This window comes from Anolis carolinensis, chromosome 3, assembly GCF_035594765.1.
Source record: "Anolis carolinensis isolate JA03-04 chromosome 3, rAnoCar3.1.pri, whole genome shotgun sequence".
In the NCBI taxonomy this organism is placed as follows: Eukaryota; Metazoa; Chordata; class Lepidosauria; order Squamata; family Dactyloidae; genus Anolis; species Anolis carolinensis.
The window spans coordinates 119,536,930-119,681,108 of NC_085843.1; the positions used below are offsets into that span (position 1 = coordinate 119,536,930).

At 39.6% G+C, this 144,179-nt stretch overlaps 1 protein-coding gene and 1 long non-coding RNA gene across 2 annotated transcripts; one reads left to right on the top strand and one right to left on the bottom strand.

Moving 5' to 3' along the window:
- Window positions 1–22,960: 22,960 nt before the first annotated feature.
- Window positions 22,961–91,267, top strand: tubgcp3 (tubulin gamma complex component 3). Its single transcript, XM_003218745.4, has 22 exons — window positions 22,961–23,428; window positions 37,146–37,253; window positions 41,279–41,346; window positions 43,207–43,284; window positions 44,556–44,773; window positions 51,693–51,865; window positions 56,012–56,130; window positions 57,739–57,864; window positions 65,092–65,160; window positions 66,157–66,289; window positions 68,396–68,562; window positions 70,967–71,077; window positions 71,693–71,801; window positions 72,344–72,533; window positions 74,659–74,794; window positions 76,105–76,173; window positions 81,234–81,369; window positions 85,466–85,554; window positions 85,689–85,820; window positions 86,092–86,232; window positions 88,332–88,448; window positions 90,226–91,267. Exons 1-22 carry the CDS (start codon window positions 23,353–23,355, stop codon window positions 90,382–90,384), a joined length of 2,724 nt encoding a protein of 907 aa, XP_003218793.1. The 5' UTR covers window positions 22,961–23,352; the 3' UTR covers window positions 90,385–91,267.
- Window positions 90,222–100,046, bottom strand: LOC134297562 (uncharacterized). The gene is made up of 2 exons (XR_010004354.1): window positions 95,583–100,046; window positions 90,222–93,740 (listed from the first exon to the last, which is right to left on the bottom strand). It is a non-coding gene; the product is annotated as an uncharacterized LOC134297562 (long non-coding RNA).
- Window positions 100,047–144,179: the final 44,133 nt, after the last annotated feature.

Here is a 144,179-nt window from a genome sequence, read left to right on the forward strand (position 1 = left end):
TTTTGTGTTTCCCACCCTGATACTGACACTTTGTATAAAAAGCATTAACCCCATACTTCTTAAAATGTCGACAGTAAGCTCCTTCCCAGCTTCTCAAGGGCCCCATTCCAGTTTTTGTGAACGTCTTTTTGCGACAAAAGTAGAACTATCAAACAAACTATAAGGGGCAAATCCCCCTCCCACCAAACCTCCATGTTTCAGGAATTTGAGAACTTACCCAGGCTTCAGTTTCCATGGAAGAAGGTTTCAGGTATCTCTATGACATTAGGTTTGTTTACACATATGAAGCAAACAGGTGGGGTTCAGATATTCAAACTCCAACAGTTTTCTGTTGCCCCTCAGATTTCTGATAGATAACCATAGTGCAAACATGGGTGAGTTTTGCCATTCTTGCTTTGGATTTCAAATTCCAAAAGACCCATATCATAGTAAGTGATTATGGGCATTATAATCCAAAATATCTGGAAGGCCAAAGGTTATCTATCCCTGCCACAGTGCTGTAAAATGTCATTCAGTAAATGAAGCTGGATTCCTTCTATCATTTTTAGAAAATATTCTAGAAAAGACTGCTGTCACTTTCTTTCTTTGTTCTCCCACCTCCCCAATCCGACCTTTGTATTCAACTGGAACATCAACAGCTCTAGAAGTAGCTAAGCCAAATTTGACCTATTAAAGAAGTTTCGTATTCCCAGGGGTTGAGGATTCTCAAAGGACTGCGGCTGTATCTACACTGTAGAATCAATGCTGTCTGACTTCCACTGCAATTGCTCAATGCTGTAGAATTGGGGGAGTTGTAGTTTTACAAAGTCCTTGTCAGTGTTTATTTGTTCAGTCACTTCTGACCCTTCATGATCCCATGGACCAGCCTATGCCACAGATTCTTGTTGGCTGTTGTCACCTCCAGCTCCTTCAAGGTCAATCCAGTCACTTCAAGAATAACATTCATCCATCTTGCTCTTGGTCAGCCCCTCTTCCCCTTTCCTTTAATTTTCCCCAGCATCATTATCTTCTCCAAGCTTTCCTGTCTCCTCATTATGTGGCCAAAGTACTTCACCCTTGCCTTTAATATCCTTCCCTCCAGTGAGCAGTCGAGCATTATTTCCTGGAGTATGGACTGGTTGGATCTTCTTGTGGTCCAAGGCACTCTCAGAATATTCCTTATGGTCCAGCTCTCGCATCCATAGGTTACTATAAGGAATACCACTGCTTTAACTATGCAGACCTTTGTTGCCAGTGTGATGTCTCTATTCTTCACTATTTATCAAGATTGGTCATTGCTCTCCTCCCAAGAACGAAATGTCTTCGGATTTCCTGGCTGCGGTCTGCGTCTGCAGTAATTTTCTCACCTAGAAAGATTGGCGCCCAAAAATAAATGCAAAGTCTGTCGCTGTCTCCATGTTTTCTCCCTCTATTTGCCAGTTATCCATCAGTCTGGTTGCCATAATCTTGTTTTTTTATGTTTAACTGCAACCCAGCTTTTGCACTTTCTTCTTTCACCTTGGTTATAAGGATCCTCAGCTTCTCCTTGCTTTCATCTATCAAAGTGGTATCATCTGCATATCTAAGGTTGTTAATGTTTCTTCTGCCAATTGTAACTCCAGCCTCGGATTCATCAAGCCCAGCACGTTGCATGATGTATTCTGCATACAAGTTGATTACAGTACTATACTAGCATGTGTCTGCTTTTTCTCTGTCAAAGGAGATTCTATGCATATTTATTCCAAAACACACCATTCTGAATTATATGAGCCTAACTGCAGGTTAAATCAGTATTGGATCACAACTTTTATTAGATACATTGTTATCCCATCTTTATTTTCTTTTGAAGTAACCTTGTGAGAAATCATGAGTTTTCCAATGCTGCCTATGAACTTTACACCTGAGTAAAGATGATAATTTGAGTCTCTCAAGGCTAAGTTTCTCATCCTGCATCATATTCTTCCTCATTGGCTTATTTTGCAATGATGTTTATATCTAGTAAATGAACTGATTCAATGAAGGAAACTATGCCCTGAGTTTGCAGAGCCTGGGTTGGGTTGTGCATAATTGGCACCCTTGGAAATTTCTCATTCACAGGATCATAATAAGTTGATGGCTAATAACAACAAATAATTATAATATTAATGTCAGGCTCCTATCCCTCCTTAGATTTTTGCTGATAATAATATCATAATATCAAAATTAATAATATAATAATATAAAAATAAGTACAGGGCTTTTGCACCACTAATGGCAGGGCAGACAATATCAACACATGTTATGATACATGCAATGAAGTCTTTAAGGGCACATGTCTCCTGCCCTCTTTTCCAGTTCAGCATCCTATTTTCAAAAAGAAAAGTGCAAGTTAACCACAAATAGATGACTTCCATGCTATTTGGGATGGACACCATGGACCAACTTAACATTTTGGACTCAGCTCCCATAATTCTGAATGGGCAGCTGTCTGGGGGAATCTAGGACCTGCAGTTGAGAACATGAAGCATGTTCTTCAGATTCAGAGGCCAAGGTCATTCTGAAACTATAGCAGAAGAAGCTGTTATCCATAGAAACCAGTACATTTGCCCCACATTTCCTAGAAGCTGCAATACAGTGTTTATCTCTTAACACAAAATAACCCCTTTCTTCCTTGTTAGAGCTTAAACACTTACTGTACAAGTAGAATTACCATACATTAGCTAAATCTTAGGGGGTATACAGGGACATTCAGATTAAACATAATGCTATTAACAATAACAAGACCATAGTAGCTGGTGTAGTTGTAAAAATCTTGATAGCGCAATGTTCAGTATCAGTTTTATTTGCAAAGTTTGGAAGAAAACAAAATCAAGTTACATAACCATATGCATTAGCAAACTATGACAAACATTTAATTCATGAAAGTAAAATAAAAGTTGACTTGAAAGAAGTAATACTAGCTAATAGAGATTTTTATGCTGGAAGTTTCCACCTTGTAAAGCATAGAAAGCTTCTCTTAACAAAAATGAATATATTTAGGCAATGGTAGGATGACACTCTGGGACCCAGAGCATCATTCTAGCAGTGTCTAATTATGGACGAACCAGCATGTCTTTATGTCAGTTCTTCAGAAAACAAACGTTCCAAGGGTTCCCCAAATAATTTTGAACTTGCATGTTTTGAAAAGTGGACATATGACAAATTGTCTATCAAGCATCTCAAATGATTTTTACTGCCTCTTCTAATTTTCCTCCTCACTTCTTTCCTTCCTAGTGAAAGCTGTCACCCACATGCTACAGCTTGTAAACTCATCATTATAATAGTGATAGCACAAATCTGTAAAGCGGCTTCTTGCAGCCTTGACAGATACAAAATGACAGGCATTGTTGTCTTTTAAAAAGAGCTTCCATCACAGAAACAGCCATGTTTGTCATCTGTCATCTCCTGAAAAAAAAAATCTCACAGAAGAGATTGTTCCTTTGCAGCAAGGTGTGATGGTCAGGGATAGTAAAAGGAATTGCAGACATGCTGCACAATTGTTTTAAAAATCATGCAATATAAAACATTTTTCACTGATGCCAGATATTCCTTGGAGGAAAAAACCCAGTGCATCTCAGTTACTTTTAATATAAAACATATATGCATGAGCTCCAACTAGTTTATAACCATGTGTACACCATAATGATATTCCAAAGAGAAGCCAGGGATATATCGGTCTGAGGCTTGGAATGAAGCTCCTTTGTCAAGGGATTTGAGAATGATCTATTGTTCAGAGAGAGCGCTAACACGAGAGAGAGCACTAGCGAGGGACAACAGGGCTTTAGGGCTTCAAGGGAGCAGTCTCCATAACTCGTGCCACTGTGCCTCATGTTCTTGTCCGCTTTGGGAGATTGCTGTCTGCTTTGCTCATGTCTGCTTTGAGAAACTTTGTTTTTTGTTTTTTTATTCCTGGTATGTTTGGCTTCATGAAGAGAGAGAGGGAGAGGGTGTAAGAGGAGGGAGGCTGGAATGAGTACAGTATGAAGAAAATGATGCTTTTGCCTCTTCACATTATACTTTGTAGTTCGTTGCCACAACTTTGTGCTTCCACCCTTTTAAAATTGAGGTTTTTTTATTGTTCCAGATGAATGTGCATTTATACATTATTTGTTATATATAAAGTACATTTTCTTATTTAAAAGCACATAACAAAAATGGGGGGGGGGTTCGGGGAGTCTGGAATGGAGTAATAGCATTTCAATGCATTTACAGGGGAAAATTCACTTAGAGATAAGAGCAATTTGAGTTAAGAGCTCGGTCACAGGATGAATTAATTCAAGATTGCTGAAACGGACCGGTTTTGCTATTGCAGAATTTGTATGGATGAATAAAATATATAAATTCATAATTTGATTTAGACGTTTGTACTAATTTTGTCTTTTAGAAGGGGGTCGATTTTTCAGCAACATAATGACCCATAAGTTTTAATTTCATATAGAGATTTTTAAAAGTTGCTTTTGATTTACTTCTTTTATGTTATGATGTTACATGTGTTTTTTGTATTTTCAGATTCAAATAAAATAAAATGTATTTCAATGCATTTTTTTTAAAAAAAATCAGAAATTGCATGTTTATTCTCCTGCAATACAAATGCCAAGACTTAAGATTTCTTGTGTTAAGATGCCTACTAGACAACACTGTTTACCACCCTGGTGACTAAAATAATGAACTCTAATGACCTTAGGACAAATACAATATTACAAGCATAAAGCAAAGAATTTTCAATCCCCCTAAAGATGCAGGGGCAGGAGAATCAGGCCTACCATATAGTCAATCTACTGCCCATCTGTTTATGTATTAGTCTCTTTACCTATCTATCACATTTCTTCAAAGCACTTATTGCCTCACAACTCAGGGAAGACGATATCAACGTTGGATTTTCTTTTTTGTTGTTATGAGTTTATCACAACCAATGTTTGGCTAAGAGCAATGGTGACACATACCAAGGTTTAGTTGAATTTTGGTTTTGTATTCGAAAATAGAAAACTCTGATTTGAACTAAACTTCTGTGTGATAATGTATTTGTTGGGTGCATCTACACTGTAGAAATAATGCATTTTGACATCACTTTCACCACCATGGCTTAATGCTATGAAATGTTGAGAGTTGTAGTTTAGTACTCCTGGGCAAAGAAAATTAAAACCACATTTCCCATGGTTCCATAACATTGAGATTTGTCAGTTAAAGTAGTGTCAAAGTACACTAATTCTACAGCATGGATATATCCTGGGCTAACTGGTATGGAATTATGGGAGCTGTAGTTTTATAAGGTCTTTAGTCTTCTCTGTCAAATAGTGCTGGTGCCTCACCAAACTGCAAATCCCATGATTCAATAGCATCGAGCCATAGCAGTTAAATAAGTGTCAAACTGCATCCATTCTACAATGTAGATGCACCCTTCGTTTTATAAGAATATGTGTTTACTCAAATCAATACAATGGTTGATTATGTACCTTGGACACCAACCAGCAGCAATGTTAAATTATAGCTGTTTGAATGCTGACAAACTTGATATTTAGTTCTTTTATTGATTCTTGTTCTTGCCATCTCTTACTTTCTTTAAGTAGGAAATAGCTATATAAGGAGTTATGCACATCAACTGTTTTGCTCATTGTGTATATATTAGGCAATCTATCAAAGAGAATATGATACATCATGTTTACTTTCCCCCCCTGATATTAATTCCCCCATTTGTGCAGTTGTTTTGAGATCTTAATTCTGTTTACTAATATAATATTCATTGAGTTTTTTTTAAAATGACCTCCTCCTCAGAGACAACCCCTACATGTTCCTCATCCAGAACAGTTTGCTCCACCCTGTCCAAGAGAATCTCATGCTTCCTAATATGCTGAAGTGGAGTATATCTATGGGCTTCAAATTGCTGGACTTTCTCTTCCAACAAGGCTGCCAATTTGCACTTGATTTAGGTGTAGCTACCTACCTACATACTCTGGCAAGACCACAAACATACCACAGCTATTTAAGGTGACTGTAGTTGCTTCCTCACTATCTATTTTCATTAGTCTTACACAGGCACCAAAACAGAACTCTGTGTGTCCTCATAAAAAATCTCCCTATAATCTCCCCATCCCCACTATCGCCAAAAAGCACTCCTGTTCACCTCCCTTTTAACCAACACTTAATGAAATAGGCATACTTACTAGAAAACACACACACATATCTGAAACTTTGCACAGAGGTTTTTATTCACTCAAATTCATAAAATGACACATGATATTTTTGACCTGATACTGACAGTCTCCTCTGATTCACTATTTCACAGAGTTAAAAGATCAATGGAAACAATCCTATATAAAATATCAGATTTTTGGTGGAATCTTAATAAGCATTGTTTTAATACTTGACCATTTTCATGGAGAGACAGAAACAAAGCCTTCTAGTAAATGTAAGCCTACCTTCCTTTGGGTAGTTGTTAGGCCAAGATAATTTAGCATTAGACTTAAAATGGAACCGGGGGGAGGGGGGATCGTGAAATATTCAGATTTATTATATGCAGAAGGAGCTTACTTACTTACTTACTTACTTAGGTGATCCCTCGTAGGCCGAGGATTATGGTCCTCCGTTTCTGGTGTCTTGGGGGTGTGTCCGTAGGTGGCTGAAGAAACCTATTCTTGATCTGCATGTTCTCCCGCAGTGAGGACATCAGTTTCCAGGTGGAAGGCGGTCCCAGTGAGGATTGGCTTGACGCAACTTCCTCTTGGCACGTTTCTCCCTTAAGCCCTCTATTCGTGCCTCTTCTAACTCCACAGCAGTGCTGGTCACAGCTGACCTCCAATTAGAGTGCTCAAGGGCCAGGGCTTCCCAGTTCTCAGTGTCTATGCCACAGTTTTTAAGGTTGGCTTTAAGCCCATCTTTAAATCTCTTTTCCTGCCGACCAACATTTTGTTTTCCATTCTTCAGTTGGGAGTAGAGTAACTGCTTTGGGAGATGGTGATTGGGCATTCGGACAACATAGCCAGTCCAGCGGAGTTGATGGCGTAGGAGCATCGCTTCAATGCTGGTGGTCTTTGCTTCTTCCAGCATGCTGGCATTTGTCCACCTGTATTCCCAAGAGATTTGCTGGATTTTCCTGAGGCAGCGCTCATGGAAACGCTCCAGGAGTTGAGTGTGATGTCTGTAGACTGTCCACGTTTCGCAGGCATAGAGCAGAGTTGGGAGGACAATGGCTTTATAAACGAGCACCTTGGTATCTCTACAGATGTCCCGATCACCAAATACTCTCTGCTTCATACGGAAAAATGCTGCACTCGCAGAGCTCAAGCGGTGTTGTATTTCAGTGTCAATGTTGACTTTTGTGGAGAGGTGGCTGCCAAGGTAGCAGAAATGGTCAACATTTTCTAATGTTACACCATTAAGCTGTATTCCTGGCATTGCAGAGGGATTAGCTGGTGCCTGTTGGAAGAGCACTTTGGTTTTCTCGATGTTGAATGAGAGGCCGAGCTTCTCGTATGCTTCTGCAAAGGTGTTTAGAGTGGCTTGTAAGTCTTCTTCTGAATGCGCACAGACTATGTTGTCATCGGCATATTGGAGTTCTATAATAGATGTTGTGGTGACCTTGGTTTTGGCTCTCAGTCTGCTGAGGTTAAATAGCTTGCCATAAGTCTGATAGACTATGTCCACTCCGGTGGAAGCTTCAACAAGGTGAAGTATAGCGATGAAGATGGAAAATAAGGTAGAGGAAATGACACATCCCAGCCTTAACACCTGATTCCACCTTAAATAGGCCACTTTGGGAGCCATTGCTGTCCAAGACTGTTGCCATTATGTCTTCATGGAGGAGCTGCAGGATGTTCACAAATTTGTCAGGGCACCCGAGTTTTTGGAGGATGGTCCAGAGAGCGCTGCAATTCACTGTGTGTCGAATGCCTTTGCAAGATCAATGAATGCTATGTACAGAGGTTGATTTTGTTCCCTGCATTTTTCTTGGAGCTGTCATGCAGTGAAAATCATGTCCACTGTTCCTCTGGTGGGACGGAAGCCATTCTGGGATTCTGGGAAGGTGTCTTCTGAGACAGGGAGAAGGCAGTTCGTAAGGATTCTTGAGAGAATTTTCCCAGTGGAGGTTAGAAGGGATCTACCACAATAGTTTCTGCAGTCTGTTCTATCCCCTTTCTTGAAAAGGGTGATGATAGTAGCATCCTTGAAGTCTGCTGGGATTTTCTCGGTCACCCACACTTTTTCAATGAGCTGGTGGAGTTGTTGTATCAGCTCAGGTCCACCCTCTTTGAAAATTTCAGCAGGGATCTAGTAGAAGGAGCTACTTGGAGCTAAATCATCTTATTGTATTGCCCTATTATTGTTGTGTAATGTATCAGTACATTGCATAATGCAATATAAGGGTGCTGCATAGTAAATCAAGTCAAAAATGAAGTATGAATAGAATGATCAATCCTATTCTCTTTCATGCATCCCAGGCTCCATCTACAATGCAGTTTTATTATGCAGTTTAACTGTATTCAACTGCATTTTATGGCAGTGTATAGTTAGTTATATAATGCAGTTAAATTGCATTATATGGCAGTGTAGATGGGACCCCAGGCTACAATCAACAGGACAATTAAATCTTAGTTAATTCAGACTAGTTAAGTTTTAACTAACATTGGCCATTACTTGCAGTGGTTGGCATAGAGTTCATTGCCATTGCCAACAGAGCACCTTTCCCATGTGGGAAGACTGGGGAAATAGTGCTATAGTACAGTTCAGCAGCTCAATATCTCACGTAGAGCAAAGGGAGCTGGGGAAAAATACATGGTTTTTAGAGCACTTATACTTTCATAATATGTGATCTTTTCCCACTTCTTTTGTCTGGGGATTCCCCAGTTTTTAGAGTATAGTCTAGTATTGTTTATGTGTTTCAAGTCCCAAGGCAAAGTATCTGTCAGAATCCTAGGCAGGGAAGTGTTAGCAATGTGCTCAAGTTCCTGGCAGTTTCCCTGTAGGGTTCGTTCTCTCTCTCTCTCTCTCTCTCTCTCTCTCTCTCTCTCTCGCTCTCTCTCTGTCTCTGTCTCTGTCTCTGTCTCTCTCTGTGTGTGAGAGTGTGTGTAAAAAGTGTGAGAGAATGAGCCAGCAGGAGGAGGGAAATCTACAGGGCCATTAGGATTATTCGTTTTAGCATGTAGTTGGATACAAAACATCTAGCCAGAGGGAAGTGTGCAGTTGGAAACTTAACAGATGTGCTGTTGGAAATGAAAAAAATGACTCATGGAAAACTTTGGGAGGAAGAAAATCAGACTGTGTCTTCCCAATGAATCTGGCTGAGCAATAATATCTTGAGGGGAGGCATGTCTTTCTGTCCCACCACCTTCACATGTATCTATTGTGGGCATGCAGGAGAGGATTTGCTCAGACCTGGAACCCCTGTCTAGGGAGTTTAGGTTGGCTCCCTTTTCTGGCTTTTCTGTGGCAGGTGATGAAATTTCTATTCCAGCAAGCTCTGGGAATAAATTGTTAGCAAGAGAAAGCATTTTTATGGTACCGTATTTCTTGAAATCTTTGTTTTACAGTAGCATTTCAAATGATTTTAATTCTGTTGTTCAATACTGGTTTAACCCCAATTTCTGTATGTTTTAAGTATATGGTAATGTTTGTTAATTTTGTATCTTGTAACTTACCATGACTTTTGGTCTGGGGGAAAGACAGGGAGTAAATATAACTTACTTACTTACTTACTTACTTACTTACTTACTTACTTACTTAGGTGATCCCTCGTAGGCCGAGGACGATGGTCTTCCAGTCGTGGGGTCCTGGGGGTGTGTCCGTAGATAGCTGAAGAGACCTAGTCTTGATCTGCATGTTCTCCCACAGTGAGGACATTGGTTCCCAGGTGGAAGGCGCTCCCGGTCAGGGTTGGCTTGACGCTCCTTCCTCTTGGCACGTTTCTCCCTTAAGCCCTCAATTCGTGCCTCTTCGAACTCCACAGCAGTGCTGGTCACAGCTGATCTCCAATTAGAGTGCTCAAGGGCCAGGGCTTCCCTGTTCTCAGTGTCTATGCCACAGTTTTTAAGGTTGGTTTAAGCCCATCTTTAAATCTCTTTTCCTGCACACCAACATTACGTTTCCCGTTCTTGAGTTTGGAGTAGAGCAACTGCTTTGGGAGACGGTGATCGGGCATTCGGACAACGTGGCCAGTCCAGCGGAGTTGATGGTGTAAGAGAATCGCTTCAATGCTGGTGGTCTTTGCTTCCTCAAGCACGCTGACATTTGTCCGCCTGTCTTCCCAAGAGATTTGCAGGATTTTTCTGAGGCAACGCTCATGGAACCGCTCCAGGAGTTTGGTATGATGTCTGTAGACCGTCCACGTTTTGCAGGCGTAGAGCAGGGTTGGGAGGACAATGGCTTTATAAACGAGCACCTTGGTATCTCTACGGGTGTCCCGGTCATCAAACACTCTCTGCTTCATTCAGAAAAATGCTGCACTCGCAGAGCTCAGGCAGTGTTGTATTTCAGTGTCAATGTTGACTTTTGTGGAGAGGTGGCTGCCAAGGTAGCAGAAATGGTCAACGTTTTCTAATGTTACACCATTAAGCTGTATTCCTGGCATTGCAGAGGGATTAGCTGGTGCCTGTTGGAAGAGCACTTTGGTTTTCTCGATGTCGAATGAGAGGCCGAGCTTCTCGTATGCTCCTGCAAAGGTGTTTAGAGTGGCTTGTAAGTCTTCTTCTGAATGCGCACAGATTACGTTGTCATTGGCATATTGGAGTTCTATAACAGATGTTGTGGTGACCTTGGTTTTGGCTTTCAGTCTGCTGAGGTTAAATAGCTTGCCATCTGTCCAATAGATGATTTCCACCCCGGTGGGAAGCTTCCCATCAACAAGATGAAGATGGAAAATAAGGTGGGGGCAATAACACATCCCTGCTTGACACCTGATTCCACCTTAAATGGGTCACTTTGGGAGCCATTGCTGTCCAAGACTGTTGCCATAATGTCATCATGGAGGAGCCGCAGGATGTTCACAAATTTGTCCGGGCACCCGATTTTTTGGAGGATGGTCCAGAGAGTGCTGCAATTCACTGTGTCGAATGCCTTTGCAAGGTCAATGAATGCCATGTACAGAGGTTGGTTTTGTTCCCTGCATTTTTCTTGGAACTGTCGAGCAGTGAAGATCATGTCCACTGTTCCTCTGGAGGGACGGAAGCCGTTCTGGGATTCTGTGAGGATGTCTTCTGAGACAGGGAGAAGGCGGTGTGCAAGGATTCTTGTGTGGATTTTCCCAGCGGAGGTTAGAAGGGAGATACCGCGATAGTTCCCGCAGTCTGTTCTGCCCCCTTTCTTGAAAAGGGTGATGATGATGGCATCCTTGAAGTCTGCTGGGATTTTCTCAATCACCCACACCTTTTCAGTGAGCTGGTGGAGTTGTTGTATCAGCTCAGGTCCACCCGTTTTGAAGATTTCAGCAGGGATCCCATCAGGCCTGCTGGCTTTTTTGTTTTTTTGTTGGCTGATGGCATTGCTAACTTCTTCCAAACTAGGCTCATCCCTGGTTTGTTGTTGCGGGATTTGTGAGAGGGTCTCTTTGGCCACATTGGAGCTGCGATTCAGCAGGTTCTGGTAGTGCTCTTTCCAACGTAGCGCAATTGATGTTTTTTCCTTCAGAATTTTGGCTCCATCTGTGAGTGTAGAGGCTGTATGCCATGGTTTCTTGGTCGGTAAATGATCTTTGTGGCTTTGAAAAATCCCTGAGCATCATGGGTATCTGCAAAGTGTTGGATTTCTTCAGCCTTCTTTGTCCACCAGATGTTCTTGAGTTCTCTGGTCCTTCTTTGGACCTCAGCTTTTGCACTGGCATAGATCTTTTTCTTGGCAGCACAGTTGGTGTCTCTCTGCCATGTTTGGAAGGCTTTCCTTTTGTTATCAATTAGCTGTTGGATCTCTTTGTCGTTATCATCAAACCCGTCTTGATGTTTCTTAGTTTGGTATCCAATGGTTTCTTCGCAGGCTGTGATGATGAAGGTCTTCAGTTTGTTCCAATGTTCCTCAACATTTTCGGGGTGCTCTGTGGGTAGATGATATTTGAGTGTTGTTTGGAGAAGGGCTCATTTGGAGGGCTCCTGAAGGGCTTGGGTGTTCATTTTACCTCTTGTTTTTCTTCCTTGGAGTCTGCAATTGGGGACGATCTTGATAGCCATTGTGGATTGGATTAACCTGTGGTCTGTCCAGCAGTCAACGGCACCTGTCATGGCTCTTGTGAGAAGCACATCGAGGTGGTCTCTGGCACATGTAATAACATAGTCCAAGAGATGCCAATGCTTTGACCGGGGGTGCTTCCATGATGTCTTGAGCTTGTTTTTCTGGCGGAAGAGCGTGTTGGTGATGACAAGGTTGGGCTCTCCGCATTTGGTGAGAGGCAAGATGCCATTCGAGTTGCTGTTTCTGACCCCATCTTTTCCTATGATCCCTGGCCACAGGTCGGAGTCCCATCCGACTCTGGCATTAAAGTCCCCCAGGAGGATGATTTTGTCCTCCTTAGGTATCTCTGATAGGATGGTGTCCAGCTGACAATAAAATTTTTCCTTGATGTCTTCATCAGCATCTAGAGTTGGTGCATAGGCACATATGATGGTTGCCTGTTGGTTTTTGGCAAGGTGAATTCGGAGGGTTCATTGATGCCAGTGGGTGCCTCAGTCAGGTGCTTCACCAGGTCATTTCTGATAGCAAAGCCAACTCCGTGTATTCTTCGCTCTTCTTCAGGCAGTCCCTTTCTTCCTTCAGCTGTCCCTCTCCTGCTCTCCTGAAGGGCTGCTATGTCAATCTTAAAGCGTCCCAGCTCCCTTGCAATGATAGCAGTCCTGCGTTCAGGGTGTTCGCTGTCAGTGTTATCCAACAGTGTCTGTACGTTCCATGTTCCAAAGTTCATTTCTCTTTTTTGGCCGCAGAGTGGTGACCCCTCTGGACGCGGCAGTCCAGTAAGGGTAAGAGAGGCAGACTATGTTTACGGCATCTTTTCTAGCCCCTTCCTCCTATGGGGTGAGCAGAGCAGATCCTAAAAAGGGCTGCTCAGTCATGGATACAGCTGCCGGACTACTCAACTGCCTTGGTCCTGAGGTAGAACGACTGAGTCCATATCCACCGCCCATGTGCCAGTCTGTGAGTAGGGGCTTCCAGATTTCACAGTCCTGCCCCCGCCGCCTTTCGCTGATCGCAATGGGACTTTTTTGGTTTGTTTTTATTTTTCTTGGAAGACGCCTGTGCGTGATTTTTTTTTAATGTGTGGAGGCCAGTGCACGGCCGGTCAACACACAATCTTCACAGAGTGAGGTTCCAGCAGTGGTGTGGTTAACACAACGAGAGTGGCTTCTCAGTCTGTTGCAGCCTTCTTCCGCCTTCACAGCCATTGTAACATGTACCATGTTATCCTCCGCCTGCTCCGCCGTTGAGGTATTTGGGTCTTCGGATTGTGCTTGGTCTGGAACCTCCCCTGCGGCCACTCCTGGGAGTGCATGACTCCAGTGGATGTGCCCGCAGGTTAATTGGAACACGCAAGCCCCCCCCCCCCCCAACAAGGTGACAATCTATCGAGGGGGAGGGTGTAAATATAGTGATAGATGAATTGATGGATGTTATTCATATGAGATAAGGTGTTGGAACTAATATTTCCAACAGCAACCATTTCACTCTGAATACACATTATTTCATCTAGTTCAGGAAGCTAAACAGGGTATGGCTTGGTTAACACTTGGATAGATGGCAAGATGACACCCAGTGTCTCCAAGGTGAGGAAAGAATCCTGCCTGAAACCACTGTCAGAGATGGCAATACTTGGTTGATTGACACAGGTCAATATTCAACAGTGGGCTGATTTAGTATAAGGAAGCATCCTAACACTTTCACTAGGTGGAATCACATGCTTATTTTAACACCTTCCTTATGACTTGTATCAGTCATTACTTCAACTGTGGAAACAGGCCAGTATTCTCTATTACACTTGAAAGTAGCACATCATTGATAAATAGCAGGTACGTCACACAAAAGAGACAGAGAGAATGAAAGAAAAGAGAAGAGGGAACTGTGTCTTACGTTTTGCTCCCAAGGACATCTATCTTTTTAGGCAACCATCTAACCCTACTTAATGATTTGCTGTGTCATTCAGTGCAGTTATTGATATGGAGGTAGCTATTTTAAATCCTCCCTTTGAAAATTCTATTTTAAGAGCTTGATATGGAGGAAGCTATTTTAAATCCTCTCATTTTGTTCTAACGTAACTATGTGGTCTTGGTAGGGAGATGGCCATGGTCTGGGGCAGCATAAGATATTAAGTAAGCAGGTCCTTCAACCGTGTGGCCTTATTCCACTATTTACTTCTTCTTGTTTTGGCTCTTCCATCAGTATATCTTCCCTGTAGAACAATCCTTTCTCCTGGTAGAATAGCTTGTCAGAGTATAACTTAACTTGGTATTTCAACTGTGGCACATCTCAATTTCCACCAGTCCGTCTTCAGATCCTACAATTCCTCAATTGAACTTTAGCATAGAACTATGGACACCTTTGTAAGACCACCATATGTTTAAGTGTACATGCCTTCAAGGCACCTGTCAACTTATGGCAACCCCATGAATTTCATAGATTTAAAATGCTGTTTTTCTTACCATACAACTTCTACACTGCCACCTGGTGTAACATTATGGAAACACAATATAGCATGCTGTATTGAGGAGGTGGGCTGTAAACGACAAACTCATGTTAAAATAAATCTCTTACTTTTCAAGGTGTTTCAAGAATTTTTGAGAATAATGTACTGATTACCATAATCGGTGCTACATAATTTCACAAACATATCTCTTTTGCATTATTTGAAGCACATGCCACGCACTAGGAGATGAGTTTTGTCATTTCCGATTCCCAAAGCTCTAGCACAGACCATTATAATCTTCATTCAAGAGGCAATGTACCATCTAATTTAGTCTGCTGCACATGTCAATGAAAAATTCAGTGGCCAGTCCACCTGGCTTCTGTATGTGGAATCAGGAAAGCTGCTATCATTTTGTCCAAGCTGCGAAATGCTGATCCTGTTTGCTCTCATTTACAGTTATCTTTCCCCTTTAATGTATTTTTAAAATTTCATTTATAGAAAAACAAACTGCTGAAAATATAGCAAGATTTAAGTATGGGTTGGCCAATAATAATTAATAACAGCTCGCAAAGAATAAATTACCTTTATTTGCTACAGCAGAGAATAAGGTTCTTTTATGCTCTCTGTTTCTCTTCATAGCTATGCACGCAACACCCTATGTTCAAGATACAACTAACTGGCATGGATAAGAGACAGCTCATTCAGGATTCATCTTGCAAGAGGAAGATCATTTTTTTCCAACTAAATCCTGAATCCATGTCTTTTATAACAAACTTTTTTCAATGTGTCCTACAGATGGAATAACTCATTATGTATTAGCTAATACATATCAATCTTATACTGAGTGATCAATCTTATACTGAGTGTATAAACTCTCTGATATTCCATCCCAAGGCCTATGATGTGGACTGCATTTTCTGTTCACAAGGCATTGTGGGGTTCTGTGAAAGTTCTTGTTCCTTGTTTGCAGTGTAAAGATAGTGGCTTGAAAGAAAGGATCCAAGGTGGAAGCTATCCCTTACTTTTCTATCTTGTAGATAGAAAAGTGACTTGAATAATCGTCTTGGAAGACATGATAAATCTTATCTTGAGTATGCAATGTCAGTGTTTCCACTTGGGTCTAAAAATAATTTAGGTCCCTCAAGGAGATTTGTTTGATACCAAGACTGGTGCAAGCCACTGATATGTCTAATTGAAGCAGCAGGTTTTTGTAGCACAGATAACCCATTTCCCTAAACTAGCATAAACAACATCCGCAAGCTTTGAGATAAAGTACTAGAAGTTCCCAAGACTAAAAGTGTCTATGCATGTCTGCTAGATCCCAAAGGTGAGAAAAGGCAAAAGCTTTTATTGAACGGCTCATGAGAATAGAGAAGACACAGCTCGTCTAGATACAAACCAACTACTTTTTAGAAATTCTCTTATTCTCTTCTTCCATTTGGGCTGACATATTCTTACAGGAAAGCAAGTGTTCAGCACATTCTCATCTATTGGAATGCTGTGCCAGGGTGATCAGTTAAATCTGCCTGATTCTGCCTCCATGCCAATGGGAAGTTGTAACTATCTGTGACTCATGCATATACTTCTTGTTATGGTAGCAAATGCCTCATAGAATACACACAGCCACATGGATCTCCTTTCTTCCCTGTAGGTACTGCTGCTTTCCACAAAGAGCCATCAGGGTAGATGAGCTTGTTCTTAAATGCCCTGTAATTTCATCACCATGATACCTATACAGACAGCAGAGAAAAAGAAAGTGACTGTAAACGACTTATGACTCATATGACCTGATTCTCAAATGCCATACCTATAGCTCAACATCATAGCCTAGGACAGGCATGGGCAAACTTTTTTGCCATGGGGCCACATTGTGGGCCTGGCTGGGAGGGCCGGGCTGGGACAGAAGGTAGCCAGGCACATGCTAGGTGGTATGGACCCAGGAGGGGGAGGGCTTGAAAGGGCGGGGCCAGGTCATTCTCAGGTTGTCCTCCTAGCATAAGGACGGGCCTGCTCACCTTATGCTGGGAGGCAAACGAGACATGTGGTGACTGCCCCAACCCTCCTCCCCAATACTCCTCCCTCGATCTTCGGGCTGTCCTCTCAGCATTATGCCAGAAGGAGGGCGAGACAGGTGATGTCTGAGAGCACTCTCAAGAGCTCTCAACAACTGCATGCCTTCCTCAAGCTATCCTCCTGGCATAGGTACACGTTGCTCACACCATCCTTATGCTGGGAGGGTGAGACACACAGTGCCCAACAGAACTCCAGAGGGTTCTCAGCTGCTGCATGCCTTCCTCCCCCATCCTTTCTGCATAGGTCCCACACTGTTTTGCCCCACTTGTCCCACATTTTGATGCTGCCTGGAAGTGCCCTTAGAATCAATGGTGTCTTTGAATTTATAAAATATGGTATTTTTGTTCCAGCTACTATGGGATAGCAGCTAAACTCTGAGTGAATGGGAGCCAGTGGGAGATCTTGACAGATGTCAAGCTGGCTATTCAAAGCATTCCGGTGTGTCAACTTTATGAATCCTGGCTCCACTATTCCACTATATTCATCCATTTTAGAATAGGTCTAGGAATCATGGAGGTCTTGCCGTTGTCATTTTGAGTGCAGCTGCCCACATTTGTAACATTGATTATGTTGTTTTGAGATTGCTGGGATTTGTAATCCAGCAATATTTGGAAGAAAGACTAGGGCCCCTTCTACACTGCTATATAATCCAGATTATCAAAGCAGATTCACATTATCTGCTTTGAACTGGATTATATGAGTGTACACTGCAATATAATTGAGTTAAAAACTGATAATCTGGATTTTATATGGCCGTACAGAAGGGGCCTAGCTCTCATTGATGCTTCATCTGCCAGTGGTCTCTATTGGGCTTAATCTCACAATGAATACAGCAGTGAAGAATCCTACACCCAAAAAGGTTTAGCCTATTACTGTGCCAAGATGTTTTGTACTGTAACTTTTATGATTCTTCCCTATTAGCTATACTGGCTGGACTCATTGGAGTCATAGGGCAGAATCATCTGGACAGCTACCATTACAATGCTGTACAAAGCAGATAAATCAATACTTAGTCTGGAGTCTATCTTTAGTGTTTGATGTTCTGTCTTCAAGTGGAATCTGACTTACGGAGACCCTATCACAGTATTTTCTTTGCAAAGTTTATTCAGACTTGCCATTGCCTCTTTGATTGAGAAAACCCTCTATGGTTGAGTGGATATTCAAGCCTTGTTTCCGATTCAGAGGACTTTATTGTATGAAATTGGTAAACTGGTATCGAAACATGACCGCCATCTCTGGTGATGATTCCTATTGTACAACTCCACACATAGCCATTGCTGGTCCCCGTGATAATAATAATATGCTTTATTCACATCCTGCCTCCTCTCCCCGAAAGAACTCAGGGTGGCTTAAAACAGAAAAAAACAGCAATATAGTAATAATAAACATACAACCAAATCAAACTTAAATCACACAATAATTAAAGCATAAAAACACATAAACATATTAATAAAATTCAAAAGGAAATCACTGATGGACAAGAAGGTATGTGACAGTTAAAACATACACTGAGATTAAAAGGATTACAAAAATTGGCCCTTTTTAAAGCTATCCCATCAATAGCCATTGATCATATTACTGTACCTCATGAAATAAACCCAATTTGCTTGAGGTTCTGCTCTCTGACTCTCCTCACTCTACCTTGCAGTAGTTCATCCTTTATAATTTATCTTATTTTTTATAAACTTTCACAAGAATTGTGAAGTTGTTTTTGCAATTTTTAAAATAAATATGGAGCAGCGTAACCGTAAAAGGGTGGAGTTATACTATTAACTGGAAGTATGGCCAGGGGACCATGGATTGCTGAATTGTTACAGTAGAATGATGGAGAGGTGTGATAGCAAGGGGGATCATCCCAGTAAGTAGCCACTTCCCTTGACTGAACGAATGCTGTGGAAAAGTGGCTTTGTATATTGTCCAACATCTAAACCATTACACAATATTAGCTTTTAGGGTAGTCCTGGGCTAGTTATTCATGAGCTGAGCTACTTCCATTAAGGCTCTTCTACACTGCCATATAATCCAGATTATCAAGGTAGATAATCCACATCATCTGCTTTGAACTGGAATATATGAGTCTACACTGCCATACAATCCAGTTCAAAGCAGACAATCTGGATTTTATATGGCAGTGTAGAAGGGGCTTAGGGAAGTTTACCTAGCAAGTTAACAGCATCTCACCTTGCTCCTAGTGAATCTTTTATCGCAACTGCTTTTCTCACTTTTAATTATTTAAGAATTTATTGAAGCTACCAGTGCATCTCCTTCTTGTACATCGAGATTTCCTATATATTGCTTGAAAGCATCAGACCCCTGGAGAGTAGAGATAAAAATACTGGGGTGCAAATAATGTTTAAGGAGCTGATCTGGCAACTGGGACAGTAACAGGTTTACCCTTCCTTGAATCTCATTCATAAAAATATAAGAAATGCTACTCTAGATACAGAATACTTCATTCCATTCATTCTACAGCACATGTGGGCCTCTAATACTCTATGGCTATTGACTTGTATTTCTAATCTTTATATAGCTAATCTGAAGACTCTTCCCATAAACACTTAGTAGTGCTTTCACTCATCATGTACAGTCAGTGCTCTTTACAAACATTCACATATCTACTTTTCTTTGTTCATCCATTTCTTTAATTGAATTGCAGCTCCATGAAGATTGCTATGAGAATTCTAAAGAAATTGCTATAATTTCTATGCTCATTCGCTTTTTTCTCATTACAAGTTTCCCAAATGCCCCACAAATGAAGGCCACATGATGCATTATCAATCCCTTATTTTATTTATTTATTTATTTATTTATTTATTTATTTATTTATTATTACATCATTTCTACCCTGCCCTTCTCACCCATCAGGGGACTCAGGGCGGCTTACAATATACATCAGAAACACAGTTTACATCAAATTAAAAGTAATCCAAGATTTAAAATTTTCAATAAAAATTTAAAATATAAATTAAAAACCAGCATAATTATACATCTAAATATACATTCTTTTAATTCTTTTGTAGTGTAGTGTAGTGCTGGATTTGGGGGCTCAATTTTATTTGATTTATATCTCACCTAGCATCCAAAAAGGGGCTCAGAATATTATAATATACGGAAAAAATAGTTAACACACTATGTGACAACAAAAGTATTTGCAGTCAATCAAATTAAACTATTAATGCATAAATTTCAAACAATTATAACATACGTAGTTGAAGGCTTTCATGGGTTGCTGTGCATTTTTCGGGCTGTATGGCCATATTTCAGAAGCATTCTCACCTGACGTTTCACCCACAACTATGGTAGGCATACTCAGAGGTAGTTAGGTCATGACAGTAAATAAAGAACAACATTCTGAAAATGGGAATTCCAGACAAGAAACAAATCGGGGCCAGCTAACCCCTCCCAACAAAGGATTCCCTCAGACAAGAAGCAGCCAGGCTTTGAATCTGCAAGGACATTAAATGCTAATCAAGCTGGTCGCTTGCAACATTCACACTTGCATCAAATAGACAAGAGTTCTTTCTCCCAACCTGGACTTTCCACATATATATAAACTCACTTGATTAGTTTCCAACAGACCTCACAACCTCCGAGGATGCCTGCCATAGATGTGGGTGAAACATCAGGAAAGATTGCTTATGGAATATGGCCATACTGCCTGGAAAACTCACAGCAACCCAATTATAACATATTCATAGCACCATTAGTCTGGGGGCAACAGAAAAGACCCCACTGGTTTACTGGACTCCGCCAAACCTGGCAGTGCTGCCAAGGGCTACAGATTCATCTCTTTCCAGGACAATGTTTCCATCTCTGTTTTAAGGTGCAACATGTTTTCTCAAAATCCTTCAAATACCTTATATTTTCAAGGCTCTATGTCAGTTTATTAGAACTATTTTCCATGAAGGTCCAATATTAGAAACATCTTTTTCAGCTCTTCTTTGCTAGCGCCCACACTTTTGAATGCCTAAAGATATATTTGGCAAGGGTTTACACAGAAACACCATCCAAGTGTTGTCTTTAATTATTGATTTGAGCAACAGATGCCGATACCTATAAAATGGCTATGTAAGAAGAGTACAGTAGGGCTACCTTATTAATGTGGCATACAGTTCTGGCCAGATCAGTTACCAAAAATCACAGATATGACTCAACACTATTAAATTACCGGACTTCCAGTTTTAGCATACCATAGGGTTGTCATGGAGGACCTAGAGATTCGTAGAGAGGAATCTTTTAGGAATTTGCTAGGTCCATCGGAGTGACTCTGTGGTAATCTCTGGGGGAAGGATGCCATACGATCATCTGGAAGACTGAGCACATTCCCTGCATGTAAGTAAAACTGTGGATATGGGTTCTGTGTTCACAGGAGTCTTGGAATCCAGGAAAGGTGGTTTTTATCAAGGTCAGGGAAACACTGGTCAGATTATGGAACTAAACCTCAAGTGTGTAGTCCTCAATAAGGACTTAGATAATATGCAGATCAGTTAGCTTCCCCCATTGGCCCCTCTGCTTGCCCACCCCTCTCCACAAGCAATTCAAGTTTGGTTTCTAACACTGTTGAATCAATGCAGTTTGACAGCTCTTGAACTGCCAGGGCTCCATGCTATGGAATGTTGGGTCTAGTGAGGCACCATGTGATACAATTCCCACAACTTCTTAGCTTTACGCTATGACAGTTCAAGTGGTGTCAGGCTCCTTTCACACAGTTGAATAAAATCCCACATTTTCTGCTTTGAACTGGAATAGATGGCAGTGTAGACCAGTTCAAAGCAGATATTGTGGGATTTTCTGCCTTGATATTCTGGGTTATATGGCTGTGTGGAAGGGCTCTCAAACCGCATTAATTTTTTTCCCGTGGCTTAAGCCACAACGATCAGCAGCTACTCTCAGGCCCTTTCTAAACAGTCCTTATATTCCAGGATTTGGTCCCAAGGCCCTTCCACAGAGTCATATAACCTAGAACATAATGGCAGAAGATCCCACAATATCTGCTTTGAACTGGGTTATCTGAGTCCACACTGCCAGATATTCCATTTCAAAGCGAATAATATTTAACTGTGTGGAAGGGGCCTCAGATTATCTGCTTATTGAAGATGATATGGCAGTGGAGACTCAAGGCCCTTTCACACAGTCATAGAATCATAGAGTTGGAAGAGACCTCTTGGGCCATCCTGTCCAACCCCCTGCCAAGAAGCAGGAAAATCGCATTCAAAGCACCCCCGATAGATGGCCATCCAGCCTCTGTTTAAAAGCTTCCAAACGAGCCTCCACCACACTCCGGGGCAGAGTTCCACCGCTGAACAGCTCTCACAGTGAGAAAGTTCTTCCTAATGTTCAGGTGGCATCTCCTTTCCTGTAGTTTAAAGCCATTGTTCTGCATCCTAGTCTCCAGGGCAGCAGAAAACAAGCTTGCTCCCTCCTCCCCTCACATCTTGATACATGGCCCTTATCATGTCTCCTCTCAGCCTTCTCTTCTGCAGGCTAAACATGCCCACCTCTTGAAGCATCTCCTCACAGGGCTTGTTCTCCACACCCAAGTAACCCAGAATATCATGGCATAAAATCCACAATATTTGCTTTGAACTGGAATATCTGAGTCTACGCTGGCACATAATTCAGTTCAATGTGGATTTTATACAGCTGTGTGGAAGGGACCTCATATAATACAGTTCAAATCTGGAATCAGATTCTGGGATATAAGGACAATTTAGAAGGGGCATCAAAGGCCCCTTCCACACAGCTGAATAAAATCCCACATTATTTGCTTTGAACTGGGATATGTGGTAGTGTGGACTCAGATAACCCAGTTTAAAACAGATGTTGTGGGGTTTTCTGCCTTGATATTATTTATTTACCCTGCCTTTCTCACCCCAGAGGGGACTCAAGGTGGCTTCACAATAATGGTGGTGATAATTCAATGCCCTTAAAAAACAAAGTACACAAGCAGTCATTTAAATAATAAAACATTAAAATACAATTAAAACAATTAACATTTAACTCTGACAAGAGTAAATCACGTAAATCATATTCTGGGTTATGTGGCTGTGAAGAAGAGCACCCAGAATATCAAGGCGGAATAACCCACAATATTTGCTTTGAACTGGGTTATCTGCCATATATTCAAGTTCAAAGCAGAAAATGTGGGACTGTATTCAGCGGTGTGGAAGGAGCCTGGGTTGTATGGCTGTGTGGAAGGGCCCTCAAAGGCTCCCGCCTTCACGTCACGGTTCCCGCGCCCGTAATGTAAACTGCGAAGGCGTCACGCTTTGGCTAATGGCGCAAGGGAGCGGCTACACGATAGCCGAGAAGGAATCCTCCATGGCTTTTTCGTGACTCGCTGTGGATGTCCTCTTGTCGAGAGAGACGCGGGAGAAAGAGAGCGAAACGTCGCTTCCCGCGGTGCCTTTGTATGTGTACCCTGGAACCTCTCCGTCGCAGCTCAAGTGTTGCGCCACGGACGGTGTTCGGCGTGACACCGTCCGGGCTGCGGGGCATTCTGGGGGCCCGCGTTTGAAAACCGTTGCCGTTCCCCCTTTCTTCTCTCCCCCCCCCCCGTTGTTCCGTTACCCCCCGCGGATTCTGCTAATATGGCGCCCTAAGTCAGGGGCTGAGCGTGCCGGGGGAGAGGGCCTCGGAAGCGGGGGAGGGCGGTTAGCGGGGGCGCAGTGCTGTCTCCCGCCGAGGCCGGGATGGCGAGCCCCGACCAGAAGTCTCCCAACGTGCTCCTGCAGAACCTGTGCTGCCGCATCCTGGGCAAAGGCGAAGGTAACCGCGCTCGGCCTCCTCGCCTCTCCCCCCTCTTCCTCCCAGGCCCAAGATTTGGTCGGCCTTCCCGCCGAGAGAGAGGGAAGGCATGGTGCGTGTGCTTGCCCCCTTCTCAAGTGTACATCTCTCCATCCCACCAGGAGTCCTTCCCAAAGTGGACAGCTCTCCATCCTGCCAAGAGCGGTATCCGAAGATTGCAGGGCATCCCCAAATACACAGCTCTCCACCCCAACACAGACAGGGTGTCTCCCCCGCCTTCCACATGGACAACTTCCCGTCTCAGCTCTCAAGAGTGACATCCCTAAGAATTCTAGCCCCCCCCCCCCCCAGCTCAAATGTACATCTCTCACCCCATCAGGAGCATGAGTCAACAATGTCATGTGGCAACAAAAAAGCCAGTGGGATTTTGGCCTGCATAAATAGGAGTCTAATGTCTAGACCAGGAATGGGTAAACTTTGGCCCTCCAGGAGTTTGGGACTTCAACTTCCACAATTCCTAATAGTCGGTAGGCAGTTAGGAATTGTGGGAGTTGAAGTCCAAAACACTTGGAGGACCCAAGTTTGCCCATGCCTGGTCTAGGTCCAGGGAAGTCATGCTAGCCCTCTATTCTGCCTTGGTCAGGCCACACTGTGTCCAGAGGAGGGCAACTAAAATTATTAAGGGTCTGGAGAACAAGCTCTGTGAAGAGTGGCTTAAAGAGCTTGGCATGTTTAGCCTCCAGAAGAGAAGACTGAGAGGAGACATGATGAGGGCCATGTATAAAGATGTGAGGGGCGTCATAGGGAGGCGGGAGCAAGCATGTTTTTTGCTGCCCTGGAGGCTAGGACTCAGAACAATGGCTTCAAACTACAGGAAAGGAGATTCCACTTGAACGTTAGGAAGGACTTCCGAACTATGAGAGCTGTTCAGCAGTGGAACTCTCTGCCCCGAAGTGTGGTGGAGGCTTCTTCTATGGAAGCCTTTAAACAGAGGCTGGATGGCCATCTGTTGGGGGTGCTTTGAATATGATTTTCCTGCTTCTTGTTGGGGGGTCGGACTGGATGGCCCACTAGGTATCTTCCAACTCTATGATTCTATGATATCCCTGGGATTGCAACCCCCGCCCCACAGCGCTTTTATTTTGGCAAAAGTTATTCCCATAGGAATATAGAGTACCCCCTCCTCCAATACACTGCTCTCCATCCCTTAAAAAAGCAACACTTGCAGAAATGTAGGATGTCTTTGCAAAAATTGACAATTGCCTATTCTATCGAAAGTGATGGCTGCAAGGAATATAGCTCCCCCCCCAATAATTCTCCATCTCAGCTCTCTATCCTGTCAAAAGCGATATCCCTAGGGATACAAAGTGTGCCCCCCTCAAATGTACATCTCTCAATTCCATCAGGAGCATGACCAGCAAGAATACAGATTATTTCCCAAAAAGGTACAGCTCTCCACCCCAGTTCATCTCCATGTCAAGAGTGATATCCCTGGAATTACAGCCCCTTCCCCAATACATATCTCGTCATCCTGGCCAGAGTTATTCCTATAGGAATGTAGACCCCCTGCCCATAAATACATAGTTCTCCATTCCATCAAAAAGTAACTCCTGCAGGATTACAGAATGCGCCCCCCGCCAAATGTACAACTCTCCAATCTGTCAAGATTCATGGCTGCAGTAACACAGCTGTCCCAATAGACAACTCTCTCTCTCAGCTCTCTTTTCTGCAAAGAGTGATATCCCTAGGAATACAAGGTGTCCCTCCAAAATGGGCAACTCTCCGTCATACCAAAAGTAATTCCTGCAGGAATATAGGGTGTCCCCTAAAAATGTACAATCACTGTCCCAGCTTTTAAGTTTGATACGCTTCAGAATACAAGGTATTCCCCCAAATAAATAAATTGTGAAGTTCTCCATCCCACGTGATGCTGCAGGAATACAGGGTATCTCCCAAGAAAGTATAGAGTGTTTCAAAAAATGAGCCCAATTTGAAATTATTATATCTCTGCATCCATAAACCACCCATGAATGAAAATCTTTCCCCTTGAAAGGGTGAGGCATAGAGTTTGCAGTGATTTGCACAAACAGCTCCTAGTCTCAGTCATTCTTAAAATGACAATCCCACAACTAAAGGTCTAATGAGATATGCTCCATTTGTGGAGTATTGGAATTTTTTTATTGTGTTCTTGTTCAAAACGGTTAGTAAAATTGATAACTCATTAAACCTTTTGTAACCTTTTGTGTCATTGTAAAATACTGCCATCATGAAATATACTACTTTTTAATTTGGTCAATTATTTTGAAATACCCTGTGCAGTTCTCCATCCCAGCTGTCCTTCCTATTTCTCCATCCCGTCAAGAGATGATATTCCTAGGAATTCCTAGGAATGTATAGCACTTTTTCCTAGCTTTCTATCCTGTCAACTGTGGTGCCTGTAGAAATATAAGGTGCTCCTTTAATAGCTTATAATTCTGAATATATATTCATTTGCAGTTCCTCCCTCCTCTATGTATATACTTTTAACAGGAATCCAATAATAGAGAAGTGTTGCACAATTTCAAGATTCATATTGAAGAATAGTGACTCAACCTAAAAATATGAGCTTTGTGGCTCATTGTTTGACTATGGAAGGAGTGTATTGCTACATAGGGAAAATAATTTGAACACCCTACATAAAATTATATTTTTAGGTTGAGTCATTATGCTTCAATATGAATCCATATACTTAGCCTTCAAATAATCCTCCTAGCTATTTTTAACTGTTAAAAAGTGCACCATCACCCCTCCATATGTATGGATTTTGTGCCCATGAAATTAACTACCCGTGGTTTGAAAATTAAAGCCAAAATCAAACCTTGAATTTTGTAGCTTTTTGTAAGGGACACCATTTTATTTTGCATACAAGGGGATTTGAGTGTCTACAGATTTTTATATCCATTGCGGTGCCTGGAATGAAACCGCAAAGGTTCACTGTGTACATTTTTAAGATACCTTATATTTTGTCTGTTGAAAGGAAAGAGTGCAAGGCCTTTTCTTGTAAGTTTAAGATAAAGGTTTGCCCCAGACCCAACAGTAATTCTTTGAAGCAAGCTGTCCCATTGTGTATCAATCTAGCCTGTTTTACAGAGTGTCTCAGAGAAAGGATAAGAGGCAAAGGTGATAAGGTCAGAATGCAGTATGCAGAATGAGAGAGATATAAGGTAGTTATAACCCTGATGGCTGGACACCAAATTTGTGTGAAGTATATCTTCAGAACTACCTGGTGGTTGTCTAGAGGCCAATGAACAACTCTTTGTGGACTTATATTTTTAAGCAAAGGAAAAAATGTACAGCACTGATTTTGCTTCTAATTAGTACTGAGAAACATCTGAAACATTAAAATGTTGAAAGCAGCTTTTGTTTCTTGAGTCAAAATTCTACAAAACATAGCCCAAATATGTTAAAGAATAAACAGAATATGTTATGTAGAGTCTTTCAACAGAATAATACAAAAATGGCATCATTATTATCTCTGTCCAGTGTAGGTGTTTTTGTAACTCAATTCATTAGCCTACTTCCTAAGGCACTTAAGAGTTGAGTGGTAGCAAAACTTTAGTATTGTACAGTGTCAATTTGCGTATAGTGAGAAAAAAAAGATATGAACAGTGATAGGTGAAAAACATTGGGGAAGAAAAAGGTAAAACATATAGTCAAGGGTAACTGGTGTTTATTCTATACTAGCTTGGGGACCTGGCGGTGCCCAGGTTATTAGAAGAAGGCATTGTTTGTTTTGGGATGTTTGGTAATATTGAAGTTTGGTCCAGATCTGTTGTTGGCTGGGTTCAGTGCTGTCTAGATAAGGGTGAACTACAACTCCCAGATTCCCAGGGCAATCACCCCCAAACCCTGCGAGTATTTGCTGTTTGTCTGTGTGCCAGGTTTAGTCCAGATCCGTCGTTGGCTAGGTTCAGGGCTCTCTGGATAAGGATGAACTACAACTCACAGATCTGGGTTCAATCACCCCTAAACCAGGCATGCACAGGTGGCCAGGATCTTGAAACAGAGTAGAAAGTGCAGCTATGTCAGCAATAGGGTTGCATGTTTCTAATATACTATTCAACTAAATAACTTGTCTGTTTTATTGAGGACCAGGTGAAGATTTGGAGATACACATAGCATGTTATAGTGGTCCAATTATGGCTAAAGCATGTGATGCAGAGTCAGGTGTGTGATCTTCAGGAGCTCTTTTACACTATACAATTATAGCCCCTTGATTCATTTCAGTTTTCATGGTCCCATCTTATGGCAAATTCACACTGCGATTTTCACTTTAGGGAAGAGTAGTTCCCAGCGAATTCAGGTGCTTCCTAAACTGCAAACCCTAGGACTCTACAAGATGCAACTATGGCAGTGGATAGGGTTACACATCCCCTGAAAGATTATGTTTGCAGCTTGGGAGTGCTCTTGGATCCACTTTCCAAAAGTCAGCCCAGGTAGATACCACAGTCCGGAGTGCTTATCACCTTTGACTGATATGCCATCTGTGCACTCCTAGATTTGCAGGACCTAAAGATGGTAGTGCATGCACTGGTAACCTCAAGGTTGGACTTCTGCAATGGGTTTTACATTGGGCTACCTTTGCACCAAGTTTGGAAGCTCTAGTTGGTACTCAAATGAAATATTAATGGCACAGTTGTGTGCATGTTTACTCATTATATGTTCAACTTTGCTCAAGTGGGACTAGCAGAATTAAGTGAAACTGAACAGGCACTGAATGGAATTGCATGTTGATTTGAACCTCACTCTTTAAAGTAGATTCTGAAGAACATGGCATTCATTGTGTTGCCTCAAAATAAGACAATTTATTGTTTCTATAAATAATTTAGTTATAAATGTTGGACTGGGACCCTGGAGAATGGGGTTCAAATCCTTGTTTGGCCATGGAAACTCTCTGGTTGACTTTGAACAAATTACGTTATCTCAGAGGAAAACAAAGACAACCATCTCTGAACAAATCTTACCAAGAAAACCACATGATAGGCTCAACATTTGTCAGAAATGATCTGAAGACACAACAAAAATGCTTGTTTTTTTGTTTATATATTTGTTTTAAGGAACTCTGGCCTCTATCCCAAATCTCTGAGATAGGTTCAAGTTAGATTGGGAGGTTCAGGATAGGGTTCTTTGAAACAGGTGGAGAAGAAGTAGCACTCCAGATGTTGTGGGACAGTAGTTCCATCAGTCCAGGCCAACTATAGTTGGTGTTGCAACCCAACATCTGGAGAAACACATGTTTCGAGCTGTACTTCTAGGGCAGTGGTTCTCAACCTGGGGTCCCTAGATGTCTCAGAAACCCTAACAGCTGGCTGGGATTTCTGGGAGTTGTAGGCCAAAAACATCTGGGCACCCCAGGATGAGAACCACTGTCCTAGGGAAGATCTGATAGAAAATAAAATCAAAGCATGACTGTTTTGTCCTAGCATACCCACTATTGGCTATGTTGACTATAGATACTAAGAACTGCAGTTCAATTCCATTCCCTACTGTAAAGTAAACACGTACAAATAATAACTGGATGTTGTGGGAGATGGATAAAGTAGTTGTTGCTTTCATGATATGCTAAAAACTGCTGGAGATTTTTAAACTAATCACTGGTCTTGTAGGAGATTTATATTTACAGTGCTACAGTGCATAATTTTTTTAAATAAATATAATATGGTTCCCCACAGTTTGTAAATGTTCCACTGATCTACTATGTTGTTTGCTAATTATAACAATCCACTCTATATCACATTTGTATTAGAAAACATTTTAATATAAAAAAGCATAAAAGTTAATTTCTATTACAGTGGTATGGTAAGCATAGTGGACAGCGTTGGCAATTTGGATGTTAAGTTGATTGTTATTATTACTGCTTTAAATCCATAGAAATATAGCCCTCCAACTCTTTTTGGACCAGTCATTACTTGCCAGCAGTGAGAAATGTTGGAAATTCTGTCCGGAGAGCTGCACCTTGTCTGTTCCTTCTTTGAGGGAACAGGCATCCTTATCTGTGTCTTGGATGGAATATTTTTGCAGTGAAGAGGTCCTTTGTTCTTCTGTGATATACTATTACTTTGTGTAGTTTAATCCTGTGGATGTCAGCTTAGAAATCAGGCTCATGGAATGGTATGGGAATTATTCCCAGGAGGAGCTGACAAAATCACCCTCTGAGTATTTCTTGCCTAAGAAAACCTTATGAAATTGTCATAAATCAACAGGTGACTTGAAGGCTCACATGTGCACATACACTCATGCAAATGTATAGTAGAGTCTCACTTATCCAAGCTTCTGTATTATCCAAGGCAGTCTGCCTTTTAGTAGTCATTGTTTTTGTAGTAAATGTTGCAATGTTTTGGCGCTAAATTCGTAAATACAGTAATTACTACATAACATTACTGTGTATTGAACTGCTTTTTCTGTCAATTCCTTGTAAAACATGATGTTTTGGTGCTTAATTTGTTAACTTGGTCCTTGACAAGGCATCCCAATGTGTCAAGAAACCCATGCTTGTCCAGAATAAGAAAAAATCCAATTTTATTTACACTGGACAGTGAAAACTTGGTGGAACAAGTGGATTTTGAGGTGTTTGAATGAAGAGGGATCCTTTTGCCATAATGGCAAAAAGGATGAATAAATTTATATATAAATATATTAAGGAGGATCAGTGTGGATTTATAGGAGGAAGGCAAATGCCAAATTTAATGGGTAGGGTATTAAATGTAATTCATAGTATTAAAAAGAGGAATTTAGTGGCTGGAGTATTAGCTTTGGATATTTATAAGGCATTTGACAGTGTCTCCTGGCAGACAATGAAAATGATACTAGACAAATTTGGGTTTGGAGAAAAATTTAGGAACTTAATGGATAAATTATATTCAAAAAATTATGCCCAAGTTATGGTGAATGATGGTTTAACAGGGAAAATAAATATAACACGAGGCACGAGGCAGGGATGTCCCCTTTTCCCAATTTTATTTGCGATTGTAATGGAACTACTGGCTAATGTAATACCGTGTTTCCCCGAAAATAAGACAGTGTCTTATATTAATTTTTGCTCCTAAAAATGCGCTAGGTCTTATTTTCAGGGGATGTCTTATTTTTCCATGAAGAAGAATTCACATTTATTGTTGAACAAAAAAAATGAACATTTATTATATACTGTACAGTAGTTGTCATCACAAACCAGCATAACCAGACAAACTGTGAATCCTATCAAATTTTTCTTGTTACTACCATTATTTCCATGTACAATAATCTATGGTATGTACATTTACCGATCCTGCATGCTCTGGTGTTCTGTTCAGCGGGCATGCTTCCAAACAAAAACTTTGCTAGGTCTTATTTTCGGGGGAGGCCTTATATTTAGCAATTCAGCAAAAGCTCTACTAGGTCTTATTTTCTGGGGATGTCTTATTTTAGGGGAAACAGGGTAAGAAAAGAGAATAGTATAAAAGGAATAGGACTAAAAGAGAAATATAAAATAAATTTGTTTGCAGATGATACCCTTTTCTCAATGGAACAGCCAATAAAACAATGGGAGAAAATAGAGGCTCATTTAACAGAATTTGGATTAATAACAGGTTTACAAATTAATTGGAACAAATTAGAAATGATGATATTTAATTATCAAGAAGAAGAGATAAAAAATAAAACAGAAGGGGAAAATCAAAATCAAAATTAAGGAAACAATTAAATATTTAGGGATAAATATAACTAAAGAATTTAAAAAAATTGGAAATACACAACTTAACCAAATTAAGAAAGGAAATTAATAAGAAATTAGTGGAGTATAATAAACTCAAATTATCATGGTTTGGTAGGATATCATTAGTCAAAATGAAGATATTACCCAAATTAATTTTTTTATTTAGAATGCTACCTGTAGAAATTTCAGATCAAGAAATAAAAAATTGGCAAAGCATGTTAAATTTATATTGTAATGGGAATAAAAAAGCTAGAATAAACAAAAGCTTGTGGTATAGACCACAGAAAGAAGGAGGTATTGGACTTCCAAATCTTAAACTATATTATCACTCCAATCAAATAAGATATATAGTAGACTGCCTAGCTAAACAAAAGAGCTTGGAGTGGCTAGAAGAAAATGATAAAAAATTAGAATTGAAACTAGAATATATTTTTATAGGAATAATAGAGGAAAGGATAAAAAGAAATGGTATAGTAATTTAAACAACCCCTTTCTAAAAAATATTCTGGAGATTTGTGGAAAATACAAAAAAAAACCCTAATGCCAGGTATTTTTCCTATCATGCCAGTTCTAATGACAGAAAACTTCCCAGTAAATTTGAAAAAACAACTTGAAGCAGAATTTAATGAAAGAGGTATAATGAAAGTAAAAGATTGGGATCTGAAGATGGTAAATATGGAAAGGATAAAAAATGAATTAAAAGGAAGAGACTTCGAGTGGTACAAGTATTTACAATTGGGGAAATGGTCAAGTGATTTAAGGAAAAAGTAGGAAATATACAAAAATAGAAAAGATGATAATTCAAAGGGAGACTAAAGAAGAGAATGTAGCATTAAAAGGTACAGTAAGCAATATCTGTAAACTACTACTAACGGATGAATAGTAACAAGTTCATTTGAAGGAAATATGGGAAGTAGATTTGGGGGAAAAATTGAATAATCAAGAATGGGGAAGGATAAGGAGTATGAGATTATTAAAAAATATGTCCATAAGAATTAAGGAAAATTATTATAAAATGTTATGGAGGTGGTACCTAACTCCCATTAGATTAAATAAAAAAAAATACACAAATCGGTGCTGGAGGGGCTGTCAGGAAATCGGGTCATATCTTCATATGTGGTGGTCATGTAAAATTATACAAACATTTTGGGAAATGATATTTAAAGAAATAAGAGAAATAATAAAAATAGAGATAGTGAATACACCTAAATCAGCATTATTACTTATGCATGACAATATCCCCTCACAAGAGGAGAAAGAATTGGTTTCTAATTTTATAACTGCAGCAAAATTGCTAATACAAAAAACTGGAAAGAAAAAAGGAAATCCAATTAGAAGAATGGTACAGGGAAATTTGGAACATAGCAATTAATGATAAGCTGACTTGCAATATTAAAATTAAAAAGGGAATACCGAAACAAACAGATTTTTGGAAAATATGGAGAAAATTTATTGAGTATATTTTTAATGAGGGAAAGGGGTTTAAGCCAGCAACAGAGACAATGAAATTTTGGACATGTGAAACAGTATGAGTTGGTTGGTCCTGGTGAAGGTGGCACAAAATAAGGGGAAGGGAAGAGGGGAAAAAGGTATAACAATAATTGCAATAACAATAATAATAATAATAAATAAAACATGTATAATTAGATAAAAGGGTGTAGTAGAGAGATATGTAGTAAAGTTGTAATGGAAAAGTCTAAAACTGATAAGAAATATGCTTAAAGATATTTTGATTTTTTTACTGTTGGATTGTATACAACATGATATGTTTAAAATATTGTAAAATGAGGAAAATGTAAACTTATTCATTTTGATTGATAAATTAATAAAAAAGAATGAAGAGGGATAGCATTGTACTTCAAACTGGTAAATGTTTTTTATTTCATTAGGCAAGGCAAGCCATTAGGCATATGACAAATTGCCTTCCAAACCCAAAGGGCTTTTCTTACTGTGCTGTATTGCTCGAATTGTTTTCTTTTAAAGGGAGATTGTTAGAACTAGTTTTTGTTTTGTAGACAGCTTAATCCCATTTTAAACATATGTTTTGTTTTGTTTTTAACCTGTATTTGTTTTTCTTTATAAGCCACATTGAGCCCCATTTTAGGGAAAATGTGTGCTATCACATTGTGCTAGATCTGGGAGTTTAGACAAAGTTAAGATAAAGATTTAAGAATGGAGGTATTTTGCAATCAGAGTGAAGGAACACTGAGAGGGATGAACAATTTTGTCAGCTGAATGCTGAATAGAAATAATGGAAGTAAGGGAAGCAAAGGAAAAACAGAGAGGAAGATAATTTAGCAGTCAACTCAAGCTCAAAGTCTGGGACAGATAATAGTATTTTAAAATATCTCTGTAAAATAGTGAGTACTAGGGACTTTATTACCCAAAGCACACTTGAAATGGAGAAAGCTTCGTGATAAGAATGAGCTTTTGCATATATAATTAACCCTTCTGCAAGCCCTTTGAAGATAACATAACATATGCTTGGGGCTATAGGAAATTGGCTTCCTTAACTCAAAAGCCAGTTCTTTCCCTAGATTCTTAAAGTCTTTTTAGTAAATAGTAATTATAGTCTTAAATGCAAATGTTATTTAGTGACTACTAGTAGCTTTATTAGAGAGGTAATTGCTTAATAAGATGAAGCCACAGATTATTTCCATTTTTTTCTTTTTTTGAGACATTTATAGAAAACATACTTGCCGTGAAACTATCGTTCTTTGTCTTCTTGGATTTTTTTTCAATTTTAATGTTTTATTCTCTGGCTTTTAATAGTTCTTCATTTTTACAAGGGATTTGTTCAGGTTTTTTTCTATGCTTTGAAATATGTATGGTGAGCACTGAAGTTAGAAGTAGGAATACCACTGGTGAATTAACAGAGATGGTGGGCAGAGAATGTTTATTGAAAAAAAATGTGTGATAAAGGTCAGTTCCCACGGAATGTTAAAGAAACCTGGTTCTGTGAACAGCTAACAGAAAAATATATTGAATTTAAATTACTAAAATTTGCTCCAGCTTCTTAAATTAACAATATTTGGTGCTTTCTTAGCCATGTCAGATTGGAATGGACTTTGGAATTCTTCTATAAACCTATTCATTAATAGTTTCTACTGGGATACTCAAATATGTCATAACGGTTACAGTATTAACATTTTCATTGTTATTTTGGGGGGCTGCAGGTAGGTAAATTTATTGTTGCTTTGTACTGAGCTTCATTATTTCAGGAATATCTAGTTTACAGACTGTTTGCATTGCTCTCATATTTATGGGAAGCAGCTCTTAGTTTAATGAGAATTTCCCAGCAGGTTATGTATGTCAGGTTATCTTATTGCCTAAAGTGAAATAAATAAAACCAGGCTTGTGGATGAATTTGGGGAGGGGAGGATTCTAATTTGACAGGATTTCTGCATAACTTCTGCTAATGTGTATTGAGACTGCAAGTAAATTACAGATGAGGAAGCATGTCTCTGGAAGCTAAATCAACTAGTTTAACTGTGTACAACCATGGATCATAAGGAATGGATTTTCAGTTAATTCTTTCTGTGTAGGACCTGTAAGATGGAAGTTTTTTTCTGAGATAATAGTTTGCAAAATGTCTTCCTGCTGCTCATGTCAAAATAATTTGGCATTCATTTCAGTGGAACAGCAGCTGCCCAGCAGTCTTCTGTTTTTCTGACCTCTTTCTGCCAAATGTAGAATGAGGTTTAGAGGAGGACCATAGAGCAGATGCGGTTGGGCGAGGAGAAAACTTTCTCACCTCAGTGTTTATATAAGTTAAAATGCTGTAGTGGCTTGGATAATATTTACTTCTTTCTTCCCTTTAAACCCACACTTTAGGAATATCATTTGTTGAGCTATGTCTCCTTCATTCTATCTCAAGGAGAGGGTACAGAAGATGCTTGAGAGAGTTACCAGAACAGAACATCATATATTTAAAAAGCTGTCTCACTTTTCTACATGCTGTTCTTTATATAACCAAAGTAGTACTGTACATGCAGAAGAGGGAGGTAATAGAAGTATACTTTTTTAAAAAAAGCTGAGGGTGGAGGAACCCAACAAACAGCCTCATTGGGAGCTAATGTGTTCACTGAGTGCAGTACATCATACTGAGTGATTTCATCAGCAAGGGCAGAGAGGTGGAGTTGAGCCACTGGGATCCTATACAGGAAAGAACCAACTCAACACTGCAACTCTTTCTTGCTGATCCCATTTTATTTAGTTAGCTTTTAAATTTATACTTTATCTTTTAAACATATTTAAATCATAGCTTCAATAAAAAAAATCTAAATGTAGAGCGCAGCATTTTACGTGCACACTGCTCCTGCATAATTAACATTCAAAGGCCTGTTTGAATGAAAACATCTTAACCTGCTGGTGGAAAGAAAGTGGGGAAAGGCCAAAATAATCTGTCATGGAAAAGAGTTCCATAGCCTGAGAGCAGCCATGAGAAGGCTCTTTTCTGAGTCCTCATCGACAGCACCTGTGAAGGTGGTGGAATGGAAATAAATAAAGCCCTGACTTGCAGATCTTAAGTCTCACACTGGCTTACATAAACATATATGGTGTTTCAGATCCTCTGAATTTACTTTGCATTCTGCTGGTCTGGTGGTCAGTGGAGATTTTGCAGCCGTGAAGTCACATGATCTATCTGGCCATAACATTTTGGACCCACTGAAATTTTCAAGCATTTTCCAAAGACAGACCCATATCATCATCATCCATTTTATTTTTTACCTGCCTCTCCTGAAAGCTCAAGGTAGGATAAAAATAGTTAAAATACATGGTTAACAATGTAGAGCCATTAGAACACGTATACAGATAGCATTTGGAGCACATTACAGTAATCCGAATGATATGTGTCACCCAAGCCATATCTGACTTCTCCAGCTGCTGCATTACTTGAGCTTTGCGAGTGCATTCCTGTCTATAGCTGAAACCTAGACATCCAAACTCAGATTCGAGTCCAAGAGCACAACCAAGATATGACCTATAGTTCATCTTTGAGTGTATGTATGTGCACCTTTTAGCTATCTGTTGGGCTATGGTAACCATGAATTTCAGACGGTTTACTTACACAAGAAACATCAGAGGTGGTTTTGCCAGTTCCATTCTCTGAAATATTGTCTACAGATTCTGGTATTCATTGACAGTCTCCCATCTGCTTAACTTCTAAGCACATACTTGGAAAAATAATATAAAGCTATCTGAAAACTGATTAATTTGGGATAATGTTCCGTGGTTGATGACAGCATGTCTACACATCAGTGTCTGGGAACCTTTGGACTCTTATCAGGGTAAGAGGCAAGGATTAGGAAATCTTAGTAATATTTGTGTATTTGTGAAGATGCTCTGAATCTGTATAGGAGATAACCTCAAGACTTGAATTGGAGTGTTCCTAGCTGGGGGATATATAGGGCTGATTTTTTTCTTGTTTAATCCAGCTTCATCTTGTCAGCACATTTTGACATCCCAAGGAATAGTGCCAGAAATGAGGTGATGATTTGAATGAGGGATGCCTGGAAATGTGGGCACTTCCACTCAAGTTAGAGCAACTACAGTATGAAGTCGATTCATCCCCCCATTTCTCTTAAACTTGAGATTATGCTGTTCTCTGCCATTTGCACTTGGGAATTCTGGTCTTTTATTCAAATCTTTAGAAGATTCAGTGAAGTCAATGTTGTGTGCCTCCTTTCTCCTGTGCTTCCAGTCTGTTACTTCTTTACCCTTCTAAGTTAAGGCCTGAAGCTGGAGCAGGGCCCCGGAATTGCAAATCTTTGATAGATTTTACAGATTTATAAAGTTTATCAAGAATTTTTGCATGATTGGATTTAACCAAATTTTAAAGGTGTACATATGCCCTTGTTCCATTCACGTATATGCATATTAAATATTATCTTCGGTTTCAGGTATCAATGGGCTTTTTGGAACATATCAGCTATGGGGGGTCATTCTGTAATGCTAGCAATGACTGACTTATTAGTGAATGTTAACTAATGTTAATTTTTATTTTAGCTGATGTTGCTCAGCAGTTTCAGTATGCAGTGCGAGTCATTGGAAGCAATTTTGCCCCTACTGTGGAAAGAGATGAATTTCTTGTAGCTGAAAAAATAAAAAAAGAACGTAAGTGTTTTATTTTTAACGTTTCCATATAATCTTTTTTTAATGTAGGTTATTTGATAGCTGACATTTGCAATAATTTGCTCATTATGACACAGCAGACCTGTTTTATTATTCATTAGTGCAAAATATCATCTGGTTTTACAATATAACATGTGTAATTTTATATATTTTGTTATATGAATCTTAAGACAGAAAAGAAACAAGAGATAATAACAAATATGCAAGGATGTATTTTCATACCCAATATGGTCTGAACTGGAATTTCTTCTCTTTCTCCTCCTCTGGTATTTCTCCATGGGAAGAACAAAGAAGTTGTTGTCAATTGTATTGAAGAGGTGTATGCAACACACATTTTAAAATTATCTTTTCCCAACCATCTTTTGTACAACAGGATTGACTTCATTTCATTGTGAACCTGATTTGACAGGTAGCAAAATGGAGTCCATTGTGGAAACTGGGAAAAGACACGTGCAGAGTAAAGGAAGTTTAATTTCAGGAAGTGGGCTTTTAATTGTCATTAGAACTGGCTTCTGCAAATTACAGGTTTCAGTAGGCATCAGTTTTTGTAATGTTTTCAGTTCATGCTCTTGATATCATCTCTTCCTGTGAAAAATATTGACACATATGAAATTCATTTTTTCCTCGAACATTTAATACTGTGAAAGGAAAAGTAGTTTAATGCCATATGGTTCAGTTTTGCCTCTGGGCACAGGATTAAATCTGTTTCATGAGTCCCAACTAACGGGATTGATGCAAGTGTTGAGTTACCATTTGATGCTTGATTCAATGGGCTTACTTTAGTGAAGACTAGCAGTTGGATTTGGGTCATCACATCATACTTTGAGGTTTATTTATTTATCAGAGACAAAGAAATACTGGTGATAGTTATGGAAACATCCAGTCATATGGCAGTGTAATTTTGTAGAGTATGTTAAAAACATTTGAAAATCAGAATTGTTGATATCCTTTCCGATTTTACCTCTTAACACTTTGAAGTTGTGCATATTTACTAAAAAAGACATTCTGGGTTTACTTTCCTGTAAACATATATAGAATTAGAATGTTAAGCCCAGTAAAGAACCCATGGATGAATATGTTGCAGAATTTGGATAGGTTACCACTGAATGATGATTCCCAGGATTTCTTAGGTTGGGATTTTTGATACTGTAATCCAAAAACAAGTACATTTTCCCAAGTATTAGTTATTATTTGCTCAGAATTGCATATTTACTTTAATGTATTTACTCTAATGTAAATTCCATAGTCAAAAGTGAGGTGCGTATTAGAATACAGTATTTCTGCTTCTAGAATTACTCTGTGAGAATATTTGTAGTTGAGAGCTTTTTTTTTTTTTTAAATGATGTTTTCCAGAACTGCAGCAAGATCACCCAAAAGTGATCAGGAATTTAACAGAAACTGGAAACTTGATATTTTGTTCAACCTTGACGTGTTACTATAATAACAAGGTTGTATAAATTCTGGCTTCAGACTCTGACTTATTACAGGAGCAGTTAGTCAGGAGTCTGGAAACAATACCAAATTTTATATTGGTTGCGCTAACTGTTGTTGCTTTTAAGAGGAGCCAGGTGAATGGAATTATGCAGTGTGCCTGAGCTGCTAGGCTGGATTCTCAGAAATCCTTGCTTATTGTTTTGTTCAAAGATAGACTATACAGTGTTCCCTCACTTATCACGGGGGCCACCCACAATAAGTGAAAATCTGCAAAGTAGGGATGCTATATTTATTTCAATATGTATACATTTTTTAAATAGTTATACACTATTTTAAGTCTTTATCAACCAATTGTGTGTTGATAAATTGCCTCCTTTTCCTCCCGTTGCCACTTGGGCTCCTTTTCTCTCACTTCAGCTTCTCCCTCCTCCCTTCCTTAGGCTGTAAATTGTAATTTTTTATGATTTATAATATTCTTTTAGAGTTTATTGAAAAACTGCGAAACAGTGAATCCGCGAAAAGCGAACTGCGAAGTAGTGAGAGAACACTGTAATGAGAAGCAAATGCACACCTTAGCTCCATAGTAGGAATTTGCTTTTTGTGTGTATTTGCTATAAGGGAGGGTTGTAGGCAAGTTTGTCATGCTACACTTTTTTCTGTATAAAATTGAAGTTGCCGGGAAATTTGTTTGACACAGGAAGGTGAAAAAGTTAATGGTATTAGCAAAACTAATCAGAGCATCCATAGGAATTTGGGTTTATACGTTAGGAGCTACATGGTAGTACTTGCAGTGGAAACAGCTAAGTGTGTATGTTTGATATGTTGGTTCATACTGTTCAGTTGGGCAAAGTTTGGACACTCTGAGGAACCCCACTGTCGCCTCCTGACTCCTGCTCTTTGGGTTCCAGGAGCCAATCTTCAAGTGAAATTATTTGCTATTTTGCACCATTTCTCCCATCTGGCCTGTTTCAGACCCATTTGACTATTTTATTTTAAAAGTTAATTTAATTTAACTAGTGAGAAAATGTCAAAAATGGGGCAGAAGAATTCAAAGGGGCAATTTTGGGAAAAACAAAAATGGGGGATTATGTGGAAGTGTTCAGGAATGATGAAGGGACATGTGGAGCCTTTTCCGCACCCCTGCAAATGTTACATACTATTGTTCTTCCTTTAAATCAGAGCTTTCCAACATTTTCAAACATTTCATGTTGGCAAGACACATTTTAGACATGCATCCTTTTGTGACACAATAATTCATTGTTCATAGCAAAGTGTAAGTTGTTGTAGTAAAGCCCGTGAGTAACGTTACAAACAGTAGTATGGTTGCCAGAAGGCAAAAAAGGGTTACTCGGGAGCAGGAATCTGATGATGAGCAGCAGAGAAAGAGGATCCGGGACATACTTACAGCACCTACAGATGAGGAGTCGTTTGAGGGATTCTCTGGGGACGATGGGTCAATGAGTGAAGGAGAAGAAGGAGATGCCATGGATTGGACTAAGATAAGAGAAGTGCAAGCTATTTGTGAGGCGCCAACAACTAGTGATACCTTTATGGGGTTCTCTGGGGGTGAATACTGGCAATCAGGGGATCCAACTGGGTCTTGGGGAGATCTAAGTCTTGACAGGAGATGGAGGAATTGGAGGGAAAGTCAAGGGAATTCACGTGAAGAGCTGGGAGCAGCTGTGGGGAATAGTGATGGGGTGGTGTCAGTTCATCTTCTGATAATGATTTGTAGATTAAAGTGGGTTCAGGGGTGAGGGGTCTTTGCAGAAGGCAAGGTGTTGATGTGCGTTCGTGTGCTGGGTGCTGTGTATTGGGAAAGATTATTGTAGACTTGCTGTTGCCTGTTTCATGTTCGTTTGGATTTGGATCTGCAGTTTGGACTTGGACCGGTTTGGCAAAAGATGCTGCTTCTGCGGACACTGGAGCGACGCTGCTTTGGATTTCTCCCGCTTCGTCTCTGGACTTCGGCTGACGACACTTCTCTTCCTGCGACTCCTTTTGTTAACCATTTGTGTACTGTGCCTTTTTGTTTTGCCTCAGAGCGCTTTGTTTGACTTGTTGCTCTTTGCATCCAGTTAATTTGGATTATAAATTCTGTTTTGAAGTCACTTTTAAGTTTGGTCCTGTGATTCCAACAGAAGTTAAACCAACCCCTTATAACAGATATGAACACATATGTAAATTGTAATAACAAAATTTATGGGAAACAACATATCTCATGAAAACCTTTCATTTATATTTTAAAAATACAGTATATAATGTATTGCTTCTTCACATAGACTCAGAGGTTTCATGTTATGTTCGTTTGACACACCTATACATTGCAGATGACACACTGATGTGTCCCGATGCACAGTTTGGAAAGTTCTGCTTTAAAGCAAGGGAGTAGCTGGGAATGTTAAAATTAATTTTTGTAGTGATGGAACAAGCACTAATATCAATTGCCTTCAAAGAACTCATAAAATCAAACATATGTACTGAGTTTAATAATATTTGACTGAAATGTTATTATTGTACGTAGTAGGCCTAATAAAGTCAGTCTCTCTCTCTCTCTCTCTTTCTCTCTTTAGTTGTGCGGCAAGGAAGGGAAGAAAGTGCTGCTGTATTCTCAGAACTCTACAGAAAACTGCATTCACAGGTACAGAAATGAATTTTGTATAAGCCCAGTGAGTAAGCAGTACAATGTTGGTTAATGTTTAGTGACTACCCCTTGTGTAGTTTATCCTTGGTTTCTGGAAATAAATATTACATTGCCAGTCTCCTGGCCTGCAAAATAGTATCAGCCACACAGTGAGACACACACACACACACACACAATATTTTGTTTTTAGATGACTTTTAATGGGAAGGACACAGATCAGCAGAAAAGTGTTTTATTTTTTATGTTAAACTTACCTCACCACTATCTATTTTTAAGATAATGTATATTGATTTATTGACGAAGCACTCTTTGGGCCTCTTGAGTGATCTTGTTTGTCTCTCTTTTGTACTTGAAGGTTGTGGAAAGACACTTGTTAATCGAAAGATTATGAGTGATTTTTGAGGGTGACGTTTCTCAAAGTTCATGCTTTCATGTATTGCAAGAAAACAAATTAATCCTTGCCACTGTAGTCTTGACCCCTCCTTCAGCAGAGAAGTAAGGTCAATAACTTTCAAACTGCAAATAGCACTAGAATAGCTCCTTAAATACCACTGCGCAGAAACAAGTAGTGAGCCATAATGTGGTAAATTATCAGTCTTTTTGTTAAGCTCCAAATCAGTTTTGCTTTATATCTGTAGATCTTAGTAGATGAAACAGTATATTTGAGACTTTAAGGAATCTAGAACTGTACTCTTAAGAATATATTAAGTGAGTAGGAATCATTCTTTCCTTTGTAGCAGTGCTGACTTATGTGGGCTCTTCATTGAAAGAACACAATGAATGGAGTCCACCCATACAATTGAATTCTACTCAAGTAGAACAGGGGCAAACAGGTTATTGAGGGGGTTCAAAGAATTTAAGAGGTAGGCTGGGTACTTCTCTTAAAGAAAACAATAAAAAACTCCAGAAGAATATAAAGGAAGCCCTCTGCACAATAGAGAGGTGAACAGTAATTGACCTGGTAATATTCTGTATATGCTGTCATTACTCATGTGGGCCTGCAGATCTCTGCTATGTATCATGCAGCTGGCTGAGGAATTGTGTCCTTTATTGCAAGAATGATGCAGGCTGAACACCATCTTGCCCCAGCGGTTGGCTAGATCAGTGCTTCTTAAGCTATCGGATGTGGGAGACTGACAGCACAAGAGATTCCTTTCCCATGTATTAAGTGTATTAAGACATGAAGACAACATTTTGAATGCCTGTTTTGTTTCTGTTATAAAACTTTGTGTTCTTCCCTGTTCTCTCCAAATCAAAACCTTAGCCCCAATAATCCAACCCTATCTCTATGCCAGTGTTTCCCCGTTTGGCCTCTGAGTTACATCACCCCTTCCAGCATTTCTAGAAGTGATTGGCTGCTTTTAGCTATGCTTGCCCAGGTTCGCTAGAGGCTGGGCAAGCAGTGGAACTCTCTCCCCCGGGCTGTGGTGGAGGCTCCTTCCTTGGGAGGCTTTTAAGCAGAGGCTGGATGGCCATCTGTCGGGGGTGCTTTGAATGCGATTTCCTGCTTCTTGGCAGGGGGTTGGACTGGATGGCCCATGAGGTCTCTTCCAACTCTACTATTCTATGATTCTATGATTCTATGATTCTATGATTCCATCCCCCCCAAATATCAGAATACCATACTTGTGCCCATTTGCTACAGTCATTTATGCTTTTCTTGGAAAATCCCCATTAGTTAATAATTTATGGACCAGAGCTAGTACACTTTGATTATCACAGGGCTGGATTATTTTTCCTTATATGTCTCCTGTCTACCCTGTTGTAAGATCAGTGGTGCTTGCTCATAGATCAATAAGAAAAAAGTTCATTTGAAAGCCGTGGTGCTATTTCTAATATTCATCCCTTTTTGATCAGGGTGTTTTGAAAAACAGATGGTCAATCCTCTACCTCCTGCTCAGCCTCAGTGAAGATCCACGTAAGCAGTCAAACAAGGTAAGTTAATATTGTGGCTGGAATCCCCTTGGGTCAGTGTGGCAGCATAAAAATCATTTCATGTGTGGAAGTGCTTTTTGATAGTAGTGTAAGTGCAGTGCAGCCAGTCATTTTGCAGTCAGACATACCACCCCCTTTCTCACTTCCGCTGTATTAGATTGTTTGATTGGTGTTCAGTAGTCAGGTTCATGGCCTTTACATCTATTGTCCAGTTAAGTTGCACAACTGTGGAATCCAGTGTAATGCTAGTATTGCACTGGATTGTAATACTTCAATGCAGCAGCATTGAAGGCATGTCACTATTAATTTGAAATATCAGTATAATCAGTGATTTTAGGGTCACTCTAAAATCATAAAACAAAATTAAAAACACAGCAACAAAGAGGCAAAATTGAAATTAAAAGTTGGAAAATTTAAAATACTTAAGATAATGAAAATGGTTTTTAAATGTCAAGGTAGATAAATAAGGCAGCAAATTCAGCACTCGGTATCTATAAGGAGAGCATTCTAAAGAAAAAAATGTAATGATCTACGTTTACAGGCAGACTGCTATAGGAGGAGAGACAGCTCTTTCTCATTTTTCCAACATATAGTTCAGAGATTTGGGGGATTTACAGCTATTGACTTCAGAAACTGATTCAGTACATCTATTTAAACTGAAAGAATTCTATTTCAGTCTTTTTCTGGAGCCCCTGGTGGCGCAGTGGGTTAAACACTTGAGCCGACAGGACTGCTGACCAACAGGTTGTTGGTTCGAATCCAGAGAGAGCGGGTGAGCTCCCTCTGTCAGCTCCAGCTCCCCATGTGGGAAAATGAGAGAAGCCTCCTACAACGATGGTAAAAACATTAAACATCCAGGTCTACCCTGGCAAATGGCCAATTCTCTCACACCAGAAGCGATTTGCAGTTTCTCAAGTCGCTCCTGACACGAAAAAAGAAGATTGGGACTTGAACTGTGTACCAAATGTTAGTAAGACTTTTTCAAATACCAGAGTTTGGAAGAATTATTTCTTAGATTACAACTCCCAGCATCGCCTGTAGCTGGGGTATTCTGGGATTTGTAGTGCAGAAAGTAGCCCTTCCAGACTTCGGCAATGTGTGCCTGGCCTAAAAGATTTAATGTGAATTCTGTATTTTGTTCATTGTAAATAATTGCAGATACATGGTAAGTAAAATGCAACAAATGCCAGAAGAGGAATAAGTTAGGGTTCATTGATGGAGATGGACATTGTTTTTCTAACTAATGGTTTTTTCCCCCGTTCCCTGTCAAGGTATCTAATTTTGCTACCCTGTTTGCTCAAGCACTGCCTCGGGATGCTCACTCAACTCCTTATTACTATGCCAGGCCTCAGAGCCTTCCTTTGAATTACCAGGACCGGAATGTCCAGCCAGGCCCAAATTGCGGCAGTATGGGCAGCAGTGGGATCAGCAGCCTAGGCATGTATGTTCCGAATGGGCCAACACCAACGCCACAGTCATTTCTTCCAGGGTAAGTAAAACTTGCACATCTTGACCAAAAAGAGATTTGCTTCAGTAAATAGCAACTGTAGTAACTATGAAGACCTTCTATCTAAAGAATCCAATCTAAATAGAATGCAGCTGTCACCACAGCGTGGACCCATTAGCCAATTTGATGTAATCTCAATCCTGCCTCCGTCTCAAGCGCAGTTGGTGGGGACGAGGGAGAGGGCCTTCTCAGTGGTGACCCTCCGGCTTTGGAAAGCCCTCCCAGAGAAATTAGACATGCTCCCACTCTGCAGTGTTTCTGGAGGGAGTTGAAAACATGGCTCTTTAGGCTGGCCTTTGATAATGACTAGACATCAGCTAATTTAGAGGACCAGACAAATTGACCCTGGCACTTTAATGTCACTTGAAATTCGACTGCGGCTGGGATGTTAAACGTGGTTATATTGCCAGTTTTAATAGCAGCTATTGCTGTGTTTTATTGAGCATTTTATTTAAATTGAGTTGGGCTTTTATCTTTTGTTAGTGTTGTTTTATGTTAATTGATATTGTTATTGTTATAAATGTTGATGTAATTTACTTGTATTTTATGTGTTTTCTGGCACTATGATGTGCTTCTGTAAACCACCCTGAGCCCCTCTGGGAGATGGTGGCGGGCTATAAATACAATTATTCCTATTATTATTCCTATTATTATTATTATTATTATTATTATTATTATTATTATTATTATTATTCATTTCTAATTACCCTATTATGCAGAAAAAGCACAACCAAAGCACCCCTGACAGATGGCCATCCAGCCTCTGTTTAAAAGCTTCCAAGGAAGGAGCTAGAATTATTTAAAAGTTAGGTAAAAAACAAAAAAAAAACAACAATCTGTGCTCTGAGCTGAGGAAACATTAAAGGGAGCACCAGATTAACCATGTCTAGGAAAAGCATGCCATAGTTGGCACCATTACTAAAAATCCCTCTCCCTTCTTCCTATATCTATACACCAAAAAGAAGGAAATCGGGCAGAGGATCTCAGGGATTATTTGACATATGAATAGATTTGGGAAGTGTAGGTTATCCTTTAGAGTTGTCAGAAATATTCTAGTTTTATGCCTAAAGCCATATAATGATTCCATGGTCTGTGTGAATCCCATTGATGCATTGAACAAATATACATTGCATTTCATTGTATGTCTCCCATATCAAAATCTGTTGGGAAATCCAAAATTAGTCTTCAATTCTTTGAAGATACTGTGATGTAGTGAAGTTTCTCCCTTGATGATTTTTCTCAGATTTGCCCTTTGGCTCCTAGGGCTCATTTTCTTTCTCCTTTGGGGAGGAGACTTCACGTGTAACCTCAGAGTAGGTTTTCAGGAGATATGAGAACTGCAGGGGAATTAAAACTGGTCAGAATGTTTCTCCCTTGTGCTTCTATCCATTTAAAGTCGAAGGTGACCCCCCCCCCCCCAAACAGAAGATAGTTTATAATCAGAGAACTTACAGTTTTGCCAAGGACACCAAGCTGGGTAATAAGAGTTAAATCTTGGACAATCACAAGGAACGCTTCCCATGTTAAACCTGTGTACTTTTGACCAAGGGTTATATTCTATATTTTACATTTCATATATTTATAGCTGAAGGTAACTGAGATATTTTACTGGAGTTTACTGTAATTTACTGAAAACCCTGGCGCAAAGGGTGTTTAGCCTGAGGCAAGAATTAATGACTCTTCTAATCCTTTCCTACACCAGTCAGTGGCTCACAACAAAAGGACTCTCTTTTATCTAGAGTTGAGACATATCTAGGCTAAAGGTTAGCAAAGGAAAAAACCAAATTTAAACAATATGCTTTACAATCTTGCCTTTATTTCTCAAAATTTGAAAGGTATTCTTCTGCCTATCTTTCTGCCTCTCTGTATCACCTTTAACACACATTTTCTGTTCTTTTAGACTAGACTCTACTGCCCATTTTGCTCCTTTCCCTTGCCATTCATTTCTTCCTCCTCTCTGTGTTTCTAACTATTCTTTTCTATAATTTCATATTTCTCCCCCACAAGAAGGCATGAGGGAGGTAGGAGCCCCTCAAAGGCAGGCCTCCACAAGTTTGGGTCCTCCTCAACCCCTATGGATTCCTTATGTGTGATCCCCCCACTTGCCCCCCCCCCCCCGGAAAGCGCAAGGGAGATCGGAGCCCCCTGTAGTACCTTGGATGAAACTTGTGTATGTCTCCCACCAGGATGGAGATGCTGAATATCCTTTCTCCTCCATTATGAACCCTATATGTGTCTTCTATCAATTTTATTATGCTTTTTATTATATTTTATGATTTCTTATAAAGTGAAACAAGTGACCTCGCTGTGAACTCATTCCTTTGACCTCAGTGCCATCAGCCAGCCCCAGGTCCACATTCTTGCTTGATGGACTTATCATGATCACTATCTGCAATAGCTCAATGGACTCTTTCTTAAGCTTCGGAGAGCAAAGCCAGACCACTTAAGAATTGAGCAGCCTTTGGACATTTTAATCATCTTTCATGAATGGCATATCCCCTCTGCAGGAGAGGCAGTTATGCTCCAGCTGTTCCAAGACAATGCCATCTTCCTTTCCCCAGATCCCGAATCACTTAATCCCATCATCAGCCATCACCTCCCCCATTGTTCAGAGACCTACCAGCCTCTCTTTCATCATTGGACGAGGCACGCCAAGCTCCCATCTCTCCAGGGAGCCCCTGCCAATCACAGCAAGGCTGGGTGCAGCCAGGGATGGTGGGAATTTTGAACCTGAAAACTGTATAAAAGTGCATGCTTGGCTATATTATGTATCTCAGCTTATTTTGGTGAACTATCGCAGGCTGGCATCACTTTCAGCTGAAATTAAATAAAATACCTCGGTGGATTCTGCTTTGACTTGGTGAGATATTTCTGGAAATTATTGGCTTCTTTTCTCACCAGGCTTCACCCACAGCTTTGATCTCTCTATCCAATGCTGCTCTAAATTGCTCGATAACACATTGTTCCCATGAGTGCCTTTCTTTTCTCGTATAGTCTGGACCACAATAGAATGATAAAAGCTTATGCAGAAACAAAAAGTCTGAAACAAATCTTGGTCCAAAATGAAAAAAGTGAAAACATGTAGCTGTATTAGTAACTGTTCTTGTAACCACATTTATGTTTTCACAATAAATCATGATTTATAACAATTTGTTAAGCCTTTCTGGATTAGAAGTTGATACTGTTCTTGAAATAATGTGCTTTTCAGTACTTTCTACTGAGGATAAGTGCAGTTAAACATTTTATTTATTTATTTATTTACCGTATATATTCGAAGATAAGCTGAGTTTTTCAGCCCTTTTTATGAGCTGTAAAAGCCTCCCCTGGCTTATAATTGGGTCAAGGTCAAGCCAGGGAGCCTGGAGGCCGTTGCTTGCAATATATGATATATTTATCTTTCCTGTACCCTCCCTTATCAGTGTTTACTTTTCCAAAGTCTCCCTGCTCTTAACCAAGGGAATGTTTTGAAAAGGGAAAGAAGTCCTTGCAAGTCAGGAAGGAGAATATACACAGGGTGTTTGAAAAAGAACTCCCTAGTTTTAAGTATAATTACATTAAAACTAGGGAGTTCTTTTTCAAACACCCTGTATATATTAATCTTATAACATTAATGGGTGCAGGCAATCACATATAAAGCCCTAAACGGACTTTATACCCATTAATCTTATAAAAGCATTTTCCCCTGAAATATTTGTTAATATCTGCTACAAATATATAAGCATTTTCCCCTGCAAGCCTTTGCAATCCCTATGTACCTTTATATTTGTATTTATCTATCTACATTCATTTTATATATGAATTTTCCCCTCATATGTTTGCAAGTCTTTGCAAATCCTATATACATATAGATATCTAGAGATTTTCATATACCTGCCTATCTGTATCTATGTGTATACATTATTTTATATATGAATTTTTGCCTCACATGTTTGTAAGTCTTTGCAAATCCTATACAGATGTAATTATATACAGAGAGATGTCTATATAGATATATATGAATATAGATATATAGAGCTTGTAAATATTGCAGGGGAAATGCACACACACACACAGATTTCTAGATTGATAAAAACATAAATATATAGGGCTTGTAAATATTGCAGGAGGAAAATGCACATACATACACAGAGGATTTGCAAACATTTCAGGGGGAAATGCATACGTGAAATTCGTATATATAATTATAGATCTATATCTAGCTCTGCATTGTTTATGTAGGCATTGGATGTTTGCCTGTTACTATGTTGGAAGCTGGTCTGAGTCCCCAGGGGGAAATAGGGCAGGGTACAAATGAAGTTGTTGTTGTTGTTGTTGTTATTATTAATTATTGTTAATACCATATTGCTTTTGTTGACCCTACTTTTCCACTTGGAGAGCGAGTTTACTGTTTTTCTTTGAAATATGGTAAATATTCAAAAACCTTTAACCTACTGATGCCTCAAAATAATTTCACTGGGATCTATTTTCATTTTGAAATTTACCAGTAGCTTCTGCATTTTACACCCTCGGCTTATACTTGAGTCAATAAGTTTCCCTAATTTTTTGTGTAAAATTAGGTGCCTCGGCTTATATTAGGGTTGGCTTATACTCAAGTATATACGGTATTTAGGATATTTCTACCCCGCCTTTCTCCATGACGTGGACCCAAGGCGGCTTACAATAACAGTATACCAGTCAATAAAATTCTTCAAATAGGAATACAGAAAAAGATAAAACCATAATAAAGCATGTTATGGCTGATTGAGAAAAATAAACCGTGCAAGAGCATTTTGTTTATAATTATTAGTTACTTTAGATACTTTGAGATACTTAATACTTAATAGATGACTTACTTTCATAGTGTTCAATGCTGGGCAATATGTTCGCCTGAAAGTAGTGAACAGATAAAAGAGAACTGTTGCAAAGCAGGTGTTTCCTAGCATGATGCTTCTCCCAAAACAGGAAAGCAGTCACCACATGAGGCTTAGCACCTCCTCTTGGTTATGGAGTAGGTTGCTAGGATATCAAAGCAGAGGCTTTCTAGGCTCCTGAGTTATAGGATTTTGCTGGAGCTCATACTTGAGCGCAATATATATATTCTTTCTACTCTTGCACCATTTTTAGTTGCATAGAACTAAATAAGAAAATTAATTGTAGTTCCTGCTTTTCCCCCCTTCAGTGCCTCACTGTGGCAGCACAGGCACATTGCCACTTGTAGAAATCTTTCAAAGAATCTGAAGAAGCACTATTGCCTGACTTCTTTATAGAATTCTTTAAAGTAATGATGTGACTTTTAATCAGTGCTTCTGAGCAGTTAAAATCTGCTGTTTCTGGACATCACTTTTCAGAGCGCAGGATTCACTAAGAGCCTGGGTGCTCTCCATCAAAACAAGGGCATGTTGGGACTTGTTCCACAATGTATAGGAAGCATATCTCCATATGCTATTTTGTAAGCCTTTATTTTGGAATGGTATGTCTTGGAGTGATGGCAGGTCATGGGTTTCTTTTTAATGTCCTCCCTAGATATAACAGTGTCACTTTAGACACTATTTTTTTCATTCTTGAGCTCCCTTCTGAGATCCAGGAGGACAGAAAATGTCACAGTTGGGGAACTTCATTCTATTTGGCCTTAACTAATTTGTTCAAGAAATGCATTGTGTTAGGCATATTTTTAACTAGTTTTAAATAGTTGTTATGCCTTGTGTTAGGCATATTTTAATAGTTTGAAGAAACTTGGTGGAAGTCCCAGCTGGGAAACTGGGTGTCTCTTCCACATGTAGCTGTTTTGATTCTGACTAAGTAGAGAGTGATCTAGTGACTGTCTAACCCAGTTTCTCAAACTGTGCTCCTCCAGATGTTTTGGACTTCCGTTCCCGCAATTCCTAAAATCTGATAAGCTGTTTTGGCCACAGTAAAGGTTTTCTGAATGTCACCAAGTGACTTTTTATATATTTGTAAAAATCTGTTGTGCAGTGTTTACAGTGGATTCTGCAAAAGATGTTTCAACTGTACTTCATAAAAATCTGCCTGTTTAGTAAGCCTTGCTAATGAGAATTTAGAGGAAAGGTGAAAACCCTGTTTGTGTGAGCAGGACTGCTTGTTTTGTAATGACATTTCTGGAATTGTATTTCAAGAAAGATCTATTAGGTACTATGTGGTTGTGAAAATATTAAGCTCTGAAGTTTCCTTCTAGCAGATATAGATTTCATACTTAGGTGGTGGACATCAAAAATCTCAGTCATTAAAGGACAACTGAATTTAGTGTTTAATGTTTTAATGTTTGTATATTTATAATTAATTTCTGTCCCAGCATGAAATGCTTGCCGTATATATGCTGTAAGCATTTCATGCTGGGACAGAAGTACTTTTAAAAATTATGACACACGTTGGTAGTTTTTGCTCTTCAGATATTTATATATCAACTATCCCTTAATAAGTGACTTGTGTTTGTAAACCAGATTTAGTGCTAGGAATAAAAAACAGTAATTAGGGTTTGATGGATTCTGGTGGGAAATTGTGATGTGCTTCATATGCTTTGTTACAATCTTACTAGGTTTTTCTTTATAACTGTGGAGAGTTTAAGAAACACTTGGCTTCTAAATAATTTTTCATATAATAGTTGAAGACCTTGCATTATTTAGTTTTTCAGACTAGCTACTTCCAGCATGCCTCCAACCCGGATGGGTTAGATTGAATAGGGGTGTTATGGGAGCTGTAGCTCAAAGATTCCGGAAGAGGTAATCCAAAAAAGTAACCTTTCACATTCAAATTGATAGCTACACTTTCTGCATCTACTGATTTATATAGCTGGCACTTATTTAACCCTTACATTTTGGTCATTTTACAGTAATAAAAATTGATCTGTTGTAACTGAGATAATTTAGTACCTGATCATATTAATAGTAGCTTTTCTTTTCTTAAGACAATCCTATCAACGTCCTGGAGTGGGAGATTGTCTTCGGCAACAGCTGGGGGCACGGCTTGCTTGGACTTTAACAGCAGGCCAGCCCACGTTACAGAATGCTACCTCAAAAGGCCTTTCAACCACTGTTTCACGTAATCTGCCACGGTCAAGGCGAGAAGGGGATATAAGTGGTGAGCTTTCATTGATGCACCCTGCAATCTTTCATCACAGTGCTTTCTTCTGAATTACTGTTTACATCAAGACTGTCTACTTTGAATGGGAATAAACCATGAAATCAGAACTTTCAATTTTCATTTTGATATTAGTTGATATAATATCCAGCGAGATAGGCATAGGCAAACTATGGACAATTCAGATGGTTATCTTCAGTGTTTTCTGTTTGAAAAAGAGTGCAACGTTATACCTATTTACCATACTTGGAAGCAAGTCTCCTTGTGTCTAATGAGGCTTAGTCTCAATTAATCTAAGGTTTGGAGCCTTAAAGTGCTGGCCTAAGTGGAGGAGAGACACTTTCGACAAATCACTTTTCCTTGTGAATGTAAAACAGCTTAATGGGTGCATTTCTTACCAAAAGAATAGGAGTAGTCAGAAGGGTGCATATAACAGGGTGTCAGCTTTAGTTTAGGTCTGAAGTGTAATAATATAGTTTTACTTTATCAGATCATAACTTGCTTCTGTTATTCATTTGCAGACTAGTGAATGTGAATTCAAAGAACCCATACAACTCATTTCACCCACAGTTAAATACATCTATAAAATCACATATTAAAACATAGTTAAAATACAACCATAAAAGTATATATTAAAACATAAAGATATGAAAATACCTGAGACAAATGTTAAAACACAATAATGTGATTTAAAAGTCATAGTTAAAACTGACTGGGTGTCTCTGCCAGAAGAGATAGGTCTTCAGTTGTGTTTTAAATTCTGACTGCTTATTTATTTATTTATATCCCACCCTTCTCACCTCAAAGGGGACTCAGAATGGCTTACAACAAGGGCACAACTCCATGTCCTGAACATATCGACATAAACAACATGTACATTAAAAACACATCATTAAAACATGTAAATTAAAACAATTGATTAAAATCACACAATCCAAAAAGGAGCCATTCCAGTTGTCATCTGTAATTGTTCATTCATTATTGCACTGAGATATCAATTGCACTAGGAATCACTGTGCAAACGCTTGGTCCCACAACCAGGATTTAACTTTCTTCCTACAGCTAACTTTTTTTAGTTCTCGGATCTCATCTGTGAGGTCATTCCATAGTCTGGAAATGCCCTTTTGTGTGTTAATGTTGAGAGGCTTTTCAGAAACTGATTTTGATAAATCATGTGATTATGAGCTTCAAGGGAAATCAAAATTTCACCGGGTTTTCTTTGAATCCTACTTGTTAGAATTTGTGCCAGTTAAATGGCTCAGGAGATTTAAGAGCAACTGTTGAAGGTGCCTAGTGTAAAATAACTGCAGTAAAAGCGGACTGACAGAATAGATCATATGTCTGGGTTGCTCCTCTGAGACTCACATCATAGCCCATTCTTGCATAAATCACATTATTAATGCATTGTTCATTTAGAAGCAGAGTTTATCTCTTAAAACTGCTTGAGAATAACCCAATAAAATACTGTTTTCTCAGTAACCTTCAGGAGAAACTGTCATAGATAAAACATTTTGATGCCTTTCCACAGTTTGACAGTGTAATGGGATTCCTTTATTTTTAGGCACCATCATCATTAAAACTCAGTTGATGTTAAGGTACCACAGATATATTTTGAAGTGGAGAAAACCTTGGGCAGAAATGGCCTATAGGAAAAAAAACTCAGTTTCTTAATTGATTGTTTTTATGTTGTGCCAGTAAAAAAAACACTTACTCATTCTGGCTGGCAGATGTAAGAGAAGGAGCAGATGTATCTTGCCATCATATTATGTAGCTTCTACTAAATAAATTCATATTGCAAATTAAAGACTGTTTATAAAGAAAACAGATGGGCTTTCTGCATTTAATAAATATTGAGTGTTTCAGGGACTACAGGGAAATAGAAATAAATATCTAATGTTATTTGATTTTTAAATCCACACAATCAAGATTTGGAATTTAAACCATGTAAATTCCTTTGATAATCCAGAATTTGTTTTTAGACATTTGGAGCTCAGGATGCAATGAAGAGTGCTTTGTAGAATAGAACACAATACAGATTCTGCTATTTGGAATAGTTGTTCCATAATGAAGTGTCTCTCCTGCTTCATGGCTGTACTATCGGTACCATATGAAAACAGAAGTGAAATCTGAGTTGTGTGTATCACCTTGTTACATTTGAAGCATATTGAGAACTGTTACTCAATTGCATTATATATATGAATTATTTCAACTGTGAATGTTGGTACATTCTGAGATAGTTGGATTCCCCCCTCCCCTTTTTTAAGTAAAGAAAAGCATTATAATCATTAAGTTCTAAGCTAGTTCTAATTTTGTTTGAATTACTCTTTCTGTCAATAGAGACAGGACTGGATGCAAAGGAACTTAAGGAAGCTCAAAGAAAGAAGGTTTCCCATAGTCTCTGGGTGCATTATTTTATGGAGCTGCAGGGAACCTCGGATTGAGCTGGACCCAATTTGGTGCTGAACAATTTCCCTTCTTATACTAGTTGAGAAAGTATCCTCATTAAGTTTTTCAGGACTGTGGGCTGAGGAGATGAGAAATATTCCTTAACTTGGTTTATCTTAATATCCAAGCTATCACTTGTAAATTTTGAACAATTTTAGCTATGCCCTAGAAAGAAAAGAAAGGTGTCTTGTAAAGGGGGGAAACAACAAACAGAAAAATTAAGGACTGTCTTTGATCAAAGTATCAGGATCAGTATAATTTGGCAAATTCTGTTTGGGAAAAAAATGAGAAGACTGTCAGGAATCTGTCTTTAAAAATGAGTTTATCCTAGAAAATGCAGTTGTAAAATTCCTCATGAGTGGCATAAAAACTTTCATGAGAAAACCACTGTAAGAACTCTCTTTTCTGAGGATGTGGACTGTGGTGGTCGGAGAGTTGTCCCAGTTGAGCAGATATGTATGTGGAAGCATCTCAACTTCAGGACCACTAGTACTTGCACACTACATGTGATTAATAGTGGCTCAACATTTTAATAAACAGTAGATAACCAAGTGGTGTACTTTCTTACAAGAAGCAAGAATTATTTGAGAACTTTAGATACTACTATATAAGTATCTAATAAGAAAAGGAATGCCTTTCAGACATGGCAGAGAGACATGAACTGCACTTCTAAGAAAAATCCAACACCTGGCAGATACCCATGATGCTCAGGGATTTTTTAAAGGCACCAAGATCATCTACGGACTGTGGAAACTATCGAGGTATCTCCTTTCTAACCTCTGCTGGGAAAATCCTTGCAGGAATCCTTGCAAACCGCCTTCTTCCTGTTTCAGAAGACACTCTCCCAGAATCCCAGAATGGCTTCTGCCCCTCCAGAGGGACAGTAGACATGATCTTCACTGCACGACAGCGCCAAGAAAAATGTATGGAACAAAATCAACCTCTGTACATGGAATTTGTTGACCTTGCAAAGACATTTGACACAGTGAATCGCAGTGCTCTCTGGACCATCCTCCAAAAAATCAAGTGCCCTGACAAATTTGTGAACATCCTGCGGCTTCTCCACGATGACATGACAGGAACAGTCTTAGATAGCAATGGCTGCCAAAGTGACCCATTTAAAGTGGAATCAGCTGTCAACCAGGGATGTGTTATTGCCCAACCTTATTTCCCATCTTCATCGCTATGATACTTTATCTTGTTGATGGGAAGCTTCCCACCAGAGTGGAAATAATCTGTTGGACAGATGGCAAGCTATTTAACCTCAGCAGACTGAAAGCCAAAACCAAGGTCACAACAACATCTGGAAACTGATGTCTTCCAAGCGAAAGAACATGTGGGTCAAGAATAGGTCTCAACAGCCACGTACGCATCCACCGCCAAGGCACTACACCTGGAGGACCATCATCCTCAAGCTATGAGGGATTGTCTAAGGAAGGAAAGGACTACTTTATCTATTGATTTGGTTCAGACTTATTTAGTAAATTATTCTCCTGTGAGTCATGCTGCTTTTGCTAACTGGCTTTCAAACAGAAGTCCTGTGCATATCTGTCACGGAGTGAACATTATTAAACTCAGCATGGCAAATGTCTAATGATTAATTTCATGTATTGTTGAAGGCTTTCGTGGTTCATGTTGTTAAAGTGAAAAACATGGCTCTTAAATATCCAGCAAGCAACTTAATTCTTTTTTTCTTTGTAGGCTCTGTTGAAGTAACTGAAGCATACCTTGTGAGGGACATTTTATACGTCTTCCAGGGAATAGACGGAAAAACCATTAAAATGTCAAATTCAGAAAATTGTTACAAAGTTGATGGGAAGGTACTGTGCAGTGTTTTTTACAAGTAGGTTATATCGCTGGAAACATGCAGCTTCAATCTACTATCTTTCTGATTCTGGATTTAGTGAAGACTACATTTATAGTCTATACTATAGGCTATAATTTTATAGTCTCAGTTGTGTTCCTTTTGGAAATGCTTCCTGAAAATAATAACAGAAAGAAAAAGATCAGCATACACACAGACTCACACATCCTTGTATTTCATTATTTACGCAGTCACCATAGGTAAGAAGGAATTCCACCCAGATAAGTAAAAGGCAGACATAGGTATGATGTCTCATTTCATCCCTTCATTTTGAGCCTCCGTGGATTCAGTGATTGATTTCCTATATTCATCTTTCTTCTGTCTGTCCATAGTGTTTATGTAGCTAAAGGCACGTCCCTTCCTGTTTTCCCATCACAGAAACCAAGTGATCTAAAATTCAAGTATTTTAATTCATAAACTGCCTTCAGTGTTTGTTCTGGGGAAAAGGTGAAAATGATGTACTGACCCATCTGTCCTCTGCTAGTGTTGGTATAAGGTTCCCCCACTGTCAAAAGAGGTGGTACACCAATGTTTATTTATTTATTTATTTACAACATTTAGACCCTGCCCTTCTCACCTGAGGGCACTCAGGGTGGCTTACAGAAATTGGCACAATTTAATACCCAAAGAATACAATCATTAAAGCAAAACAATACATATAGATCTGTTAATAACATTGCTAAAATACATTATAAAAACTTTAAAAACACACACACACATATATAATTAATTCCATTCGTCCAAGAACCTCATGCTTCATCCTTAAATCAGGCCATGCCAACTTTGTCGTTTACTTATTAAAAGCTTGGGCACACAACCATGTTTTAGTTTACTAACCTTTTCTGCCTTATATATGAGCTTGCTATAGCGGGAGGTTTTCAGATTTAGGCATATGCAACTGAACTAGGGGAAGCAGACTTCCCCATCCTCTTCCTCTCACCTTGAATTCTTACACAGAGGCTTAGAGGATCCTGCTAAATAAGATAAATTGTGTTGGAATTGCACTGAATACATTGAATAACCAACACTTTACCAGGTCATATGAGAAAATTGGATTATGGTTCAGTTTACTTATTGGGGTTTATATGCTATATAGGAAATCACTGAGTTACAAACGATTCATAGTTAGGAGTGAGACAACAGGAAGTGAGAGAAATCTACCCCTTAGAAGGGAAATTCACTCCTGAAAGAGTTATCACGGGGAAAAGGTGTCTCAACTGAAGCTTTTTTTTTTAAAACCAATCTTTGTTTCCACATTAAGCCAATTTTTTTCAAAATCCAATTCTCACAGGGACAGAAAGTAAGGTGAAATCTTCTGAACAGGGGCATAGATAGCAGAACAAATACCTACACACACACACACACACACACACACACACACACACACACACACATGCACACATATGGCTAGAGTTACACTTTAAAAAGTACCTGTTCCAACTAACAAACAAATTCACCTTAAGAACAAACCTTCAGAACCTATCTTATTCATAACTTGCGGGCTGTCTGTAGTTTTTAGTCCAAGTGTTACACATTGTTCAGCATTTTTCTTGTTATACTTCAGGTGACCCCCTCCAAGTCTCTTAGAGATACTACAAGCCGACTTGCCGAATTAGGATGGCTGCATAATAAAATAAGAAAGTACACAGACCAGAGGAGCATGGATCGTGCGTTTGGGCTGGTGGGTCAGGTATGTGAGCAAAATCCAGATGTCTTTGAGATTGTTTTGCTTGATTCTGTTACTGGTAGGCTATTTTCCTTAATACAAGATAGGAAATTTGTTGTTTTAACTACAGGAGAGGTCAGCATACTCATTCTGGTTAAATTTGCTAAACTATGTCTTTCTCTTCGTGGTAACTGGGAGCAATACGTTTAAAAATATAGAGAAAATGCCATTCATAACATGGTATAGTATGACTGGGCAGATATATGTGTTACTATGTCTGGTAAAACTTCAACTTCGGTTTATAGTATTGTGTGATTAGGAGTGTCTTCTTCATGGTCTCTGTGAATTACACAAATGGGTTACCTGCACATGTGCAGAGCACCACTTGGAACCTTCTAGAGCTCTACTGAAGCATTTTGGCGATAACCCCACTCACTTTCCATGTCCATATATGTTTGGGATCCACCAAATTCCCAGTTTCTTTTCCTCTGCTGTAGAAGCAGCACCTAGAAACTTCTTTTCATTGCATTCTTACTTCTGTTTATGATCTTTGGACACAGTTTGTTGACCTTTCTCCATTCTTCTGTTACCTCCAGCGGTGATCTGTTTGATTAGTGTCTGTCTGGCTTTCCAATCTTGGCGTACTCTTTGGTAATGGCTTTTTTTGGATGTTATGGCCTCCACCACTTTTCTTCAAGAAATGTTTGAAGAGTACAGGGAAAGATCCCAGAGAAAGATGACTGTGCCAAATGTCTCGTCTGCCTGGACAAAGCACACGAGCCGCCATTGTCAATCCTTCACTCCTCAAGCCTGGAAGAAAAGGAAGCCTTTCCTCTAAGTACTAATCTGCAAGCATGCCTTGAGTGTTTCTGAACCATCATTGAACATGGAGCTGACAAATGTCTGCTCTGTTAACCATCTCAAAACCACCAGTTCTACCCCAGTTCTTCTCCTGTCAAAGGATAAATACCTCACGTTTGGTTGCAGCCTGACCTCTTGACCGTCCATGAGGAATGGGTTCACCATCCAAACCTTGAATCCCTACAGCTGAGCACCTGTATGATATCACCCTGGCCATGCTGTCAGAATCCGTGTGATGATATTATAGGCCACCCACAAGTCTTAGACTAAAAGGCTTTACATTTACAAGTGGAAGAAATTTACTGACTTTCTCGGTTGCACTGATGTCTCTCCACAGTTATTTTCTATATCTCATGTTTTGGACTTCTGTGGATATAAGTACTTCCATCCATCAGTAATTTGTCTTGTTCTGAAATGGAGCTTTAAATGGGTCCTTCCCAGCTTTTGAGAAAGCCCCTTGAATCCATGGTTTCCTGTGATCTGTCTGCTTTCTTGGAAGACTGTCTTTCTTGTCACCAGCACGTATGCCAGACAGGAAAGGGAACTGTGTGCCCTCAGGGGCTGATCAGCCATATTTACATTTCCATTTTTTTCAGAGCCATGCTTCGATCTGACATCTCTTTCCCAATGTTATGTCTGCTTTTCATCTCAATTAGGATATAATGCTTCTGTCCTTGTCCCAGAACCCTACATCTGATCTAAAGAGGAAGCTTCATTGCCTTGATGTCAGTAGGGCTTTAGCCTTCTATGTGCACCACACATTAGTCCACAGGAAATCCCCCAGAATTTTCTTGCACTAATCATCCAAAAAATCGGTTCTTACTTCTTTCAACCCAGAGACTGTTCAAATGGTTTGCCTGCACCATTTGCCTGACCTATATGCTGGATGGCAAGCAGCTTCCTCAGAAGATTGGATGCCACTCCATGTGGTTGTATCTGTTGTCTTCTTAGAAGGTGTCCATGATGTATGCAATGCGGCCACATGGTTCAGATTACTGGCTGTTCATAAGTTTCCAGTCCTAATTCAAAGTGCAGGTTATTACCTATAAAGCCCTAAATGGTTTGGGTTCTGCCTACCTTTGTGACCGCTTTCCCCCCTATGAATTGGCACTGGCTTTAAGATCTTTAAGGGAGGCCTTTCTCTCACTCCCGCCACTGTCTCAAGCATGGATGGTGGGGATTAGAGAGAGGGCCTTCTCGGTGCCCCCCCCCCTCCCCCGGCTCTGGAACTCTATCCCCAGGGAGATTAGGCTAGCACCCATTCTAGCTGTTTCTGTAGGGAAGTAAAATGTGGATATTCCAGTGTGCATTTGCAAATGATTAGGCCCTATCTATAATTGCCAGATACTATTCACTGCCAGACTGAACTCAGCACTTTACTCCAGCCCTGGCCCTACAATCTATTTTTGCACAAGCCCATACCTAGTTCCTCCCTCTTGACATGCCCACTATAGTCCTGATTTTGGTTTTTGAGATTGGTTTTGATTTTAATGATGTTTTAATATTTTACTATTTTTGGTTGCTTGATTGGCTAATGTTATATGTTTATAGGGTTGGTATATGTTTATTGTGTTTTAAATGTGTTTTTATTTGGCTGATTCCGTTTTTATTGGACTTGGTCCCGCTTGTAAGCCGCCCAGAGTCCCTTCAGGGAGACGGTGGCGGGATACAAAAATAAAGTAGTTGTTATATTGTTATTGTTGTTGTTATTATTATTATTGTTATTATTATTATTAGATTTGCCACATGTAAGCTGCCAAGATTCCCCTTCGATAGCAGAGAAAAATAGGGTGTAAATAGGGTAAATAAAATAAATAAATAAATGATTTTTGGTCTCACATTTTAGACTGGACTCATGGTCTCAGAGGGACTCTACTTTTTGGGGGGCTGTTTTGTGTTCATGTGTGGCACAACACCCACCTCCTATGGATAGTAACTTGTTAGTCTTCCATTTGTGTGATTCACAGAGATCAAAAAGAAGGACAGGTTACTTCCATGTAACTTTAATCTTTTGGGTGATCACCTATGATTTCACACAACCTGCCCTTCCTTCCCTCTTTGTGTCCTGCATTTCTTACCATTCTTTGGCTGCTGCTTTTGGCTGCCATGGAACTGGAAATTTGGTGAGACCTATCCATATATAGAGCATATAGAGTAGGAGTGATTACCCCCAGATTATTTCAGTAAAGCTCTAGAAAGGCTCTCAAGTGTTACCCTGCTCAGTGTAGAATAACCGTTTTTCATGATTTTATGAATGAACACTCGAGGAACCACGGTTATAGGTAAGCAATCTGTCCATTTTTTGCCCCACCTCCACCTGATACTGATATTACTTTTTACTAGACTAAAGTTCTTTTTGTATGTTATGTTTGTGGAAGAACTTCCACCTGGTGGTATGGAAGTCAGACTGTTGCTTGTGAAGTGTACCTTTGTATAAGACAACACAAGATAGAGGTATGGTTGCCCTATTGTCATGTTGGCGAACTTCCCATAGATTATTGGTTAGCCTTCGTTCGAACATAAGATTGGACTAGATTGATGTTTTGTTTGATCCAAGATGAATTATGTATCAACTCTACCCCTCTGATACCTGCAGGGGAAATTTAAACTTCTTCAGACATCCATATTTCATCATAGATAGGCTAGAAAAATAGTTTGATAAAAATTAGATTTAAAAACAGAAAATAACCTGTGTATGATGAGACACTCATTCCTTGATCTCCTTTATTTCATCCCCCATAATGATAGCCTCCCTGAGTCCCCATGGGAAGATGGGGTGGGATGTAAATAAAGTATGTTGTTGCATAAATGGCTTAATAACTAAAACCAACTAACAAACACAAAAAATTGTTTTATCAAACTATTCTGTGTACTCACATAATGCTAATTGGAAAAGTGATGTGTCTACTTTACAGTGTGGGTTTGCAACTTAGAGTTTTAAAATTCTTTACTATTACCCAATGAGGTGTTCTCTTTGAATCTCGTTTTCTTTATGCTGGTTGTGGGTGGCAGATGTTCTGGACAGTTTTGAATGCAGTGTGCTGAGACTAGTTCAGGAGTGCAGAAAGGAGAAATAATAAGTGGCTTGTACCTTGGCTTTCCTTTGCTTCTATGGTAACGTGTGAAGTGAGACTCGTGGCTGATCTTGCAGCAATACAGCAGAGAGAAGGAGAAATGTCAAGGAGAGCTATTTCGGGTCTCTGTTTCCACATCTTTGTAATACCTCTTCTCCTTATCCAACCCCAACCCCCCAATCTTCTAAACATTGTACTTTGGCAGTGGGTTTAAATCAGGAAATTTCAATTGTGTTTTCTGATTATTTGGATGTTGTGACTTTGTGATGCAGCTGTCAAACTATAGTGGTTTTATGTTTAATGAACATAAAGCTATTGCTTAAATTCAGCCAGCATTTTGTTTTTGATGACTTTGTGTCATTTTATTTTGTTTATGAATTAAATACAAGTTTATTATTTACTGTATGTCTTTAATGCATAAGTCTGGATTTCACTCATACAAATGGCAAATGTTATCCTAAATCTTCAATTCTTTTATTTCCTAGAGACAATCCAAGTTGTGTTCAATGGGTGTTTACTAGGCGTAGGCCCAAATCGGTTTTGACGAAAATGATTTTTAGTTTTTGATGGGCCATTTTATATAATCTCCGAAAGTAGAATGGGGAGGAGGGAGCTGAAAAGCCCAAAAAAACCCAGATTAATAGATACTGTACAGATTTTATTGGAGAGGACAACAACAACAACAACAAAACTTTATTTGTATACCACCCTATCTCCCTGAAGGGACTCAGGGCAGTTTCCAACATGTAAGGAAAACATTCAGTTGCCGGAAAGAAACCATACAGATGAAACAGACACATTCAACAATATAACACAACATAATTACCTCGTTAAAACACACTAAAAGTAAAAATAAAATATTTTAAAAACCCATCTCATTGTAGCTCCATCAGTAAAAGGTTCAACAAACAAATGGCCAGGATTATAAGATGAGTGTGGCCAGCTATAAAAGGGCTGGGTCAGGGATAGTGCAACAATGTATCATAGGGCCGGGGAAGTGGATAAAGTGCAGGACAGCATGCTATCTGGATTAACTAGGGACTAATCATCCCTGTGAAAGGACAGTGGGAGCTTGCCTAATCTCCCTGGGGAGGATGTTCCAGAGATGGGGGTGGGAGACACACCGAGAAGGCCCTCTCTTGTCGCCACCAACTGCGCTTATGAGGGTGGTGGAAGTGAGATCCCCGGCAGATCTTAGAACCCATTCCGGTTCATAGGGGGAGATGCGATCTTGAAGATATGTAGGATCCGAATCATTTAGGGCTTTGTAGGTTAAAACCTGCACCTTGAATTGGGACTGGAAACTTACTGGCAGCCAGAGGAGCTGCTTTAATAGGGGCGTTGTATGTTCCCTGTAATTAGCTCCAGTTAGAAGCCTAGCTGCCGACCTTTGTACTAGTTGCAGTTTCCAAGCCGTCTTCAAAGGAAGCCCCACATAGAGTGCAATGCAATAATCCAATCTGGACGTCATCCACGCATGGGCCACTGTGGCCAAGTCAGACTTCTCGAGGTACGGTCGCAGCTGGCGCACAAGTTTTAACTGTGCAGAGGCCCTCCCAGCCACCGCCAACACTTGGGCATCAAGCGTCAGTGCTGAGTCCAGGAGGACCCTTGTAAAGAAGTATGATGACAGGGATGGAATCTTTTTGGATCCCACCGCTGCCACCCAATTGCGAAGGATTCAACTTCTACCTCTATGTATCCCACTTTCCAATGTTGTCGCTGCCACCACCTTTGAAAGATGCTTAGCTCAAATAATAAGCAACATTTGAAGAAACAGTAACTTGTTTATTTATGGCACAAAGCTTAATAGTCGCAAGAATGTTATATCTTGAGGTGAGCGATGTTACTTCTGTACAGTAAGTGTTGCAAGATTTCTCAATAGTTTCACTGAGCTTAGTATGGTATCAGCTTTATATGACTTGTTTCTTTCAGTTAGGAATACTGTTCCTCTTGAACTTAGTTGATCTATACCCGATCAAACTTGGACTGGGGAGTTTAACTGGTCAACCCTAGTCTTCCTTGACTTAGGGATGTAGCCTCAGCTCTTTAGTTATCCCTACTAAGAGCTCAGCAACTTTAATTTTAGCCCTTCTCCGCTAAAACTCTCTAGCTGCTCAACTTCCTCCCACAATCTCTTCTCTCGATCTCACTCCTTTTCCACTGAACAGAACCAACTGCTCTGGTCAACCGACAAACTCCAACTGCCCAATTCCAACTGCTAAATTTGAATTCTAAGGCTTCCACCAGCAAGGTGAAGCCACGCCCCTTTTCCTGGCCATGCCTTAGAGGCTCCCAACTTCTGTATAAGAATAGCTGAAATATATAACCTTAAACAGTCAACCTAAACATAGCAATCATGAATAAAACACAATGATCATGACATCTTTACAACCCTAAACTGTGGACCTGAGTTCTCAAGGGGAGTATAACCCTGTCAAGCACAGGTTGCCACCCAATACCCTGATCAACCTCACAACTGACCAGGAGGACCTCTGTCTTCCTGGATAGAGTTAAGTCTGCAATAACCCTGAGCCAGGAATCTGCTGTGTCTTTTCTCCCTCCCCTACCTGGCAGCAGCAGCAGTGTCCATTGCTCTTTAGAGTTTCCTAGGCTTTTCCTCCAGAGAGGGCCCTGCTCAGAACTCGCTTTCCCAGCAGTACTTTCATGGGGCGGGCATTGAATAGTCTTTGTGTACCTCTTGGAGCATGTTGGGAATTGAAGATTCTCTCTGTGTGTGTGTTTCTCAGCCAATAAAAAGCTTGGTGATGTCCATGATCTGATTGGCTGAGAATGGACACAGCTGACAACTTCAATTCCCAGAACCCTTTCTTGCGGTTTCTTATTTTTAGAAACGTTATGATCAAAATTTAAAATAATTCTAAAAAATCAGGAGATTGGCGAATTGTTTTGAAACTTGGCAGGCCTGCGGTTGTGAATGGGGTCTAAAACTGAGGTAGGTTTCATGCAGCTAGGCCTTAAAACGACAGAGGATTGAGCCTTTAAAATTTCCCATTGTAGCCTATGGGCTGAATCTTTGCTGAATGAAAACGGCATCACCCCTCCCCTTTCAAGTAACTTCCTGGTAAACAAAATGAGAGATCAGCTGACAACGGGATGTCTTTTGGCCGAATTGCACAACCTGAAGCCTAACCTGCAAATCGGATTGCTTTTGTCAGCTTGTCGAATGTCAAAACCTGGCCTGCTGTGAGGTTGCTCGAAGACTTGAAATCAGTTGCTTGTCTACAAGCTATGCCTTCTGGAATATTGCTGGTGTATATGAACTACATTGACTCCTGTTGTTTTCATTTTACAGAGTTTTTGTGCTGCCTTAAATCAGGAACTCAAAGAATACTACAGGTTATTGTCTGTTTTACATTCACAGGTAAATACATATTTCTTTTTCTTTCATGATTCCACTAAGTTAATAAAATATGCCCTCAAACCTCATAGTCCCCCCATTTGTGGTAATAATCAGAATTAGCATTTGTTGCCCATCTACCCTGTCAGGCTGTAGGCAGGGCCTCTTGTGGTTTTTTAAATCAATAGTCCAAAATGTTCACAAATGCCCCCAAAGTGCTGTGGAAGGCTTTTTGGCCACATTTTTGCCAGCTTGGGACAATTTAGTCCTAGGAGCAAGCTTTTCTGAAACAGGAAGTAAACAAGAAGTGAATACTACTAACTTCCTGTTGTTGAAAAAAAGCCTCTTCTGGCCCTAATTGATCAAGGCAAGTACAACAAGCATGAAAAAGTCTCAAGATTTTTTAAAAGAGTGGACAGCTTAGGAAGTGCAGCTCCACAAGTTATCCTAGATTGCTAGCACAACCCTTAGCTTTCCACAGTTTTCCATGCCAACATCCAAGTATACACCATAAATTATTCATATTCTTACACATGGATAGGCAGGCTAAGGGGACGCCTGTGTGCTAGTACAATTTATGTGCAAGCCTCCTATGTAATCTGTTTAACAGACAAGAGGTGTGTATGGGAACAACTTGAAAATTATTTTGCTTTTACAGAAACACTGTTAAAACAATTTTGTTGTGAAATGCATAAGCATTATATATAGTCATTTCTTTACAGTGTTTCTCTTACATACCATTTCATGTATTTCTTTTAAAAATAAAGCACTTGGAACTACTCTTTTTTATCTGTATGCTTTCTGGAATTTCAGAATAATACTGCTCTAAAATTTATGCTAAACTTACTAGGCATTTATATATTTATAATGCTCATATTAGAGGAAAATATGGAGAGTTTCATTTTTGACTAAAGATGCTTTTCTCTACCTGCTTTCCTAGATGTTCCTATAGTTCATTGGAATATCTACATAGGTCTGAATATGATTACCCTGAATTTTGTGTTGCTTCTTTCTTCTTAGTTGCAAGTAGAAGATGATCAAGGTGTAAATTTGGGGATTGAAAGCAGTTTAACACTTCGGCGTCTCTTAGTTTGGACGTATGACCCCAAGATAAGATTGAAGATGCTTGCAGCACTTGTTGATCATTGTCAAGGTTTGACAGCAGAATATTTACAGCTACAACTGGGATGAAAATGTATGCTAAGATGGTACTGATACTATAGGAATTGCTCACTACGTTATTAGACAAACACTAAGCGATAGGGTGTTGGAGTAGGGACATCTGAACTGGATGAAACTAAGGACGTTTGCCCTCAGATGTACAGTATGACCCACATATCTACAGGGATATGTTTTTGGATTTCATTTAGTTTTGTGAAATTGTGAATAATATCAAACTTTATTGAGATGAAGAACTTTCCGCCCAAGAATACCTCAAAGTCATTATTCAGGGCCTAGAAAATGCTTAGGTAAAGGTAAAGGTTTCCCCTGACGTTAAGTCCAGTCGTGCCCGACTCTGGGGGTTGGTGCTCATCGCTATTTCTAAGTCAAAGAGCCGGCATTGTCCATAGACACCTCCAAGGTCATGTGGCTGGCATGACTGCATGGAGTGCTGTTACCTTCCCACCGGAGCAGTACCTATTAATCTACTCACATTTGCATGTTTTCAAACTGCTAGGTTGGCAGGAGCTGGAGCTAACAGCAGGCGCTCATTCCACTCCCGGGATTTGAACCTGGGACCTTTTGGTCCACAAGTTCAGCAGCTCAGCGCCTTAACACACTGTGCCACCAGGGCCCCCAGAAAATGCTTAAACATGACATTTTTTGTTGGAGAAAAGAAATCAGGGATATAGATTCTGTAGATATGGATTTTTCTTACTGTATTGCCAGTGGCTTCCAAGAAATCTGATGTACCTTTTAAACATCCTTTTTGTCTTTGTAGCTGGAAATGTTGTTGTTTGTGTGCAAGTCCTTTCTGATGTTAAAGAGAACCTGTCTTCAATCTGAGATTACCCTGTTAAATTATACCTGTTTGTCTGTATTACTGATTGACAGGTATTTCAGTTTTTGGTTAAAGTTGTAAAGATGGATGTTTGAGGAATGAACGTTACAGTGTTCTTGATTCCTTAATTGTGGTTTAATAGATTGACAGTAGGTTTTGGGTCTGGCTGTTGACTGCCTTTCACCTGTTGGTCTTAATGACAGCAACCTGTCTATAATGTCTGCTGATGTGAGAAGTGAGACATTGGTTTTTTGGAGACCTGGAGTGGCTTCCTTCCACAACATAGAATCAAGGCCAAAATGGGCTGAGGTGTTACTTAATCCTAGTCTTTATATGATTGGAAATGAATGTGCTTAGGTTTTGAGATCTATATTAATAGCTTTTGTCCAGTAAGTTCAGTGTTTACTACTTTGGTTTGGCAAAAAACTAGTTCTGGTCGTAGAGATATCACTAGGGTCTTGTGATCATAATTAAAGTTTTAGGAATGCAGCATCACTGCATGTTAAATGTATGCCATTATTCGAGTAACAGCTGCTTTGGGATGAATTGCGGCTTGTGAGGAGGGAAAGGAGAGGGAAAGGTTGCCACATTTGCAGTTGCAACCCAAAAAAAAAATAAAAATCCGAGCTCAATTTGTAAAGTTCACAGTGGAGGCTAGAAATGGAAATGGAAACAGTGGGATAATACAAATTGGATTTTGTTATTGTTATCTTGCCCCAGTGGCGCAGTGTGTTAAAGCACTGAGTTGCTGAACTTGCAGACTGAAAGGTTGTAGGTTCGAATCTGGGAAGCGGAGTGAGTGTCCCCTGTTAGTTCCAGCTTCTGCCAACCTAGCAGTTCGAAAACATGCAAATGTGAGTAGATTAATAGGTACCGCTCCGGCGGGAAGGTAACGTTGCTCCATGCAGTCATGCCAGCCACATAACCTTGGAGGTATCTATGGACAACGCAGTCTCTTCGGCTTAGAAATGGCGATGAGCACCAACCCCCAGAGTCGGGCACGACTGGACTTAATGTCAGGGGAAACCTTTACCTTTACCTACCTTGCCTACAGGGATTGTCACTGCTACTGTAATTTGAAAGAGCTAGTTTGTAGAATAAGTTTTAATACTTATATTGTAAAGTGTATACTGTACTTTTAAAAGTTGTATATTATTTGATGTCATGGCCTATGCCTAGTACAATAAACAATTCATTCATTCAACTAGGAGAGGGAGAATATATGATGAAATTCTTCTTTGTATGCTGTTTCTCCAGGAAGAAAAGGTGGTGAACTTGCTTCCGCTGTTCATGCCTACAGTAAATCAGGTGACCCCTATGGGAGATCGCTGGTGCAGCATATTCTTGGTCTAGTGTCACATCCGATATTGAATTTTCTTTATCGTTGGATTTATGATGGTGAACTGGAGGACACATACCATGAAGTGAGTGTTATAAACTGTTTGTTTCCACTTTCTTTTTGCTACTTCATCCAATAGAGCCTCTTTTTCCCAAACATCTCTGGAACATTTATTAGTAAAATAAACTTCTATAAAGTGTCTATACATTCCATAGGGTGGGCATCCCAAGAACCCTGTGTGGTAGTGAGTATATTCCAGCAAATATGATACTTACAATAGACCTGTCATATTGTCATTTTGTGGGGGAAAGGGGTTAATTACATTAGGGCAAATTAAAATGTGTTATTCCCTTTCAAACTGCAATAGTTCTCTTTTGGGATACTGATTACGTTTGTAAACAGGTTCTTAATTTTTTTCTAAGAAAATCGCCCTTTTTATTTGTTGTTTGGAAGGGAGGCCTTGGCATTTGTTCATCAGTTAAATTGTACCATCATTTCCCATTTCTCCTGAGGTTGTTTCTGCATTGGCTATCCTTTTTTTAAAAAACCTCTCAAAAAACCTTGAATGAATAAAGTGAATCGATAAAATAATTGTATTGCAATTATGTTTTGACCTTGATTACCTTCACCCTTCCCAGGATCTCTTTTTCATAGGATTAATTATAAAATGCTCTTCTCATTCTTTGTGTTTTCTAGTAGATGTTTTCTAAACACATTAATTGCATTTTGCTTTGCCCTCTTTACCAAATGAGGGCTTTTTATAACTCCCAAAGATGAATGGATTGTCTGATGGATTTTAAAATTATATTTTCATATTAATATTGTACTCTAATAATGGCTGTATGCCAATTCCTAAGGGGAATTGCTTTAATAAATTTCAGAGATTAATGCTTAAATGTGTATATTATATCTACACATTTAGACTGGATAACACTTTAAAGAAAAAAGATAATGTTGCACTCCTGTGTGATTGCCATGTTTTTAAAATGTACACTTAGGCCCCTTCTACACTACCATATAAAATCCAGATTTTCTGCTTTGAACTGGATTAAATCCAGTTCAAAGCAGATAATATGGGTCATATGGTAGTGTAGAAGAGGGCTCAATTTTAAAGTCTGCTCAGATAAAGATAGCTTGTCATGTTTCCTGATGCCACTGTTTTTATCCCATACATGCTCTGACTTCTAAATAAAACAGTATCGGAATTGGGAGATATCACATTTATTTAAAATATGGATAATACATCACCCAAATCCTACTTTCAAACAATGTTAGGTTCATGGGATCAGGGTGATTCTAATTGAGAAACATTCATTGCAAATTTGGTAAAGAAAGGCCTAGAAGGAAGGATCATGGAACTGGCTCCTGATCTCACTAGCTCCAGACTAAGCCAAATTCATTATATTTCAGTGAGTCTAATCTAACCAAATCTGTTTCAACCCACTGTGTATAGATGCTTAAAGTGGGAATGTTGTTTGAAGAGGCCTGCTTCTTTACTCTTGAAAATAATTTAATAGTTTTTTAAAGGAACATTATTGATTATTTGAGACAGTCTCAAAAACATTATTGTCCATCCATTTAGAATTAGTAACTTAAACTTTTAAAACTGAGTTTATAGAATTTATGGTAAATGTACAGTGTTCCCTCGCTACTTTGCGGTTCACTTTTTGCGGATTCGCTGTTTTGCGGGGTTTTTTTATGAACACTAAAATAATAATATAAATAATAAAATAATATTATAAATCCCTCTTTCTACTTCCTTCCTAAGGAGAAGGAAGTAAGGAGAAGCCGAAAGGAGATAAAAAGAGGCTGAAGCAGCTTTGTTTTCGCCTCAAGCGTGCATGTACGTGCTTGAGAGGTGAAGAGGGGACAGAGATGCTACTTGCCAGTGAGATTGTAAACAACACAAATATAGTGTCCCTACTTTGCGGATTTTCACTTGTTGCTAGTAGTCCTGGAACGTAACCCCCGCGATAAGTGAGAGAACATTGTAATTGTCTTACCATAGGAGAAATGTAATGTTTATAGTTTTCACAGTGAGATATATTCAAAGAATTCACACATTTCTAGAGAGAGTCTTTTGTCAAATCATTTTGTGATATGACACTGGGATGAGCAGGGTAGACTCATTGCTTTCCTTAATAGGGTCAAGACCTCTGGTAGTCCAAAACCAAAAAAATATGGGTGGCTTTTCCAAATGGGGGGGTGGGGTGGGGCCTGAACATCAACATAAAAAGTAAGTCAGATGTGAAATCTGGGAGCGAACCCAAATGGTGTGTTTTATGTTAAAGTCTTGTGTGCCTTTAAGTGATTTCTATCTTACGATGAACCTGAGGTTCTGTCGGGGTTTCTAAGCAACATTTATTCAGAGGAGGTTTACGAGGTATAACGTATTGTTTAATATACTTTTTATTTGTCAGAATGTATGATTAAATGTGCATGATGTATATCCTTCTTTTTTAAAAATAAGTATTTTGCATTTTCCTCAGTTTTTTGTAGCTTCTGATCCTACAGTGAAAACAGATCGGTTGTGGCATGACAAATATACATTGCGAAAATCTATGATTCCTTCTTTTATTACAATGGATCACTCAAGAAAGGTATGGAGGAAAATGGCCTTTTCATATTATCGTAAATTTGACTTTTACAGTGATGTATATAATTGACATACAGGTTTACATAGTATTCTCAGTTATGTAGACTAAATTCAACACAAGCTTGGCTTTTGGCTTGTATAGTCATGTTGTAAAGACAAAGCACAGGGATGTTTTTTAAAAACCACACACAAATATCCCTTTCCTTGTAATAAATGACTAGTTGATCCTTGCAATTTATGAGGACTGAAACTCACCATTAAATTGAGCTTGATGTTCCATGTGCTGCATCTGCTATGGAGAGCCATCATACCCATGTTAAATTATATGAGTTTCTAGCCTGTCAGTCAGTCTTATTTTATCATTCGTGGTACAGAATATTTCAAATGAGTGGTTTAGTATGGAAGAAGTATATGATAGTTCATCTAGATATGAAGCTAGTTTAACATCTGTCTGGGGTATGCTACAGGAAGCAGTATTAATCACCTGCAAGTGCTTTTTTATTTTGATTTGTAGGATATGTCAGTAGTAAATGATACCTACTTGCTTATTTTTTTCTACTTTCTACTTCTAAATTCTTTTCTGTGATAACTTCTGAAAATGCCTTACATTTATGTTTAGGTTCTGCTAATAGGGAAATCCATAAACTTCTTGCATCAGGTTTGTCATGACCAAAGTCCATCATCAAAGATGATAACTGTGGCCAAATCTGCAGACTCTCCAAAGGATGGTATGAAGTTAGAATAAGATTAATGTAGTAGTGTGTAGCACAAAAAGTTTCATGTAATACAATATTTTTGTTATATAGAGTGGGTGCAGCTATATCCAGGGCCAAAGTTGTTTACAAATCTACCCTAAATCTTCAAGAGAGATTGTCTAGATTTGTTTTATAGTTGATTCCAACTTATGGTGATCCTATTTTAGAGATTTCTTGTCACCAGTTATTCAGAAGAAATTTGTCATTGAATATTTATTGAGACGGTTCAAGAATATGAAATTGTTACTAAAGCCTATATGTTGCCAAAATATTTTGTTTAAGAGGATGATATTTAGATTAGAAAATCTGCATATAAGTCACATTGGTATCCTCTTCACTTCCTTACCAAGCAATGATTACATTACTTGAAAGTGCTGAATTGATTTTATAGAGCTCAGATTGAGTGTTGAATCATGATAATTTTAGTGTTTTTGCATTTCGGAACAATATTGAAGAACACACATTTCTAGTCTTGGTAAATTTTTTGTTTTTTGTTTTTGTTTTATTTATAACAGCTGTTGAAATGTTCACAGATTTGGAAAATGCATTTCAGGGAAAAATAGATGCTGCATATTTTGAGACCAGCAAATACTTGCTTGATGTTCTCAATAAAAAGTACAATCTACTAGAGCACATGCAAGCCATGAGGCGCTACTTACTTCTTGGTCAAGGAGATTTTATTAGGCATTTAATGGACTTGCTTAAGTAAGTATACTGATTTTAATCTTATTTATTATTACTGGAACTGAAGCTTGAGACCCGTGTTCAGCTTTCCATCCAACTATGATGTGCTGATTTGTAATACAGATTTAACTATATTGTTGGCACATTTGGTATTATGTTATGCTGTCACTGATTTCAGGCTGGATTAACTGCTCTGGTCAGTAGGCCAGGCTGTGGTGCAGCTGGTTAGTAGCCAGCTGCAATAAATCACTACTGACCGAGAGGTCATGAGTTCGAAACCAGCCCAGGTCAGATTGAGTGCCCGACCATTAAATAGGCTAGCTCATTGTTTACCTAAGCAACCCGAAAGACAGTTGCATCTGTCAAGTAGGAAAATTTAGAGACCGCTTATGCACGGAGGCTAATTTAACTAATTTACGACACCTTAAAACCGTCCAGCAGCGTGTGTGCAGAAGAATGAGGAAGTACACCACCAAGGACCCGATGTCACAGTGGATGATGAAGCAGCATCTCCCCCTGTGGCTGGAATTGAGCATACCCTCATGAAGCCAGAAGCTGGAAATGTTAAATAGCCTCTGTGTCTCTGTCTGTATGTTGTTTGTCTAATGGCATTGAAGGTTTGCCATGTATATGTACATTGTGATCCGCCCTGAGTCCCCTTCGGGGTGAGAAGGGTGAAATATAAATACTGTAAATAAATAAATTGGTGTAAAGGGGTGTATTGGGGCTTTGGAGGCCTCACCCCTGGTTTAAACAGTGTCTTTCAGTCACATAGGTAGTCTCTTATCATTGTTATACCCTTGCTCTAAAACAATAATTGGTGGCAGTATGGAAGTGCTTTCTCTATGTTGCCCTAAATCAGCCAGGTTCATTCATGCAGATTTGTAGTTTTGGGCATAGTACTGCTCATTTCACCACCACTTTTTGATTTGTGGGCCCCTGGACATTATGCAGTTATAATGCTCTGTTTCCATTTTAACTGCTATGATAATGTGTGGGAACCTTGTTTTTGCAGTTAATGGATTAAGAATTCTCAGACAAAGGACTTATTGTAAATGCCTCATCAAACTACTGCAAATATTTTAGGGTTTCTTAGGATGTGGCTGTGATTTTTAAAGTGGAATCATTGTTATAATTGTAGCCTATTAAAAAGCATATTGTTGACGACTAATGGAGATTCAGCCCCCCTTACCAATTATCCCTTATTCCAATTCTGCTTTTACCTGAAAAATATAAGCCCTTTTTCCTGGTTACTCTTTTCCATCCAGTAACTGGGTTTAGACGTGGAATAAAAACAGTCTATGAGTCTTACTAGTCTAAGTGAAGAGCCAATAAAATTGTGAAGACAGAACTGCGTATGCAGTGAAAGCTGTTTTCAGTAAGTTTCAACAAAGTTTATTTTTAAGTATGATTTAGCATGGATGTTACCAAAGATTTAAGAAGCCAACTATGTTGAATAGTTTCTATCATGAACCAGCCTTTAGCAAATTACTCTATCTGTCCGAGGAGTTAGGAAACTGTACCTTCTTTTTGGTTCTGTTTCTGTATACTCAATTTGGATTTCCCAAAACTCCTTCAGTTTGGACTAGTCACCACTGTTGCCTCAGAATTGCTATATTCTATTGATTAAAGTCATTTCTTGGACCAGAGACATAAGTTGAACATCCCTTATTCAGACCTTCAAAATCTCCAGAATTGTCCACAGTAACAATTTTGCTTTCTGTTAGGTGGATGTACATACACTTTGTTAAAAATATTGTGTACAAAATTACTTTCATGCTATGTGTATAAGGTGTGTATGAAACATAAATGAATTTCCTGTTTGCACTTGGCCATGTCTCCAAGATATCTCAGTATGTATGTCTATGCAAATACAGATATTCTAAAATACGAAAAAAGGTTCCCTTCACGTAACAACTTCAAAATATAATATGCAACATATTAATAGTTTATGATTCAGAAAGATTTAATAGATGGTTGAAATATAATATTTTGATCTATTGTGCTTGCAGCTGAACAAACACTAGACAGTTTTATGTAGTTGTTGTAAACCAATTCAGGATTTGTTAATAGGAAATGACACATAAATATTGTAAATCTTTAATTGATATAAATACAATTATTTATTTTATATTTGTCATTTCAGGCCAGAGCTTGCAAAGCCAGCAACCACTTTATATCAGCATAATTTGACAGGAATCCTTGAACTAGCTGTCAGGGCAACAAATGCACAGTTTGATAATCCTGAGATCCTCAAACGCTTGGACGTCAGACTTTTGGAGGTTGTTCTGAGCTTTTTTGGTGTACCTTATGGGAATGTTTGTTTTAATTTTTTAAAGTAGCTAATATTGGCTTCAAGGTCAGCATTCAAAAACAGTATCAGCTTTCATATTGAGCTGGATTGGCTTACCTATCATTAAAATATAACAAGATACAAAACCCACAGAAGAGCAAATATCTTTATTGGACACAAAATATTTTGTGCAGTCTTTCAAAGTGCCACTGGCTTCTTCATCAGCAAAAATATACTTTAAAAATCATGTAGGAGAAGTAGAGTGATGATGTTAGAGGGTACAGGGTTATGTTTTGCTTCAGGTGTTGTTTAGGTTTTGGAAAGATCTCAATGCAGGTAGAGTCCGCTATCCTTCTTGTCCATGTAGGGACTGAGATAAACGACATTTAACTCCTTGGGCAGAATTACAATAATTTCTTTTGGGACCCAAAAAAAATGGCCTGGTGTCCGTCCCAAATTCTTTTGAGACAGCCACAGGCCCATTAAGCAGAGAATATTTAATTTCTCAAGAAATCTAAATCCCTCTTTTGTGGATTTTGAATTTTGAATCCCCAGTAGACAGCTGCATATGTTATTTGTGTGGTGATAAAAAATAAAAACTGAAAATCTGAAAAGGGTTACATATTAGTCCTCTTGATTGCCAGTGGACTAAAGGTAGTGTTGAGAGTCATGCAGCCCACAGTGCCCCCATCTTCCCAGAGAATTGTGCCTCCCCACAATCTTTGCTTCTAGAGGTATGATTGTCCTCTAAATTAAGTTACCAGAGGCCCTGGATCTTCTTTAATTCATCCCCAAGTTTTTGAAAACACAGATTATTTCAGGTTTTGTTAGAGCGGCTAGTGTCCAGGGGTAGGGGAAGATGGACTCCCACAGCCTCCGTGAACAAAGCTCCACTGAATTTATTTTGGGGTGGAGTGGGGGTGAGGAGGGTGGCAACATGTAATACAGTTTAACCAAATATTTAATAAGTTTCAGCTTCCTTAGTTCATGTACCCCCTTCCCTGTGTTTCACAACATAGATATTGACTGTCCCTGGCCAGAAATAGTGTTTCCACAATATCTCCTATACTCTGTGTTAATAAGCTTTGTGCATCACTTAGTTTAAGAGTTGGGTTCTATGACCAATAAGAAAGCATATGGGTTGATTAAACAACATTTCAGCAAGATCATTGTTAATTCCTACATGTTAATTCCTTGTATATTACAGCTACCTATTGAGAAATAAGTAAATAACAATATATACAAATTAGTCTTGTTGTAATTATTAGTCTTGTTGTAATTATTTATGTATATTTAAAGGTGTCTCCTGGTGATACGGGTTGGGATGTTTTCAGCTTAGACTATCATGTTGATGGGCCAATTGCAACGGTAAGGACATTTATTTCAGTTTGTCAATTCAAGGGTTTGTCAACCCTTCTGCCACTTAGTCTGCTAAATACTTTGCTATTAAAATAGCCTTTGTGCTTTTGTAAGTGCACTGTTAAAGAGACTGCTTTTATATCTTGGATGCATGCATTTTATAAAGAGTACAGCAAGAATTTCAAACTTCCTAAATTATTAATAAGTATTAAGATTTTCATTGTTTGAGATAAATAATTCATTTGTACTGTCAAAGATTTTAGAAAGTGCTTAATAAATGGATTTTCATTTTTATCCATTATTCTGAAACTGTAGCAACTCATTTGGGATAATTTGCAAGAACTGTAAGATGTATTTTAGGAGAACCTATTTGTTCTCCTTCAATAAAATCTGATGTGTAGTATTCATTAAAGCATGAGAAAATAGTGGCATCATTGTTCAAAATGCTTTTGCTATATAAAGAATAGCAATTCTTTTTGAACAAGATGTCAGAAGTGAGAATTTGACTCAGGGCATTGCCATGTATGGTTTAATGAAAGGAGGGTAAAATCATTGCCTTTTAATTTGTCAATCTACTTCCCATGTTTCCAACCACTTCTAGTAAGTTGTAAGTGGGTTTAGTGATGTATAGCAGATTTCTTTAATCTCTGTTGAGTATTCTTGACCATTTCGTGCTGGCTTTTGTTAAAATAGAGCATTGCTGACATGAGTTGTGTGTAATATCATTTCCTTTAATAAACATTAATCAACAGAGTGTACACAGGAATATAAATGTAAGGTAAAAGCTAAAAAATATGAACTGATGTTGCCCTTGCAGTTGAATTATGGACAAGCAATGCCTGCATTCAGGATGGACAAGCATATTGCCTGTGTTCTCACTGAGTTGCCCCCCTTGGCCTCAGTTCTCTGTGTAGCATAATAATAGAAATAATAATTTGTTAACTGCTTCTCCTCATGGCACGAGGCAAGGTACAACATGGTTAAATCAGATCTGTTGTGTTTCTAGCTGAAAACTGCATCAAAGATATGACCTACTGAGAGCATAGTTCCAGAAACCAATTAGGATATGTTTGTCATGGGAACCATGAATTCCACAGTTGCACTTTACAAACTGTATGTTGAAGTCACCCAGAAGCAAAAGTCTGGGTGACACCACAACACTTCTGAGACCAGTTCCATGAGTTCGCCCAGGGTGTCTTGTTAGACAGCAGACAGCAGGGTACCATAATGCAATGTGCATCTTTTTGGACTAAATTACATTGCTACAATTGAGGTGCATATTAGATTTGATGGTGCATTGGAATCGCACACATTAACCCATCTGAGCTGTTGGACAAGAGATCCTGGGTTGAGATGAAGGAGGGAAAGGCAACAGTGGCCGGCAAAAGGCTAGTGGGAAGGCTTGATGGATGGGTTTGGTTTCCCACCCGCCTTTTCACTGTTACCGCTGCCTCACATTACATTAGACAGCAAATTCTTTTTTCGCAATGCACATTTTCAAAATTGAGGTTCACATTACATTTGATGGCGCGTTGTACTTGAGTAAATATATTTATTTATTTATTTCTCACATTTATATCCCGCCCTTCTCACCTGAAGGGACTCAGGGTGGCTTACAGTAATGGCAGCAATTCGATGCCCATACAAAATCAATATCAAACAATGCCCTCCCCATTGAAGTCAGGCAGGCTTCCTCCCTCCTATCTTTCCATAGGAAAGTCAAAACTTGGTTGTGGGGCCAAGCTTTCGAATAACAATTAGCATCCTAGAGATATATATATATATACATACATACATACTATACATATATATAGTATATCTGCATTTTATTGAAATCTTAAAAATAAAGTTCATTTAGGTATCAATCTGGATGTTGGCGAATTTTTCTTGTTCGAAACCTGTACATTTAATTCGGAGGTCCTCAAACTACAGCCCATGGGCTAAATGCAGCCTGCCAAGGTCATTTACCTGGCCCCACCCTAAACTTTAGACTGGCTACTGCCTCGTCATTTGCATTCATCACTGTTTGGGCTCACTCCCACTGCTGCCGTTTGTGCTCGCCATCTGACACCACCATTTGTGCCCGCCCCCTGCTACTGTCATTTTCATCCATCCCTAGCTCCTGTTGCTGCCATTTGTGCTCCCGCTCTTGCAGCAGAGATAGTGATGTCATGAAAGGCTGGACTGGAAGGGCTTGGTGCAGATATCCACAGACAGCTCACTGTAATGTAGCCCAAGACATCATTTGGGAATGTTCAGGGCCAAAAAGAAGAATGCAAACAGAAAACAGTTCTTCAAAGCTCTAAACCACTCCACACAGAAAACTTTTTTGTCACGTCCATGACACAAAGAGGGAGCCATAGTGAGCATGCAGGGTATGGAATACAAGGACCCTGCCAAAATGTCTGCTGGGAGAAATGAAGGAAGAAAGCAAGGAAAAATGAGGAAAGGGGGAGAGAGGAAGGGAGTAAGAAAGAGAAGGGCAAAGAGAGAGGAGGGATGAAGAAGGAGGAAGGGAGGGAGGGAGGAAGGAAGGAAAGTAGGAAAAAGACAGGGAAGGAAGGAGGGACGGAGAAAAGGAAAAAAAGAAACGTAGCTAGGAAACAGAGAACAAAGGAATTCAGAATACGCGGCATAGTGATTTGAGCCTACTGGGTGACTTTAGGCAAGTCACGCTCTCTCAGAGGATGACAAAGCAAATCTCCTTTGAATAAATCTTGACAAGAAAACTCTGTGAGAAGGTTGTCTTCGGGTTATCCTAAGTCTGAAATGACTTGAAGGCACACAACAACAACAAATTTTTATCAGGCCTCACAGCAGTCTGAGGAACCGTTAACTGGCCCTCTGCTTAAAAGGTTTGAGGACCCCTGATCTAAATGAACTTTATTTTTAAGATATCAATAAAATGCAAAACATTTGATTGGAGTGATCGGAGTGCATAAGAGCTAGTACTAATAAAGATCAAGTCATTGGAGGTGTCCCTGTTCCTTGGTGCTGTATAGTTCCTGGCCTTAAACAAGGAGGCAAATGGAAAGGAAAAAAGTGGCTGAGTTGATTGGCACATGGGACAAGGGCAGTAGCACTTTGATTTTGGAACTCCCTTCCAATGGAAATCACACTTCTCCATCTCTAGCCCCCGGTGGTGCAATGGGTTAAACCCTTGTGCTGGCAGGACTGCTGACTTGAAGGTTGGGTTGCTGACCTGAATGTTGCCAGTTCAAATCTGGGGAGAGCGTGGATGACCTCCCTCTGTTACCTCCAGTTCCCCATGCGGGGACATGAGAGAAGCCTCCCATAAGGATGGTAAAACATCCGAACATCTGCGCATCCCCTGGGCATCGTTTTTGCAGACGGCCAGTTCTCTCACACCAGAAGTGATTTGCAGTTTCTCAAGTTGCTCCTGACATACACACACACACACACACACACACACACACACACATTTCTAGAAAGATTTTGACAGATGGCTACGTCTGAGTTGTTTCACATCAAGCTTTGGCCTTTAGTTTTAGGGTTTTTTTTGTTTTAAGCACATAAGGATTTGCTTTTTAACATTTTTTTACTCTGCTTTTTGGGTGACTTTGAGAACTCTAAAAGATAATAACAAAAGTACTTTTAATCATAAATTTAGGAAATCAGTATATTTTCCTTTCTTAGCATGGTAGTCAAGTTAAATACTGAATGTGTGCTTATTTTTAGTATACACTTTCTCTTCAGCTTAATGAGTTTTCAGTAAAATGCAGCTTTTGTTCACTTTATTGATGAAATGGTGACATTAATGGGGTGGCGGGAGGATGGAGTTCAGTTTAAGATGCTTTAAAGCATTACATTTGAGCTTTATCCTGACAGCTGCATTTCACCCATGTGCCACATTATAATAGCTTTTCTAATGAGTAAACTCTAGTTGAGGTTAGGCTTTGAAACCTGTGATTGTTTTTCCTAGTAAGGTAGTATCAGAAGGGGGATTTCATATTTTATTTAAAACAGCATATGTTTTAATCTTCTCTTCTACCCCCTCCTCACAACTCCCACAGTAGTATCACTGTTCATGAGTTGCAGCAGTAACAGAATTTATCATCTCCATGCACTTAACGTCTGTAGTAAAATTCTGTACATATAGATCTCTAAATGTGTAGTTGCAACTTGGCTGATTTCATGTAAATAGGTCAAAATTTAGGGCAGAGGTAGGAATGAAAACAAAATGGAACCTGGAATCTTCCCAAGCGAGGTTGGATTTTGCACACTCTACAGTTTCTATCCCTGGTTTAGGCCCTACAGTCATTCTTCCACTTTTGTGGGTTTCATACTCGTAATTTTTATTATTCACAAGTTAGAAATGCCACCCCGGCATGCCTGCTGTAGGTTTGTTTCTCCTGGCACCTCCCTTCTTTTGCCCAGGTGAAATAGAAACTTGTGGCATGTAGGAAGGGAAGGAGCCAGCCCCACATGCCACTTGACTTACCCTTCAGTTCTAGTTTATCTTTCTCTTGTGTTCTGTGAATGTCGGTTTCTCATGGGCAAAAGAAGGGTGGCACACAGGAAGAGGAGAATGAATAAGATCTGCTGGGTAAGTGATATCCTCTTTCTCGGGTTTGCTGAGTATTTCTGTTCTGCTTGGTGTCCCTTCTTTTCCTGGATGAACAGACGCTTGCGGTATCCAGGAAAGGAATAAGTGAAGTGGCATGGGCCCATGGCAGGTAGCCTTCCCCAGGGATCACAGTGATGGTGTCTAACTTTCCCCTTCTCCCAGAATCATAGGATTTAGTTGTAAGGAACTGAATTTAGAACTATTGGGAGATGAACAAGAGAGGTCCTGAGCATCTATCATGATCCCGACAACTGGTACTTTCCCTTGTGTTTTGACATTCTGTTAAGCTTAATGTTCATGTTAAGCTAGTTCAACTCCTGCTATGAAAAATCTCTTAACTGAAAACTCCTTGAGTCCAAGGGTTTCATTGACTAGCCGAATGGTAATTGACCTATGTAATATAGACACTTGAAGCCATGCCAGTAGCAGTACCTAAAGGAAATGTTGTTATGTTAAATCTGTATGTTGATCTTATGTATAGGTGTTTACAAGAGAGTGCATGAGCCATTACCTGAGAGTGTTCAACTTTCTGTGGAGGGCAAAACGAATGGAATATATCCTGACAGATATTTGGAAAGGACATATGTGCAATGCAAAGCTTCTCAAAAATATGCCAGGTAAGTGAGTACTCCCAAGACGTAATTACATTTAATGTGGCTTCCAGCCCATATCTGTATAGCTTATTTTCTATGCTGGAGTTAGAGCTAGTGTTTTGTGGTTCTTGAGTAAATCACAATGCTTTTAAATGTTGATTTGGTAGTAAATCCTATTATGTTCAGTGACGCTTATTCTTTGCTAGTTGTGTCTTTTGGAATTGTAGCTCAGGTTGAAAAGTTCCCAGTTAGAATTGCCCCTTGACAATGAAAAGCTTAAATGGCCTTGAGAAAGCCTTGTATCACATGTCAGGACCCTTTCCTCTCTTTTTAAATTGGGAATAAATGGGAAAGGTAATACCTGCTTGTATGATAGGGAAATACACTGGACACTTAAAGCATGCTAGAGAATCGTAAATATGGTGATGGTAACAATAATTCTGATAATTCTGTTGCTGTTCTCAGTGATGCACATCATTCCTTCTCTGCTAGTAAAATCTTTTAGATGTCTGAAACTCACTGATAGGTGAATTTCAGCTCAGTGGCAAGACAAGAATTTGAGAAGTGACTTTTCCCCCCTTCCTGAAATTTTATTAAAAAATTCTGATGAGGATACTTCTTTCAGTGTAGAGGAGTTATATAATGAACATAGTTTGGATCAGAGAAAATTTTGAAACAGCCTTGAGGGGGCAATAGAGCATTACATTTGTTATTGACCAGTACATTTTCTAAGTGGTGAATCTCATGTGTATAGCTGGGATGCATAAAGCTAGTGTTTGGCAAAATACAGTGCATCAAGCAGTATTTGGAACACAGTTCTTGGAACACAAATACCTTATCCCTGGATTAGACAAGCCCCTCCAATCTCTATGGAAAGTGTAGTGCAATTTTGTCAGTTATGGAGGTGAGACTGGTCTGTGGTAGGACTTTCTTTCAAATAGAAAGTACTTCCAGCCCACTAATTTTGGGTGGGGGTGGGCTGTGTGTGACAACGATTTGAGGGTGTTGAGCTGCTATTTATCAGGATTTTGGCTGTTTAAGCCACTGGACTATAAGATCTGTAATCGTGCCTCAATGCAATGTAAATTTAAATTTTAGCACTTTACTTGAAGCAATTGGTTTAATGTTTACAAAGCTCAGTTGGTACTAGACTTTTGATATTTTTGATATGCTTGATATGTTTTAATCATTTGAAATACTATTAAATTGATACGTATGTTTTTACAGTTTTATAATATTTTTACTGACATTGTTGTCTGAATCTGGTATGCCGTAGTTTGTAAGCCATCCTGAGTCCCCCTTCGGGAGAAGGATAAGTATAGTAAATAAATAAATAAATATTTGAAAAATATTGTCTCATGCGTTGTAGTAAGGTTGCCTTCCACATCCCTCTTCGTGGGTATATATGAGAATTTGTTGGGGAACTATCCTCCCACAACCCTGGGGACAGGCAAAAAATATTCCTTTCTGAAAAGAATATAATTTTAATGTGGAATATTATTGTCCAGGGTGCCTTTGGATGGCACTTATTTAAATATGCATGTTTAGTTACAGAAATCAGTTGTGTTCCCAAGACACTTAGTAAACTTTATATTTATTGGTATGACTAAACCTCTCCAGGCTGCCCCTGTAATTCCAATCCTTCGCCTACCGTCACTTGCTTCCTTTTCCCTCGAAATCTCTCCCTCGATTGAGTACTTGAGCCAGTGATTGGTGGGACCAGACTCAGGATCAAAACTTAACTGCAATATCTAGACACAGTTGTATAAGACAATAAGCAAGTAGAAGTTTATTAATGTAAAATTAGTTCACCCATTAACCACTGAACTATTTAATCATGCATAGCTCCCCCAAAACCCTACTCAGTTCTTCCCCTCTGGTTGGACCTCCTTTATCTCTTCTAGCTTTTCCGTATATCAAATATTTTCCATTGTTGGCCTTTCTTTCACAGCCTCCCTTGAGCTGTAAGTAGCTAGCTGTAACCTGGCATTCCCTGCTCCTCCCTTCACTAGCAAATGATGAAAAACAAGAGAAATTTTGGGTTGTGACTAAGAATTGCCCTCTAAGATTTCAAAGGATTTAACAGTTTGAAAAGTACAAACTTGGCTCAAAAGCAGATTTTTTTTTTTTTTTACTTCCGTGATCTTTGGTCGTGTCAGTGGAATTTCTTTCAGTTCAAAACTTTGACTACTGCCTTTTTACCTGGAACTTTAGCACTGAAGAATAGGAATTGGATTTGGAGCTGAGTACATTCAGATTCACTGCTTTTGTTCTGCATCTACACTGCTCTTCATTCTTCTCAGTTTACTTCATGCCCTATATGACTCTACTTATACTAGATTTAGTGAGACTTTCTGACAGATTTTACATATGTTAATATGAAATTACAGGCCCATCAGCCTGTTAATAAATGTTTGGCCAGTTTTTGTCACAGGTAGGTTGTGGCAAACAGGTGTGTTTAGTACCATTCTGCACAAACAGAGGAGCCTTGGCATGGCCTTATCTCCTCCTGAAGGTTGTTCCGCACTTGAGTACCCTTGACTAACAGTGCCTTATCTCCTTTTCCCACAAAGTTTGGCCTAAGCATTTTACCGGAGCTCTCCCAAAAGCGCATTGTAATCTCTGCAGATCATGCACTGGAAAGTAAGGCTCTGCCTTCTAGTGCTGAACATAAGTCGCCGCTGGATGGAACACCACATTATGATAGTCACATATTCCAAAGTTTGGATAGTGGTCTCAAACGTCCATGAATATTCCTGCTTGTGCATGGGCTTAATTATTAGATTTGTTGGGAAAGATTGGAAAGATAATAAATGGCTGATATTTTATACAAACGTTTTGACAACAAGAAAGGTTAAAGGAGCAAGTTTTGAAATATTTAAACACAGAACTAGAGATGCATCCCCATTAACACAGGGATGGACTTGTGTGTCTTTCCAGATTGATTGGACTGCATGTCACATCAGCCCTAACCGGTGTAGTCAACGGTGAGACAGGCTGGGAGTTACAGTTCAGCAACATTTGGAGGGTCATATGATCCCAGTCCAGTGCTAGGCCTATGGTACCAGTGTACATAATTTTTAGAGTTAGTATTTGAAGCCTAGCTTTTATCCAAAATAGCATTAAACCAAGACTACAAGTTTTAATCAGTGTTTAATGCACTGTATAACAAATAAAACCTAATCTGAAAGCATATTGTATAAGACTAGAGATTTCATTTAGGTTTGTTCTATATAATCTTTAATGATTAGGAAATAGCCAGGAGAAATGCTCAGAAATTGTTTTTATTCCACTCATTCAATCTACTTCGGTTTGTACAGCTTTCTCTTGGAAAGGTGGAAATATTGATACTTTTTCTGAATGTTTCTTGTGAGCAATTGGAATGAAGCATTTTTATAAGTAGTGATGAGTTCCTTAGATATTCTGGTTTTGTGTAATTTGGATTCATACAGATCTTTCTTATTTCAGTTTGTTCATTTTTTTGCTTTATTCATTCTGAAGCTATCTGCTCCTATAATCCAATAAAAATTAGGCAGTACCAGTGTGCCTTATCCCAAAAGCTGGGAGAAATCCACTTTGCCATGGGGCTTTGCAAATGCTTCTGAAGAAACAAGAGATCCTTTCCTATAATGTAAAGCAATAGTGTTTTATATAAGAAAACATAAGTGTCCTGAGGATTCATTTCTTACCTATTGGGTCTAATGCTTCTGCCTTTCTAGTAACCCATTTGTTCTATTGTTCTAAGCCCTTTTTTAAATGAATGAACGAGAGTTTCTTAAGTGGCAACAATTTATTCTATTAACTTTGGATTTTTTTTGTTTCATCCTAGTTTATATGATATAGAGTTTTATGTAAGAAGACTATATTGAGTTTAGTTCAGTTGTCTTGCTCTACATAAACATTTGTGAAGGTGGTCAAGGACTGAAAAGATTATTGCCCAAGTTCTGTATTTCTTTTTTCCTTTCTTCATAACTTCATTAATCTGTTATCATTATATCCAATTCCTTTCAAAGAAGGGGTAAGGATAGCAGTTGTACTGTAGTTGTTATTTTAAAAAATCTGAGTAGTCAAACACTTTCTTTCTAATTTTTAATCTACATATTCTTTGGCTTTCTTACAGAGCTTTCTGGGGTACTGCATCAGTGTCACGTTCTGGCATCAGAAATGGTCCATTTCATTCATCAAATGCAGTATTACATTACATTTGAGGTACTCTTGAACCATCTTTTTTGTTTGTTTAAGAAGGAAGGTTGTTTTTGAATGACTTGAAATTAATTATGTCACAGACGTGTAAGAGCTACTTAAAGCCACATAAAACTTGATGTTGACTTTTTTTTTCATAGGTGCTTGAATGTTCGTGGGATGAACTGTGGAATAAAGTTCAACAAGCTCAGGACTTGGATCACATCATTGCTGCTCATGAAGTTTTCTTAGACACAATTATATCCCGCTGTTTGCTGGACACTGACTCAAGAGTACGGCTTTCCTTTTTCAAAGAAATAATTACCTTCACAGCAACTTTATATTTATCTTAGCATTGTATTGCCCATCCTGATGTGTAATATAATACTTGGCAAATTTACTTAGTTCTAAGAATGTTAGAATTAGTGTACTAGTAATTGAACTCTGATGATGATGATTTGAATCTATGCTTTGAATCAACATACCTGAGTGTCCCTTCTCGACTGCAAATCTTACTTCATTTTTAAGGTTTACTTTGTCTTTTTGTCTTCCAAATTTTTGTAGACACTTCTCAACCAGCTTCGAGCTGTCTTTGATCAGATTCTTGAGTTTCAGAATACCCAAGATTCAATGTACCGAGCTGCCTTGGAGGAATTACAGTTGCGACTACAGTTTGAAGAAAGAAAAAAAGAACGAGAACATGAGGTACAGGGAGCTTTCAGTAACATTTTAAAGAGAAATACCCTGTTTCCCCTAAAATAAGACATCCCCAAAAAATAAGACCTAGTAGAGGTTTTGCTGAATTGCTAAATATAAGGCCTCCCCCGAAAGTAAGACCTAGCAAAGTTTTTGTTTGGAAGCATGCCCATCGAACAGAACACCAGAGCATGCAGGATCGATAAATGAATGTACCATATACATGGAAATAATGGTAGTAATAAGAAATTATTGATAGGATTCACAGTTTGTCTGGTTATGCTGGTTTGTGATGACAACTACTGTACAGTATATAATAAATGTTCATTTTTTTGTTCAACAATAAATGTGAATTCTTCTTCATGGAAAAATAAGACATCCCCTGAAAATAAGACCTAGAGCATCTTTGGGAGCAAAAATTAATATAAGACACTGTCTTATTTTCGGGGAAACACGGTAGCTGCTGGAATACATTAAGATGCTTCTGTTTTCAAATGATTGGGGTAACAGTGGTGCAATGGCTTAAATCCTTCTGCTCCTGAACAGCTGACCTGCTGACTTGAAGGTCGGCAGTTCGAATCCACGGGTTGGGGTGAGCTCCTGCTGTTAGCCCAACTCCTGCCAACCTAGCAGTTCGAAAACATGCAAATGCAAATAGATAAATAGGTACTGTTTCGATGGGAAAAAGCAATAAAAGACTCTCCAAACAATCATGCCGGCCGCAAGACCAAGAGGTAACAACTCAGGCTCCTTGAAAATGGAGAAGAGCATCTCCCAGAGCCAGAGATGAGCACTTCCTCCAAAGCGGGGAAGGAAAGGACAAGTCTTTGACTTTGTCTGTGTTGACTGTCTCATTGTATGTTTGTTAATAAGGTATTGAATGTTTGCTTTTGTCTGCTCTGTAGATACTGTAATCCGCTCTGAGTCCCTCTGGGGAGAAGAGCGGAATATAAATAAAGTGTATTATTATTATTATTATTATTATTTTGTAACTTGTTGAAAACTGTGTAAAGTAGAAACATAGGGAGCAGTCCTCAGCAAGTGTGTTCAGAAAATGTAGGTCCCAGTGTGGCTTAATCCTAGAAAAGTCTGCTATCACATTTGGAACATTCTACCACATGTTCTTCTAAAAGTTTAATGTAGAATGAGCCAAAAGCACAAATTTAAATTTTCTGAGAAGTATACTTAAAGGCCTCTTGGTGCTTTCACATGAAGAAATAATTTTTCAAATTTCATTTTGACTTTGTTCTTGCAACACTGTTTATTAAATAATTCCCTGAGATTTATTTATTTTAGCTTATGTGGTTAAGAATATTTATATTCTTGCTGGTTAATGCAAGAAACGTAATGTGTAGCTTGGTTTTAGCAAAGACAAATTTGTAGATACAATGGAACCTCAACTGAAGAGCATCCCAACTGAAGAGTGTTTTAAGTTAAGAGCCACCACTCAGCCAGTGTTTCACTTTGACATACAAGCAGCATTTTGCGTTACAAGCTAGTGCCAGAGGAAATGCTAGCACCAGAGTACAGGGCTTTAGGACTTCAAGGGAGCAGCCTCTGTGCCTTGTGCCTCCTACTCTTGTCCCCTTTGGGAGATTGCTGTCTGCTTTGTTTTTTTCCATTTTGAGGAACATTGGGTTAGTTGATTTTGTGTGGTTTGCATTCCTGGTATGTTTGGCTTCATGAAGAGAGGGAGGGAGAGACAGCGAGGAAGGGAGGGAGGAATAAGTACAGTATGAAGAAAATTATGCTTCTGCCTCTTCACTTTGTGTTTCCTTGCCACAACTTTGTGCTTCTCCCATTGTGCCACAAAATTGTGCTTCTATTATTTTAAAGTTGATCTTTCTTTTTTATTGTTCATGTGAATGTGCATTTATACATTATTTGTTATTTATAAAGTGCATGTTGTCATTTAAAAGCGTGTAACAAAAATGGGGCAAAGTTGGGGGGCTGGAATGGATAGATAGCATTTCAATGGGAAAATTCACTACATAAGAGTGATTTGAGTTAAGAGCCCAGTCACAGAATGAATTAAACTCTTAACTAAAGATATCACAGTATGTGCTTGATGATTGCTCATGACATATTATAAAATCTGTATACTTCAGGGTGAATGGGGAGTGACAGCCTTAGAACAGGAGGAAGAAATGAAAAGGATTAAAGAATTTCAAGACTCAATACCAAAAATGTGTTCGCAGCTGCGGCTACTTACCCATTTCTACCAGGTATGATTCAGCTCAATGACCCGATTGTGCCACTCCACACTTTGTTATTGCTGATAATTAGCTTATTCGCAGATTTTACTACATTTTAGGAAATTATATAATTCTTATATTTTTACTAGGATTTTACATACAATGTTGCTTTTATACTTATGCTATATATTTTATATTTGTGTACTTGTATACTGTGCATTGTGGTTTAGATGCGGCACTGTAGTGCTTCTGTGAGCCGCCTTGAGTCCCCCTGGGGAGATGGTGGTGGGGTACAAATAAAGTTGTTTATTATTATTATTATTATTATTATTATTATTATTATTATTATTTGAAACACAACAAGATAAGTCACAGCAGATACACTGCTGGGTGTTGTATTGGATCACACATCGGACACTTCCCAAGTGTCTAGGACTGTGTGATGTATCGGCAAATAATGTGTGCAGATCCCAGTAAGGTGGCCTTCTGCAGCTGGCAGGTAGTGATTTTGTCAGCGCTGATTGTGTTTAAGGGCAGGCCAAGGTCTTTAGGCACTGCACCCAGTGTGCCGATCACCACTGGGACCACCTTGACTTGCTTGTGCCAGAGTCTTTGCAATTCGATCTTTAAATCCTCATATCGTGTCAGCTTTTCCAGTTGTTTTTCTTCAATCCTGCTGTCCCCTGGGATTGCAACATCGACAATCCATACTTTGTTTTTTAACACGATGTATATTTTCAATAATGTTGCTCAAGAAACCATCAGAAAGTAAAGGTGTCAATATGTCAGCTACTCATGTGGAAAATTTTGGAACATTTCAGATTTCTAGATAAGGTATACTGAACCTGTACCTTTATTAGACCCAACTAGATCTAAATAGCTTTTGGAGGAGGTTTTCGTAGTCTCCCTTCTCTTCACCAAGCAAGAGATCTTAGTGAGGATGGATATGGAGTGGGGGAAAGGCTCACTTGAAGTTATGAAATCTTCCTAATCACAGTCTTGGAATAGAGGAAGAGATGTGATATTGAATGGCTCAGCGTCTGGAAAATCTCATGAAAGTTTTTGAAAAAGACTATTATGTGTTCTGTTACTAGCCATAGGTATAACCTGAAACCAGTAGCTAGCGAATGTAATGGCGTGAATATCTTCATCTTTTACTGGCCATATAGAATGAACATAATGTGAAATTCAGTAATACTTACTTTAGCAGTGATTTGAAGGTTTCTGACTGACTATTGTGGAAACACAAGGCTGAACTAGTAGACAGCTCCTGTTTTCTTATTATTTTCATTAGATTATTAACTGCTTGTGTTTATTTAAGGCTTCATGCTATACTCTGCATTGAAGTTACTCATATTTTGTATTACTTCTATATGAATGTTGAGCATTTTAACAGCTGGCTATTCTTTCCAATGGATCGACTTTCTGTCATTGTCGTTATCATCACCTTTATTTATATCCCGCTTTCCTCTGAAAGACTGGGACTCAAAGCAGCTTGGATATTGAAACAATTATAGTTAAAAACATAGCAAACTCCAGGTTAAAATTGAATTAAATTAAGAACCATATTAAAAGCATACACTCTATCAAAGATTTTGAAAACAATAAACAATACAATTGAGGCAATAGAGCACTTACACCCCTTTTTACTTCTAAAAGCCTTTATGAATAAAAAGAAGTTTTGGTCTGTTGACTTTTTTACTTTAATGGGAATTCTCAAGGGCTGCTGATGAATAGATACAATTTGTATGTTTTTTCTTCTTGTGCATTCCTGTGAATTTATGCATTTTCCCTCTTTTCCCCCCAGGGCATCGTTCAGCAGTTCTTAGTGTTACTGACCACCAGTTCTGATGAAAGCCTTCGATTTCTTAGCTTTAGATTGGATTTCAATGAACACTATAAAGCTCGGGAACCCAGGCTCAGGATGTCTTTGGGCACTAGAGGGCGACATAATTCACGTATATAAACCTGTCTGCAAAGAATGTAATCAGGATCACTGAAGTTAACCATTGTTGGATGTGGCCGTCAAGGTTGGCATACTAAAACCAAATGGCATGCAATGGATGTTTGTCATTATTGCAAGCGACCTGTTTTCAGTCATGTGTTTGTGCAACACTAGTGCAGAAAGCAACAAGACTTAGTTTCTATATTTAACTATCAGTATTGCTAAATGGTTTTGTTTCCAGTTTGTTTGGTTAATTCATTAGCAAATCGCAGTATTTTATTTGAGGCCCCTAAAGCACATTTCACAGTAATTTAATATTTATCCTAAGACATTTTATCTACTTCCAAACAGTAACATTTTCTTTCATACAAAGCAGGGCTGTAATTTTTTTTCCAGCTTGGAAACCACTTTTGTTTAACATTTTACCAGAAAACAGTTTTTTCCAGTGTTGTGATGTATCTGACTGTGCGGGGGAGAAAAATCACTTAAGAGTATACACACATTAGTGTTTTCAGCATTTTCAAAACAATGATTTATTTTTTCAGATTTTTTAAATTACTATACAAAACATATTAAAAACATAGCAGAAGTAACATACAACAGATTCTGAAAATAAAATTAAAACCTCAGTGCTATCAAGTAAAGAAACATGTAAATACTGAATAGATGTGAATGAAGTATTTTGTGTTCAAATCTTATGTATTAGAAATTAATTTGAATAATGAAAACTACTTATTTCTCTTTCCTTGCCTATTTTTTCATTGTAAATATTTATATATTGCTGTCCAGATGTTAGGGGAAAACATTTTTGTAAAGAAGTCACTATATATCAAGTCATTCAATTATTCATTTGTTATATTCACAGGTAAAGGCTTAGAAAATAAACACAATTATCTTTCAAAAATATGTCTCTGTTTCTTCTTACCAGAAAAGTGTCTGTCCTTGATAAGGTACATTCTCAGTGAGGCTTAAGGAACAATCCACTTATCATGGACGATCCTTTGTGGCCAAGTGTGATTATCTTCCAAGGGTAGAGTCTTGGCAATGGGTCTGTAAGTGACTGTAGAGACCTATTCTGCATGGTCTTTCACAATGAGGATATAGATTTCCATAGGGAAGGTGGTCACGACAAGGGTGTGCTTGATGCACCTTCCTCTTTGCACATTTCCTCCTCTCACCCAGTATTTGTGTAATCCATAGCACTTTTGGCAACAGCTGGCTGCCAGTTACACCACTCGAGTGCCAGGGCTTCCAGTTCCAGTTCTCTGTGTTTCAACCACATTTTTTCAAGGTTAGCTTTAAGTCCATCTTTAAATCTCTCTTGCTGCCCACCCACATTCCTTTTTGCTTTCTTAAGCAGAGAGTAAAATCACTGCTTTCAGATGTGATATTCAGGTATTCAGATAACATGGCCAGTTCAGCGAAGTTGATAGTGGAAAATCATTGCTTTAGTGCTGGTGGCCTTTGCTTCTTTCAAAACGCTGACACTTGTCCGCCTGTCTTCCCAAGAGATTTGCAGGATTTTTTGAAGGCAACACTAATGGAATCTTTTCAAAAATTAAGTGGTATTTGTGGATGGTCTTTGTTTCACAGACATACAATAGAGTTGAAAGGACAATAACTTTATAAACATGCTACACAGGGGTTAATGGTGTCTGCTGCTCTGTGCTTCCTTCCTCCTCAGTTTTTAAATTCTGGTCTTGCCAAACAGCTGAACATTTCTGTCTCTCTCTTTCAGTCTATTTAAAACCTTTGCTTTTATTAATTAATTTTATTAATGAAAGCATAGCATGGCAATTAAAAGAGCCATCAAACTCTAAATCCCATTGAAATCTGAATGAAGTTTTGATCTCAATGGGATTTACTCTTGCATACGTCTGCCTCCAGTTCCCCATGCATCTACACTTTTGAATTCATGCAGTTTGACATCACTTGAACTGCCATGGGTCAACGCTAAGGAATCCTGGCAATGATAGTTTCACAAGGCCTTTATCCTTCTCTACCCAAGAGTCCTGATGTCTTACCAAAGACAACTCCCAGTATTCCACAGCATTGACCCATGACACATATAGGGGTTTCAAACTGCATGCATTCCAAAGTATAGAGGCACTGGGAGCTGGAGACAGACTTAACTCGGGAGCAATTCTCATTGAAATCAAAACTTCATTCAGATTTCAGTGGGGTTTACATTTTGATGCACATTTAATTGCCAAGGCTCAATGCTATGGAATCCTAGAAGCTGTGCTTTCACAATGTCCTTAGCCTTCTCTGCCGAAGAGTGCTGGTGCCCCCAGTTCCCAGAATTCCATAGCATTGAGTCACAGCTGTTAAGGGAGAGAAAGGGTCCAGACTTTGCAGCCAGGAAGGAAAGGGTTAAATTCTTGGACTCCACATCCCTCATTTTCTCTCCCCCTCCCCACATTGCACAGCCAGGGTTTGATTCATTGTATGGTTAAGAAAGCTAAATGGAAGCAGATTCAGAAGCCAAAAGATTATTCCTAAGTGTTCTCATGAACTACAACTTTTAGACAAATTGAAGCTTGGTTTGCTAACCTGCTTTTCACTCCACCAGATCTCTGGTGAGAATGACAGCCTTTAGAATGGCAGCTTCAAAGGAAGATGTGTGTAAGGCTGCTGGGTGGAAGTAGTCACCTACTTTTGTTAGACAAAGTAGAAAAAATCAGCTCTAGTTAGGCAGCCTTTGGGCGGACAGTCAGATGGTAGTTAATGAGTCCAGTAGTCAGGCCTGCCCTGGAGATGGTGGCTTGGGTACATCCCACGTATAGTGGATTGCTCCTTAAGCCTCACTGAGAATGAGAGGTTGATAACATGAAGGATCATTCTAGTGAAGCTGAAGGAGCAATCCACTCCCATCCAGGGAATAAACAGTTCTTTCTGAACCGTAAGAGTGGTGAGCAAGGCTATATAACAAAAATTAGGAGAGCAGGACTAGAGCAACGGAAGGAACATTTTAGAAGTCTGAGGATCCTGCCTTGAACTGGTTGGCAGGAGGGGTTATTAACCCATGTGTAGAGGATTGCTCTTTCAGCCTCACAGTATCAACCCCTCAGTTGTTAAGTCTTAGATTTGTAAGACCTTCAGCCCCCCCCCCCATCCCACCCTACAGGGTCTAAAAACAGTACCCATTGTTTAAAGCAGGTTTTGTGGGTACATAAGGGAAAGAGAGAATTGTTCTCCTCTGTCTACTCTAGCAGAAGAAGTTCTGTCAATTGAAAAATCTCACTTGATTTCAGTGAATGTCTTGCAGTGCACTGTCCTATTTTAGCTTAATCTTCAAAACGGGAATAGATGCCTGGATGTTTGTTTCTTCCTGGTGAGTACACATTATACTTAAAAGTATGTTCATCAGGTAAATCCTGGAAAAAATAACAGTTCATGTAACATAATATCAAAACTACTATTCATTATTCATTTGCATGATTTCACCATGAACATATTTCTTTCAGAATGCTATGCAGTGGTCCTCAACCTGTGGGTCCCCGGGTGTTTTGGACTACAACTCCCAGAAATTCCAGCTAGTTTACCAGCAGTTAGGATTTCTGGGAGTTGAAGGCCAAAAACATATAGGGACCCCAGGTTGAGAACCACTGCTGTAAGGCACCATCATGATTAACTGTGGTAAAAATAGGAAGACTGAATAATTCTGGGCACTGATCCAACAGAATTCTACTCTTTGTTGTACTGCCCTAGTCAGAATATGAATTCATACTAGAACTGCCATTGAAATGCAGCCACTGTACTGGGACAGTCTTAGTAGTATGTTGTCTAAAGCAGTCAAAACATCTAATGAAGATGACTCCCTATCCCAGCTTGAATTGCAGTCGCATTATGCATTGGAGCCCCCAGTGGCACAGCAGGTTAAATTACTGAACTGCTGAACTTGCTGACTGAAAGGCAGCAGTTCAAATCTGGGGAGTGGGGTGAGCTCCTGCTGTTAGCTCCAGCTTCTGTCAACCTAGCAGTTCGAAAACATGCAAATGTGAGTAGTAACGGCACTCCATGTAGTCATGCCAGCCACATGACCTTGGCACTTTGGCTTAGAAATGGAGATGAGCACCAAACCCCAGAAGTTTTGTTGCATGTTAAAGGCATATTTTAATTTACAGAAAACTGACTTATCTTGCTTTTTCAAAAAGTGTGATAAATAAAGTAAATGTCCAAGGTGTTGTCAAAGGCTTTCATAGCCGGAATCACTGGGTTGCTGTGAGTTTTCCTGGCCGTATGGCCATGCTCCAGAAGCATTCTCTCCTGACGTTTCACCCACATATATAGCAGGCATCCTCTGACCCCGGAAAACTCACAGCAGCCCACTAAATGTCCAAGATTATATAATATTTATGCAGCTAAGATATATTTTATAGAAAACATTCTAATAAAGTCTTTAAATGTATCAAGACTGCATAGACATATCTGTTTTATTTTCTCCTCTTTGAGGATTTCGGAGCAAAATGTTAGGCTAAAAATCTCTGAAGAAGAGAAAGTGGTCCCAAGTACAATTATGAACTGCACCCTTTGCAGATTCAAACCCACTATATAATATTTGAGCTTGCTAGTGTACCGGAGAATGCATAGTTGTGCTGTCCCATCAACAGAATGTACTATCTAGTCTTGGCAATCATTATTTCTGCCTTGCATCTGTGAGTCTAAAGCAGAGTCTCTCAAACTGTGTTCCTCCAGATGTTTTGGACTTCAGCTCCCACAATTCCTAACAGCTGGTAAGCTAGCTGGGATGTCTGGGTGCTAAAGTCAAAAACACCTGGAGGAGCACAGTTTGAGAAACACTAGTCTAGGGCAATGGGAAATTGACCCAGTTTTGAAGATTTGGCAAAGCTGGACATGCAGCAGAACACGGCAGACCTGATACTACTTTATCATGAACTACTATAGCTGTAACATGTTCTACATTGATGTTGTAGAAGACACAGTAAGAAATGTATTTTTAGAACTGAGCTGCCGATTTTGATTGCCTTTGCTATTACAAATTAATGATGTATGTTTCAGATTTAAAGACAGTTATTCAACTTAAATATCCTGTTTCCTTCACAGCTATGCCAACAAAAACTGCATTTGATTGGCTTTAGCTACAGCTGCTTCTCTTAGCCCATGACATTCATCCCAGATGCCATGGGTTAAAAGTTATTTGGAAGCAATTTCAATACTAAATTGATAGGAGAAGAGAGAAAGAAACAGCGACTTACCAATAGTAAGATGCTTTTCAGCACAGGCACTGTTACTACCCAGGAAGCATTAAAGGCAGCTGCATAGATAATAATGGTAGTCTTTGGTGTTTCCTTCAGGTCTGCAGCCTTTGTTCTTTTCTTGTCCTGAATTCCTAAATGGATGTGACACAGAACTCTGTCATATTATTCACAACATAATGAAGTCTCATACTAAATGCTCCTGCAGTTCATGGCAATACTGTTCTGGAAATCTTGTTGCTCCAGCTAAGCTTTTAATATCATAGCCCAGTGGCACATATATTGTGTAAACCAGTGTACTATTAGACATTTGTAATGAAACAGTTATAGCTTTTCACATGATAGTTAAATGCACGGCCATGCAGTTTTTAAAGTTCATCAGAGTTTTGTCATAGCCAGATCTTTCTTTGGTTCATCAGATGTAATATCATATATGTACAGATTCTGCACAAATTACCATTCATCAGAAAGAATGGGGTCTTAAAATCAGTACTGAGTTGGGTAAACTCCCAGAGGATTAGCTCCAAATAATATTCATTTTATAATCAGCACACAGTTTGGTATGTTGCTAAAATAATTTGGGCCAGAGGACACACTCCTCCTCTCCAAAGCAACATAAACCTTTATCTGTGAAAGGCTTTGGGGCTGCTTTGAAGAGTTGCCCATGGGGAGCTTTTTGTATTGAAGTCTGTAAGGAATGAGTTAAGAGCTATCTGATAGTATTCTTAAATCAGATGCTACACCAGCTACAATCTGTGGCAAACCAAGCAAGGTAAGCTGTCAGGAAAGACATTCTCCCCCACCCATTCATGATGGTGGAAGCTTATCCCAGCACTAAATGGATAAAGTTATTAAAAATCACTCTGACCATGTGTGGGGCTCATGTTCTGTCATCTTTTTGCTCTTTCCACAAAAAGTTCTGCTGCGAGGGCTTTATTTCAGCAATGTCACAAGATAATACAAGTGTAATTTATGATCTCTTAAGGGTTTTGTTTTCAGTCTCCCAAATCCAAATCCAGGCTCTCGTCCATTCTTCTTCAGTTTTCCTTTTCACTTTCCTGCTGTTTAAAATGGAGTAAAAAAAGGAGGAGGATGGGATGTTTTCTCAAATCCAATTTTCTCTGTGCATTTTTATCCCGTCTATCTTGAATAAAGTGGCATTTTCACTTCCAGAAACCAGTTGGGATCCAACTTAGTATTGAGGGTCGAGGCAGTTAGGAGATACGTTGCAGTTCCCGAAGGGCTTTGTGTGCCGACTCCACCATCCTACCAGGCCTGACTGCCGCAGAGCCATGGGACTCAAGCTTGATCTTGAATTTGGATACTCTGCCAGTACTTGGCTTTAGACCCAAGCTACAGAAGCCCAGAGAAATCAGCACACACAAAAGCTGGGCATATATTCTACTGAATTTGGCATGCAAAAGCAATGTCCCCAAGCCAGCCAGCCCTTAAGCCTTTGAATGGTACAGCCGCATTTCTCTGGCATCCAAAGTACAGCATTTACACTGGGGTTTGTAGCTTTTACTTCATGATTTTTTAAAAAAACAAACACACTAATGCTATTAAAAATCTCTATTTTCACTAGAAGCTGACTACAAATATCGAATGTTTCTGCTGGGACTAAGTCATCTTAATCTACATACTTAGCATTAACTGGGGTGTGGACAGGGTTGCTTGTTTTAATATTCATTAGTTACCTAGTTTAGCTAGCTATACATTGGTCTATTAACTGTTTCTTTATCTGTTGCATCAAATTCTGCTGAAAGATAAATAAATAAACTGACGAAATAAAGATAAATAAACTGACGAGTTTCAATCCTGTTTTGCCTTTAGTGATACATTTTGAACCTATAGTTGTTTTGCAAAATTAAATGAAATAAACCAGTACCTACAGCTTTGGTTTATATGTTTGACTTTATTAGAGGTTTAAATTGTGGTTTAAAGAACCCAATGACAACGGCAACAGAAATCTGCCCTGTTAATTTTGTAATTGAGGTCTAGGCAAACAAATTGCCATAGGCATAGAAAAATATGTTTGCACTCTTTCAGCTGAATACACAAAAAATGCGGTTTAGAAGAATAAACCCAACTGAAAGGCACAAATCAAGTGTTTAAAAATAGAATGAGGATGGCAGTAGTTTGCTAAGTCAATAAATACAGGACGAGAGAGCTGAAATTATACCCCTGGTGTATTAGGTAATGTATGCTTTCACTGAACTATGCCACATTATAGGAAGACGAGCAGGAAAAAGCAAGCTGCTTACTTTATGTAAAACTACCTAACCTAAACATCTTTACTTAATGGGACTTTTAAGCAATAGCATGAACACTATTTCAAAGAACTGTAAATTATATATATATATACACACACACACACACACACACACACAAGATTTTCACTCATTCTGATAAAACCAATACATTGTTTTCAAAAAGAAAGCTTTTTTTTGGGTCATTATCAAATTTGAATTAAAAGCAATAGTTCAAAAGAAGATAATATAGAGGTATTCAAAACACAATCTATCCTATAAGTATAGTTGCAACATACACTTTGATAGATAAATATGTTTTCTAGGTTTTTTCTTGGTATAGTATTTCCAGAGGCATGTGAAAGGGGCTGCTTTGAGGCTGTGGAAATCCTCCTTATGGTCCTCTCTTCTTCTGCCAGCAGGCAAAGACATTGCTATTTAGACAGTATTTAAGTCATTAATTGGCTGCTGCAAAATGGCTCTTTTTGCATGTGTATTATGTTCTCCCTTTTTGTTATGTTTTAAATCAGGCATAAGCAAACTAAGGCCCGGAGGCCGGTGCGGCCCCTTGGGCGCTTGCTTCAGGCCCTTCTCATTTTCCTGTCCTCTTGGCATAAGGACACGGTGGCTCGCTGAGTCCTTATGCCAAAAAGATGGGGGAGGAAGGCATGCAACAACTGAGAGCCCTTTGGAGTGCTCTCAGTCACCACGTGTCTCACCCTCCTCCTGGCATAAGGACAGAGTGAGTGCCACATTCTTCTGCCAGGAGGACAGCTCAAGGAAGGCATGTTGTGGCTGAGAGCCTTCCAGAGCACTCTCAGCCACCACCTGTCTCGCCCTCCTCCTGGCATAATGCCAAGAGGTCAGCCCGAGGATTTGGGGGGGGATGAGTGGGGCAGTCACCACATGTCCCACCTTCTTCCCTACATAAGAATGGGGCAAGCAGCCCCGTCCTTATGCTGGGAGGACAGCCTGAGGATGACGCAGGTCCTGCCCTGCCTCCTTCTGAACCCGCCTCTCTCAGGCCCTACCCGTCATGGGCCAGCCCCATCCAGCATGCAAACGGCCCCCTTTCCTCCATTTAAATTGTTTTAAAATAATACATTGATTTCAATTTATTGTTATTTTAATAGTTTAATTGGTTTAATCCCCCTCCCATAATATTATGATTGATTTTCTGTTTTTATGTACATTGTCAACTTGGGTTCTGGTGTGAAATAGAAAACCATTTATTTAAATATTCTGTGGCTCTGGTGCATTACTATTATTATTACATTTATGTACGCAAAATAAGTCAGCATTTCTAGACAAACACAAAGCACACAAAGAATGTTTATCAGCTGCCTTGTGTAGACATATGTATTAAAAGTTTCTTTCAGGGTTAGATCTGATAAAAGAACTGCAATATGGCCTGGGCATGTAACTAACTGCTGGCCTAAAATACACACTACACAATCAAAGATAAAGTTGCTCAATCTAGCAGTAGGTAGCTTTAAGAGAAATGAAATCATTTTCAGGAAAATGTCAGGCACTCCCAAGGGTTGGGCAGCTTAGGGATCTGGGGTGGTTGGGGTGACACAGTGCCCTACCTTATCCTGAGGGCTTTGGCTTCATTTTCCTCCTTGCATTACTGGCGAATGACTGAATGACTCTCGCATGACTGGCGAATGTAGGTGGGAGGAGAAAAGGACAATGCTGTCACTGCCATAGCCAGCAGTGACATGGGCGGAAGGAGGATGGCAGTTCTGAGATGCCAGTTGCAGCCTGCATTATTTGGCTGTGCAGAATCACCCTAAGTCTCTCTTTATGATGTTTCTATCCTAGTTGCCCACTGTATTGCAAATCTTTGGCCAGTACAGCCCTCACATTCATGGGGCCAGTATTCACATTCACATCTGACAAAATATGTCCTCTCTTGTCATTTTCTAGATCGTCCTATGGCATTCTTGGGCAAGAGGTCCTTCGTTTTAATTGATTTTGCTATTATCTGCATTTTGCATAGGCACAGAAACTTCAGAATATATACAGAGATGGATACAGAGATTGTACTATATAGATAAATACAAAATCATGAGTGTATGAATTGGGAGAAATCAAAATACAGTTCTCAGTGTTCCACTAAATGCCTATCATTGGATTTTTATCCGTGTGTAGTGATACAACAAATTCTGTATTATCAATACAACCATCACATCACTACAGTAACAGAATACCACTTTCAGTGAGTGCTGACAAAATTTTTACATAAATTTCTGTAAAAATATTATATTTCTTACTGTAATCTTATACATATATCTTTTGATATCTAAGACCCACACATAAAAGATTAATATAATATTAATCTAACAAACAAAATGAAGTTCAACAGGGACAAATGCAAGATACTTCACTTCAGCAGAAAAAATGGAATGCAAAGATACAGAATGGGGGGCACCTGGCTCGACAGCAGTACATGTGAAAAAGGATCTTGGAGTCCTTGTGGACAACAAGTTAAACATGAGCCAGCAATGTGATGCAGCTGCTAAGAAAGCCAATGGGATTTTGGCCTGCATCAAGAGGAGTATAGTGTCTAGATCCAGGGAAGTCATGCTACCCCTCTATTCTGCTTTGGTCAGACCACACCTGGAATACTATGTCCAATTCTGGGCACTGCAGTTGAAAGGAGATGTTGACAAGCTGGAATGTGTCCAGAGAGGGCAACTAAAATGATCAAAGGTCTGGAGAACAAGCCCTATGAGGAGCGGCTTAAAGAGCTGGGCATGTTTAGCCTCCAGAAGAGAAGACTGAGAGGAGACATGATAGCCATGTACAAATACGTGAGGGGAAGTCATAGGGAGGAGGGAGCAAGCTTGTTTTCTGTGGCCCTGCAGACGAGGACACGGAACAATGGCTTCAAACTACAGGAAAGGAGATTCCACCTGAACATCAGGAAGAACTTCCTCACTGTGAGAGCTGTTCGACAGTGGAACTCTCTGCCCCGGACTGTGGTGGAGGCTCCTTCTTTGGAGGCTTTTAAGCAGAGGCTGGATGGCCATCTGTCAGGGGTGCTTTGAATGCGATTTCCTGCTTCTTAGTGGGAGGTTGGACTGGATGGCCCATGAGGTCTCTTCCAACTCTACGATTCTATGATTAATACTGATAAGTTTATAATAAACACTATTAAGGATACATAAAACACAGTTACGTATTGTACCTGCTATATTTATTTGAAAGTCTGATATATTCCAATAGTAGTACAAGTAGTTTTTAAAGTCTGATATATTCCAATAGTAGCACAAGTAGCTTTTAAAATAGCTATTAGGATATATCTCCACTTCCCATTGAATAAATTAGCCAGTTCCTTTGTCAAGTTCCACCCCAATTGATCCACAATCTTGGGATCCTTGTTTGATTGTACAGTACTTAAAAATACTTAGGACTCTTGCAGCACTTGCCTGAAGACTTCCCTCTGGTCTACTTACTGCCTCCTCAAATCTACTTACCGGTCTACAGACGGCTTCCAATGGTCACTCAAACATTTGCTTCCTCAAAGATTGCCATGGAAAGTTCTCTCTACTCTTTTCCACAAGGCTTCTCATATTGTCTATGACTAATTTCCCATCTTGCACCCTCAGTTTCAGTACTACAGCTTTCATGGATATAACCAATAGCTGCCAAAAGCCTTGCTCTTCATACAAACCTTCTTCCTCACTGCCTCAAAACTGCCTATTTTATAATCTCAAGCAAGATTATTTCTTGCCTTGGAAAACCCTAAGAAATTCACACTGTTGCCATAAGTAAACAGTCAACTTAAAGGTATAGATGCACACAACATACCAATCCTCTCAGATAAACCACAAGGATGGTAAAAACATCAAAACATCCGGGCGTTCTCCTTGGCAACATCCTTGCAGATGGCCAATTCTCTCCAGAAGCAACCTACAGTTTCTCAAGTCGCTCCTGACACACACATTCAAACAAAAACCATTAATCAATACTATTCAGCATAGCCTACACTATCACACTGCCTTGCTAGAAATGGCAGACCAGCAAAATTTTCTAGGATTTTAGAAAACCCACCCATCAAATTTAACCAATGTAGACACTAGAAGCTGGTCTTTTTAATATTGTTCTCACTGGCAATTAGTTACAGTTGAAAGTCAGCAGAGAAACAATGGATCTCTCCTCTGCCTTAAGCCTCCAGGAAAAGTCACACTTTCTTCCTTTGCCTAGTTAATCCTTTCAATAACAGCCCTTACTACATCCAAATGTATTTACATTTTAAATGTTTCCCTTCACAATGAAGCTGTTCCTTCACAGTGCCACACATAAATGTGGCCTCCAGTTTCAAAAACCTTTATTTGCTATTTAGGTTAAGCCCAGGTTTCCTGTCTTGCTATTTAGTTAACCCTCATGTCCTAGAATAAACAAATGTGCAAAGTGTTTGTTTCAGAGCAAATCTGGTTCCATTTCCATCTTCAGTAATATTTTACGTATTTTTCCAAAAAGATGTTCTTCATCAGTATATAATTCCTTTTCATATTCTGATTGTTCTTTCTCACACCCAATTTTCTGACTTTCTAATATAAATATTTTTTCCAATTGCCTACATTTGTACCACTGTAGGTGAAGTTCTGCACCCATCAAATTGTCTTGAGTTTTAAATCTGTATTTAGTACTGTAACATATTATTAAATTTCTATATGTAATCCATTGTTCTCCTTTCTTCTCATCCAGTTCATAGAATGTTCCCTCTGTTGAAATTTATTATTGGGGTTTTCGGCATAATTTAATGTTGTACTTATTCCATGTCCTTAGCAGGGCTCATCTTGTAAAATTGTGATTGACATCTGCATGTACGTTTGCTTTTTGATACCATACACAGGGGTGCCATCCAAAACGTACTGGCAGATCATTTTAATAATCTTTCATATCTTGGGGAAATTTCTTACTTCAATGAGAATTCAGTGAAATGTAGAATATCAAAGCGCCACACATCCATAGAACTGTCTGTGCATAGCATCAAGTGTGTTCTCTAGGCCCCTTCAACACTGCCATATAAAATCCAGATCATCGGCTTTGAACTGGATTATATGACAATGTAGAGTCATACGATCCAGTTCAAAGCAGATAATCTGGATTATATGACAGCGTAGAAGGGGCCTAAGTGTCTGGAAGTTTCAAATCAATTAAACATAATTCTGTGCTCCAGTTTTATCACTATAAAATGGACCTATGAAATCCATTTTTCTGTCATATTTATTCCTGATATGACAATATAATGCAAAAGAAAAAATACATTTGTCATGTGATGATCCATAAGCTTGTCAAATACAAGTTTAATTCAAGTTATTGTGCTTTTCTACAGAAAAATTGATATTTAAGACTATCCACTCCTGAGTTGGCAGAGAAGAAATGTCCCATTTTTGAGAAAAAGTGGCAATGTAGTCACTAACCTTTTGGAGTAAGCAACGCTCCTTATATGTGAAACTAAAAACTGCAAGGAAAAAGGTTGAAATGTTCAGACAGTAAGTAGGAGCACAAAAGGATGATTTGTATCAAGGTTCCTAATGTCAGGTGTGAGGGTGTAACTGTACTGGGTAACATTTGTTTATATCCAAAATGATTTATCTGATATATGGCATTTGGATAATGTCATATAATGGTATAATGAAAAAGTCTTAATAGTAAGGTACAGTAGAGTCTCACTTATCCAACACTCGCTTATCCAACATTCTGGATTATCCAACGCATTTCTGTAGTCAATGTTTTCAATATATCATGATATTTTGGTGCGAAATTCGTAAAAACAGTAATTACTATGTAGCATTACTGTGTATTGAACTACTTTTTCTGTCAGATTTGTTGTATAACATGATGTTTTGGTGCTTAATTTGTAAAATCATAACCTAATTTGATGTTTAATAGGCTTCTCCTTAATCTCTCCTTATTATCCAACATATTCGCTTATCCAACATTCTGCTGGCCCGTTTATGTTGGATAAGTGAGACTCTAACTGTATATAGCGCTGAATCAGTCCTGCACAACCTTTAGCCCTCCAGGTGTTTGGGACCAAACTACCTATATTCCTATTCAGATATTTATTTTCTAACATTCTGAATCAATTTCTTAAAAAAAACAGGGGCTGATTTCCATCTTTTTTCATGGGACTATCTGTCAATGATTCAAAAACTGTGAATACACAAAAATATATAGGAAGTTTCTTAAAATTGAGTGCTGAGAGTGTTTTTTTTCTCCTAATGAATGGACTCAGAAAGAAATGCAGACATCATGCCTTCCATTAAGTCTCTTCTCCCAAATGTGGGGAAAGTTCATTCCCTTAAACCAGTACAGAATAGGCACATTGCAATTTTTAAAAGTGCAAATTGTTTTATACATTAGTGACATTGGCTATTAATTACCTGAAATTTAGACATAGCTCCACATGGGGCTGACTTTGGGCAACCTTTGGACACTGTAAAGGTAGAGGTTTCCCCTGACGTTAAGTCCAGTCATGTCTGACTCTGGGGGTTGGTTACCTTCCCGCCGGAGCGGTACCTATTGATCTACGCACATTGGTATGTTTTCGAACTGCTAGGTTGGCAGAAGCTGGAGATAACAGTGGCCGCTCACGCCGCTCCTAGGGTTTGAACCTGGAACCTTTCGGTCTGCAAGTTCAGCAGCTCAGTGCTTTAACACTGGACACTATAATTAGTTCAAAATGTGGCAGTCCAGATAAAACCTGGCACATCTTGTACTTACTGATCTTGAATCAAATATACTGACTTCTAATTTTCAAGTTAGAGCCTTATCAGGCTTGCTCCAAAATATCTGCAAAATAGTCTCCTCTTATATGAGTTCCCTTTATTTAAATATCTATCAGAGCTTTTGCTGAATATTTCAACTTAAAGCAACCTAAGTTACCAGTTACTGAGAGACAGAGGCTTCTTATAGCAAGACTCTTGACAATGGAAATTACTCCTCAAAGAAATCAGACCACATCAGCCTTTTCTTTGGACTTCAGGCAAATTTTCCTGTTGATCTCTGGCTTTCATAAGGTCCATTCCTTTGTTATTTTTCTCCAGTGGTTTGTTCGTTTTTTCGTATCGCTGTCTTAAATCATACATTTCTTTAAGGGCAGTGGTGGGTAGAAAAGAAATGCTTAAACATGTTTAATAAAAACCAGCAGCATTTCTTACATAAAATAGGAAAAAAGAAATGCCAGAGAGAGCCAGAGGGTCTATGAAATGATGAGAAGCTATAGCTGGGTATCCCTACACATCAGCATAGTGCCTTGGCATATAGCAAAAACTAAGGGTTTTAACTTTTTCCCCCTCTCAAATATTCCTGAACTGTTGTTGGTTGAATGTGTGGATGTGAAACTTGTGGATAAGGAGGGATTATCATTAGTGCGCAAAACACTATTCATATGGTGATTGCATAAAATTTACATAGAAGCAAATTCCCCCAGACGTAAATGCAATAATTTTATTTTCCAAACCATGAATGTAAACATAATAATTTTATTTTCCAAATTCAGTTAATGTGTTTTAGATTAAAATGTCTGATATTATGTCAGTGTTAGAGAGGATAAGTGATAGACATTTCCATTAGGACATTAGTAAATACAAAATCCAGCAACAAGAAATCCATCCGCACGAACCATTTAATAACATTTCAAACCAGTATTGGAGAAAGTGGTTTTGCTATGCATATGATTACATAGGAAACCCTGGAACCAGTCCTGGAACCACAGCACTAGCAATCTTTACCACTGGCTATGCTACCCAAGAGCGCATCTACACTGTAGAATTAATGCGGTTTGACACCACTTTACTGCAGAGGCTCGATGTTATGGAATGCTAGGATTTGTAGTTTGGTGAAGCACTAGCACTCATTGTCAAAAATGCAAAAGACTTTGTGAAACTACAACCCCCATGATTCTGTAGCATTGAGTCATTATAGTTAAAGTGGTAACAAGTTGCATTCATTGTACAGTGTAGGTGAACTCTAAAGCAGATGAGAGTGGCAGCCCAACAAGATGTGCGGGAAGCACATATGGCCCTTCCATGCTTTTAGACATTTTATTTCCCAGAATGGCTTTTAACATGTGGATTTTTTAAAAAAGTAACAGAGACAGCAATTTGTTTTTTAATGCAGATTACTAGATTTAAACTGTTATGCAACTATTCTAGAAATGAATGGGAAATGTGTTCTGGAATGTATGTAAAGGCTGCAGATATGAAAATGAAATAAAACTGTCTATATTATTGAAACAGCCGCTTATAATAACGACAGGGTCTGAAAATAAATAATAGCAGTTGGAAAAGCAGTAAGTGAGCTGGCATTTGACAATGCAGTTGAAAACCATATAGCCATGTTAAATATATAAATATTTTACTTCACAGGCTTACTTGCTTCCTTCTGCAATGCTTTCCATAGTAATTATGGGACTGACACTGGATGCAAAAGGAATATTTTTAACCAAGTGTTCATATGATGCAGCTGTACTCATTCTTAATGACTCATTAATGTTTTGTCAAAAAATACTGTATTTTTTGTTTGTTTCGTTTACAAAAGGTCAGCATACTTGGAAGCAATTGTCATGCACCATTACAGACCTTTTTACATATTTTTCTTGTATTGTTCTAAGCTATCATGTGCACAAATGAGTCAATTGGTATGCAGATTGTCTGTCATTAAGACCATCTGAAAATCAGCTTTGTCATTGGTTTAGTGTTGGAAGTTTGGATTCATGCATATATTTCTTGAATATGTTGTGGCATTCAGAATGGGCCTGATGATGGATGGCCATGCCAGACTGAACAGTTCTGTAGATCTAGTCAAATGAAATGAGCAATGCTATATTTCCCTTCCACCCACAAAGAAAATTCCAGTCTGGTCGGAAAGAAGATATTTCTTAGAGGTGATATTTTTCCCTTTTTTTCACACTGCAATAGCAAACTGCAAGTATGTCACATTACTCCAAAACTAGTCAACCCTCCCTCAACCCTATAATTTAAGTACTACTCTGTTAACATGGTGTGAGGTTTGTGACTTGTTGAAAGAAAGCACTGATTGAACTCCCCTAGCATAACTGATTCACTACATTAATAATGCAATCACCAAACTACCACAGAGAAACTTCCATGTGAGGCAAGAAGATAATAACGCTGTGAATGTTCTGTGCCTTAGGTAGTATCTTCTAAATATAACATCTCTTTACAAAACGGCAATCTCCACAAGCCTGGATTGCTAAGAGCTTGACTACTCCCCATCCCATTTGTATCATTCACTGCATGCAGCAAAACAGCAGGTCTGATACCATAGACAGCAGTGTACTGCATTCAGTCTAGTAAGCCATAAATTGTGTGGGGGTTATGATTGAGCCGAAAACTCCAGATAAAGTTGGATCAGGCTTATTCCAGTAATATATGTAATGATTTTGACCATCATAATTTCTTTTTACTAAAAAAGTAGTGTGGCTGATCACTAATCAGCAATTTGCAAATTATGCTCTTTTGAGGTACATCTACACTGTAGAATTAATGCAGCTTAGCACCACTGTAACTGCCATCTCTCAATATGATGGAATAATGGATGCTGTACCAAATTACAAATTCTATGCTTCCATAGCATTGGGACATGGCAGTTTAAGTGGCACCAAGCTGCATTAATTCTATTGTGTAGATGCATTCTTAGTCTACTTCATTAAAGTTGCATATCTGAGAAAGTAGACTAAGGGCCCTTCCAGAAGGCCTTATATCCCAGGATCTGATCCTAGGATTTCTGTCCATCCCAGATTATCTGGCAGTGCAGACCCATATAATCCAGTTTAAAGCAGAAAAACTGCCATCAGATCCTGGGATATAGGGCCTGTCTGGAAGAGCCCTTATTCTACGGAAGCTTATACTACCAACTCCATCCTCTTCCCTGATGCAATCAGGGCCGTGTGTGGGAACAATTCTCTTCCATGCTCCAAGCCAGCCTCACCCTTGTGACACCCATTGAGATGGTGATCACCTTCAAACACCAATTGTGTACCTTGTTTCCACCAGAGCTCTATTGTTTCCACTGGAGCCAAACCATTAAGCCCGTCATAAACTCATTGACAATTGCCAGATTGTATTCCGTTCTGTTTGTGCAATAAACAGACAGACACTTCAAAATACAGTAGAGTCTCACTTATCCAACACTCGCTTATCCAATGTTCTGGATTATCCAACGCATTTTGGTAGTCAATATTTTCAATATATCGTGATATTTTGATGCTAAATTCGTAAATACAGTAATTACTACATAGCAGTAATGTGTAATGAACTACTTTTTCTGTCAAATTTGTCATATAGCATGATGTTTTGGTGCTTAATTTGTAAAATCATAACCTATTTTGATGTTTAATAGGCTTTTTCTTAATCTCTCCTTATTATCCAACATATTCGCTTATCCAACGTTCTGCCGGCCCGTTTATGTTGGATAAGTGAGACTCTACTGTAATCAAATGACAATTTATTGAGTTATCTGCCACAGCAAAGGTCAATCAGCGATGGCATTGGAGGGAATTCCCAGCCAACTGGGAAGTGGATCCTAGCTGGATAGTTTCTGGACCAATCGGGAGCTTGTGTGGGAATCTTGAATAGCTGTCAAATGAAATAAAAATGCTATCTATTCACAATTGCAGTATGTTCATTCTTTGGAGTGCTTTCTTTGCTGATATCCTCTCTGACCTTTGAGAGTAAACCTCTGATTTTGCCTTCTACCTGATTGTGTCTCAGTTGTTCTTTTGGGAAGGTTAACATGCTGGCCCCCGAACCTGTGGTTCTTGTGGAAGCTGAAATCTCAACAGGGCAGGCACTCTATGCCTTGGGCTCCTGGCCTACAGTGCCCCCTAGTGGTATTACTGTTTGGGGAGCATCATGTATAGGTTATCAGGGAGAGGCAATAGCAAGGTAGGTCATAGCTCAGCAAGTTTGACATCTTAATAAATGTCTTTCTGTGTGGTGTGACAGGTGTTTGTGTTTATGTTTGGGATGTGGGTACAATATCCCTGCTATCATAAGTTCACTTTCAGGTTCTATCATTTCCCCATTATTCTTATTTTTTATCTACTTTCTTCCTCCCTAGCAAAGCACACAGTGGTTATGGAGACTCCTTTATAAATCCCTCAAATAGATAAATAAATAGGAACAAGTTTGCAGTTTGGGGTAGTCTTTGGACCAATGAGTTATGTGTTTATTATCCTCCCAAACCAGCAAGCTCAGATAATATGTATGAGAATTATATGTACAGGCAGTCCCCAAGTTATGAACAAGATAGGTTCTGTAGGTTTCCTCTTAAGTTGAATTTGTATTTAAGTAGGAACAGGTACATTTTTAAGTATAACTCCAGATATGTATGCATGTGTGTGTGTGTGTGTGTGTGTGTGTGTGTATATATGCCTTTGGAAGGATGGAAGGATGGAAGGATTAACACCACTGTGGTGTTTGCTTTTCACTTCATTTTCTGTCCCTCTAATAATTGGATTTTGAAAAATTTGGCGGTGTGGAAACAATGATTAGTGAGAAAGTCTCAGTGGAGACACCTTTTCCTCATGCTAACTCTTTCAAGGATGAATTTCCCTTCTGAGGGGTAGATTTCTCTCACTTCCTGTTGTCTCACCCCTGTTCTTAACTATGGGTCATTTGTAAGTCAGAGGTTTGTAACTCAGGGACTGCCTGTAAAACATATAAATAATCCTCAATAAGTAAGCTGAACCATAATTTATTTATTTATTTATTTATTTACAGCATTTATATTCCGCCCTTCTCACCCCGAAGGGGACTCAGGGCGGATCACATTACACATATAGGCAAACATTCAATGCCTTTTAACATAGAACAAAGACAAGACAAACATAGGCTCCGAACAGGCCTCGAACTCATGACCTCCTGGTCAGAGTGATTCATTGCAGTGATTCATTGCAGCTGCTCTCCAGCCTGCGCCACAGCCCGAGCCCAGTTGTCTCATGTGACCTGGAAAAGTGTTGGTTATTCAGGTTATTCAGTGCAATTCCAACACAATTTATTTTATTTAGCAGGATCCTCTAAGCCTGTGATGACCCATGGGCCTTGTAGTCCTGCTCAGGACATTGTAATCCCTGATGAAGAAGAAAACTTGGGTTTTTTACCTTCCCAGTCAGAACTGGAATCTTCTCAGCCAGATCTTTCCCAGGCAGATCTGGGAACCTTGCACCTGCAAGAAAGTTGTGTCCCAGAAGTATGTCAAACAAACCCAGAGCCCACATCTCCCGTGTTCTTGCGCCGTGAGTTTTGTAAACAACAGAGGGGTTTGGAAGCAGCTTCGCGCAGGAGTGCTAGAATTGCAGCTAAGAATGTAGCCAATTAAGACTGCTTTCCGTGAGAATCTTTAGGGAGTCAAACATCTGGTCCCAGAGTTTAGCTTTCGTTTCTGGTTCCCAGAGAACTGCTTCGGCGGGAAAGTTAGACTCTATATAGGTGTTTTACCCGCGTAGTAACTTCGCGGAGTCAATTCGTCAGCCTCCGGAGCGAGTTGTGTCTGGACAGCGCGCTCCGTTTCAAGCCTCGTTCCTGCTCAAGCCTTGCCCTGCTTTCCAGCCTTCGCTCCAGTTTCCAGCCTTTGTTTACCTACGGACCTTGCTTGTTTCCCGGGACTATACCTTGCCTTGTATCACGGATTTTACCAAGTTATTCCACGGACCTTGTTCTTGTTCCTTGTTACCTTGTTCCACGTTTTAAGCCTTGCTTCATGTATCAAGTTATTTCCTGGCCTTGCTCAAGTTTATGGACTAAAGGACCTTGTCATCTCCCCTCACTTTGCCTGGCAAAGTGAGTGTTTCGGTTATTGGATTACAACTTTGGATCATAATATTTCATATTGGACATTGCTTTTTTTGGTCTAATTTTGACCTTTCCTGAAAGGTCTGCTTCTGAACTAACTTTTACGTTTATTTTTATTAATCTTATATATTTCCTTAATAAAAATATTAGATTGAATCTGGCCTCTGCGTATGGTTATTGGTGCTCTGTAGCCTGGGTCCCGACAGTTTGACTCCGCCACCCTAAGCACCAATTAACCTCGGCCAGAATGTCTACCGGAACCGTACCTGGGCCGAGCGGCCAGCCGATTACCTACACCATCGACAAAGATGAGGTGGATCGAATCCGTGATAAGCTCAATGCCCAGGATGGAGAAATAAAAGGTTTGAAGGAACGCGGAATCCGTCTACCGGCCATGGCGTTGCCAACCAAGTTTACTGGAGAAGCTTCTAAGGTTCATGTTTTCCGTCGCCAATGCCAAGCTTACCTAGAGGCCCGTGCTGCCGAATTTCCCCAAGAAGACATCAAGGTGGCATGGGTTTACAGTCTTCTAGACGGGCCAGCGGCCAACTGGGCGACGGCACTGTTCGACCAAGCCTCTCCACACCTAAGATCCGCGCAACGCTTCTTGGACCACCTTAAAGAGACTTGGGGAATCGAGGACAATTTGGAGGCAGCCGGTCACAAACTCCGTCGCCTCTTCCAAGGAGACAGACCTATGTCTCAGTACATAGCCGAGTTCCGAGTGCTGGCCCATAACACCGGCTGGAATGATGTAGCCCTCAGGGGACAATTCCGGGAGGGTCTCAACATCGAAATGCTGGAGGAAATCTCCAAGGTGGATCCTCCCCAGACCCTCGAGGCACTCATTGATCAATGTTTACGGGCTGAAGTCATGATTGCCAACAGGAAACAGTGGGTTCGAGGCCAGAGCGGTAGAGCTGGGGCAAAACCCCCCGCCCCCGCCAGCGTTCAGCCACGTCCAGTGTGGAGACCCCCACCACCAACCCCATACCCCAGAGGAAGCGAGGAGGTGCCGATGCAGTTGGGCAACGTGCGTCCCAGATTAGATGCCGCCGAGAAGGCCCGTCGTCAACGCTTAAACCTCTGTTGGTACTGCGGGAACGGGGGCCACTTCGCCAGAGAGTGCCCAGCCAAAGGGAAGCCCGCCGCCCGTCTTGCGGCGGCGTCCTCCACGGAGACGAAGGCGTCTGAGCCGGCTGGCACACAGCCGGCGGGGGAAGCCAACGACCGGGCGTAGAGAGGCTCGCCAACCCGGTCAAAAAACCCGTTCAAGAGCCGCCAACCGGGGTCCTGTTCCTTCTCGTGGTCACCTTATGGTCAGCAAAAAGGGGACCCGTCATGATCCACGCCATGATAGACTCCGGAGCCACCAACAATTTCATTGATAGAGAGTATGCCGACTCTCTGGGATTACAATATCATGATTTCAAGAATGCCCGTGTGGTGCAAGCCATAGACGGCCGCCCCCTCAAGACGGGCCCCGTAAGTCAGTGGTCGGAACCCACCAGGATGTGGATAAGGGAACATATGGAAGAGATTTCTTTCTTTGTTACCGAGGTTCCCCATTTCCCCGTGATTTTGGGAATTCCATGGCTGACTCTCCACGACCCAAGCATCTCCTGGTCCAACAGAGAACTGCAGTTTGCTTCACAGTACTGCCAAAACCATTGCCTTGTAGCCAAGGTCTGCCATGCCACAGACACCGAGCCCATCATCACCCTGCCCAAGAAGTACTCCGAGTATTGGGATGTATTCAATGAAAAAGAAGCCGAGAAATTACCCCCACATAGACCTTATGACTGTGCCATTGACCTGGTGGAGGGGGCCCCGATCCCGCGAGGGCACCTATACTCCCTGACTGAACCAGAGCAAGAAGCTCTCAGGGAATTCATAGAGACAAACCTTCGTAAGGGATTCATTAGACCCTCTCAATCCCCAGCCGCCTCCCCAGTGATGTTTGTGAAGAAGAAGTCAGGGGAACTACGCTTGGTGGTGGACTACAGAGCATTGAACAATATCACCAAGCGGAACAGCTATCCCCTGCCCTTAATCTCGGATCTACTGGATCGGCTTCGAGGAGCCAAGGTTTACACCAAGCTGGATCTTCGGGGGGCTTACAACTTAGTTCGCATCAGAGAAGGGGACGAGTGGAAGACCGCCTTCCAGACCAAATTCGGATTATTCGAGTCCCGAGTTATGAATTATGGATTATGCGGAGCTCCCGCAACGTTCCAGCATTTTGTCAATGACATTTTTCAGGACTATCTAGATAGGTTCTTGATAATCTACCTGGACGATTTTTTGGTGTTTTCTAGATCACAATCAGAACATGAGAACCACGTCAAAATGGTGTTACAACGATTGCGGGATCATGGACTTTATGCCAAGTTGGAAAAATGCGCTTTTGATCTACAAGAGGTAGATTTCCTTGGTTACCGTATCTCGCCTCTAGGGCTCTCCATGGATCCAGCCAAGGTCTCAGCAGTATTGGAATGGCGGGCGCCAACTAACAAGAAAGAGGTGCAGCGTTTCTTGGGGTTCGCGAACTATTACCGCAAGTTCATTCCAGATTTTGCCCGCTGGTCTGACCCAATCACTAGCTGCATCCGTGGAAAACAGCCCTTCCGCTGGACTGATCAAGCAGAGAAAGGGTTCCAGCAACTAAAGAAATTATTCACGTCCCAGCCAATTCTACAGCACCCAGATCCTGGAACCCCTTTTGTTGTGCAAGCGGACGCCTCTGATGTGGCAATTGGGGCTGTACTCTTACAACCGGTGGGAGACCACCTTCGTCCCTGTGCCTTTTACTCCCGTCAACTAACCACACCAGAGAGAAATTACACCATTTGGGAAAAGGAACTACTGGCCATAAAGGCAGCCTTTGAAACTTGGAGACATTGGCTAGAAGGGGCCAAATTTCCCATTGAAGTCCACACTGATCATCGAAATCTAGAACATCTAAGAACTGCCCGCAAACTAAATCAGAGGCAGCAACGTTGGGCTTTGTTCTTTGAACGTTTCAACTTCCAGATTCATTATGTGACCCCAGCCCAAACCAAGCAAGCAGACGCCCTGTCACGTAAACCGGAATACGCTGCAGGACGCAAGGAGACCTTTGAATCCCAATTACTACAACCCGAGAACTTTGCCACGCTCACAGTGGGGAACACCAAATCCACTCCCATTGGTTCAACTTCCTCTACTCCAGGACCCATCTGTGCTCAAGAAATCAGGGCTAGTCAGCAAGCAGATGCCTGGGCGCAGGACCAACTTCGTCAAGGTCTGCATTTTCCCTTTTCGCTTAAAGATGGACTGCTATGCTATAGAAATCATGTTTATATCCCACCCGGACCGGGCAGGGAAAAAGCGCTTCGTCTGTGTCATGACTGCAAACCAGCAGGGCATTTCGGACTATTTAAAACCATGCATCTGATCCTAAGGGATTTTTGGTGGCCCAAGATCCGCAAAGATGTGGAAAAATATGTCAACACCTGCCCAGTATGCCAGCGCTCCAAGATAAGAAGGGAGAAGCCCTCAGGGCTTCTGCATCCCCTTCCTACCCCATCTCGGCCATGGGAAATAATTTCTGCGGATTTCATCACTGACCTACCACCTTCCTGTGGATTCACCACGATCCTAGTGGTGGTGGACCTTTTCACCAAGTTAGCCCATTTCATTCCCTGTGAAGGTCTTCCCACGGCCAAAGAGACTGCAGATCTATTCCTTCTACATGTTTTCAGACTACATGGATTGCCCAAGAGTTTAGTCACAGACCGTGGATCCCAATTCACCTCTCGTTTTTGGAAGGCACTACAAAAACTATTGGGCATAGACTCTCGCTTATCTTCAGCTCATCATCCCCAAACAGATGGGCAAACGGAGCGCACCAATGCCACTTTGGAGCAGTATCTTCGCTGTTATGTAAACTACCAACAGGACAATTGGGCTTCTCTGTTACCACTGTCAGAGTTTGCCTATAACAATGGAGTTCAAGCTTCTACAAAAGAAACGCCGTTCTTTGCAAACTACGGCTTCCATCCACGTTTCTTTCCCCCTGTCATTGAAACTTCAGAAGTTCCCGCAGCAGAGGATTGGCTGCAGGAACTCACAGCGGTACAACAACTTTTGCTCCAGCAACTAGACCAAGCCAAGGAGGACTATAAACGCCACGCTGACAAACATCGCCAGCCGGGCCCCGAAATCAAGGTAGGAGATCGGGTTTTTCTGTCCACTCGCTTTCTGCCCTCCCACCGCCCTTGCCGGAAGTTAGATGCCCGTTTCATTGGCCCCTATCCAGTGGTGGCGCAATTAAACCCCGTGGCTTTCAAACTCCAACTTCCGCGTTCAATGCGCATCCACCCAGTGTTTCACCGTTCCCTGCTCCTTCCGGCGGATGGTGTGCGTCCTGATACAGACCAACCGGCCCCCCCTCCTGTTTTGATGAATGGGGAGGAGGAGTTCGAGGTTGAGGACATTTTGGATTCTCGCTTTCACCGCCGCCGCCTACAATATCTCATTGACTGGGTGGGTTTTGGCCCTGAGGAACGCTCTTGGGAAGACGCCTCCACAGTCCATGCTCCTGATCTAACCCGTCGCTTTCATCAGACCTATCCCGCCAAGCCGCGACCTCGCGCCTCGGGGAGAGAGTCCCAGTTTGGGAGGGGCCTTGAGGAGGGGGATAGTGTGATGACCCATGGGCCTTGTAGTCCTGCTCAGGACATTGTAATCCCTGATGAAGAAGAAAACTTGGGTTTTTTACCTTCCCAGTCAGAACTGGAATCTTCTCAGCCAGATCTTTCCCAGGCAGATCTGGGAACCTTGCACCTGCAAGAAAGTTGTGTCCCAGAAGTATGTCAAACAAACCCAGAGCCCACATCTCCCGTGTTCTTGCGCCGTGAGTTTTGTAAACAACAGAGGGGTTTGGAAGCAGCTTCGCGCAGGAGTGCTAGAATTGCAGCTAAGAATGTAGCCAATTAAGACTGCTTTCCGTGAGAATCTTTAGGGAGTCAAACATCTGGTCCCAGAGTTTAGCTTTCGTTTCTGGTTCCCAGAGAACTGCTTCGGCGGGAAAGTTAGACTCTATATAGGTGTTTTACCCGCGTAGTAACTTCGCGGAGTCAATTCGTCAGCCTCCGGAGCGAGTTGTGTCTGGACAGCGCGCTCCGTTTCAAGCCTCGTTCCTGCTCAAGCCTTGCCCTGCTTTCCAGCCTTCGCTCCAGTTTCCAGCCTTTGTTTACCTACGGACCTTGCTTGTTTCCCGGGACTATACCTTGCCTTGTATCACGGATTTTACCAAGTTATTCCACGGACCTTGTTCTTGTTCCTTGTTACCTTGTTCCACGTTTTAAGCCTTGCTTCATGTATCAAGTTATTTCCTGGCCTTGCTCAAGTTTATGGACTAAAGGACCTTGTCATCTCCCCTCACTTTGCCTGGCAAAGTGAGTGTTTCGGTTATTGGATTACAACTTTGGATCATAATATTTCATATTGGACATTGCTTTTTTTGGTCTAATTTTGACCTTTCCTGAAAGGTCTGCTTCTGAACTAACTTTTACGTTTATTTTTATTAATCTTATATATTTCCTTAATAAAGATATTAGATTGAATCTGGCCTCTGCGTATGGTTATTGGTGCTCTGTAGCCTGGGTCCCGACAAAGCCTCTAATGACCACATCACAAAAACTAGGCAAAGCATCCCACTTCTCCTGGCTTCACCACCAGACGAGGAGTCAGTGGGATGAATTCACAAGTGTTAAGCATTGCCGTCCTAGTGAGGACCCGTGCAAGCTCCATTGGTAATAAGCTGCATTTGGCCAGGCTCCTATGTTAGAAGAGTAGCATCCGCTTCCATCCCGGTTGGGTGTGGGGGTCTCCACTGGAAGTCGCAAAATTTGTGTGATGGCCGGCGTGGGGCTCCATCCCCAAAACAGGGTGGAAGTGTTTTAGGATGCTAAAATTCCCTCATCTGATGAGGACCTAAGTTGGATGTTCAGGGACTGCCTGTATATACATTTGTATATGCATCTCTGTTGCTGTCTTTCTTTCATAACATCATATATTCATAATGTTATTTATTATCTTATTTTTTTTGACAGGGTTGCATTTCCCCCCACATGATGAGCAGTGCAAATATTTCTCCTTAAAAAAGAGTGCTGGTTTCTTTAAAAATTGGAATCTCATAGCTAAGGAAGAATATTCCTGACTGACTGTTAAGAACTTTTAAGGACTTCTTTCTTTTTTAAAAAAGGAACAAGGACTTTAAAAACATACAGGAAGGAAACAGAGATCATAACTAATGAGACAATGCTTCATTAATGAAAGTAGAGCTCTATAAACAGCATGTAAAGAATTAAGACTAATTGGAACGCATTAAATATTATCATACTGTTAAAGGTAATTTTGAGTCAAAAGAGCTTAAGGTATAAGGTTAAGAAGAGGTAAGAATAGAATATGCTGTAATTTCTTCCATCCCCCCCCCCCCCCGGTGATATTCTTAATAGATACGAAGGCAGAGCACTGGCAAATTGATCATAGTTCCATAGAAAAGCAACATCTGAGTTTATCCTACACTGGCCAGTTTAAAAGAAGAGATGAAATATTGAGCTTTATTATTTTGTCCAGAATGGTTTCTGTTCCTTGTTTTTGAATGTAACAATCTGTGCAGTACGTAGCATTAACAAATTGTACCTCTTTGTTTCCATTCTTTAAAAAAATATATATATTGTGCCTCAATATTTCCTCCCTCCAGCAAATGCCCCGGCTTAAGGAAGTGTGGGGTGGGGTGTGCTGCTGCTTAGCAATATGCACTGGGCTTCTCGAAAGGCCTGAGCCCTTACCAGAGGGAGAGTTTCCTCCCTCTGGCAAGTGCCACATCTTAGGGAAGCGCGGGGCGTATTGCTGCTTAGCAACATGCTCCGGGCTTCTCAAAAGGCCCAGGCCCTTACTGGAGGGAGGAGTTTCTTCTTCAATGGCTGCCTCTGCCGCTGCGTCTGCCTTCCCCTTCTCTGCCACCTCCTCCTTCACATCCTCATTGCATTCTCCTGAGCCAGCCCGAGGAAGAGGGAGAGGGAAAGAAAAGTCCTTCTCCCTCTCTCGAGCTCCCTTCGGCTCAGCAGTGCTCCCTTCCTTGGGCTGCCCCAGGAGGATGCGAAGGAGGAGGAGGCAGTGGAGGAGGGGGAGGCAGACACAGTGGCAGCCATGAGCAGCGACGGTGGCGGTGGCTTCCTCCTGCACCTCTTTGCAGCTCCGCGCCCTCTTCCGCATGGAGCCCGCCCTGCCATCCACTGGCTTGGTGCAGCTGGTGGGAGCCTCCTAGCTCCTCAAAGCTGAGCAAGCGAGGCTTGGGGATAATACAACGCGCGGCCAAGCCCCTGGGGGCACGTCGGATAATATGGAGTGTCGGATAAATGGAAGTTGGATAAGCGGAACTATACTGTAATGCTGTACTCATTCTTGTCCCGTAAAATTAGTACTTTCAGAGACTTCAATTTGCTGGTGAATATTTTTTAACATACAAAGATTATAGGTGTCTTTGCGCATCCCTTTTATATGTATCCATATCTATATGCCTATGGACTGATTTACTATTTTCCTTATACTGATCTGTCTCCTATCTAGTCTTCCCTACCATGATACTCTCTAGATGTCCTGAATTACAACTGTTATATTGTTCCAGCATATTTGTTTGTGGGTCCATGGGAACATATTTGAAAGATAGCAGCTTGGACAAAGCTAGGTTTAATCCTTATGAAAATGAAAACAACAGCAATGATCCAATCTAGTAACTAGCACCACACTGTATCACTGAAATCAATTAAACAATATGTTACAGTTGTTTCTACTGATTGCAGAAAAAACTAAGCGCAAGTAACACAGAACATAATCTTATTCATGTTTGCTTATTTTTGAGTAAGGTCTTGCTATCTTTCTCTCTGAATAAAGCTCATTATGTTCAATAGGAATTACTCTGTAGTGTGTGTGTTGTGGATTACAGTTGTATATAGTTGTATAATATAATATATTGTATGTATATATACTTGTAAACCGCCCTGAGTCCCCTTCGGGGTGAGAAGGGCGGTATATAAATGTCGCAAATAAATAAATAAATAAATAAATAAATCTCAGAAGGAATCCCAATCGGAATGTGGTAAATAAATAGAACCTTGAACCATTAGCTCCCAGACATATTCATCATACATCCCAGTTTCTGGGAGTCTGATTATATAATGTGTAATGTACATGTACAATACACATATACAGGGTTATTACAAAAGAACGCCCTGATTTCAAAAACTTAGGGCAAAGCTTTCAGTGATCACACACATATGAAACCTATATCACTGTGAAGGGGAAGTGTTCCAAGTTTTTTCCACACTCAATGATGTTCAATAAGGCTGCTGCCAGTCACACAGCACACATCTAAACGGCAGTCCAGCTTCCTGCCACACACGTTGCAATATGTTGCGATCAATGGCACTTACAGCTCGGGAGGTTGGGTGATGTCTTCTTGCACAAACAGCTGGTTTCATTAAACTGTGAGAGCCAGTGTCTAATCATCTTTCTATCCGGCACCACTTTCCAATAGTGCGTTCTAAATGCCCATTGCACAGTAATTATGGACTTTGTGCTTTGAAACTGTAAGACACAAAATGCCTTCTCCTGCTGGGTTGCAGTCATTTTGCACTGCCGGATGTACGAATGCTGCCTGGTGGCCGCTCGTGCAATTGCGCCATCCAGGCGGCACATATGAGTGTGGAAAAAAACTTGAAGACTTCCCCTTCACATTGATGTGAGTTTTGTATGTGTACATTCACTAAAACATTTGCCATGAATTTTTGAAATCGGGGCATTCTTTTGTAATAACCCTGTATTTAATCTATGTATCTCCTATCTCAGTCTTTCCACTCACAAAGATTCATGATTTACAATTGGCATCCATTCTGGCATGAAGTTGATTCTAGACTGCACAGCCATGTATAAAACAAATGACATTGTCAAATGGTTGAGAGAAATGAGCCAAAAGACACAGAGTCATTAAGAACACATTAAGGACATCCTGTCACATTAACTATAGGGTATACTACCAATTTTCTCTTCTTTGTCATGATCTAAGATTTTTTTGAGTATATGCAACATATATCACATCCTAATGCAATATAGTAGCCGCTTCTCTGCTTTTTAAACTTACAGCTGGTTCTCTCGAGTATTTGCCACTTTCATTATTTCCTTTATTATCAGTTTTAGAAAGCAATAGAATAAATATAAAGATATCTACAGCGATGTATAGATTTGCACCATGATTGTATTTCTAGGTGTGATGTGTAGTCTCCAGTCTACATATAATTTGTTTATCGCCTAATGATAAATTGAGTGATTTCCATTTGAAATTGGCGAGATTGTGGATTGCGTAGGTGATGAATTCATGGCCCAAAGTACACATTTATCTCTCCATCCATTGGCACACAAGATTTGTGCTATGTACTAGTTGAAGCAGCCTTCATCCATTTAATATCTTCCAGATGTCTTGAACTACATATTCTGTAAAACCAAGTCAAGTATATCTTTAGTATGGGATTATGGGAGTTGTAGTCTAATGCATTGGGTGATTCACCAATTTCACCAGAAGAATGATCTAAAACATTTTATCCATAAGCAACACAATGCATTACTTACAGTAGCAATATGGCTAAGGACAAATAGTATATTTAGCACATATACAACACATATAGATTTGTTCCTCTGCTAATATTTAGTAAGATATAAAGAAAATTAGAACTGCTTTAAAAATTCAATTACATAGAAAAGATCCTTATGGAGCCTCAGAGTATAAATAATATACAGATTAAATTATAGTACTTATGCTCCCTTCATATAAATATTACTGTAAACATAAATATTACTGTAAATATTACTCTAAACATAAATAAATTGATTCAAAAGACTTACCAACCAAAGCAAAATAAAGATGCTTAGAACTGTTTTATTTCCAGTAAAGCTAAAATTAAATCTTCTCTCCCTCCTGCTTTTGTTATCCCAGTAGTTTAAATGTATGATGAATGAATTAGTGGATGAATGGAATACTGTAGGCAAGATATAGAATGAAAAACAAGGCCAAAATTGTTGTTCCACTGTCCACCAAAGAAGAATAACCTAAAGAAGGGAAAAGGCAAAGACAAATCTTTTCCTTTTAATTTCTATGACATGGAATATAAAACATGAAAAGAAATACTTCTCAGCCACTTTGGAGAGAGGCATTTTGGATGGGAGTAGTCATGCTAGAAAATGTGGTGACACAACACATTCTCTGCCTGTTGTTTCCCTGTTCTAAAAAGTCTCATTACTTCTGTGTTTTCAGAGTTAATTTTGAAAACCTTATCCACTGATTCCACCATGTTATTGCAAAGGGATAGATGGGAAGTTGGACCATTCCATTCCTTGTTATGAGAAACTAGCTTCATCTGCCTCCATGGCTACATCTGTGGATTGCCCATCCCTTACTTGCTTTTATTGTGCAATATAGTTTACAAATGTATTTGGGTTATCTTGCTATAAAGCCCTTAAAGCAGCCTTCCCAATGCTGCGACCCCTTAATACAGTTCTTCATGTTGTGGTGACCCCCAACCATAACATTATTTTCATTGCTACTTCATAAGAGTAATTTTGCTACTGTTATGAATTGTAATATAAATAACTGATATGCAAGATGTATTTTCATTCACTGGACCAAATGTCATACAAATACCCGATAAACCCAAATTTGGATACTGGTGGGGGTTTTTTTGGGGGGGGGGGAATGACCCAACATGATGGTAATTGTGGTTCTCCTTGCATCCAGAATACTCTGTGACCTCCACTGATGATGTGTCTGAACCAAACTGGGCACACAGACCCAATGTGGCCAACTGGGAATACAGATGGGGTGTGGGGATTATTGACCTTGGCATATGGGAGTTGTAGTTCACCCACATCCAAAGAGCACTGAAGCCAGCTGATGATGGATGTGGACCAAACTTGGCACACAGACCCAACATGGCCAACTGTGAATACTGGTGGGATATGGGGAGGATTGACCCATGATTTTGGGAGTTGTAGTTCACCCACATCCTTATGCATTTTCTAATGGGAGACTTAATAAAAAACAAAAGGAAAGACTGATTTTTTTCTAATAAATAGCGTTACGAATTACCTAAGATGCTTCTGCTGCTGCTGGGTCACTCTCAGTTTCATATTGTGTGGGGACTCCTCCCCTGCCTTGAAGGGACTTGCTGACGCAAGCCTCCCTTTAACATCATGCACTCTCTCTTGCCCGTGCATGCACACTACGCTGCCATGCGCCGAGCACACCTGCTCTTCTCTCCCCATTTGGAGTCTCAGAAACAACCCTCCCCTTGGCTGAGAGGCCATCTGTGAGGCTGGTCAATCACAGCAGGAGGAGGGCTTTTTGGTGGGAGGGTTTGTCATCTGTTTCCAAAAAGGAAGAGAAGGACAGGTGGAGAGATCTTCAGCCATCTCTGCCAAATGTGTTTTTTTGATGGTCTTTGGTGATCCCTCTGACACCCTCTCACGATCCCCCCCCCCCAGGTTGAGAAATACTGCCCTAAAGTGTGTTGCTGTGTGCATTCATGGTGTCCATCATATAAACACCATACTTCCAAGCTGTCTTCAAACTGCATTAAATGGTCAGTGTGGATATGCCCCACATCTCCAGAAATAGTTCAATTATATCTGGACATTGATAAGCAATGCTTGTCCTCTTCCACTTTCCACATATTTTCTCCCTTTTTTGTCTGGTTCTTTACATTGTAAATCTGCATGCAGAGATTATCTGGCTTTGGTTAATCTCATATTGTGCATATGTGTGTGTTTAAGTCATTTATAGCAATCCCACAAATTTCATAGGATTTTTTAGACAGGAAATTACTCAGAGTGGTTTTGCCAGTTCTTTCCTTTGAAACATAGCCAACAATAGTGGCATCACTGGGGGATGTGTGTGAACTATACTGGGTAACACCGTCAGATGATTCTGATCTATACTTTTTTGTGCAGTTTTTCAGCAGATTTATTATTTTTAATAAAAATAATATCCTTACAGTTAGATATAAGCACACAAATATTTTGTCATCCCAGCTGACATGTACCATATTCATATACCTATACGGCTAAAACGCTCAATTTACTTTTTGAACTTTCTAATGCTCATGTGCTCTGGCCAGAGAAGTCATGATTCTCAATTTACAATGACACTTTAAATCACATGGTTTCTTCTCCAGGTACTACAACTTGCTTTTTTCTCACAATTTTTATATACAATAATGTCATATGTCTATATCATCTGGTTTTTGTTGGCAGTTTCTCATTCAAGTACTAACCAGGCCTGATCCAGTTTAACTTCCTAGATCAGATGTGATTGAGCAGGTAATCTCCTGCTCAACAGCCTGCTGTGGCACAGGCTGTTGAGCAGCTGCAATAAATCACTCTGACCATGAGGTCATGAGTTCGAGGCCAGCCCGTGGTGGGGTGAGCACCCATCAATTAAAAATAAAAAATAGCTCCTGCTCGTTGCTGACCTAGCAATCCAAAAGATAGTTGCATCTATCAAGTAGGAAATAAGGTACCACTTATAAAAGCGGGGAGGCAAGTTTAACTAATTTACGACCTAGAATGAGGAAGTGCCGTCAGAGTGGATGATGAAGCAGCTGCTCCCCCCTGTGGCCAGAATTGAACATCCCCTCAGGAGAAGGTTAAATTGCCTCTGCGTCTGTCTGTCTCGGTCTCTGTTTGATGTGTTTATGGGCATTGAATGTTTGCCCTATGTGTGTATAATGTGATCCGCCTTGAGTCCCCTTCGGGGTGAGAAGAGCGGAATATAAATACTGTAAATAAATAATAAATAAATATTAGCCGCCAATAGTGTTTTGGACTGGAGAGCAAAGTATAAATCCTTTACCTTAATACTAACTAAAACTTTGTGAGTTAGATTGTAAATACCCATTCCCTAGCTGCTGCCATACTGTAAATGGTTTCAGTATGAAACCAGTAGGAACAGCTTTGCCATTTTGAGAAGTGAGACAGATGTTGTTGGGCTTCTTTGGACTTCATCACATGCCAGGGGACATTGGGGGAATTTGTAAGGCAGTGGGGCAAATACTTGGGGCAGTGGGGATGCTGATGAACAGCCTCCAGAGAACCATAATTCTGGGTGTCTGGCATCTGGTTCTTAAACTAGGTAAGGTATATTGAATGCCAATTTTCCATAATCACTCTGGGAAACCAAGTTGTGCCATACAGGAACCAGGTTCTTCTGTGTGTACCATACTATGGTGAGTGTTCATGCATTTGCACCAGCATTTATTGCTCAATTCATTAAGCCATTATAATTCACCATAGTATGACCTTATTAATATTTGACTTTTCTCTCACCGAAAATAGAAAATTAACTTGTAATCTTTGGGGTGGGGGGGGGCGGGAGGGGATCAATTCAACACAGTTTAATTTTTATATGTCTCATCTAGCCTGTTTTTCTTTTGCAAATGCTTTTTGCAAGGGCAGAAATCTTAAAGGTACAATTAAATAGAGACAATTGAAAGAGGGGAGCCAACAATGTTATCGCAAACAGCTCAGTAAATAATAGTGCAGTTTTTGAGCTAATAGACTGTTTTAACACCTGAATACATTCACATGCCTGATTAAACACGAACAACATAAACCCATAATAGTAGATTATAAGTCACAATATCTCTTTGCAAATAACATCATATTAACCACTGTTGTATACTTCCTCAATTACATTCCTTTATTTTTCGTTTCTATTGAGAAACCATAATGTTAAACATCACTTCTGTTTTGAAATAATTATGTAACAAATTCAGTCCACTGAAAAGCAAGCCAGCAAGTATATATTGAAAGCGTATCTCAGCTTATCTAAAATGGAATCAAAGAAGTAGTGTGGAATAGTGATTTGAGCACTGGATTAGAATTCTCGAGACAGAATGTGAATCATCACTCAACCATGGAAAGCTATGAGGTAACCTTGGGCAAGTCATACTGTCTTAACCTTGGAGGAAGGCCACCTCTGAATTAATCTTGTGATGAAAGGAAGCTCACCATAAATTGGAGCCGACTTAAAAAACATAACAACAAACATGGAATGAGTTCCTCCATATTTAAGTGTAGTCATTGCAATGTGGCTTTCTTGACTTCCTTTTTATTCTGTACTTTTATTCTATCATCCATGCCATTGTCTTCCCAATTTTAATCTATGGTTGGGAAACCTGGCCCGTGAAGAAAGCTAACAGGAGAGGAATCAGTTGAAATGTCTTACTGGATGACAGATAGTTCTTTAGATCCCATGGACTGCCAAATTTTTTTTAATCCTAGATCAAATCAAATCTGAACTGGGTCTAGAAGCAAAATTTAGTAATCTGAGGGCTTTATTGTGACACAACATGATTAATTAGAAATGATGATTATGTTTGGTAAAGTTGAAGGCAATAAAAAGGGGGGAAACCATATTACAGATGGATTGATTTAATCATCCCACCCATAGCCCTGAGCTTGGAAGGCAGCTAGAAAGACAGCCTCTTGGAAGTCTGCCATTCATAGGGTATCCATTTGTTAACCCTGACTTGACTGCAATTAGCAACAAACCTATTGTCTGTCATTATTTTCTCCTAATGTTATTTATAGAAATATCAAACTTACTACACAGGTGGAAATCATATAGCTCTCCAGATGTTGCTGGGCTAAACTCCATTAGCCTTACCCAGCATAGCTAGTGGAGAGGAATGCTGGAAGTCATCTGGAAGGCCACATGACTCCTTCCTTTAGCTTAATATGCCTAGAATAAAAATTGATTTGTATGTTCAGCTAGTCTACCCTATCCCCCAATATCTGGCACTAATTTAAGAAGATAAATCTATTTTACATATAAGAGAAATGCTGAAAAGCTTGTGGTAATCACTCATGTTTTAGGAGGCATAAATGATTTATGGTTACCTTCTCCTATATTCCCTTTCTTCACTTGTGTCTAATTTAAAACCATCAGATGTTCATTTCTTATATTATCTGTATTATAAAATCATATTAGACAATATCTGAGATTCATTCTTTCACAAATATATGTAGATTCATTGTGTTGCTTTATTTTGAGAATCTTGTAAACACCACCGATACAGCATAGCTGAGGATCATACCAGGTGAACTTTGTCCATATGACTAAGTTAGCCAGACATTAGAAATAATATTATACTGTTAAAATTACTTTGCAATAGAAATAGAAATAATATTATACTATTAAAATCACTTCATTTAGTGATTTCAACTGAATTTTTCCCAACAGGAACTTGCATTACATAAAATCATACTGTTACCCGCCATATTTTGCAGTGATTCATTTATCCTGAATCATGCACAGAGCTGGTAAAACTTACTTTTGGGGACTACAAGTCCCCAAACTCCCCAGCTAGAATGGCCATTGCCTGGCTGGTAGATTGTGGGAATTGTCCTCAAAGGGACCCCTTCCCCCAATGTACTTCTCCTATCCCTGTCATATCTTATTGCATCCCTAGGTGTTGTGCTGGCATCAGGGAGGAGTCTACTGAACTCTGAAATATAGCAAACTGTGCAGTTCAATCTCCATCTCCCTAAGGTATCCCTGAGGCATATCGTCCTGCATTTCAGGGATTTCAATTAAAACAGTGCTTTTCTGAGCCACTGCAGTCTGGCAACACTGATAAGTGCCTTTGCCTTCCCATTGCTGCTTCTGGGCATATGGTAGTGGTGAGGCAGGATGCCAGCAACTGCAAGCAGTCATGAAATCTTTGGATTTGTGGATGTTGGAAGAGTGTGGAACCTGGAACGAAGACTGTAACTTCATTCAGATAAAATGGACAGACTCAGTTGGGTGTTATTAGAACAAGCTGTCCTTGTGTTCATGAGCTCCATTTTTTCTATTTTCCTTGTTCCACACATGAAGGGAAGTGATTGGCCATCTCCATGTTTGGTAGATTTGTTGTTTTTCACAGATTTGGCAAGCTATTCTTTGCACAAACCACTATTTGCATGCAAATAAGAATCACAACCATAGCTGAATTAATATTTGTGATCTTACATTAGATATGAGTTCTTAAAGTCCTGGCTCCATCATCTGAAAAATAGAATATTGTCTTCAAAACATCTTCCAAATGGGAAGAGTCTGAAACATTAGCTTACATGCTTCACTAGTGAAGCACACTACTTCTGCTGGAGTAACATTTTAAGATGACTGCTCTTAACAAATTCCATTTTTACTCCAACTTGTTCCACTGTGAGCTGATCATGGTGCTGATCCTGCATTCCTGAAAAAAATAATCAGCATAGATAATGCCTAAACTAGTGAACCATTCTGATTCTCTCTACAAAGAAATGTTCCCTCACTTATCGCTGGGGTTAGGTTCCAGGACCACCCGCAATAAGTGAAAATCTGCAAAGTAGGGACGCTATATTTATTTTAATATGTATACATTATTTTAGTAGTTATACACTATTTTAAATCTTTATAACCAATTGTGTGTTGCTAAATCACCTCCTTCTCCTCCCATTGCCACTTGGGCTCCTTTTCTCTCCCTTTGGCTTCTCCTTCCTCCCTTCCTTAGGCTGTAGATTATAAATTTTAAATGATTTATAATAGTCTTTTAGAGTTTATTGAAAAACCGCCTAACAGTGAATCCGGAAAAAGTGAACCGCGAAGTAGTGAGGGAACACTGTGGCACGACTGTACAAGCTACAATGTTTGTCTCATTGAAAACCATAGAGTTCACTATTACACTACGTAACAAAATTCTAAAAAAAAATCTGTTCCTGGTATGAACATATCATTCTTGTTTAACTATGTAATACTTACCTTGAAAGTGGTTGTTACACTCCAGAAACTTCATTTTTGTGGCTGCCACAAACAATGTTGCATTTGTTGAGACTTGATGACATATTCATTGAAAAACTATAGCAAAATGTGCTGCAGAATATTCAATGAAAACAAAGTTTTTGCAGTTTAATAAACCTTTCCCATGTTTTTATGATAGAACCAACTAGGAAATGGCATTGATAACCCAGGAACAAAATCATGTTACATAGTGTCATTCATGAATTTGGATATAGGGTTGTACTGTACTTTTGCAAATAGTCCACTGTTTAAATGTGTCCACATAAAAACTGTTAGAACTAAATTAGGGCCTATTGATTTCAACTATGGTTATTCACTCTAAATATGATTAAATTTGGACCCAACCTACATTTTAAAAGACAACTTTCTAACAAAAAGAATACATAATTATGGTTTAGATCAAGAGCTAAGGAACATCTACGTGGCCTACATACATTGATGTTGATTCAAAATTGGGTACTTTGGACCAGCACCTCAAGAGTCTACATGTCCAGCCGCTGAGCTTGTTGGGTGCTAGTGGGTGTCAGCACTATATAGGACAGTAGCTGGATGGATTACCCAGTGGCACTGAACCCAGTTTGGAGTCACAGCATTACCACCTTTACCTTTCTCCTTTAATCCTCAGATTAGTGGCAACCACTGAGTACGAAACTGCAAGTGATAATTTCTCATTGCTACTCATGTCCACTGACTCTGGCCAAAGTGATGGAGCAATGTAAAAGAGGAGAGAGGGAAATAAGAAATCTCACCCTCCTTGCTCCCCTTCACTTCTCAGATCACTCACTATCATTGTGAATGCAACGGCCATTAATAGTTTCATATCCAACGGTCAATGCTAAGCAGAGGATGAGAGGGTGAAGGTAAGTGCCATCCCTTGTCCCTGGGGTGCTTGAACCCAGTAAAAGCAGGATGGCCATATGAATAAGCGTGGCCACTTCTGGAAGAAACCTAACTGTTCATACCACTACAAAGCATGAGCGAGCTCTGGAGAGCATCCCACATTTTTTAACATGGGCCAAGGCTTCATTTATCTACCTTGGCAAACTTTAGAGCGAATGGATACTGTGTATTATGTGGATACCATGGAGTCCATTCACCACTGCTTCAACTCATTTGGCCCATGTAGATGAAACAAATAATAGCATGCCAAGATCCAATCCTTTATTTGCAGAATACCAACATGGGACTGCAATAAAAAGTGTATTTTTTCAATATTGCAGATATTTTAAAATATATATTTGGGGGCTGAATTAAAAAAACATAATAAAAATACATTTCCTTCACATATTTAATTACTATCCAAATCTAATTCCATTCAGTCACATCTTACAACATTGAAGTATTAAGGCAAGGTGTGATAAAACTGTACATGATGGAGCAAATCTTAGGTCATTTTTGGATTTAGAGTACCAAATCACTATAGAAAAAAATATATATTTTAAAAAAAGATATTACCCTCAATTTTGCAAGCCTATGCAATCAGTACAATTTCTGGGTTTTACTGTTGTTAGAATTACTTAAATATGAATAAAAATGTAAAAAATATTAACCATAGCAATACCTTATTAATATTGGTACATCATACTTGTTTTGCCTGTTTTTGTTTTAACTCCCCCTTTCCCTGAACATACATTTGTCAGCTCTTTTCCAAATGGAAGTCTGACTGAAATATAGAATAAATTGGAAAATGGCTTCTGAAACCTGGCTTAGCTATTACTGGAGTCATAATTCTGTCAATAACAGACAAGAAATGCAGAAGCCTGACTTTTCCTTCTTATTTTTATTTATAAATTCCATTTCATAATAGCAATAAGACACCACAGGCCATGCATTTCAAAGCGATTACTGCACTTCTACGGTGATTAAAGCCACACAGCCTCTAGCCTTGTGCCTCATAATGCCACCTGAGGTGTTCTGTAATAGTCCAGAAATGCACTACATGCTGTGTCATATTACTTAAATATATTTAGCTTGATCATACAAGGGGGAAAATAATGGCAGAATGCACAAGAAGAACATCCTTTTACTGTTAGAATTTTTTTTAATTAACTCCTCAGAAAAGCAACTCTTAGTTACTATATCCACTGTTTGCTAAAGAGTATATGAAATGCAAAATTTGTAATTGTGATCATAGTATGCCATTTCCCTCCTCTCAAACTGAAACTTCAACTTTGACTATTCTAATATAATTTGTCTTGTTGCACAATACAGAAATTCAGCTAAATCCCAAAAAAGCATTAAACTGTTACATTTGACATTAAATTACTACTGTCATTCAATTCATTAGAAGAGTTTAGGAGTTGCAATATGTCTGTAATTTATAGCCTGCTTACTGACAAAGCTTAATGCTAACATATGCCTAATTTGCCAAGGTTATCTCAAGTTCCATTCATCTCCCCCCACTAACAATATGCCTCTGATTCCATGCTTCATGGATGAGGTACATGTGGTTTCATATTTAGTGCTATCAATCACAAGTAATTGCCTGGAGCTCCCCGCCTCAGCGTTCAAAGGGAGGTCTATACTGGGTCTGATGATTGATGAAAAGTGGTTACTTAGCCAGAGGAGGGCGTCATCCTCCATCCTTAGCAATGGAAAAAAAGGAGAGAGAGAAAACAGCAAGGAGGGGTTGACTGGAAAAAAAGATGACATAAATGTCGGACATCCAAACTTTTGTCTTTGGCACTTGGGATTTGTGACAAGGAAAAGACACCACCTCTCTACTTTTACTGCCAATGATTTTTTGTATGAGTTTTCTTTTGTAGTAGGGGAGATATAACCTATAGGAAATTAGGCCATAATAAAATAGTCATTCTCTGAATTTTCAAGGGACACAATATCCCTTGTGGAGTTTTCTAAGGTAAACTAATTCTTCAAATCAGGTTGAGAATAGTTACTGTATTCAGTCCCTGGAAGCCCTTATGACTTCAACAGGATATCTTGATCTGGTTCAGGTTCACAGTGCCCTATAATGGGCGCTCATTCTGAGATATCAAAATATATACTTATCAGGCAACTGCCCACCTAGAAGTCTGATCCTCCCCCACTCCCCACTCCCAAAATGGGGTGGTGATGGAGGAAACCTGTTTTCTTTCAGACAAACAGTTAAGTATTTTTTAAAAACTTGTCATACTATATTTATATTGAAAGAGAAGCTTTAATTTCATCACATAGTCCTTGTTTTGCTTTCGAAGGTTGCAAATGCAATCACCAACAGCTTAAAGTAGATGCTGTAGGCAAATTTCCTTTTAAACACTATTTATTTACTTGTATGTATCTGTGTTGACAGTGTTGTACTGTCATAGATGAGCCACTGACCTGACTTGGTATATGGCTGCTGCTTCCTCTTGTTCCTTGTAGTACTTGCTAAATGATCTATCCTTTGATTTATATATGATTTGGTTGTCAAAGCTGCACAAATCTTGAAACATAATCAGAACAGTGCAAAATTTTATTTTAACATTTGTTTGTAGGCCATTGTATCCTCCTCCTGCACATTTTGAAGGCCTACCATAGTCTTCCGGAACTTGGTCTCAACAGACATCCTGGCCTCCATCTTCCATCATCACCAGTTAATCCACATGTTGCAATCTAATATGCCTGGAGAACATCAGGATGAGTACTGTATATCAAATAGAAAGATTCCTACACATGTGAGTGCTTCTAGTGTTAAGTCCTTGCATTCCAAATGGACATGGCAATCTACTACTCAAATTGGCCAAAAGGAGGCAGCCCTTGTCACTTCTTATGAATCCCTTGTTAAGGAACAGGATTGCCACCTAAACTAGCTGGAGGATTCTGGAAGTCATCATCACTGAAAAGATAATTTTGCCAATCTGTATTGTCTCCAGTGGTATCTTTTTTCACATGGGGTCATAGCCTGCCATGTGAGTGATGGCAGCCACTATCTTTTGTGCTACCGCAGCTCCAGATACTGGATGGAATCCAGTTTAGATCTGGTATGTTTGTGCACCTCCTATCTACCCACAATGTTTGTGCAGCTGAGTTATGTTGCACAGCTTTCATTTGCCACTAAAAGGCAGCAAGACGTGGGAGTAAATGATCCTGGGGAGCTGAATTGTACCTCTGTACCACGTAGTTGCACAGAAGCAGCAGTCAGCGTGTCTCTCTCCACCCTAGCATTTATTTGCTGCCATAGACATAAAATTAGCATCAGCATATATTAAAAGTAAAGCCCATCAGGATCAGGGAGCTGATTTCTGAAACATGCCTGTTGATGTCCTATTCATGTCATTTTTGACAAGCAGAGGGTGATGTGATGCAGTGCAGTGGTTTGTGGGAATTGCTCTTGCAGTTCTGTTTCATTACATGGCTAATTAAGCAAGGTCACTGAGCCTTTTTTCAGGCCTTTCAATTGAGGCATCTCTAAGGTTTGAATAGATCTGTTTATTATCTTACATACTCTAACGATGTAAAGATATTAAATGCCCCGTATGTCCATGTGTGTGAGTGCTTGTATGTGTGTCCCTACAGATTGATTTAGTCTTACATTTATATCCACGGAGAATCTACCCTAAAGAACTGGTAATTCTATTCCAATGTAATGCCTAATTATTTAAAACATTTGCTGAGTTTTAAGTCATATGCAAATGTGCAGAGGGTATAAATAATGAATGCAAAGGAATGTGAAGTCTTATAACAATATGGTTCACTTTACACTATCTCTCTATGACACTGGATCACCAGAGAGGTTAATTTCTGTATGCAAGAGAACAAGAAAGGCATGCAGATAAATAATTAAGTATATAAACAAGTACATGAGCTGCGGGATTACATAACATCAAGACAGGTTGAGCGAGGAAAGGAGCTTGGGGGGAAAATCATTTATACACTAACACCACAGTTCAGTAAACAGCTACCTTTACAAACATCCCATTGATTCCATTAGGCTTAAGCAAATATAATGTTGGCGGAAGTCTTAAAAATAATGTGTACAATTATGCTCCGATGATCCATATACACCTAGAAATCATTACTAGAGATACTGTAGCTGGCACCAAGACCATTTCCAAACTAGCTGATACCAAAGTGGTTCTTGGACCCTTCTGATTAGGAAAGATTGAATATGGGTTCCAATCATGAAAGAGGAGAGAGATATCCTTTTATTTTGATGAACCAAGACACATTCTGAAGATGAAAGAAACACTTTTAAGAGATTTCCATCTCTGTTTAAAAACTGCAATAAGCAAAGAAAACACCTCAAAACAAACACCAGAGAGCGTAATATTTTGAAGGTAGTCTGTTCCATCAGTGATGAGTTCTTACCGTCAGAATGTTCTTTCTAATGTTTATGTGGAATGTCACTTCCTGTAATTTGAATACATTGGTTTACATCCTAATATTTGGAGCAGTGGAAAGCCAACTTGCTCCACCTTCTACATGACATCCCTTTAGGTATTTAAAAATGGCGATCATATCTTTTTTCAATTTTCTCAAAGCTGAAAATGATTACAATATAATCTTTTAAAAATAACTTAGAGAAATAAGGAAAAATCAAACTGATGAAGTGCTAGCTGTCTCATAAAAATGTTTTTTTTAGCATGAGATGGTGGATGGGATAGCCAAACTAAATGTCACATATGGATGATGTTTATCCTAAGTAAGTTAAATATGGAACAGGAAAAAATGTTTTTGGATGGAGTAAGTAATTGAGTTTTTAACTTTTCGTTGCCCCCTTTTCACTCATTTTTTCTATAGCAGAATCCAAAGTTGCAGTTGAGGATTGGTACTAAATCTTTTCCAATATACTGCTACTTAGGTAGTATCCAATAAAACATCTGAGGCAGCAGAATAGGTTATAAGGTCCAGGACAGGCTGTTGGACATATGCAGCCCGACCTCTGTGCATCTGCTGCCTGAGACAATTATCTCACTTTCACTAATAATAGGGCAGTCCTATCCTAGGCCACATTTCAATGCATATTGAGATTCATTATGCTTGCTTGTCAACAAGAGATTCTCCTCCTCAGCAAATCAACCAGGTTTAAGACATCATTACTAGAATTTCTGTTGCTATCGTCCCTTCAATTATTCTATCCATTTAATAACTCCCATTTTCTAAGAATTAAGACAGAATAACCTATACACATTAAAATAATGAATAAATGCATTATTGCAAATACAGATCTTCCCTTTCACATCTCACAACCATAGTGCTATGCTTTCTCTTTAAAACTCATGGTTCCACTCTACAGAATCCCTGGGATTTTCAGTTTAGGGAGGGACATATATAATTCTTAGTCAGAGGGTATCAGTGTCTCTTTGGACTATAAACCATAAACACAGGATTCCAAAGAATGGAGCAATTGCAGCTGCAGTGCAATTGTGGTGCTGTACATCTGTAGTGTGAAAAGCTCCTTAGTTACATTAGCTAATGTCGCTAATGAACCTTGTGCTCATCTGGCAGACAAGAGTTCTTTCTGCCACCCTGGACTTTCCACAGATATATAAACTCCACTTGCCTAGTTTCCAACGGACCTCACAGATCTCTGAGGATGCCTGCCATAGATGTGGGTGAAATATTAGGAGAGAATGTTTCTGGAACACGGCCATACAGCCTGGAAAACTCACAGCAACCCAGTGATTCTGCTCATGAAAGCCTTCGACAACACATTTTAAAGTCATTAGCTTGCTCTACAGCTAGGAAGAGATACCATATAATAAGTGTGACTAACATGGTTTATACATACAATTTGACATACTGGCACAGGTTAGTGTCCCAGGATTTGGAAAAACTTCCAAATTCCTGATCTTCCATCTTATTTAATTACTAAAATCACAGAACTGGAAGAGCCCACAAGGGTCATCCAGTCCAATCCCTGCCACACAGGAATACACTATCAGAGCTCTCCTGACAGATGGCCACCCATCTTCTGTTTAAAAACCTCCAGAGAAGGAGACTCTACTACACTCCAAGGCAATGTTGCCAACTCGTTGAGCAGTTCTTGTTGTCAGGATGTTCTTCCTAATGTTCAGGTGGAACCTCATTTCCTGTAGTTTGAATCCATTGTTCTGTGTTCTATCCTTTGAGCAGCAGAAAACAAGCTTACTCTATTTTCAACTGTTCTAGACACTATACTTCTATTGAAGTAGCATATAAGTGCAATGGCTTTTTTAGCAGTTCAATACAGTTAAACTCAATTATATGGCAGTGGAGATGGGTCACTAGACTCATTGAAAGGTTGTCAAGTTTATGTCACCCATTTTACTTTTTCTGTCTAAATATATACTATGCAGTGATCTGTCAGAAGTGGGCAATGTGTGACTTCCAGAAGGCCTAATAACCAAGTTGATGATGAAGGATTCTTGGAGTTTGAATTTACCATCTGGATGGCCGTAAGTTGCTACCTGAAATTTAAAATAGTGTCATGTCATTTTAAAACCCCAGCGAGAAACATTAGTCAAGTACTCATGGTCAACCTCAGTCATTCTGGTATTGGATGTAAGGGACAAAATGATGCCTCCTCCATATACAGAAGCTGACTAAGATCAGCAACGGAATTTTGCTTTAATATTAGTGATGGGGCAGCATCCTTTTGAGGGAAGAAGGCTAAAATGTGCCCCCGACAGACCCAACATCTGCTTTCTAAAGAAATCTCCAAACTTTGTCTAATGTTAGACTGGACCTTTAAGTATTTCATGGCACTATAAAGAAAAGAATTTTCAGAAGGCAAAGGATGTCAAGTTTGTACAAGTGAGTCCCTTTCAGAATGCAAGCTTTACCTGTTTACCTAATGATGATGAACATATATTCAAGATCACATGGTTGCACGCAAAACCCTAAATACTCAGGATCAAGATTTCTAGGAGAGCACATTCCCCTATATATTCCCAGTCAAACATTGTGATAGTCATTGGAGTCCTCATCAGCTGTTTTGTAACCAACTGAATGCTATCAGGCAGGTCAGGAAAGCAGGCATTCTTACTGGCTATTTCTATCTCAGGCTGGTTCAAGAAGCAAAACAAGATTCAGCTTCAAAAACCTTCTGAAAATGCACTTGCTGGTATTTCCCAGGTGTCGATTATTCTTTGTTTTAGTTGGAATGTTCTGAATCTTTCCCTCCCACAAAATATTATTAATTTTATAGTGCACCTTTGTTTAACGTGAACTATTGAGATATGCTGATATATCAACTAGCTAGTGTGAATATAGATAATGGGAACCATTTTTGTTTGCTATTTAGAACAAAATAAATAGCAAGGAACTAGCTATGCATTGTCTTGATCACAAAAATACTTGTACTTCCAGATGGAGTTATTGAAAGAGAACTGAATGTGTGATTTTATTTACTGTATTTATTTATTGTGATTACATCCTAGGGAAGAGAAACTGGGTCTGACTTTTCATTTAACCAGCTTGTCTCCTCTACATGTAAGACAATAACAACCATAAGCAGAGGCAAAGGAGACACAGATGAGGAAAATCTGTAGTTTTCATTTTCCTCCCCTCAACCTTGCTTTTGCAGAGCACACTTATGAAAATCAATAGGTTTGCCAAAGGTTTTCACTGGGATGGGAATTGCACACTGCTTCCTTTCAATCTTCTCAGAGCAGATGATATGAATAATAGACTTCAAAATAACTCCAATCAACATAAAATAAAATGATGTCACTAGACTAAAGAGGGAAAATCAGATGACAGAAATGCCATTGCTTTTTGCTCTCATGAGTGTCTGTCGATGTTTCATTGAGGTTTAGTGCTGCAACTAGTGTCATAAAGCACTTCCCTTTATTTAGACGGGGCTCATCCAGCTTTCTACAACTTGTTGAACTGTAACCTCCTACAACCCTCAATTAATCAGCAACTGGGAGCTACAATGCACCCAGAGAGCACTAGCTTGGCAAAGGCTAACATGAAGACATTGGTTTTCTTGGGCCCCTTCTACACTGCCATATAAAATCCAGATTATCTCTTCTGAACTGGCTTGTATGACAGCAGGGGCGGCCCTAGGTAATTTCGCCTTGTAAGCGAACCTAGTGGCTGCGCCCCCACCCCAAAACTGCGCCCCCCACCCCCAAGGCCCCGCACATAGCTCCTTAGTCGTTGTTTTCGGGGGCGGCGAGGACCATCACCTCCCTCTGAGGCGAAGGCCTCAACTGAGGCCTAGCTCTTCTTGCAAGGCCTTCCGCGTTCACTGAGGAGGGAGGCGGCAGCGGGGACCATCGCCTCCCTCCTCGGTGAAGGCCTCAACTTTCGCCGAGGAGGGAGATGATGGTCCCCGCTGCCTCTGCTGCTGCCCTCCTCGGTAAATTTCCCCCGGGGCGCTGTTGAGGCCTCGACAGCACCCCCTCTTGATGTGCGCCCAACGCAGCGGCTTAGTCCGCCTCCACGTTGGACCAGGCCTGTATGGCAGTTTAGGCTCATATAATTCAGATCAAAGCTGATAATGTGGAATATCTGCTTTGATAATCTCGATTATATAGCAGTATAGAAGGGGCCTTTCAGGGCACTTCCAGGCGCAGGTTTTAAACGGAGAACAAAAAAAAACTCGGGACCAGAGAATATGTCCCCACAGAGACTTGTGGGTCCTGGGATTTCTTCCCTCACCATCCTTACAAGCTTCCTCTGTTTTGGAACAAAATGGAGAGTGGACAGGGGACATACAAGACAAATGTGAATATCTTAATATAAATACAAGCAGATTTTCATGTGCGCATATGAAGTTCAGCACATAATGGAGGGATTTTTTTAAAAAAACTGCAGGATTTCTCTCTTCCTCCAATTGTTTATTCAAGCTCTGTTTAATATTATAAAGTTTAAAATAAAGAGTTTCAGAGAGTTCTAATTGCTCTCCATATGTGCTTCCTTTAAATCAGCTGTGTGTCCGTTTCACAGCCCAATCAGGCTTTTACAAAGCAGACATGTGCTGGAGCAGTCTCCACGGAGGGATGGAAGGAAATCAAATGTTTTTTGTGAGTGCAGGGATATACAGTGATGCAAATATGCACATCTTCTGGCTGAATTGGGATAAAAGGATTTACCACTAGTGTCATGTAGACGCCACTTCTTTTAACTTGGGAAATCCCGTGTTTTAGGTGCTGAGTAGATGTGCCCTCAGAGAAACAGATTTCACCTATGCACTTTTTATGGGGATCAAAGGTCTAAATCCAGATAATCTGGATTTTATATGGCAGTATAGAAGGAGCCTAAAGTAGTTCTCTCCCTTCTTCTATTTACTCTTAGGCTAGATCTACACTGCTCTATATCCCAGAATCTGATCCCAGATCATCTTCTTATCTGGGAGTGTAGACTCAAATAATCCAGTTCAAATCAGATAATCTGGGATCAGATCCTGGGATATAGGGCAGTGTAGGTCCAGCTATGGATATTCCATTCTCTGCCCACTGGTTCCTATAAACAGAAAAATCAATAATTATGTTCTGAGATGTTGAAGAGTTGTAGCAGAATTCCGTAACTTCTGCAAGCAATGTCTTTTTTTAACACATACACAAACACCGCCCCCAAAAAACCAATCTTGTTTCACTGATGGTACGTTCAAGAAAATAAGATTCTAAAAATCAATGTATGAACAAACTACATCAATTTCTGTTCTTGAACTTACCATCTAGAACTAAGCCATTCATAAACAGTACCCACATACTACAATTTGTCTTCATGTTAGTCTTCTTTAATAATATCATTTTATGGCGAAGACAGTGTAGTGGAAGAGTATTGGGTTTTGCATGTATAACAACTAAGCTTTCCCTGCTGAGCTATAAATATTAGTGCTGGGCTAAAAATATTATAAATATTTTAAGTTCCTTGGAAGAATAGCAAAATGACAAATGGTTTGCCCATTAAGGACCTCTTCAGACGTGCCGCTGGAATTGCCTCTGTCTAGGGGCATGGGGATCCATTCTCATGCCGCACATCGTCCTGGCTTTCCCCCACCTTATTATATGGGGAAAAGTGTATTCTGGCCAGCTTGTGTGATGGGAGCTGGTGGGCTCCGTGGCAGAGCTGCTGCAGAACCAGAGTTGCTGCCAAAATTTGCCCCGTGTGAAGAAGTCCTAACTGATCAAGCAAGTAATGTCTGATCCACAGTATAAGTTGATCCACAGTGTAATCTTATCAGGAATGAACTCTGCAACGTGTAGATGATGTAACAGGCTTTGTGTCCTGCTCTAAAGGTATATAATCCCATTTGATCTTGGAAGCTAAGTAGGGTCAGTCCCAGTTAATACTTGGATGGAAGCCCAGCAATGAATACCAGATGCTGTAGGCTATATTTCAGAGGAAGGAACTGACCAAATCACCTCTGAGTATTCCTTGCCTGAGAAAACCCTACATTACTGTTACTGCTATTATTAAATTGTTTTAGATTTTAGCCTGTTCTTGTAAGCTGCCCCGAGCTCTAGGGGAGTGGCGGCATATAAGTTTGAGTAATAAATAAATAAATAATTCCTGGGGTTATCGTAAGTTGATAGGTCACTTGAAGGCACATGCACACCCACAGGATGGAATATAAATATTTGCAATAGCACATTATTTGAATAGTCATTTATTGTAATACATTGAATATCTAAAACTACACAAATGCTGAATATTTTAGGACTGGCTCATATTGTATGGTTCCCAGAAATAACCATCATAATGTGGGATAGTGTAGAAAAATAGAGTCTCCATGGAATCTGTGCAGAAACAGTAAGGTGTAGTGGTTTGGGTGGCTCCCGGAGACTAGGGTTTGAATCTCCATTCAGCAAAGGAAACCCTATGGGGGACTCTGAGCAAATCATGGCCTTGGAGGAAGACAGTTCAAATCTTTTCCAAAATAAATATTCAGAAAATCCTACAACAAATGCTCCTCACACTCCAGAGTTTCACTGCCATACACAAGTTCATTTGGTCACCAGACATCATTTCCTGAAACTCATTTATAAGCCATGATTTTTATGAAAAGCTAAGTCAAATGTAAATAGGTTGCTGATTTGTATTTTTTAAAGGAACAACAGAACTGAATAGTTATCATACCTCCTATGACTCCCTTTATTTCCCTGATCGAGAGAAGCCACTCTTTAAAAACCACTAGAGATAACTTCAAAATTTACTATGCACATCCAAATTAGATTAGCTGCATTATCTTGCATCACAAGCTCCCTGAGCAATACAATGGAAACTACAAAAGCTGAATTTGCTACATAGTGTGAAAAAATTGAGATTATATTTTAAATAAAATGTGCCTGTTTTATTTTGTCAAGTATTATAGCTGTATCCACTGTTAAGGGAGTTCACAGTCTTTTGTGCTGTTTTATTTTGAACCCCTTTAGTGGCTGCTTAAGCAAAGAGATTAGTTTGCTGCTAATTGTGTTGTTGGTTTTGTGATCCTATGAAAAACCTAAAAGTCTGCATGCAAAACCAATGAGGTAGAACATGTTCAACAAGCTTAGTTCCAACATGGCCAATGTAGCACAGAAAGATTTCAAAATCATTGCCTCTCTTGGATAACAATAGTGCAGACAAGTGTTTACAAGAGGATTAAAAGTGGTTTCAAAAATTGTACCATAGATTCTTTTTAACAAGACATGTGTTATTTTAAAAAGTGAATTAAAAAATGGTTGTTTTTTATAAACAACTAATTTGATCCCAGTGGACTCTAGTTCTTTCATTTATTCTCTTTTTCTTATCTGTAAGAGAAGTGCATGATGGCTATTTCACACACACACACACACACACACACACACACACACACACACACACACGAAATAGCAATCATACAATCAAGACCACAATAAGCAATACCTATTAGCAACCTGTCCAATTACAGTAACAGAAAAGAAAATCTACAAACTACAAACCGTAACACCTGGTAATTAAAATTGCTAATCACCAGCAATTATCTGTCAGAGCTTTATAGGCAAGTGAAACAGTTTGACCCTTTGCCCATTGAAAGAAGAATGTTTGCTGTCTATTGATAAGCGCTTAGTCAAAGCTGTGTTTGGCTCCCATCCATTAAGTGGCTACTAATAGGAAGTCAACAAAAGAGCCCCGACATCTTTGGTGGGGCACTCCTGCCAGGACAGGTCTGAGAGCCCAGATGTTTGGAGTGCCTGGAAGACAAGGGGAGGAAAAGTTTGCAACACACCAAAGGAGCTGCCACTCAAACCCCACACATTCAATACTTCATTGCAAATCAGATCCTGGTCTGGAACATGGATTAATTTAACATAACTTCCCAGTTCAACTGTGGAGCTGTTTAAGAGAATGGTCCTTAGGATGAGAAGGCACATTAAATTGAAAGCAAGCAAGCATGCATTATTACTTAATATTATAATATATTATTATATATTATATCCATTGAGCCCCCGGTTGTTAAACCCTAGTGCTGGCAGGACTGCTGATCTGAAGGTTGCCAGTTCTAGCCCCCGCTCCCCATGCGGGGACATGAGAGAAGCCTCCCACAAGGATGGTAAAACTTCTGGGCATCCCCTGAGCAACATCCTTGCAGATGGCCAATTCTCTCACACCAGAAGTGACTTGCAGTTTCTCAAGTCACTCCTGCTTGTATATCCTGCTTTTTCTATACCAAAGGAGACTCAAAGAGGCTAACGCTAAAAACTATAACAATGTTTGAATTAAAACCTAATGCATATAAACATTAAAATAGAATTAACCATAGAAATATTAAAATACATACAGTAGAGTCTCAGTTATCCAACATAAACGGGCCGGCAGAAGGTTGGATAAGCAAATATGTTGGATAATAAGGAGAGATTAAGGAGAAGCCTATTAAACATCAAATTAGGTTATGATTTTACAAATTAAACACCAAAACATCATGTTAGACAATGCATTTGACAGAAGAAGTAGTTCAATACGCAGTAATGCTACGTAGTGATTACTGTATTTACGAATTTAGCACCAAATATCATGATGTATTGACAATATTGACTACAAAAATGCATCGGATAATCCAGAATGTTGGATAAGCGAGTGTTGGATAAGTGAGACTCTACTGTACTTAAAAGCAATAAAACCATTAAAACAAATTATTATTTATTATTATATATAATAGAATGTATAATTTTATATATAATTTCCAGCTAAATTGAAAGCAAAAAGCCAGAGAGGTACATGAATATACCAAAAAAATTGTCACACACTGGTCCAAATTTGACTCGAATGACACTATTTCTAGTTTAGTGCTATTATTAAACAAAGAACGTGTAAGAATAGCTCCAGTCCTATTGTTTTTCACATCTCTCCCAATAGTATCACCATAAAAAACTCCATTAAACTCTGGGCATTATAATATTAAAAAACCTAAACAAGCCAAAGATTTGCACGGGACTCTATTATATATACATCAATTTTATTTTCCAGTTTTTAAAAAATCCTGTCAGTTTCCTGAAAGGTGTTGACAGAAATTTGTCAAACCAAAGTTAAAAACCTCAAATTCTTATGCTATCTCCTCTGAGACATTGATGATTCCCCAGTATTTTTTTTAAAAGATAAAGCTTTCAAATAAAAATGCTATTGATGGTGGCAGGGTGGGAAGCTGTACCTATGACAGAAAAACAGCCTGAAGTGGACATACTGGCAAAAATGAAACCAAAAGACAGTGGGTCTATGAAGCTCCATTATTGCCATTGTAAAGATGAAAAAGATCAGATTAATCTCTGTAAATTTCATATCGATGAACACAGCACAAACTGGGTTGCTGAGAGTTCTCCAGGCTGTATGACCATATTCCAGAAGCATTCTCTTCTGATGTTTCACTCACATCTGTGGCAGGCATCCCCAGAGGTTGTGAGGTCTGTTGCAAACTAAGCAAGTGGGGTTTATACATCTGTGGAAGGTCCAGGGTGGGAGAAAGAACTCTTGTCTTTTGGAGGCAAGTGTGAATGTTGCAGTTGGCCACCTTGATTAGCACTGCATGGCCTTGCAGCTTCAAAGCCTGGACAATCCACAGATATATAAACCCCATTTGCCTAGTTTCCAACAGACCTCACAACCTCTGAGGATGCCTTCCATAGATGTGGGTGAAACTTCAGAAGAGAATGCTTCTGGAACATGGCCATACAGCCCGGAAAACTCACAGAAACCAAGTGATTCCAACCATGAAAACCTTTGACAGCACATAGAACAAACTGACCGTCTGTGCATCTCTCGTGGGTGTTTTGGGAGTTCTGACCTAAAATCTTACTTTTTCAAGTTGTGCATACATAGAAAAATGTCTAAGGTAAGTCCTATATACACAGAAAACTAAATTCATGTAAATGGATGGAATTTTTCCAAAATACGTTTGGGATCAAATGTTTGCCACATTAAAATATTTCTTTGTATACATATACACTATGCTATTGGGATAAGAAATCAGTGTCATTCATGATACAGAGTATAAACCCAGCAGAGTGGGTTAAGGAGACAAACTTAGGCCTTGCTTTTTAATTTCTTTGCTTTTGTCACTTGAGGTTAGACCTATACTATGTTATTTGCACATAGTTTTTCAGTACTTTGTTGATATTAGTTACCTGCTGTGACACACAGAACATGGCAGTTTCATTGTTGTACTGTAGAAAAAGCAGGTATTGTACACCTGAATTACAATCTTGCTGTGATAATATGTTTCTATTGAGTCAACAAAATGAGTTGTCTATTTTGTCTTCACACACACATCTCTGTGAAGGCAAGATTGACAATCAGAACCATTAATATTTTGGACTTCACATTTTGAAGCATGATGAGAAGCAAAGCAGCACAATAATTTCAAAATGAAAACTTGCAGACAATGCTCTTCAATTTGTACTAGTAAGATGAACTTCTTGTGAAAGGCATTTATTCTGAAGCAGTGTTAGAAGGTTATAGACCATCAATCATATAAAATATATAAAAGAAAAATGCTGTATTTAATATACTCTCTTCTAAAGTGCTTGTGGGAAATACACATTCATGTCAAAAAGTGTTTATTTTCACAAAGTGTCTCATTTTTATATCTTAAACAAATAGTTACAATATTACCATTTCTGGATTATTTTGATTCTCAGAAGGATATACATTCAGATATTCAGCGAGGCTCTGACAGATGGCATCTTCCTCGTAGAATACAATGATTTCCTGAAAAATGAGTAAAGACATTAAAGACACGTGTGTATTTGTGTGTAAGAAGGTGATGGAGAGATTGGCCAATACATCTGTTTAATTATTTAGTGAAGTTATACTGAGTTCTTAGACTGGACAAATTGTAAACTGAATTTTAATATACTATATATATTTGAAAGTGTCTGTCATTTGAAAGGAAAAGTTGATTTATCCATGCGTCGACATTGGAAACAGTGTGTGCTCCTTACTATTTTGGGTACTTTATGTGGAGTGAAGCAGAGCATCAGCAATCATTTGTACTTGGGGATTACTATATATACCCTCAAGGCTTTTCAGTCTCTCTGCAAGCCTTGTGAGTTTTGCCAAGAAACTACAGTAAGTCTCTATTAAAAATGGCTACTGCCACTTCACCCCACTTCAACTGCCCAAAATGTTGGGCAATTCACATTATTCTGGTTCCCCGATTTTGCACCTTGAGTCAAAGAGAGATGGAGAAAGAATTAGGGAAGGAGAAAAAGATGGTTTTCTTTAT

Coding starts and splice junctions, on each gene's coding strand:
- tubgcp3 (XM_003218745.4), top strand. CDS start 23,353: ATGGCGAGCCCCGACCAGAAGTCTCCCAACGTGCTCCTGCAGAACCTG. Junction 23,429..37,145: donor CATCCTGGGCAAAGGCGAAG/GTAACCGCGCTC, acceptor TTTTTATTTTAG/CTGATGTTGCTCAGCAGTTT. Junction 65,161..66,156: donor TGTCTGTTTTACATTCACAG/GTAAATACATAT, acceptor CTTTCTTCTTAG/TTGCAAGTAGAAGATGATCA.